Source organism: Magnolia sinica, chromosome 1 (assembly GCF_029962835.1).
Source record: "Magnolia sinica isolate HGM2019 chromosome 1, MsV1, whole genome shotgun sequence".
In the NCBI taxonomy this organism is placed as follows: Eukaryota; Viridiplantae; Streptophyta; class Magnoliopsida; order Magnoliales; family Magnoliaceae; genus Magnolia; species Magnolia sinica.
Window position 1 is genome coordinate 62365660 of NC_080573.1, and position 144179 is coordinate 62509838.

General features: G+C 42.8%; 1 protein-coding gene across 3 annotated transcripts; it reads right to left on the reverse strand.

Moving 5' to 3' along the window:
* Positions 1-63358: 63358 nt before the first annotated feature.
* On the reverse strand, positions 63359-67300 carry LOC131245924 (uncharacterized). 3 transcript variants are annotated; one of them, XM_058245879.1, is made up of 7 exons: positions 67128-67300; positions 66537-66605; positions 65360-65432; positions 64737-64859; positions 64439-64508; positions 64255-64317; positions 63359-63857 (listed from the first exon to the last, which is right to left on the reverse strand). In XM_058245879.1, exons 1-6 carry the CDS (start codon positions 67169-67171, stop codon positions 64295-64297), a joined length of 402 nt encoding a protein of 133 aa, XP_058101862.1. In that variant the 5' UTR covers positions 67172-67300; the 3' UTR covers positions 63359-63857; positions 64255-64294. The 3 variants fall into 3 exon arrangements, with proteins under 3 accessions (XP_058101862.1, XP_058101801.1, XP_058101721.1); XM_058245818.1 differs by lacking the exons at positions 64255-64317; positions 64439-64508; positions 65360-65432; positions 66537-66605; positions 67128-67300 and adding an exon at positions 65067-65183 and having other exon boundaries at positions 64737-64796; XM_058245738.1 differs by lacking the exons at positions 64255-64317; positions 64439-64508; positions 65360-65432; positions 66537-66605; positions 67128-67300 and adding an exon at positions 65067-65179.
* Positions 67301-144179: the final 76879 nt, after the last annotated feature.

Below are 144179 nucleotides of genomic sequence, written 5' to 3' on the forward strand. Positions count from 1 at the left end.
TGTGTAAGATATGTCCTCTTTAGTTTAGTCACATGACTGTGGATTGATATAGTTGATAGTAGCACACGATGATTGTATGTCATTTTGGCTTAGAGGTTAAGCAGACCCTAAACTCGTGGCATTATATGCATACCATATGCACTTGAACGTATGCCTTATCATGAATGCTTGAATTCATGTATAAGCATGACATACATGATGATCGAAATATCACAGTCGGGCCGTATAACATGAGTTGGATCTTGATGATGAAATGTACATTTATGATGATGACTCGGATTATCCTTGAAAATGAATGGGACACCGAAAGTGTGGAAATAGTAGGGAATGATGTGCCCCTTGGGTTGAAAGTCCCTAAACCCCTATGCTAGCTAGGGTTGCCTCACCATCGGGCCGAGTGGATACAATATATTTTAGTTGCCTATTTGACTCGTGATTTATGGTTTACAATGCACTCTATGATTGTTTCCGTAAATGTCTTTTTGCACACCTTACACAATATCTAAACCATTCATCACACGAATGGACATGAGCTGGATTATAAAAATCTATATACATAATTAGGCTAGATTAAAAAAAGCCCATAACCGTAAAACCGAAGCAATTTTTACGGTCAGGTTCTGGTTGGGTTCTAGGGTGCAAACGGTCCGATTCCGATTCCGATTTTCCTAGAACCATTACGAATGGTTTGGTTTTGGTTTCATCCCAGAACCAAACCGGAACGAACTGAACTGTGTGCACCCCTAGCCAGATGTAGACACCCCACCCAGGCTAGCATCTTGAGAAGACAGACAATCCAAACATGCTGATCATATCCTGAGCCTGAACCCTAATCCTAACCTAAGCCTGAACCCTAACCCCAGCCTGAACCCTAGGCCTAAGCCTAACCCCAGCCTGAACCCTAACCTTAACCTAACTATAGCCTAAAGCCTAATTTAAACCCTGACCACCACCTAAGCTTGTGCGTACATGCGAATCAGTATAATTCCCTAAAGTGTCCCAATCATTTTAAGCCAAAACTCTGAAAACTGACTTTGGACCGAGCTAAAACATCGAAAAAAACCCACTGACCAAAGCCCAGAGAGAACCCAACCCATGTATGCTCTGTGACTTGCCGAATATTCGGATCCTGTCACATCAGAAACTCATGGTAGCCTAGTCTCCCTTTTTATTATATTAACATGATGACATTAACATCATCACACCCGCTTTTTTAGACATTCCTTAGACATATGCTTTGTGGCTTGCTGGAATTTCGGATCTTGCTACATCAGAAATCTGGGTTTGCCTAGTCCAACCTCGATCATATCATCCCTTGATATTTGTTTATCACACAGAGTAGAGACCGTACATTTGTACGGGCAGAGAGGGTACCTAACACCTTCCCTCTCTGTAACCGAGGTCCCTTACTCGGAATCCCAAATCGTAGACCAGGAGTCAACTTAAAGCAAGAGAGTCTTTGGATTTTCCAGCTTTATATATTCTGTAGGTTCTAACCGACTGCGGGATTTTGAGATTAAGTGGTTAGTGTCGACTCCAAACTTACATCAATCAAGTCACCCCCACAAACAGTCAAGAACTTAGCATTTTCCAAATACCATCAGCGTGGGCGCCGATTTTCTAGCATTCACAAAATGACGACTCCACTGGGGACATGCTACAGCACATTAGTTGAGACCCGACTCGAAAGCGTGTGGTACTCCAATCTCAAGGGACATTTTCCATACATTGCATTCATAAAACAAAAAAAAAAAAAAAAAAAAAACAATCTTTGGCTAACACTTATTTGAGCACCAATCCTAGCTATGATCACCCAATCCCGCGCGGCAATGGCTAGCCAGGAAAAAGAGCCAGTAGCCTTGCCAGCTCCTGAAGTACCAGCACCAGTACCAGCACTGGCACCCCCAACAATTCCCACAGACTCACTAGCTACTACCGCTATGAATGAGATAGCTCAAAATCTCAAGGCGATGCAGGAGTTACTACTTCGCTTGGTACCGGGCGCCATACCGAGCATGCAGATGGCTTAGCCTAGTGCTCAAAACAATTCAATCTCACAACCTCCCTTTTCTTTCTCTCTTCCTCTACCAACAAATCCCATTTTACCTTTCCCCACAGAATCAGCACAAGATCATCAACATCCTCATACAAATGGGAGCAACCCTCCCACACATCTTTCAATACATTACTGAGCACAGCTCCCCAGAAACGAGAAGAACAATAATAAGATTACAACACAAGCTCCCCCTAACAGGAGTCACAGATAATAATTGGCGGATGCCCATGAAGGGGGTCAATTTCGAGTCCAACTTACTCCCCCTAATGGGGGTCACATTCTGGATCTGGCAAATACCCCAGCGGGAGCCATTTCTGAACATCACACCCTCCCCTGAAAGGGAGTGGAGTTCAATTTCAGTTACCTCCCGCCACTGGGAGCCCTTCTTCTTTCCAACAAACCCCCATCCATAGAAGTCATAGGGCCGATGAATTGGACCCTTATGATGAAGATGCAGCCCAAGCTTTGCAGCAAGGGGCAAGATATCCTCAAACAAACCGATCAGAAATCGAAGAGTTAAGTGAACAACTCTAGTTGATGCAAAATCAGTTGCAAAGGTAGCAAGGAGTGGATCATCCATACACTAAGTTTAGGGATTTGTGTCCCTTTACAGATGCCTAGGTGCCTCAAAACTTTGAGGTGCCAAAATTTAAAAGATATGATGGTAGTGGGTGCCCCACAACACATCTAAAAGCTTTTTGTAGGGAACTCAATGCAATTGCTGAGAATGATGGAGCCTTAATACGGCTCTTCCAGAAATCCCTCAAAGGTGACGCTTTGGATTGGCATACGTCACTTGATAGTCATTAGATTACGACCTGGTAAAGACTTTCTCAGGCGTTCATTGACAAATTCTCCTACAATCTGGACATGGCTCCAAGAAGAGCAGACTTAGTTACCTTGAGACAAAAAGTCGACGAATCATTGTCTACCTATATGGGACGATGGCGAGCATTGGCCGCTCGGATGAGAAACCCCATCGATGATGAGGAGCAAAGATCCATAATCGTCTATTCAGCAAATTCGAACATCTCTGGATACCTGATCTCATACCCATATGTGAACTTCTCCCAGCTTATCTGGGCTGGAGAACAGGTAGAAGCTAGGATAAGAGCCAGAACCATCTCCCCATGGCCACATCAGGATCCCTCAATCAAAAGAAATAAAGTCAAGGGAAAACCCATCGGATATGAGAATGGGAATGGCACTGCTCCCGCACAACGAGTCACAAAGGTAAGCAACATAGTCGCACCCGCTCAAGGCAATCAATATGCTCCACAATAGGAGCCACATCAAAACAAACAATACCAACCATAACAAACTCAACAGGGATATCAGCACAACCGCCTCAACAGCAACAGCCTAGGGGAAATGCGCAATACCCAAACAAGCAAACGATGTTTGCCAGGAAATTCACCCCATTGGCACAAACATACAGTCAAGTCATGACAGTATTAGTGCAAAAATAACTTCTTACATCGCTCCAACTTCGACCTCCACCAAATCCTTTGCCAGCAAGCTACAATGAAAATGAGTATTACACATATCACCAATCTCGAGGCCATCCAACAAATAGTTGTTTCACCTTGAAACACGCAGTCTAAGACTTGATCGAAAGCCAAAAGATCACGATCACCCATAGGCCAATGCTACGGTTTAGGCCTACATTCTCCAGAATCCCCTGCCCTCATATCAAGTAGGGCCCAACACATCAGGCACATCTTTCATCAACAACATCGAGGAGGGGCATCTCGCGTACTCCTTCCCACATCACTCCATACAAGCAATCATGCCCGATATAGCAAATTGGACATGGGGATACCAACAGACACCTCCGATTGAACCACACGTATTTCTTGAAGCAGCACTAGCAGCATCCTCCAAGGAGCATCTCCCACATATCCAAATAGGTCAAACTCTCAGCCTCTCGTTCTCTAAGGGGCACCTCCAGCATCATCTCCCGCATATCCAAACAGGTCAAACTTTAAACCCCTCATCCTACAGGCAGGACTCCCCGATCTTGCCCCATTTGTAACATCCCATGTTTTTAAGACTCGAGTATATGACTCATTTCCCAAAAACCTGAGTGTTAACCTTTAGAGAGCCAAATTTCATATATATATATATATATAGGACCCGTACGCTAGTCCGTACCGTTCCGTAAGCTTCTGCGGTCGTCCCGGTCGAATTCTGGTGACCTGTGATCTGTTATAAGTGTTTGCACGCGATCCTGAGTCGTGTCCTGTATATCAGAGTCGGCTCGACTCGAAACTTGTATCCTTGCGACCGCAGCGTCGCATCTCGCACGCCGAGGCAATACCCGAGCCAGGAGATGTGGGCCCACATTCAGTTCGAGAAAAATACCGCACGTTACGAATTCTGAGGGAATCTATACAACCCCTCACATCAATCAATTAAAGTACAAGCAAGTACCTAGCCCATCACTTTCCCACCAACAAAGCATGACACTCCTCTCTCTCCCATCCCCAAAGTCAACCCTTCCTTACAACAACCCATTCCTACCATCCCTCTCTCCTTACATCTTCTCTCTCTCTCTCTCTCTCTCTCTCTCTCTCATTTTCTACTCATTCTCCCAAGCAACCCAAGCACCCAACGGCCATGGCTTCCATGGCGAAGCTAGGTGTGTCCCACCTCCCTACCACCCAATCCCACCATTCAAAGATCATCTCCACCATTGAAATGCATCCCTCGGAGCTTTAGGATGCATTGATGGAAGAAAAAGTCTAAGATGATCAAAGGTGGGTGATTTTATTTAATTGATTTGTGATTTGAGGGCCCACATATGTGGGAGCCATCTTGATGTATTTGTTCTATCAAAGAGGGACCCATAGTGGCGGGTCCCTCCACCAACCAATTCTCTCTCTCTCTCTCTCTCTCTCTCTCTCTCTCTCTCTCTTTCCTGTTGCAAGCCCCACCATGATAGTGCGTCCCATCTCGACCGTCCAGACTGCCCAGGCTATCCAAACGGTCCAGATCATCTAGATCATCCAGACCGTCCAGACGGTGCTGATCCACCATGCAATACGTGTTTCGCCAACGTTGTCCGTACATGGGGCCTGCTTTGAGGTGTGTGTTGTATACACCATCCATCCATGAGGGGCCCTATCTGGAGGGACGTGATCCAGACTGTCTGTTAGACAGACATCCAAACCCCCTGGACGATGGAGTCCATCAAACATTAAAGGATTAATTAAATAAATAATATTTATATAATATATATGTATGTGACATTATGGTGGCCACACATGGGACCCCACCTGGATGGAAGTGTCCCATCCAAACTGTCCAAATGGTGGGGCCTACCCAACACGATGTATGTGTTTATATCAACGCTATCCATCCACTGTCCAGCGTCTAGACGCTGGGTATGCTGGATTGGATATTGTATATATATTTATATAAATAAATAATATAATAATATAATATGTATTATATAATATATGACGGTGGGCCCTGATGTACGTGGGACCCACCTGATGTATGTTTTGCATCCATCGTCCATCAAGGATGGTGGAAATCCACCGTGATGCGTCATCCCTCCAAACCGTCCATCCTGATGGTGTGGATCCACTGTCCATTTTATTGGTGGGCCACATGTGTGGATCTCACCATGATGCATATGTTATATCTATACCGTCCATCACATGGATGCTGCTGGGTGGAGCGCACCGTGATGCATATGGTTTGGATCCACAGTGCCCGTGCTTCCTCCAGCACATGGAGCCCACTTAATGATGTGTGTGGCGACCGAGCCGTCCATGGACCCCACCTTGATTAATCCATTGCATCCACACCGTCCAACCCATGGACGGTGGATGCGGTTTGGCTAGGGAACCTCACACCAGCTATATAGTTGGTCAATTGACGTCAACGGGTTCTGTGGGACCCCACCATGTTGTATGTATCTCATCCACACCGTCCACATGTTTGGATGGTGCTGGGCAATGTTTGGACAGTGCTGGACAATGTTTAAATGGTGTTGATTGTAACGTCTCGGAAAAATCCGTACAATGACCCGAGTACCACCTCAGGAAAAAATCACTAAGGACCAAATCCTTTATAAATTAAACAAAAATTAATTAAGTATTGAACTGAATTAATCGGTGAGTTAATTTGAATCACTTTTTATACGAACTGCAAGACCCAAAACCAGCAAAATAGCTAGCTCTACGTTGCTTAAAAACTTAGGATCAATCTCAAAACCCAGTTGCTCGCGGGAGCATCTTGAAACTCCGTATCGGACCTAGACCACGCGTCGAAAGTCTTATTACTGTGAAACTATATGGTTATGACCACCTTACTGGGCTTAGCAACCATCTCGAGAATCAAGTTCAAATGATATCCAGAAACGCACAACTTGAGCCTTGAGCGAAGTGTGTGAGAAACACAAATATCTATAGAAAATGAACTCAAACTTAAGTGAATTGGGCCATTCGCTTGTAGGTCAAATTTAAGGTTTCAGACCGTCAGAATCTGACCCAACTACACCCTTGGATTAGAGAAATTTCCCTACACAGGTCAGTGTACTTGCGCACCTAATCGAGTGACGATAACCGTTGAACTAAAACTGGTCCTCCACGGTCGATCCACAAATCTGATCGAATCGAAATCTTAACCTGGCATAGATACATTGCCAGGGAATTTTCTTCAGACCGTATGCGAGCAATGGACCTTCATATGAGTTCCATTGGCCCGAAACAGACGACTGTTGGCTATAACCTAAGTATACCATGGCCCTGGGGCCATTGACATCAGTTCTGGGCCTATATAAGGGCCTTAACCCACCCCTCTCTATTTTCATACGAATTTCCTAAACCCTAGGAGAGGAAGAGAGAAAAGAGAAAGAGAAGGTGAGGAAAAGTGAGAGAGAGTTGTGGTTGGTTGCTGGGATTCATTCCCGCCACTCCACGTGCTGAATCCCCTCTTCCGTGTCGTTATACCAGCGATTTCGACTCCATCTTTGGGTAAGGAATCATAACCCTAATCTGTTTTAGGTATCCAAATAGATAGATCGGTGAAATAGTTAACCTATTTCATACTATAGGTAGCCGTTGTACCATAAACAAAGGCGTAGTGTACGAACCGAGTTCGTAATCGGCATACCAATGAAAGGTATGAACTATAAACGTTTAGGTTATGGTTTTCAAGGCTTTCAATGTCAGTTAATGATTTATGACTGACTTGATTATTGTCACATGTACTTAGATGCGATGCTTTCCGTGTATTATACATATATATGAACTATGTTGAATATAAGGCATTTCATGTGTTTGTTGAAATGTTCGAATGAATATGGAATCATGATTTGTGCTTGCCATGATTATTGATTGAGAATACATGATTGTTGTATGTGTGGCAACTCCTTTGTGAAAGGATATGCTACAATATATGTTATGACAAATTTATTAAATGTATGTTGATATGTGTAGTCTAAGTATTTGATAAAATGCCTGAATGAGAAAATGCTGATTGAAATGTATTTTATAAGGGTGTTGAGATGAGATTCTCAACTACCTTAGCTACAGGTATAGTTTCCTTCTTATAACCTAAATCCAATTACGTAATTCATGTATGAAATGCATATGTTTGATGTCATGTTCACAATGTGTTATATAAAATGCTCAAATGGTTATAATGATTGGATTGTATGTTCAATACTATTATGACTACCATATGTGAATGCTATTGTTTTGGAGTGTGATTGGGGCTACGAGGTAGTCCAGGCAATCGGTAACGACTTCTGATCGAGTGGTTGAATTAGTTTCGCCACCATGGACACGTTGGATGAATCCGAGCCGTATGGTGATTATCGACAGTGGGTAGGCCACAAGGAGTGCGTATGCGCTCCATGTCAATCAACTTAGCGTGCGCTCGTACCAGTCGAGCCTGTCAAATAACCTGATTGGCCTCATGTATGTTCACCATATATGGACGCGACTGCTTGAATCTAAGGTACCACTTACTATTGAAAAGCTCATTTAACCTTGGTATTATGATCTGCTAAGACTCATGAGTCGGGCATGGTGGTATGGGACACCGTGGTAGAACCGTCGGCCTACGTTAGGGTGACGAGCCTCCCCGTAGTGTCCAGTGAACAACCCAAACTTGTGAACCAAATACGGTAGTATGGGACATTGCATTCAAGCTATCGGCCTACGATAAGGTGACGAGCCTTTTCCGTAGTGACCTCGAGTATAAACTCGGCCTACGCCGAGGTGACGAGCCTCCCGTAGTGACCTGAACTTGCCTATCCACTATTTTTAAATTAGGAGTGACGTTACCCTATAACTTGCCTAACGTATGTGATTAACTAGGATTGACGACCCTAGATAGGTCATTGTTTGGGTAATGATATAAAGGGAGGTACCTTAGCTTCCCAAATCTGCTGTATGAATATGCCTAATAAATTACTTGGCTAACATGATCATGCACCGCATTGCATGTGCTTTGGTGATGAAGGCATAGTAGGAGTAGCATGTGCGATCATGAGATGGTGTCACTGAGGGAGTGCAGGCAAGGGCACGCATTATTAATACATGTCATCTTTGCATTAACAAGAGTACTTAGGACATGATTGTTGTACTGCTTTATCGTTACTTCTTGACTGAATTGATAACATGTTAACCTTTGCCTTATAGCTCCACTGAGTTGATCACTCACTCTCACTCTGGGACGGTGTTTTAAAACACCAACTAGAGTCTGTTGTAGTTTCAAATGATGGCGAGGCTTACGAGTTAGAGTCGGCCTTCTACGACGACGAGTTCTCCTACATGCAATTCTCTAACGGGTCTATATAAACCTGGAGTTGCATTGACAGGGCTACAGGGATATGAATTAGTTGAACATCACATTTGTCATTTTGTATATTTTGGAACTATACATGTAATTATTTAACCTGGTATCATGTTCAAACTCTGGGACTTACAACCACTTATGTGCTTTATATATTTAACATAATCTTTCGCTTATGTAATCAAATCTTCTCTGGAGTATGATATGCTAATTTGGTGTAATCTCATTCATGTTTAATGCACTAATACGGACAACATTTAATCATTATTATCTATGTTGCATAAGTGATGCGTTGGAACTCGGGAACTGAGATTCTGCTCGACCCTCGATTTTCAGGGCATTACAAGTTGGTATCAGAGCATGATTTAGATTAAACTGGATGTTATGGACACACGACATACACTAACGTACTTAGATTTAAGAGGGGGCGATGAAACGTAGAAACAGTTGTAGGATTCCAAGTTTCACAAACGGGAGAAACTGACCGTTGAAATCGGACTCGTAGGCATCTGTAATCATGTGAGATGATCCCAATTCTTTTTCAGACCGTCCATCAATGGATTTAGGCAATGAATCGGTGTAGTCCACACTCAATAACCCAAAAAGCGTGAATATACCCGAGATGGAGCCCGAAACCGTGTCAAACGGACTCGGGGGCATAAACTGCATAAAACAAGGGGACCCAAGGTGGGCCCCGCACATTTCTAGAACCCGGGGGGATACCATTGCCCTAAGTCCAGCGGACCACGATGGCATCGCGCCTAGGGCGAGGCCTCGCGGTCCACCTTCAGCGGGCCTGGCAGGCCAATGGGTTTACATGCATGTGGGGCCCACGAAATCATGTGAGGGCCTCTTATACCTCCCCATTTGCTTCATTTCTTTCATTTCCACCCCTCCAAGCTTTTCAAATCCCCTACAATCCCATTTTTCTCCCTCAAATCCATCCCTCCATTCTCATTTCTTCTTCTTCAACACTACATACTAACCTCTCACCATTCCTTTCAAATCCATCTCCTATCTCCCTCATTTCCCCCCATTTGAGCACACAAACCTCTCTTGTGTCTCAAAAATCTCAAAGTCCACAAATCCATCATATCCCTCCATTTTGTTTCACTCTTATGGCTCTTTTTGAGCTAGTGGCAACCATATTTTCGCTTTTGACAGTTCTTTCCCTCATGGGAAAGAAGAGGGCTTCCACGGATGAAGTCGGGCCTAGCCGCCTTACCCGTTCAAGGAGGCAAAAAGGCGCTGAGGCTAGCACAAGCGTCGATTGGGTGCTAAGGACAAAGAGGGATCTTGATCCCCATATTCCTCTCGAAAGAGCTCTAATGGCAGATATGGCACATGGAAGGTTTCAAGGCCATAGGGTTCTCTTTAAAGTACACGTGGATGAGAAACTATTTGGGCTTTATCCGGCGATGGATCTCCTGTCGGACGCCAGTTAGGGTCCCATATTTGAGGGCAAGTCTCATGCGAATGAGAGCACTGTCCGAGCCTTTTACACCCATATACGAGAGCCACTGCTAGAGCCTCTACAGTTCTCTATCCCCGTGGGAAGGTGGGAAGCCATTATCAATGTGGACTTGATAGCCCGAATCATGAGGATGCAGCGTGGAGAGGTACATGCTAGCGAGAGAAATCTCAGGAGCATGCGTGAAAGAGATCGCCGCACACTATTTCTTTATAGCCGACTAGTCCACTAGAATCAAGGCAATTGCCCACCGGCGTCAAAGATGACTCCTGACTTCCACCTGCTCCACCACATCTTCACATACAATGTGTATCCCAGGTAGAGTAATCGCAGCGAATGCACGCATTTGATGGTAGACTTCTTATACTGAGCTGGGCAAGGAGACAAGTTGTGCCTGCCTACGTATGTACTACTACAGATAGTTCAAACCGCATGCTCTCCTAGGATAGACATTTCACTCCCATTCGGCCAACTTATAAACAAGCTTGCTCGTGAATTCGGCTACAAACTTGGCTTAGAAAAGCTTGCGCCGATCCATTTCATCAATGACACTACTCTTAACAATATGGGTATTGGGCCACGACAACGTCGAACCCAACTCGATAAGAGTGAGGATGAGACGGGAAGTGAAGAGGAGGAGAGTGATGAAGAAGAGAACGAAGATGAAATAGAGGAAGCGAAGAAGAGGAAGAGCAGAAAGAGGAAGAAGAGGAGGCCCAAGACTCTGATGAGGGCTCTCCACCTGCTACACATGAACACCACCGTAATCGGGCTGCTTTAGAAGCCCGCTTGGCTCAAGATTGAGGAGGGCCAGGTCTATGGTTCTACCGGAGGCCGAATTTGCCAAACTCACCCTCAATGGCATGGACTTTAAGCTCCGTAAGAAGTTAGGCTTGTACTTTAGGGATCTATTTAAACTTTCAGCCCGGGCCACTTGCTATGAGTGATTTTTTTGAGAGGAGAATTAGAGAATGAACTCATTGCCAGGAACATATTAACATGAACCTAGTTACGAGTTTGTCATCATGAAAGTAGTTGCTAAAAAGTCGTACTAATGTTTAGCCTTAAAGGGGTTAAAGGTTCAAACCCTATCGGGATGAATCCTCGAAAGAATACTTCGAGTTATAGAAACTGTTGGGGAAAAATATGACAAGTCTGGAGACCCGGTTATGGAATGGACCAACTCTACTGACACTGTCCGAGGGTCCAGGGCAACAAGTTGGACCGAGACAAGACGAAGCCTAAAGGAGAGACTTAGCTTGGGTTGAAGGAAATGAATCCTGACCGAGAGTTAAAGAGTCAAGAGCCATATGCAAAATATATAAGACGTATAAAGTTGACTCGGTTAACCAGCAACAATGTCTAAAGGGGCCGATTAAGACCCGAATGCTAGAAGTCACCTGACCAACCATAAAATCGTCCCATGTTAGGGCGGTTATAGCGTCGGCTATCGGATTAAGAAAGGATATCGATTACGGATCAACTCTATTTCATCCGACAAAAGGCAAAAAGCTCCATCTTTGCAGCCATCCAAGACTCATTTACTATCAGAGTCGGTTAAGGCTGAGCCGAGCAAGGAAGAGACGGTGTAAACCTAAAATACCGTCCTGAAAATCTAGTATAAGGATCTCTGATCCCGAGAATTTCAAGATCGGGTGAAATCTGTAAACAAATCAAATCAAATCTCCTAAGAATTGGGAAGAGAATCTCTGCACGTCGAGACCTCTTACTCTTATAAAAGAAAGACGTCTCCAGGATTAAAGGTAGGCAGAAAACACCTCAAAAAGACCTTCTTTCTTCTCCAGTAACTGACTTAAGCATCGAAGGTTCCCCGGCTCTAGCCAGGGTCCCCTTTACATCTTTCTTGTGCAGGTGGCGATGAAGGAGGTGTATCAGGTTTTTTGCATCAGTCGATTGGCGCCGTCTGTGGGAAACGGTACAAAAAGTCATGTTCTATGCTCTATCCAGAAGCTGTAAACGCGTTCTAATGGAGAGAACTAGAAGAGCGGCTCAAGAAGAGCCAAATGAGGTCGCTGTCACTGGACCACAGGGTGCGAGCGTAGCCCAAGGAGCTCAGGATCAACCCGACAACCTCCAAGACTCTGCTGCTCATCCAGCAGCTCTGCTGTGACAAGAAATACCTAGCGGAACCGAGGCAATGGGCGATTGGATAAAGAGGTCCAGGAACTCAGATCCGACATAAACGTCATGAAACAAATGTTGGAACAGATGCATCGGCAGCAAGTTCCGCCCTATGGTCAGGCGACGAACGTCCCACGACAAGTCGTCAACCCTGAGCCTATCACTCCGCGATCAGTCCCTCAGCGAAGTCAACCCCACGGTCTGTCCGAGCCAACGCCCACTCATTCCGCGACTGTCGTGCACCCCCCCCCCCCCCCCCGATCTTCGACACGAGATAGATCGGCGAAGGCACAGCTGGCATCCGGTTGAGGGAATGGTAGAAAACAATGAGCCCTGGAAAGTTGACCTCCAGGACTTCAGGAGAGAAGTGTGGGAAAAGATTGTGGACATGAAATAGAGTCAGGATGCACACCAAACCAAGCCCGAAACAAAGGCATCCCTGTTTGTGGAAGAAGTAATGCAGGCTCGACTACCGAAACGGTTTTGTCTTCCACAGATTACACCTTTCACTGGTAAAATCGACCCAACTGAACACATCGAATGCTTTCAAACATACATAGAATTGCATGATGCCTCAGATGTCATGATGTGTCGAGCTTTTTCCTTTACCTTAGCTGACGTAGCTCGACTTTAGTTTAAACCGCTGAAACCAAAGTCCATTAGCTCGTTTGCAGAGCTTAGTGATACGTTCCTCACCAACTTCATTGGTGGGAAGAAGAAGTTGAAGCCCCCAGCACATCTGAACAACATAGTTCAAAAGGAGGGAAGCTACTGAAAGACTACATCAAGCGTTTCAATTTTGAGTCGCTCCAAGTTCAGAAATATTAAGAGGAGACAACACTCAATTCAATCATACAAGGCGTTAGGGACAAGCCGTTTCTAACATCCTTGGACAAGAATCTGCCTATGACTTTGGCTAAGTTCATGACGCGGTCAGATAAGTACGCGGACAGGTAACACGGAACTTACGTGAGACCACCCAGAATGCAAAAGCCCTGGCCAAAGAATCAGCTAAAAAAGAAGTTGACTCAGCTGGAGGGAAGAAGCGCAAGGATGACCAAACACGCGACGTAAGTCGGAAAAATGACTCGACCAAAAGTTTTTAACCTATACCCCACTCAACAAACCTCAATAGCAGGTTTTGATGGAGATTAAAAGTGAGGGATTCGTTAATTGGCCAGATAAACTTCAAGGCAATCCCAACCGATGGAGTAAGAATAAGTATTGTCACTATCATTGCAATCATGGGTATAATACAAGTGATGGTTTTCATCTGAAAGAAGAGATTGAAAGACTCATCCGAAAACGCCGACTCAGAGAACACGTCGAAAGAACCAAGACGGCGGAAGAACGCCCGGGTGACGACCGACCCACGGAGGAAATCCGTACTATCGTCAGTGGTCCCCGAGGTGGAGGTGACTTAAACAATGCTCAGAAAAATCACGCTAGGAGCATCAATCGACCCGAGTCTGAGATCCTGATCATAGCTCGGCCGGTTCATACCTCATTGATCGGATTCTCAGGAGGATAGACACTCCCAGAAGGAATCATCTCACTACCACTAACTACTGGAAACCCTCTGCATCAGGTGACAGTAATGATCAACTTTTTGATAGTCAATCAGTCATCCGTTTATAATGTTATACTCAGTCGACCCTCTCTAAGTATCCTCCAGGTCTTGGTATCTACATACCACCTTTCCATGAAATTCCTGACTGAGTCGGGAGTAGGAGTCGTCAAAGGAGACCAGCAAGACGCAAAGCGTTGCTATTCGACAGTCGTAAAAGCTCCAGTCGAGGTATCCATGATTGAGTCACTGGATCCTCGAGTCGAAACTCATGAATGAGGACAACCAGTGGAAGACCTTATCTCGGTACCTTTAGTCGAGACAGATGAATCCAAAACGTTGCAAATTGGCTCGTCTCTGCAATCACCCTTGAAAGACAATTTGATAGCCCTGCTCCACGATACGCTCATGTATTTACATGAAGTCATGAGAATATGCCAGGGATCGATCCTTCGATGATAACTCACCGACTCAACATCGATCCGACCTACTAGCCGATCCGACAGAAGCAACGCCCGCTCGGCCCTGAAACGTACGCTATCATTAAAGAAGAGGTCAGCAAGCTCCTCAGGGCCAAATTAATAGAAGAAATATACTACCAAGAATGGGTAGCTAATGTTGTACTTATGAAGAAAGCCAACGGGAAGTGATGAGTCTGTATTGACTATACCGACCTAAACAAAGACATCCCAAAGGACAGCTTTCCTCTTTCGAGGATCGATCAGTTGGTAGATAGTACTACGGGGCACGAACTTCTTAGTTTTATGGATGCTTATTCTGGGTACAATCGAATTGTAATGCATCAATCTGATAAATCTAAGACTACCTTTGTCACTGACAAAGGTCATTATTGTTACCAAGTGATGCTGTTTGGTTTGAAAAACACTGGAGCGACATATCAAAGATTAGTGAACAAAATGTTTGCTCGGCAAATCGATCGAACTATGGAAGTATACATTAACAACATGCTCATCAAAAGTATACATGCAGCCGACCATATAGCCGACCTAAAAGAAATGTTCCTGATTTTACACAAGTTCCAAATGAAGTTGAATCCAAGCAAGTGTGCCTTTGGCGTGAGCTCGGGAAAGTTCCTCGGATTCATGGTTAGCCAACGAGGGATCAAGGCAAATCCGGAGAAGATCAAGGCATTGCTCGATATGGAGTCTCCGAAAACAATCAAAGACATACAAAGGCTGACCGACGAGTAGCCGCACTCAACCGCTTCCTCTCCTGAACTACCGATAAATGTCTCTCATTCTTCAAATAACTGAAGGGATAGCAAACGGTGGATTGGACGGAAGAGTGCGAATCATCGTTCCAAGAATTGAAATCTTGCCTCGGATCTCCACCACTCTTGTCAAAACCTAAGCTAGGGGAGGCTCTGTTGTTGCATCTCGATGTGTCCGACGCAGCGGTTAACTCGGCTCTGATACGAGAGCACAAAGGAAAGCAACTACTGGTCTATTACATCAGCAAAGCACTATTACCTGCAGAGACAAGATATCCACCTCTAGAAAAGGTGGCCTTAGTCTTAGTAATCTTTTTGCAGCGGCTTCAGCCATACTTTCAAGCTCATGCCATTGTCGTTATGACCGACCTCCCACTGCGTTAGATTCTTCAAAAGCTTGAAGCATCCGGCTGACTTACAAAGTGAGCGATCGAACTCAGCGAATTTGACATTCAATACAAGTTAAGAGTAGCAATCAAAGGGCAAGCCTTAGCCGACTTCATTGCTGAAGTGACACCACAAGCCGATCTAATGACTGAGCATGCTACCGAGCCTATTGAGGAATTGACGACTGCTTCTCCCGAGTCAGCGCCTGACCCAATCCCCTGGAAGCTGTATGTCAACAACTCCTCCAACTCTAAGGCAAGTGGGGCAGGAGTCGTCCTGAAAACTCTCGATCAAACCTACATGCAGTATGCCTTAAGACTTGGACTTCAAGCCTCGAACAATACAGCAGAATATGAATCTTTATTGCTCGGCCTCCGACTCGCGGCCAGTTTGGGCGTTACTCATCTCAACGTCTTCAGCGATTCATAATTAGTCGTCAATCAAGTCACCGGTGTGTATCAAACACATAAATAGCAATTGAAAGCATACATGGAGAAAGCCAAAGAGTTAATCGATGGATTTCAATAATGTGTGGTTACTCGGATCCTCGGACAAAAAACGCCAAAGCCGATCTACTAGCAAAACTTACCTCTGCCGACGAAGACGACATACCCAGGTCCGTTCCAATCGAATATGTCACTAAGCTGAGTATCTCTGACCCGGTTAGCTCGACCGTACACACAATTGATTCGGAACCTACTTGGCTCGACCCGATCGTCCGATATCTCGACAATGGAGAGTTACCAGAAGATCATGCCGAGGCTCGACGATTGAAGATACGAGCTTCCCACTACACCATTCTTAATGAGATGCTATATTTAAAAAGGTTTCTATGCTCCTTTATTACGATACCTAAATCTCGATGAATCCAACTACGTACTACGGGAGATCTACGAAGGGATCTATGGAAACCACTCAGGAGGACGATCACTAGCACACAAGGTCTTACGTCAGGGATACTACTGGCCGACTATCCAACACGACGCTTGTAATGTTTCGAAAAAATTCGTACAAGGACCCGAGTACCACCTCAGGCAGAAATCACCCAGGACCAAAACCTTTAGAAATTAGGTTCATGTTAGCAAGTGTTAAACTAGAGTGCTTATGAAATTAGCACTAATCACTTTAAATATGATCTGTAAGACCCAAAACATGCAGAATCATTGACGTTACATTACCCTGAAATCTAGAATCCAATTCTAAACCTGGTTGCTCTCGGGAGCATCCTAAAACTTCGTATCGGACCTGGACTGCACGTCGAAATTTTGATTACCACGAAACTATACGGATATGACCGCATTACTGGACTTGACAACTCCCTCAGAAATCAAGTCCTAACTGTGTCTAGAAATGTACAACTTGAGCCTAGAGCAAAGTGTGTGAGAAACGTGAAAATATTTATAAATAAAATTCGAATTTAAGTAATCTGAGTCTTGTCACTTACGGGTCAAATATAAGGATTCAGACCGTCAGAATCTGACCCAAATACACCCTCGGATCAGGAGAAATGTCCCACACATGTCGGTGTACTTGTGACCCTGATCGAGTGACCGTGACCGTTGAACTGAAACTGGTCCGCCACGGCTGATCTACAAACTCGATCGGAACGAAAACTCAGCCTGACCTAGATCCATGGTCAGGGAGCTTAAGTCCGATCGCACGTGGAAAAGGGGCCATCAGAAGCGCTCCGTTGGACCAGAACAGTCCGTATTTGGATATAACCTAAGTATACCTTGGCCCTGGGGTCATTTCCATCAAACCTGGGCCTATATAAGGACCTTAAACCCTCTCTCTCTCACCCCATACGAATTTGAGGAACCCTAGGAGAGAGAAGAGAAAAGAGAAAGGAAAAGAGAGAGAGTGAAAGTGAGAGTTGGAGATTCTTCCTGGGATTCGATCCCGCTACTCCACGCACTCAACCGCCACTCCTGTATCGCTGTACAGGCGATTCTGACTCCGTATTTAGGTAAGAAAACCTAACCCTAACTTGTTTTAGGGTTTCTAACTATTGTAATAGATGAAATAGCTGACCTATTCCCTGATATAGGTTATTATGGTGCCTTAGACAAGACTTCTTTTAAAACTGAGTTCGCTACGAGTTTACCGGCGAAATGTGTGGACTATAAATGTTTAGGTTATGATTTTCAAGGCTTTCAATGTCAGTTAATGATTTATGACTGGCTTGAATTGCTATCACATGCTTAGACACGTTGTTCCCACACTTTACACATATATATGAACTATGTTGAATATTGTGTATTCTTGTGTATGTTGAAATGTTTGTATGTGTATGGATTTTGGATATGGATTTGCCATGATTAACTGTTGTAGACATATGGTTGAAACATATGTGACAATTCCTTAGTGAAAGGATTTGCCCTAATACATGCTATCACTAACATACGTCATGTATGTTGGAATATGTAGTCTAAGTGTTTGTAGAAATGTCTGAATGAACAAATGTGTAATAAACTATACGTTATACGGGCGTTGAGAAGAGATTCTCAACTATCTTAACGATGTGTATGATTTCCTCCATGTAACTTACATTCTTGTCTGTTTTACTTAGGGATTACATATGTGTGAATTCTTGTTTAAGTTGAAATCCATCACATGCTCACATGTTTGTATGATTGAAATTGTTAATCCATTACTGTTCTGATTAGCTTGTATGATTATCTGTTATAATTGAATGTCTTTGAGACTACGGAATAGTCCAAGCAATCCGTAACAGGCACTGAATAGGTGGCTGAGGTTGTTTCACCACATAGGACGTGATAGATGAATCCGAGCCGTACTTGGGATGTTGGCAGTGGTTAGGCCACACGGAGTGCTTACGCACTTCATGTCGATCAACTCAATGTGCACTCGTACTAGTCGAGCTCGTCAAGTAACCTGATTGACCTGATGTATGTTCACCATGTATAAACGCTACTGCTTAAATCTAAGGTACTAAACTCACTAGTGAAAACCTTGGTACCTCGATCCGCTAAGACTCATGAGCCGAGCATGATGGTATGGGACACCGTGGTCGAGCTGTCGGCCTACGCTGGGGTGACGAGCCTCCCCGTAGTGACCAGTGAGCAACCCAGACTCGTGAGCCGAATACGGTGGTATGAGACACTGTATTCGAGCTGTCGGCCTACATTGATAAGGTGACGAGCCCTTTTTAGTGACCTCGATTGTACGCTAAAACTGCGTAGAGGCGACGAGCCCTTACGTAGCAACAGGAGTACGCTAGGCCTGCACTGATAAGGTGACGAGCCCTTTGCAGCGACCTAGAACCGTAACATCGTATGAGATTAATAGGATTGATGACCCTAGATTGGATCATCGTTTGGAAATTGATATAAGGGAGGTACCTTAGCTTCTCAATCCTGCTGTATGAAAAGGACTAATAAGAACTTGGTAATCACGTTCATGCACCGCACTGCATGTGCCGTTTGGCGTTGGGTAGAGCACTGAGGAAGTGACTGACATGCGCGATCGTTAGATGAAGATCACAGAGGGAGTGCAGGCGAGGGCATGCATCATTTATTCATACCATTCTTGCATTAATCAGAGTACTTAGGAATATTTGATTGTATTGTTTTATCATTAATGCTTGATTAAATTGAAAACATGTTAACCTTTACTTTATTGTTCCACTGAGTTGATCACTCACTCCCAAGTTACGGGACGATGTTGTACACACCAACCAGACTCTGTCTTAGTTATAGATGGAGACTCGACTGATGAGGCAGAGGCGGACTTTGTCGGCGATGAGGATGCCTTCTCATATTGCAATTTTCAGGCGGGTTCGTATAGACAGTTCTGATCGGCGGGGCTACAGGGTCATACTTGTAGTGGACTATTACTTTTTGACATTTTGTAATTTGAAACAATACATGTAATTATTGACCTGGCAATGCATACATACTTTGGGGACCTATACTGAGTTATAACGCTATACATATTTGAGTAAGTCTTCCGCTTGCGTATTACAACTGTCCTTGGATTATGTTTTACTGATTTGGTTTAATCTTATTCATGTTTTATGCACTAATACAGACAACATTTAATCATCATCGAATATGTTGCATAAGTGATGCGTTGAAACTCGGGAGTTGGACTTCTACTCGACCTCCGATTTTCAAGGCGTTACAAGTTGGTATCAAAGCATGATATGGATTAAACCGGACCTGGGTTATGGTCACACGACATACGCTGACGCATTTACACCTAGGTGGGTGCAAGAAAAATATAGAGACAAGCTTAGGATTTCCAATTTCGTCGATTGGCAAAAGTTATCGAAAACGATCGCCGAAATCGGGTTCGTACACATCTGTGATCGCTTGAGATGACCCCGGACCACTTTTAGACCATCAATCGACGGGTTTAGACCGTGATTTACCCAATCCCAGCCTTCAACAATCGAGAAAATATGTAGTTACACCAGAAATTACACGAAATGACCCGAAACGACTCAAAACAGAGTCGGGGGCCAAACGAAACACTTCCAGGGGGACCCAAGGTGGGCCTCACATATTTTTAAAGTCCAGGGGGCAGGAGGACCTCGCTCCATCAACGACCCATCGCCGGACAGTCTAGAGATCGGCGAGGGCTTCGCTGGTTCCGCGAGGCCTCGCCAGCTAGCGGGCCGGTTCGGGCCGACGCCCCTTGGGTGCTGTGTGGCCCACTGATGCATGTAGGGTTGGTTTTAAACCCTCAAAACACACCTCCCCTTCATAATCTACCCCTCTAAGCTTTCCTTTTTCTTCAAAACTCTTTGGTTCTCTCTCAAATCTCTCCTCCATTCACCCATTTCATCATTTTTCTTCGACACACACCCTCCCACCGTTTCTCTCCAAAACCCTCTCCTATCTCTCTCTTTTCCTTTGATTTAAGAGCACAAATCTCTCATTTGTGTGTCCCACATACCTTAAGTTCAACAACCCCTCCTTTTTCCACCTATCTTCTCTTTTTCATGACCTTGTTCGAGCTTATGACGGCCATTTTCTCGATTTCCACGCTTCTTTCTCTCATGGGGAAGAAGAGGACGCCTACGGATGAAGTCGGGCCTAGTCGCCCTACTCGTTTAAGGAGGCCTAGAGGCGCCGCTACAAGTGTTAATGTTGATCGGGAGATGCGAACCAAGCGGGAGCTTGATCCCCAAGCTCCCCTCGAAAGGATCCTCCTGACTGATATGTCTCATGAGAGATTTCAAGGTCGCAGGGTCCTCTTTGAAGCTCATGTGGATGAGAAGCTCTTCGGGCAATATCTGGTGATGGACCGCCTGGTCGAAGCCGGGTGGGGTCCTGTGTTCGAGGGTGAGTACCGAGCAAATGTGGGCACAGTCCGAGCCTTCTACGCCCACATTCGAGAGCCTACGTTGGAGCCCTTGCAGTTCAAGATCCCTGTTGGTAAAGATCGGGAGGCCACAATTGATGCTGGGTTGATAATTCGGCTTATGAAGATGTCGCTTGGCGAAGTGCATGCAAGCGAGAAGAATTTGAAGAGTGTACGTGAAAGGGATCTCCGCACGCGATTCCTTTGTGGACAACTGGCTCGTTGGAATCCGAACAAGTCTCCTAGCAACTAACATGACTGACGACTTCCGCCTGCTCCACCACATCTTCACGTACAACGTGTACCCTAGGTGGAGCAACCGCAGCGACTGCACCCGTCTGATGGTAGATTTCTTGTACCAAGTAGGGCAGAAAGAGAATTTGTGCATGCCTACGCACGTTCTGGGGCAGATCGCTCTTACCGCACGCTCCACTAGAGCGTCTGATTCACTCTCATTCGGCCGACTCATATGCAAGATTGCACGGGAGTTTGGCTATAAACTTGGGGCGGAAGTGCCGGTGCCGACCCATTACATCAACGAGACTACTCTCAATCAGATGGAAATTGGGCCACGACAGCGGCAAACCCGACTCGATGAGAGTGAGGACGAGATGGGTAGTGAAGAGTATGAAAGCGAGGAGGAAAGCAAAGAAGAGATAGAAGAAGAACATGAGGAAGAAGTGGAGGCTCAGGACACGGATGAGAGCTCCCCTCCTATGGCAACAGAGCATGACCCTAATCGGGCTGCTAGGGAAGCCCGCTTAGCTCGACTTGAGAAGGGTCAGGCTGCCTTGTGATAGGAGATTATTGATGTCCGGGCCCTCGTGAAGCATAAATTTAAGAAGGTGACTCGTACCTTAAAAGCTATCCTGTGTTGCCTGCAGGATAAGGGCGCCCCTCCTCAGTCGCCAGACTCAGATGTCTAGTCATCCATGTCGTTGCCCAGTAGTTTGCTTTGTTGCTGTCGTAGAATATCTGTGTTTCAATGTTTAAGAGCTTAGTAGTATCGTAGGTAAATGGTGTGTTTGTGTTTGTTAGTTGTCTTAATGTTTGCAGCTTTACTTGTAATGGCTCATATGTGTTTCCTGTCATGATTCATGTAATGTCATATTTCATGTATTATGACAATTTTGGTAAATGAAATGTATGAAGTTTCTTTAAACTGTGTGTAAATGTTGTATGGTTGAGGTTGTGGGCATGTTGAATCTGACCTGGGTTGCACCCTATGTTGTATATAGGGAATGTCACCTAAGGCCACACGGAGTACGACACGACTCACTCTTAGCAATTCGTTTAACAGGACACCTCCCCTGAGCGATAGCCATACGGACCCTAGTTCGGGCCCGTCTCCCTCTGACACCATGCCGGACTCTTAGCCGGCCACTGGCCCCACCAATGGGCCTACACTTGTTGTGTCACCGGTTCTAGAGCAGAACCGTGCATCCTCCTCGACGCCATCTGTACCTCAGTCGGCTCCCCCTACTGATAGGTTGGAGCAGATGATATTGTTGATGCATCAACAGGAGGTACAACAGCAGCAGTAGTAGCAGCAGCAACAACAATTTTTGGCCACCATGGCGGGAATTTTCGCCCAAAGCATGGGTGCAGCTTCGCCTGCTCCATTTAGATCCCCTGCTGGGAATGCAGGTATCAGCGGCCACTTTGAGCGATTCCAGCACTTACGGCCCCCTACCTTTGCGGGTACTCACAGACTCGAGGAGGCAGAGTATTGGCTTGACCGCATTTCTAAGATGCTAAGGCCACTGCACTACACAGAGCCCGAGCAGGTGGAGTTGATTACCTTCATGTTCGAGAAGGAGGCCAGCTTATGGTGGGATAGTGTCATTCATACTGTTGCGGTTGGACACGTATAGACGTGGGCAGATTTTGAGACCCGCTTCCACGAGAAATACTATCCCATTACCTATTGCCACGAGAAGGAGAGTAAGTTCATTCGCCTTCGACGGGGAGTGATGTCAGTGGCAGAGTACGAGAACAGGTTTACAAGTTGGGCAGGTACGCCCCGTTGATTCTGGCAGATGAGCCGATGCGCATGCGGCATTTTTCTGAGGGCTTGCGAGCAGATATTCGCTTGAAGATGTGTTGCGCTAGCATACCTAGCTATTCTGAGCTAGTGAGGATGTCCATGAGAGCTGAGCAGGATGGGGACAAGCAGTCCCGTATGCAAGCACCGATGGCTCCTAGGCCGCGACCAGAGATTCAGAGCAGACCATTCCTCGAGAAGAGGCCACGGGCAGATTCACCGCCGAGGCTGGTGGCTTCACCTGTCCCTGTGAGGCGACCTAACGTGTGGTGTGCCTACTGCAAGAGGCCAGGCCACACAGAAGTGAACTGCTTCACTAGGATGAGGGATAGCGGCTTCTCACAACCCCAGAGGGTCAACCGCCCGCTTCCCCAGGTTATATCAGCACCACCTCTACGCACGGCACCAGCTCATCCATCTTTCCGGCCACCCGTACCTCGATCTAGGCCGCCCCAACGACCTATGGCTCCTCAGCCCAACCAGTCTCAGCAGGCGCACGTCCATGCACTTACAGCGGAGGCGCCTGATTCTACGGCTACCGTACCTTTGGCCTTCGAGTTCACTGCCCACATTGAAGGTACCCATATATTTCTGTTGGTGGATACGAGATCCACTATATCTGTGATATCATGTTCTGCAGTCTAGCGCTTAGGGCTAAAGACGACTCTGATGGTTGGGGTACGAGTTATCGCAGCACCAGGGACTTTTATAGATGCCACAAAAATGTATGAGGGTTACTTAATAGATTTAGGGAGCAAGACGATATGCATTGACTTGATTGTCACCACGATATACCATTTTGACGTCATCCTTGGTATGGATTGGCTGACTGAAGTGAGGGTCGAGGTTGACTGCGAGACCCGATTGGTGACAGCTCACGGGCCTGAGGGCACGCCCTTTACGTTCCCCGTGCAGGTCAGTTGCCCTTTTCGAGTCCTTTGTTATGCTTCCTTACTGAAGAATGTTGATGGCCCGGTACTTGAAGACACTAGTGGTTCGAGTGTTTGAGGACGTGTTCAGTAAGATACCTGGACTACCTCCTCGGCGCGAGATCAACTTCAAGATGGACCTTGTGCCTGATGTGACACCAATATCTCTTCCGACTTATCGCATGGCTCCATGTGAGATGGAGGAACTGAGGAAACAGATCGACGATCTGTTAAATGCTGGTTTTATACGGCCGAGTGTCTCTTTGGGGAGCACCCGTGTTATTTATGAAGAAGAAGGACGGTTCACTGCGATTATGTATTGATTATCGCAGGTTGAACCAAGTGACGGTGAAGAACAAGTATTCCTTACCCAGGATAGATGATCTGTTCGATCAGTTGAAAGGCGCGCAGTATTTTTCGAAGATCGATCTACAGTCAGGGTATCATCAGTTGCGCGTCAGGGATGAGGACATGTAGAAGACGGTTTTCAGGACCAATTTTGGGCACTATGAGTTTCTCGTGATGTCGTTCGGCCTTACAAACGCTCCGGCTGTGTTCATGGACTTGATGAACATGGTATTTCGGTCGTTCCTTTACCAATTTGTCATTGTGTTTATTGATGACATCCTGATATATTCCAAGAGTCAGGAAGAGCACGAGGAACACCTGCGAGTAGTCTTGGATACTCTGCGGAAGAACCAGTTGTTTGCACAGTACAAGAAGTGCGACTTCTGGAAAGAAGAAGTCAAGTTCCTGAGACATGTGGTGTCCAAGGAAGGGATAGCTGTGGACCTTACTAAGGTAGCCGCAGTTCAGGACTGGGAGCAGCCCGGTTCGGTTACCGAGGTGAGGAGTTTTCTTGGTCTGGCAGGTTACTATCGACGATTCATTCGGGATTTTTCATAGATAGCCAGACCTTTGTCTCAATTAACATGGAAAGATCTGAAGTTCGCCTGGAATGAAAAGGCAGATGCAGCTTTTCAGGAGCTGAAGGATAGGTTGATGTCCGCCCCTATGCTAGTATTGTCAGAGCAAGGGGTTAAGTATGTTATATATACAGACGCGTCTCGTGTCGGTTTGGGTTGTGTCCTTATGCAGAAGGACAGGGTGATTGCATATGCCTCAAGACAGTTGAGGAAACACGAGGAGAATTACCTGACGCACGACCTGGAGTTAACAGCCGTCATCTTTGCACTGAAGCTCCGGAGACATTACCTCTATGGAGAAGAGTTCGAGCTCTTTTGCGACCACAAGAGCCTCAGATACATATTCACTCAGCGGGACCTGAATATGAGGCAGCGGCGATGGATGGAAACCTTGAAGGACTTCAAGTTCGAAGTCTCTTACCATCCTGGCAAGGCCACCCTTGTGGCAGATGCACTGAGCCGCAAGAAGGCATTGGCTTTTGTAGCTCCGTTGATGGTAGCAGAGTGAAACATGGTAGAATTTGTACGAGACTTTGAGCAGAAACTCACGGTGGAGGAGCCGAATGAGGGCATCGCACATATTCAAGTACAACCCCTCATTAATGACAGGATTATCGCAACTCAGGCAGACGATGAGCTGATGACGAAGATGAGAGGGCAAGTTAGTGCAGATGAGGACTCAGAGTGGAGATTATCGCAGCTCATTGCATTATTTAGCCTTGGTATGACTTCCTGCATTTATTGTAATGCATTGGTATAGCTTCTTACATTCATGACAGCCTTGGTAAGGCTGGTGGTGTTGGCTTTGATCATGTTTCCTTTCTGTATCCCCTATTATTCTTCTACGCACCATTGTCACACACTTTCACCACCCTCTAAGCTTTCTATAAGCTTATGCACAATTGATGCGTGCAGGAGATCCAAAGTTGGCGTCTTAGCAGTGGAGCTTGGATAGGTGTGCGAGCCGAGGACCCAGTGTTGCAGATCCTCTTCATTCTTTCTTCTATTATCATATGTATTTCCTTCAGTATTATATCATGTATAAAGCTCAAATTTATAGTGGATTTTGTAATGTGTCCTTTTGTTATTTCTGAAATTTACTTGCTGTGTTCTTGGGTATACTCGTATTGGAATGGATATATGATTATGAAAAATCCTCCTTGTAGGATCCTAGGATTGGAACCTGCCTCAGGAGTTGAGATTGGGATAATACGGAGGTTATTGCGGCCAAAAACGGCTATCGGGTTCCTTGTGAGTCTGGTTACCGAGCATCGGGCGTGACAATGTCCCATACTACCATCCCAGGCTCATGAGTCTTGTGGGCCGCATCTTATAATTAACAGTGGGCACAAAGGTCTCAGGGTATCTCGGGTTCCTAAAAAGGCATGTAATCATGGTTAACACACAAGGATGGCTGATGGTGAGTCAATATGCTCCCATAAGTCGCACCATAAACCGAACGGCCTAAGAACGGTGTTTCGTGTAATCCAACTACAGCCGCCTATTCACGGCTTAACTGATCAGGCCAGATTACTCATGGGCAGGTCCAACAGAAAGACGCCCAAGTGATTCCAGTTAATCGGCCAATCCACAAGGGGCCTATGCACTAGTAAATAGCATGTATCATCAAATTTAGGAATAAGTCACACATGGCAAACACAATTCAACAATTTAAATACATGGACATCAATATACCAAATTCAGCTAAACCATATGGATCATGTTCAACGTGTTCCAACTTATTTAACCATATGGACAGCCATGTACATATACACAACAGTTCGGTCTTTCATGGATCAACATAAATCATGCAATTCAATTGTATGTAGAGGATCAAGTATAAGAAATGTAACAAATCAGCAAGTTGTCAACAATTCATACCTTTTCTCCTAGCACATTTGACATGCAACAGTAATTCATCCAAAATCAGTAATATTTGGAGAAAATCAATTGCCTATACCCTACAAAAACATGAAAACAACAATTCATACATTGGGGTAATTGGGGCTCAAACCCCCTTTCCTACGAATTTGAGAAATCCTTAGTCTATAGTCTCATCCATGCAATCTAAAGAAATTTCAGCAACATACACTAACAATGCACCATACATTCACTAAGCCTACGCTAGGCACGATAATTAGTCACCTAAAGGTAATGGTTCGCACCTATTGTTGACCGGAAGTCGCTAAAATCGTGCTAGCGTCAACGGGTCCGCAAACTCGACGTGCCGAGGCCCTGCATTGCATAGAGTGATGGTCAGTGACATGCATGCAGCTAGAGATTAGGGAGAAGTGCTTTGGAGCTCAACCTTACCTTAGATCGGGCAGAATTTCACTCTAACTACGATTTGGGTTGGCGTTTTCCGGCAATTGGGAGGTGTAGGTGCAGGGATTCCCAAATCCCAAGCACCACAGCCAAATTCACACCCCAAATCACCCTCTCTCACTCTCTCTCTCTCTCTCTCTCTCAGCTGCTAGAGTTTATGGGAGTGAGAGAGAGAGGGCTAGATATTTATATCCAAATTTTTATTTCAGTTGACCCTACAGTTAGATGAAATCCCTCCAATGGCCCCGTGGGCCCATTTTCTGGCTATTGGGGTCACCCTGATGAGCCCCTAGCCCATCTAATTCATAGGCAAGGTATCTCCTAGTTTGATGAAGGGCTGGGTAAAATTTGACAGCAAACGGATGCGGAGTTTTGCCGCAGCGGTCCGATTTGAGATAAACGGTTATCGGCCTTTAGATCAATGGTCAGAATTTGTGAGCGAGGACAATGAAATATTTCTACCATTCGGTGTAAATTTAGAAGAGATCCGACGGCTGAAATGCCCAGATTATCTGATCCAAGAAACCGGGCCAATTGGTTTAAATTTTAAGGTTTTCCTTCTTTAGGCCTAACGATTCACGATTTCCAAGTGTTGGTTGGAAGGCCATGGTTTATCCATCTTTGAGCATCATCTGAGTCTGTAGTCCGTGAGGGACCACAAGCCCAGTGAGGCATATAACTTCCCAGAGTTTCGAAAATTTTAGTCCTTCCTCGGACAGTACATGGCTTGTACGGACAATCGTCAAGTGTAAACCGATCGTCTGGCTCTACAATCCATGTCCAACCCGAACATAATTTGACCTAATCGCATTAGCGGCTTAATCATGATTAATTTACGGGTAATAAACCCACACGTGCGACCGTAATGTATTATCCTGCGTCGGTTTGCACGGGAGCGCCTCGGGACACTGCTCCAGTTTTGGGCCGGGTGTTACAGTTACATACAACACATGTATGATGATCAGGAGTCGGGACCGTTGATTTATTGGACCACCACATGGATGGGCCATGTGTCCACACGGTGAAGTGGGTAACCATCTGATCAGGAACCTGAAATGGGAACAATTTGCTCAAAATAGAGCAATTGTACACATTCAACAGACAAAGCTCACAACTAGATGTGTACGGTGAGTTGACTAATGACTGCAATTTTGGGATATAGCCCATCCATATGGTGGGCCAACATATCAACAGTCCTGATCATCGTAATGCATAGAACTACAATACCATGCATGACATGATAGCATTTCTCATCCTAAAAACATCATGTGTAGGAAGTCATTTGACTTCAAGCAATTTTCCCTAAACTGAAACAATCAAATACAACGGGAAACTGAGAAGTTGTCGAATTGACAGGCCGCAACCTTATATTTCTTGCTGACAATCCAGAAAGTACAAGTGGCCCATGCTTTAGTGATCCATATTGTTGATAGACGGTTCCCCCGTGGATGGGGAATGCCCCAACTCATTGAGATTTGAAGATCCTAGCCATCCAATGTTTGGCCTTTTTAACCAATCATTGTTGCATCTTTTTCTTAATCATCCATTTTTAGACCAATGATTAGAGGATTAGGATATGTCAATCTGGAAGTTTTGGGGCAACACAGAGAATATTGACCTCTATCAATGAGAAGATCAAAAAGTTTACCACCACATATCTCAAAATAGATAAGCCAAAGCTTAAATCTCTGACTACGATAGGTTGGCTGGTGCAATAATCTCACAATGTCTTCTGCAGCTTTGAGAGGTAAAGGTTGCATGGTGAATGTCTTACCACTACCCGAAAACGAATCAATCCAGGTACTTCAATTATGCTTACCAATAACCAATTCAGTTTCACGAACAAAGAGAAGCAGTAAAAATATAGCAAGCAAAAATAGCAGAAAAATAGAAATGAATAAAGAAATTACTAAAATGAGGAAAAACTAGTGCCTTCAGTCTCCATGTAGCAAGCATGCCCGTGGCAGATTCATTTGGACAATGCGACATCAACATTAATACGGAATATCTTCAAGGCAATATTTAGATTAGGACTGCAAAGAAATTTTGAAACCTACGAATTGAAGACTTTGATATCTTTTAAGTTCAATTAGACAATGTAGTTTAGTTCCGAAGGGGAAAAAACAATTTAGGTTATAGTACCTGGGGAAAAAAAAATAAATCTATACTAGCATTTTCCATGACTTCATGTAAACACAAGTCCAGCAACTCCAATTATCAAGATACATCGCCAAAAAAATTAGATTTTTCAGTGGGCTGAGAGAGAGAGAGAGAGAGAGAGATCTTTTATGGAAAAATTCATATATGGGTTTTGTTAAAAATACATGAAGTCGAGAGAGAGAGAGAGAGAGAGAGAGAGAGAGAGAGAGAGAGAGATTACTTGTTGAAGATGGAATTGGATCTGCATTGTTTTTCTTGGGATTGCTTTTTCCTACGGCGACACTCGAATGCGAGACACATTCCATGGAGATATCTGCAGTTCCAGATCACACCAATTAATCAACAACAACACAGAAGTGTAGTTTGGGTAGGATCGCACAAGTGAGCCACACATTTCCTTAGTCAAGACCATTTTTCTGATGGGACCCATCAAGAAATGGTCTTGGTGACTTTTTCCTTTGAATGTGAACCATGGGCTTGCAAATTGGCAATCAAATAGCTTAGTTTATCCAATTGAGGAGAACTCTACGACACGGGCAATCAATATTAATAACAAAACCGTTTGATGATCATGTTAAGTTTTGCAACAGTAAAAAAGAGTACTAGTACTACTACATCTATATTTTCCTCAAAAAGAGAACTTTGAAGACAAAACTAATATGGAAAAAAGAAACATGATTCATTGACTTCAGCTGACCATGAGTGGCAAGATTAATATTTGTAATAATAATGTCAAGTAATGGTGTAATCTGCAAAGTCCAAATAGATAATAAAATTAAAAAAAGCTATCCTATAATCAGTGAAAGAGAAGATCTTCTTACCGCTGATTCTTTATGGCTCTTTATTGGATGACATTACCACAACAGGAATAGATTACAAGCATTTATCCTCCTGAGGTTTCAGAAAAATAAACAAACTAAATATGCAAGTTCTGGAATGTGGACTAATTGCATTTTGGAATATGTTGAAAACAAGATTAAAAAAATAATCATGGCTGCTCATTTCTGGCATACGGTAGTCAGTAAGGATTACGTCAATTCTGCAGTCCTGCACAACACCTATTCATTAAGTTTAGCTGATGTCCTCCGCTACACCAACATGATCCAACCTATGTTTGATTTGGCCTCATCTTCTACAGCCATCCACTTTTGAAGCCATGGATGGGATGGTTACAATTGCTGAAAAGTGTTTCAGACAAATCCAAAGAATTACCAGCCAATAATCTAATATCAACTCATAGCGGTGTTTTTGTTCAAAAACCTTAAATTAAAGCTTGGAAGTTATAATAAGTTTAGTTGTCTCCCAATGCAAGAAAACAAAAGGGAACAAAGTAGTATGTGCAGTCAAGGATCCTTACTCTTGCTCCGGTGGTAGGCTCTTAGGAGTGTCAACACCCGGTCAAGGGTTCGAGTATCCATAGGTGGTGAAATCCCACTATGGCGTGAGTGTGTGGGGGTGTGTGTGCGTGTGTTAAAAAAAATAAAATAATAATAATAATAATAATAATAATAAACAACCTGGAATTGATGCTAATTTTTAATGTGTTTTCAGTAACAAAGATCAATGGGAATCAAGGAATAAAACATGAATTAAATGTTTAAGTAATGTCATAAAACAAGAGAACAGAACAATGTGACTTACCAAAAATATGATAATAGCACAAACCCACAAGAATACCTTCTTTTGCAACACGATGATACAAAGCATTACCATCATTGACACTATACGAAGGGTACTATTGACTTTTGAAACTACAATGTCCCAAAGCACCTGCAATATCATAAATTCTCAAGTGCTTCATTGAGACAGACCGGGTTTCTAGGATAGTTGAGAAGTACCTACTCTGTAGAGTTGTGTAAGCAATAGAAACTGCTTTTTTTTTTTTTGGTTACCTTGTTATACACCTACTGTCAGATCACACTTCACTGTTAGCCACCCCCACTAGGGAATCGATGCCAGGACCTCAGTGTTGAAACGAGGTTTCTTTCACTCAGTCTACCAGTTGAGCTATGGATCTGGGTGTCAATAGAAACTGCTTCACACTAGTTATAGACCACTCGTAACAGTCCCTAAGGCATTATCTAGGGAGCAGTTTTCAAGGACCTTTCAGAGGACCATCAACATTTCAGAAGTCAAGAAAAAAAAAAGAAAGAAGAAGAAATAATCATGTAAGAACCCGCACCTCTGTGATAGACCAATTGATAACCAAGGAGCTAACAAGCAAGTGTGTTCGAACTGTGCTCTTTGGGATCTTCCTTGCAAGGGGATTGAAAGCCTTGAAGAGCTGGCGCCCAACATGTAAAGGCCACAGGCTGAAATGGCACCACTGGGTGGTGATCATAACCATTTAATCAATGATGGGGCCTAGCTCTTGAAAGGCTCTATCACCCTGAACATCGCCCAAGGAGTACCAATCAGGGTGCTCCAAAGATGTATGCCTCCAGTCTCTTCCGCCCAAGTCCCAGCTTGCTTTCTCCCTCCATCCCTTCTGAAAAAAAAAAGAAAAAAAAAAGATCCAATGCAAACCCTTCCACCTCAGGAACTTACACACAAAAAAACACAGAGAGAGAAAGCTCAAATTTTCAGTTTTGGAATAAGAACTTTTACAATCCCAGTAATTGGATGATGATTACGAATTTTGTGATTGCACTAAATTGGACCGTTTGATGATGGGCCCTGATAAATCTCCTTCAACTACATGAAGAGACTCCTTGGCTAGTTTATTTTAATGTGTTGTTTTTTCCTTCTCTAGACATCCATAGGATGCTTCTATTTTCTCATGCACCTAGCAGCAAAGTCTATCTTTCTGTCCTAAGTTGGGACTCTTAGTAGCCCATTTCTATTACTCTTACCTAACATAACATTAAAAGTTTCTCTTGATATTATTTTCCTAGAAAATGCAACTAAAAATTGAAGAATGTAGGATAAATAGAATGTAGAAAATCGTGATGGCTTTCGGTTTGGTTGCTGGGCTTAAATTTGTGAAGTTCCCGAATTTTATTTATTTATTTATTTATTTGCTGGAGGCTTAAATAGTTGTTGTATAGGCTGCCTCTTGTGTCTTTTGAGATGATTCATATGATGTACCGTGCTTTCTAAGGGTCATGGTCTGTGTCCTCCCCTTGAAAGGTGTAATTTTTGAATGGCTGTGAATAAAATTACAGCTGCTTCAAATAATAATAATAAACAAAATAAAATAAAATAAAATAAAATAAATGTAGAAAATTAAAAAATAAATAAATCTACCCATGATGTAACCAATAATTTACTACATATCTTGATAATGTTAGTATTATCTATATGTATACTTTCATGTATATGAATTTACGTGTATCAACATTTGGCAAATAAATACATGCTTTTTGTATATATATTTCTATGTATTTGGTAAATGTGCAAGTGTATTTTTGCTTTTTGTATATATATTTCTATGTATTAAATGTGTAAGTTTGTTATTTTCCTGGATTCTGTTACAGCTAAGACCTGATCTTATCTTTTTGGGACCCTTTGTCTTTGATCTATAGTTGCATGTCTACACTGATCTTGGATGCAATTCATGCCTAGCTATATTGGGGAAAGGCACTTAAATATAGCCAACATCCCTAGCTTGGAAAATATCACATGGACAAGGACATACATCCCTAACATGTATAAAATCTTATATCCACACACTTCATCAACAGCACGCAAAGGGTTGCATATCTCCATCAAGATCTCATTCCCCATTCTCTGCACCAAATGAATCAGAACAGATCCTCACCATTCAATGAATCAAGCATATGGGTTGATCTCACAAGAAAGGCTATAAATTTCATAAGATAAGAAAAAAGGGGTTAGTGGTTTAATGGCAGCTAGCCCCTTATTCTTACATGTTGCACTCCACATGCACATTTCAACACAACCCATTTACTCCATACCAAATTCCCATTGTAATTCTAGGGTTTTTATTTTCGACATTGCCATGAATAGACATACTCAGGTTCGCAAGATCATCCTATGGTTTTCACTTACCCAAAACTGGGGCTGATCATGCCCATAGTAGAAAAGGCTGATAAAGATTCTACCCACCTAGCCCTATATTAAGAAACCCTAGCTAGCAATCAAAGCCCTCCTCACACACTCCTTGAAATCAATGCACATTCCTTCCAGCCACAAAACAAATATGTGAAACAAGCAAACCAAAACAAGAGGCTGATGAAGACAAAGAAACCCTTCAAAAATACAATACAAAAACCCTAAGACCTCCAAATTCCAATAGATAACCCTTCCTATTGAAAATAGGAAGATAATACAAGCAACCCAATTAAGAAAACAACATCCCCATTTTGCATTAGTCAGTCAGCTAAAATCAGTACTAGGTTTATATATATATATATATATATATATATATATATATATATATATATATATATATTGATGGGGACATAACACGCGCACGCACGCCGCCCCCCTACGCACGAAGATGGAGGGTCCCACCATCGATCTGGATGGATAACGACGTCCAGGGTGGGTCTCCTGGCTAGAAGGCAGAGTTTTGGTTCATTAGAGTGGGCCCGATAGTCAAGTAAAGCCCATCATGGGATCTCATGATCGTGGCCCACTAGTTGGATTACGTTCGTATTTTAGGTTTTGCTTATTTATGTTATTTAGAACATCATGAACGCTTTAGATTTCTTTAATTAGTTTTTATTTTGATTTACTTCATCGCCAAGTAATAGGTTGCGCACATGGCGCGAGTTTTGGAGTATAGGGTTCTCCTATAAATAGGCACCCCTTGTAGCTTTTCTGATTCATTCAAGCTTAACAAAAATTCATGCTTTATTTTTCTGCTCTCTGAGTTTCTGAGTTGTGGAAAGATTTGAAAGTGGGTGCGAAGCCCTCACTTTTCGAAAGGCTAACTACCGTGGTGCAAAGCCACATCGATCCCGATTCACCCCCATCCTCCATCATCTCTCTTTTTCATCTTCCGCCACCATCCGTGCTTCAAATTCGTCCTTTGTAGCAGAATTCCAGATTTCGGCCCTGCAGGAGGGCTGAAACTTCTGCAGAGCACCACACACAGCCCGTAGTTCGGATCGACCTGAAACTTCAGGGTTTTGGAGGCCATCCCTGGCCGACCAGGGCCAAGGAAAGGTTTTCGGCGTTCGACGTCCCCTCGCATGTGCGGCCAAGCACCTGCGCATGTGAAAGCGCCCTGGGCCCATTGTCCACATGCGGGAGCAGTCTTTTGGATCATATTTTCATCCTCTTTTACCCTCTCATACCTGTTTTTCATAAACCCTAACCCTAGATTGCGTTTTTCCTAATTTGTTTGCCCTTTATTTTCATCCTAAGGTTCCTTGGATTGAAATTGGTGAATCCCTTGTGTTAAGGACTGATTGTTGTGCATGTGTAGCTGATTATTACTTATCATTGATTGTCGTTTGGTTCATAATTTTACTGATCCGGTTCTAGCCTATGTAAGCCTGGATCCGCACTGATTCCCCTAGCTTGAATGTTGAACTTTTGTGTGGGATGTGAAATTTTATGTTATTGTTTTTGAATTAGTATGATCTTAAGCCTGAAATCTTGTATATCATATTTCAATTTAATGTCCTGCATCAAATTTAGTATCAGAGCTTAGGGTTCTTATAGGGGAATACATTACATGTTTAGGGTTAGTTTGTTTGAGTCCTTCATGCATCCAGTTCATCACATATAGTTGTTAGAAGACCGTAGTCCCTGATATTAGTTACTGAAATTTCTGTTAGCAGGAAGTTAGCAATTCACATTACTGTAACTTTCTGTTATTCCCTTACTTTGACAACTATGTTGCTGGATTTTAGTAGGACCGCGTAGTTTCCCTCATATAGAGTCTCATAAGATCACTTAGTCCTATTTAGTTGCATATAGTCGTTCTAGAAAGTCCTTAGGTGGAGTTAGCAAGTGTATGCCCACACATACGGGTCATGGTTTTGGCTTGCACCCCACACTAAACATGGAGCAATTGCTAGAGTCACTAAACAAATTGTCCCAGCAGATCGAGTCTTTGGGTAAGCGCTGGGAACAACATATAGACCAACGCTTTGATCAATTTGATGTGCGCATTACCCAACTAAAGGCCTTCGCCGGGACAAACCCCACCATTGGAGTAAATGTCCAATCTCAGGCAGGTGGCCAGGAGGATAAACCAATGAATGGAGTTGGCTAAGAAATCAGTCATGGGCATGCACCTGTGCACGCACCCCATGAGGGACATCAAAACCACTATTTTGAGTGGTACAACATGTACGGCCTTGTGGCTAGAGAGAGTGCACTAGAGAATAGTGTAGAGTTACCCACTGAGGTCATTCTAGTAGTGGATGAGTTTCGTGATGTCTTTTCTAATGATCTAACGGATGAGTCTCTCCCTACGAGGAATATAGAGCACACCAGAACATGGGACACTGTAATACCTACAGCCGAATTTGCGTTTAATAGTTCTTTCGATTGGTCCACAGGTTTCAGTCCTTATGAAGTCGTTACCGGTTATAAACCTGAGAAACATATTGATTTTATCCCTATGTCACTGTCCCATAAGCCGTTAGAGCCTGCAGAGTCTTGCGCATTACATTCATTCATGGCATCAAGAAATCAAGCAGAAGATCACTACTAGTAAAACATTACAAATTTTTTGCAGACCAACATAAATGTTTCAAGGAATTCAATGTAAGGGACTATGTGATGATCTGCATCAGGCCAGAGCGGTACCCTCAACGAACCATTCAAAAATTACACGTGCATAGCGCTGGACCATTCAAAATTATAAAACGAAACGGTTTCAATGCGCATGTGGCAAATCTTCCACCCTCCATGGGAATTAGTTTCACATTCAATGTGGAGGATCTAATTACATTTTAAGGGGGTCATTGATGCATTTTTCAGCCTTTCGCCTAACCATCCTGATCTCCCAAACCTTTCCCTTGATCCATGACATCCCTCCTGACCCACCTTCCCAACCTCTACCTCTAATACCTACCCTTACCGATCCATTTTTTCAGCCTCTACGTCCCATACCTACCCGTCCCGACCCATTTTCCTAGCCTCTACCTCTCATACCTACTATTCCTGACATTTCTTCCCAGCCTCTGCCTCTCATACCTAACCTTCACACACCCAGAGAGGAAATAGAGGATATCCTGGATCATCAGATAGTTTCAACATCGAACGGTGAGTTTCAGAAGTACCTAGTTAAAGGGAAATCACGCCCAACTTCAGACAGCACGTGACTCATTGAAGAAGAGCTTCAGAGACTTGATCCTGACATCTTGGAGCGGTTCAGGAGTTTTGTTTCCCCAACGGCGAAATCTTCACAACCGGGGAGAGTTGATGGGGACATCACACGCGCACGCACGCGCACGCCGCCCCCCTTACGCACGTATGCACGAAGACGGAGGGCCCCACCATCGATTTGGATAAATGACGACGTCCAGGGTGGGCCTCCTAGCTAGAAAGCTTAGTTCATTAGAGTGGGCCTGATAGTCAAGTAAAGCCCATCATATGATCTCATGATCGTGGCCCACTAGTCGGATTACGTTTATATTTTAGGTTTTGCTTATTTATGTTATTTAAAATATCATGAATGCTTTAGATTTCTTTGATTAGTTTTTATTTTGGTTTACTTCATCGCCAAGTAATAGTTTGCGCACATGGCGCGAGTTTTGGAGTATAGGGTTCTCCTATAAATAGGCACCCCTTGTAGCTCTTTTGATTCATTCAAACTTGATAAAAATTCTTACTTTATTTTTCTGCTCTCTGAATTTCTAAGTTATAGAAATATTCGAAAGTGGGTGCGAAGCCCTCCCTTTTCGAAGGGCTAACTACCGTGGTGCGAAGCCACATCGATTCCGATTCACCCTCATCCTCCATCATCTCTCTTTTTCATCTTCCACCACCATCTATGCTTCAAATTCGTCCTTTGTTGCAACAGATTTCTTCTTTGCAGCAGAATTCCAGATTTCGGCCCTGCAGGAGGCTGAAACTTCCGTGGAGCACTACGCACAGCCCGTAGCTCGAATCGACCCGAAACTTCAGAGTTTTGGAGCCCATCCATGGCTGACCAGGGCCAAGGAGAGCTTTTCCGCATTCGATGTTCCCTCACACGTGCGGCCAGGCACCTGCGCATGTGCGAGCGCCCTAGGCCCGCTGTCCACACGCGGGAACAGTCTTTTGGATCAAGTTTTCATCCTCTTTTACCCTCTCATACCTATTTTTCATAAACCCTAACCCTAGATCGTGTTTTTCCTAATTTATTTGCCCTTTTTTTCACCTTAGGGTTCCTTGGATTGAAATTGGTAAATCCCTTGTGTTAGGGACTGATTGTTGTGCATGTGTGACTGATTATTACTTATTATTGATTGTCGTTTGGTTCATAATTTTACTGATCCAGTCCTAGCCTGTGTAGGCCTGGACTCGCACTGATTCCCCTAGCTTGAATGTTAAACTTATGTGTGGGATGTAGAATTTTATGTTATTGTTTCTGAATTAGTATGATATAAGCCTGAAATCTTGCATATCATATTTCAATCTCATGTCCTGCATCATATATATATATATATATATATGACGTGGGTTCTTCACTAATAAGACTACCCACAGGTTAGTAAAAAGAGAAGGAACACATACCTAATCACCTTCTAATCCTCTTTCCTCATATCAGACGGGACGATGCCCTGAAGTAGTCCATGATCCCTGAGTAAAGAAGCTGTCGAAGCGCAAAATCGCTGGTCTTGAAGAAGAGACGGCGAAGGCAAAGAAGAAGAAATTGAACTAAAATCCAAAGAAGGTGATAAGTTAACATAGTAGGATTGTTGCTGTTGTAGCTGGTGAGACTATGTCATTTGCCAGTTTGTTATATATGAATTCACCATGCCTGGATTCTTGTTCCTGTCTGATTATTCATTTTACTAATTATTTACAAGTAAGATTAGTTCCTCCTGGGCAAAGGATTCTTATTAATGCTCATGTAGTTGCTGATCATGCATTTGTTTTTATGAGAAAGTATGGCTCTCCTACCAAGTAGGGAGAAGGAGTTCAAGCTGCCCAACCTTGAATGTATCTTAGAATGGGCACGTAATCCCATGCCCATTTGCCAATTTTCGCTTTACAGATGTGGGGCTGTTTGGTTTTTTTCTTAGGATAGGATACCTTTTACAATTACGGACTTTGCTTAGTTTTAATATTCTGTTCTACAGCAGGAGGAGAATTACAACTAGCAGTCAGCATGATCTTGATCAAATTGTGGATTAGATTGTCGTCACTCATTGATTCCACAATTGAGCACGTTTGTTGCTGATGTCATGGTTCTGGACATTCCCACAGCTATTTTTTAGCACAGTTTTGTAGGATTGTTTGCAGCTTTAGTGGTGATTTTATTATCATGATGTTGCCGTTATAATAACCATTAAAACACGAACTTGAATCTGCTTTCACAAAATTACAACAAAAAAATATATATATAAAAAAATTAGCAAATCACAACTAGATCTACTACCAGCAATGAAAACTCTAACGTTTCTACCAGATCAGAGCTACGAAAGATGAAAAACACGAGAATCGAACCGGATCTACTTGATTTCACCAAAATAACCAGCAGAAGCGCCAATTAAAACCTAGAAAAACGGATCGAATAAAAGAAAAATCACATTGAAAAGTACCTGATAATAAAATCAAATGCTTTTGATGCTATCTTTCCACTTTCCTTCTTGGATTGGGAAAAGGAGAAACCAAAGCTTTAAAAAACCCTTAAAAATCCTGATTTAGGCAAAAACATCCCAAGATCCGAGCCATGATTAGGGCGAAAACATCCCAAAATCATAATACCAAAGGAGAAAACATTGCAGAGAGAAAACGGAATATAGATTTGAGAGACTTACCATCATACCGCACGGTTTTTTCGGCAAGCTTCGCCATGCAAACATCATTCTCTCTCCTTCTCCGTCGACATTGTGAGACTCGGAATCCCTTTAAGAGATACGGATTCTCTAAAGAGAAGAAAATGAAGGAGAAAATGCAGAGAGAGAGAGAGAGAGAGAGAGAGAGAGAGAGAGAGAGAATCATTTTCGGAGATGGTCTTGGGAAGAGAGAGGCAGAGAGATGGGGTTATGGGTGGGAGCGGGAGGAATGAAAATGGGCTTTTGGGAGGGTGCGTCCGTTTTGGTATACTAAGCGGGGCCATCGTAATTTTGAGTCCGGATCCTATGTTATATCCTAACAGGATCCTCTACTAGTAGCTTTTCTATCGGTCCATGTCATCTCTTATTTAGAAAAAAAAAAAAAAAAAAAAAAAAAAAAAAGAAAAAATAATTAAAACAATATTTTTAAAAAAATAAAAGGAAAAATAGAAAATAGAAAGAAAATGAAAACTAACCTAGAGAAAGAAGAAAGAAAGGGCTATCGTTGCTTCCTGGGAGAGCGTCTTCTCTTCTCCCAACTCTCCCTCTTCTCTCTCAGGATTCCCTCTTCTCTCCCAACATTTTTGTTTGAAACAGAGGATACACTCTTCCTCTCCCAACATTTCTTCTTACTACAAATAAAGGTTTGGACTTGTGCAGTGTCGAGGTAATTTATGTGGTCATGGATGCATGCCAACGTAGAACAGATATGTGTGATCTTGGTTATTCAAAACTCTAGTGGCCCATAGAATATATAAGATTTAGGGTTGATTTTTATCCCTTGCTCTTTATGGTGACCCCTTGGATTAATTCAATGTGTTTTTATATTTATTTGAAGTGTTTTATGTTAGATGATGCGTCGAGTCTCAGGTCAACGTTGGTCAGATGTTCATGTCAATATCTCAACATGTTGTGTGTGGTATGATGATTCTCATGATATGCTTTTCAAGAATGTCATGTATCTTTTAGAATGTGAGATATTTGGGCTGATTGCTTTGGGCTGCATGACTGAATCTCAGGGTTGATTGGTCATTTGGGCTACATGACTAAGGGTTGATTGTTTTTCTTTGCATTGGCTGAATTCTTAAATGATGGTCATTCACTTTAAAATATACACTATGTCTTATTTGACTTACTTCGTAACATGTTGCTCTCTTAAACTTGCAGATGGAGGGTACCAACGCTGCTTGGTTGAAGTGATGTGTGGACAAAGAGGCCGAAGATAGTTAGTTGTATTGGCTAAGCTAGGAGTGGATCACATGGAGGATTTTTTTTGCTAATGTATTTAGATAATTTTTAACTCGTTGTAAATATTATATATCTTTTATTGTAAATTCGTACAATATTAATTTGTTATTTTACTGCAACATTCTTTGGGTCTCAGAAAGGGAAATTCACTTCCGAAAGACTTGTTCTTATGTTTGTAAGAGCAAGTTTATTAGTATGTGTTGCTTTTGGATGTTTGGTTTTGGCCTATCAAAGCTGTTTTTGCACGTAACGTGATGATTCGATTGTATGTATGTAACAATTTGTTTCATTGTTTTTACAGAAGTTATCATTGTTAGTAGTTTTGCATCTTGCTTTTTAGAGTATGGGGATCGAGTGTGGAGACTTGGGGACATCCCCTTTATATGTCTTCTACAATGCAATTCACTCATGGAAAAATACCCAATAAGGATGACGTGATTTGTGCTCTCTCATTGACACAGTGGCACATGACACAAGTAAAGATGGATGATGGTATATATGGAACATTGGTGCATGTGGGGCATTGGATAGAGAAGATGAATGGTGGAACATGTGGCACACACGTGGGGTGCAACAGATATTGAAGGCGGCACCAGCTTTTTTCTATTCGGAACCATTTTCAACTTATTGTTGTTAATGTTATATATTATTTTTTAATTGTAAAGTAATATTTATTTTTAATTGTGTTGTGCAACATTTTGTAGGTTTTAAATATGTAAAAAAAAAAAAAAGTTTAAATCAAATATAAATAAAAAAGGGAATAATATTTTTTTTTTACTGGCGACAAGCACATATACCGGCGTTTTGGTAAGGAGAATTTTACCTGTTGTTCATTGGGCCAAATGTGGGGATTCAGTAGGTCCATACAGCACTTCAGCAAACTTAAAAAGATGCTTTTTCAGAGATTTTTCGGCACTTTTTAAAAATTTATGTGCTTTTTAAGGATTTGCTGGCACTTTTTCAAGATTTACTGGGGATCAGTAGAAGTATTGAAAAAGGTTGTTGGCCATCGGTAAAAGGTTACTTTATAGCTAAGGCCAATAAAAATGCTGTAAAATTTTATTGGCCGTCAACAAAAGATTTAGCGATGCTCCATTTTTCGGCATTTGTCTAGCCACCATAATAACTTTCACCAGTGTTTTTTTTTTTTTTAAAGACTTTTACCAACATTTTTTACCACCGGTGAAGGTCATTTTTCCTGAAGTGCTACGTGATGAGATTGTACTTAAGCATGCGACAATGAGATGTGGTTACACTTGAGAATGGGATACAGTTGATGAACTATGTGATAAGATTACATTTAAGAATATATATGAGTGTGACAGTGTGATGAGGTTACACTTGAGAATGTGATACAGCTGATGGACTACATGATGAAGTTACACTTGAGGATATGATAGTGTGAAGTGGTTCTACTTGAGAATGTGATATGGTCGATGGACTGTGTGATGAGGTTGCACTTTGAGGATATGATATGATTGTGTGATAGTATGATGTGGTTACATTTGAGAATATAATATAGTTGATGAACTATATGATTAGGTTGCACTTGAGGATATGATATAGTTGTGTGACAGTGTGAAGTGGTTCCACTTGAGAATGTGATATGATTGATGGACTATGTGATAAAGTTGCACTTGAGGATATGATATGGTTGTGTGATAGTATGATGTGGTTACACTTGAGAATATGATACAGTTGAAGAACTATGTGATTAGGTTGCACTTTATAATATGATATGGTTGTGTGATAGTGTTAAGTGGTTCGAAATTGAAGAATGTGATATGGTTGAAGGACTATATGATGAGGTTGCACTTAAGGATGTGATATGATTGTATGACAATGTGAAGTGGTTCCACTTGAGAATGTGATATAGTTAATGGACTATGTGATGAGATTGTACTTCAGGATATATGATATGGCTATGTGAAAGTGTGATGTGGCTCCACTTGAGAATGTGATTTAGTTGATGAATTATGTGAAGAGGTTGCACTTGAGGATATGATATAGTTGGTTGATAGTGCGATGTGGTTACACTTGAGAATATAATATGGTTGATGGACTATGTGATAAGGTTGTAGTTAAGGATATGATATGGTTATATGATAGTGTGAGTATATCCATTTAAAAATATGATAGGATTGATGAACTATGTGATGAGGTTGCACTTGAGGATATGATATGGTTGTGTGATAGTGTGATGAGGTATATCCACTTAAGAATGTGATATAGTTGATGGACTATGTGTGAAGTTACACTTAAGGATATGATATAGTTTTGTGACAGTGTGATGTGATTCCACTTGAAAATGTGATATGGTTTATGGACGACGTGATGAGGTTGCACTTGAGGATGATATGGTAGTGTGATAGTGTAATGAGGTTACACTAGAAAATGTGAAACAATCGATGGACTATGTGATGAGATTGCACTTGAGAATGTGATATAATTGTATGGCAGTGTGATGTGGTTGTTCCACTTGAGAATGTGATACGGTTGATGGACTATGTGATGAGGTAGTGTAAGACCCGTATTCTATACCGTACCGCTCCATAGCTTCTCGCGGTCCTCCCTGTCGAATTCCGGTGACCCTCAATCTTTAATCGTCATCTATGCGCGACCCTGAATTGCATCCTGTCGATCTGAGGCTGCTCAGCCTAAGGCTTGTATCATTGTGATCGCGCTGTTGCCGCGGTTCCAACTCCACATCTCGCGCGCCGATGCGTTACCCAGGCTAGGAGTTGTGGGCCCGCGTTCATTTCGAGAAAACGCCGTGCATTTACAAATTCCAAGAGAATCTCTACCAAACATCACATCAATCAATAAGCAAGTCAAGTACCAACACCCATTCCTCTCTCACCCAAAGTCAAAGCAACCCATACCTAAGCAAGTACACCCATCACCCATCACACCCATCTCTCTCCCTTACAACCTCTCTCTCTCTTCCCTACCCTTTTTTTTCCAAGCAACTCCCAAGAGAGAGCCTTTAGACGTCCAAGCTTGGAGACCAAAAAAACCTTCGTCAAGCTAACCCCCTTCCTTGCAAGATCCCCCTCAATCCAATCCTTGAATCGTCATCTCCACCATTGAAGGAGCACCTTTGGAGCATTGGAAGGCTAAGGTGGAAGAAGAAGGATAGGTGGGTGATCTTAGGATTTTCACTGTTGATTTGTACTTGTGGGCCCACTTGTGGTGGGACCCACTTGATGTGTGCATTGTATAGGGAGGGCCCATAGTGGTGGGGTCCCTCCCCTTCACACGTCTCTCTCTCTCTCTCTCTCTCTCTCTCTCTCTCTCTCTCTCTCTTGATATGTAGCCCACCTGATGATACATGTATGTATCATATCCATACCATTTAGGCCACATTAGACCAGCTAATCCACTTTAGACTGATTGATCTGGTGGGCCACATTGACGTGGACCCCACTCTGATCTGATGTACGCATGTGGTACATCCACACTGTCCATATTCAAATCCCAGATGGGCCATGACCTGCTGGACGGACTGATGTTATGTCCAGCCAGTCCAGCAAGCTTGGACGCCGGTGCAAAACAAATACCAACTTGATTCAGAACTATGGTGGGCCACGCTAATGTGGACCCACTCTGATTTATTTATGTTTATCCTCACCGTCTATCTGTGGACGGTGAGATGGAAGTTGATTGGCAGGTGTCCCTCACTCCACACCGTCCAGTCTCTTGGATGGTGTGACCCACCTAGTATATTATATATATATATTATGTGGTGGGCCACACGTGGGACCTACCTACCTAGATGCGGATTGGTTGGTCTACTACACACCAGCTATATTAGCTGGTGTATTGACGTCAACATTGGGGTCTGATCATCCAGACTGTCCGTTTGGGGGATGTGGACCCCACCACTATGATGTAGTGTTACATCCACACTGTCCAGCCTTTTAGGACGTGTGTACCACCTTGATATTTGTTCATCCACACCGTCCAATCATTGGACGGTGGAAGAGGATTGGTTGGAGTACCTCCACCAGCTACATAGTTGTTGTATATGTGAAGTCACCAAGCTCCGAGGGTCCCACCATGGTATGTGTTTCATCCCACCGTTGATCTGGATGGTGGGGACTATAGTGATGTGTGTTATCTAAATCGTCCATCTGTTTGGCTGACAGATGTCAGCAAGTTCTGTGGGGCCCACTTGATTTATGTGGTGTATTCCACGCCGCTCATCTGTTTTACATCCATGCTGTCCATCTTATGATGAGGCCCACCTTGATGTATTTGTGGCCCATTCGTTAAGGCCCACCTTGATGCAATTGCAGCCCATTTGATGAGGCCCGGTGTGATATATATTGGCCTGTTAATGCGGCCCACTAATGTTTATGAGGCTCATTGATGCGGCCCACTTGATATATATGAGGCCCATTGGTGCGACCCATTGATGTGGCCCACTTAATGTATATGAGGCCCATTGGTGCGGCCTGTTGATGTGGCCAACTTGATGTCTATGAGGCCCATTGGTGTGGCCCACTTGATGTATATGAGGCCCATTGGTGCGGGCCATTGATGCAGCTCACTTAATATATATGAGGCCCATTGGTGCGGCCCGTTGATGTGGCCCCACTTGATGTATATGAGGCCCATTGGTGCGGCCCGTTGATGTGGCCCACTTGATGTGTATGAGGTCCATTGGTGCGGCCCGTTGATGCGGCCCACTTGATGTATATGAGGCCCATTGGCACGACCCATTGATGCGGCCCACTTGATGTATATGAGGCCTGTTGGCGCGGCCCACTTAATGTATATGAGGCCCATTGGTGTGGCCGTTGATGTGGCCCATTGGTGCACATGAGGCTTATTGGTGCAGCCCGTGATGCGGCCCACTTGATGTCTATGAGGCCCATTGGTGTAGCCCGTTGATGCGGCCCACTTGATGTATACAAGGCCTATATGATGAGGCCCGACGTGTTGTATATAAGGCCCATGTAATGCGGCCCACTTGATGTTTATATGGCCCATGTGGTGAGGCATAATGTGATGTTTATGTGGCCATGAGTGATGCCCAATGTAATGTTTATGTGGCTTATGAGTCGGCCCATTATGATGTATTAGTGACCCTTGTGTGAGGCCATAGGCCCCACTATATGTTTGGCTCTATGTGGGTCACTCCTTGGGAGCAATGTTGGTTGAATGTCCACATTGATGGGCAATGATGGTTAAATGTCTACATTGTGACCCTCCCTTAGGCCTTTTGTTAGGCCGATTATCGATGTTGATTATCGGTGCCGATTATCGATCCTGTATCGGTATCGAATATCGATGCTGATTATTAGTGCCAATTGTCGATGCCGATGCTGATCATCGATGCTGATTATTGAGGTTGATGTTGATCATCGATGCCGATTATCAAGGCCGATTATCGATGTTGATTATCCGTGCCGGTTATCGATAACGATTATGAGTATGTGACAACATAGCATCATGATACATGCCTATAAGCATCATCTGCATATTTGTTATGAAATGTGGTTAACCATTGCATATGCCATAGGGCAGGTTGATCATGGGACTCCTGATAGGCGGAGTCGTCCCACATGAGCACACGGTATGCGCAGGATTGATACATAATTGGACTGTGTAACTCATGCATCTCGCATTTTAGGATATGACTACTGTACGCCCTAACGACATCAAGGTAATGGCCTCACAAGCATATCGTGGATGGCTAGATGGGACACTAAAAATCTTTTTCTACATGAGGTGCCATAGGTGTCCCTGGGTGAATGTCCCTAAACCTCCATGGCCAGGAGATGCTCCAACATCTAAATACATGAGTGCCTGAGTACCGAATACCAGTAGGCCGCATCTCCCACTGTGTCGTGGTCGATTGGAAGGGAGTGTGGCCTTACCCGACCGCGGGTAGGGGGCATAGCTAGGCTGAGTTTGACCAGATCGTAAATGGGTCCGTTATCGACGTGCCGGGTAGATATTGGCTGACTACTGGCTAAGCGGATAATGAGGTCTCTTCCACTTGCATGGTTACGCGTCCAGTAGGCAGCGATCGCATGTAGAGTGTACTAGGCCCCAGTGATGATTCCAGAGATGTACAGTATAGATATGTGGACTCATTGAGGAGGAGTTGTATACTCAGTATTTTACTCATTCATTCATTCATTCACTATCCACTCAGGCTGGTGGTGCGCAACTAATTTGATATGTGTACCTTCGCAATGGCCAAGATTTCGGTTAGGTGTGCGACTAACCTGAGATTAGGAGTTTATCACATTGAGTCTAATTATCCAAATTTAGGTATGAAACTAGTTTAGATATAAGTCCCTTGTGATGGACCCCATAACCTGCGATACCACGTACTATCATCCTAACTTCACATTCCAGCTTAGTCATTTCATTCACACCACATATTGCATTGCATCCTCAGCACTTAGTACTTGGTTTACTATGCTTTTGTATTGTATAGCCTAGATGAGGTTAACGATATTCGTGGACTTACCAGGATCTGCATATTGCATTAAATCCATAGCATATGATATATATAGCTTACTATGTCTCCGCATTACATTGCTTCCTCAGTATATGATATTGGTTTATTATGTTTTTGGACTTGCTAGCATGTTTCTGCATTGCTCTGATATTGTATACTTGGCACTTACCTTGTGCACACACTTACTCCACCCTCTAAGCTTTCTATAAGCTTGTGCATGATAGATGCGTGCAGGTGGCATTAGGTCGCAGCAGCATTAAGCTAGGAGTGTGCAGTTGTCTTCTGGAGCTTTGATTTTTGATATATGTATTTCCCTTTCAGCACTGTATTCAACTGTTTATATTAGTGGATTTGTGATGATGATGTTGCTTTGTGATTTGGGTAAACTTGTGGTTATACTTCTTACGAGATAAATGTACATTGGAAAATTCTCCTTGTAGGATCCTAGGATCGGAATCTAACATATGGACGCTGGGAACTGAGAATGGGTACTATGGAGGCTGTCGACACTGGATTCGGCGATCGGAAATTTTATGAGCTTGGTTTCCGAGTTTGGGGCATGACAAGTTGCACTTGAGGATGTGATACTGTGATGTGGTTCCGGTTGAGAATGTAATAGGGTTGTTTATTTTAGCAAAGATTATAGTTTATTTTTATATATCCAATTTTCAATCTTCATTCATTTAAATCCTCAAAAGAAATAATTGAAAAGAAAAAAATAGAAATTCTTAGGTCCTAAAGAAAAAGTAGCAGCTACCTAAGTAGATTCAAGTGACAAATTTTAGTTAAACATAGGGTCATGTTACTTGGTGAATAAAAGGCTATATTTGGATGTTCAATTGAATTATGACAATACAATGCAATAAAGTAAATAACAAGAGTGGGTTCCATTCCATTTACGGTCAAGCTTACTGTGGTTACTAAACAACAAAGTTGGAGCTAATAGTTAGCTCCATTCCATTCACATTTAAGAACTTACACCTTATTGTGGCTACTTGCATCTTCAACTACCAATATGGATCAGACTATTTAGCTTACCATTTTGCTAAGCATCATTCCATATTAGCATCTTAACAAACATCACCCTTAGCCCGCATTAACTGCAATTCAACACCTAAGCTTGGAGATGTGTTTGTAAATCATCAAAAGTAAGCACTGACTCATTTCAAGAGCCTCAAGAGCCTCCAACAATCTCTAAACTTGTCACTTGCATGACTTCAACTTCTTTTATCATTATTACATCTCAAAAGTGAAATTTTAATATATGAATGACATTTCAATGCATCCATAAGTGGAATTTCAATATTTAATTTTATCAATTTTCAAAATTATTGTACATGAATTCTTGCAAACCAACAAAAGAAACAAGCCTCACATATCATATAATGCACCCAAACAACACAAAATGTACATGAATTCAAACAAGTCCAAAAAAAAGGGGTTCACCTTTCTCGTTTATTGTATAATGCACCTAAAAAGCACATAATGTACATGAACTAAAATAAGCCCCACAAAAAAAAACCTCACATATCATATAAGGCACGTATATAATACAACATTTACATTTGATATAAATAGAGAAAAATATAGCCATTCTGAGTTCTTGAAACATGTTAAAATCTGAACATCCTTCGACTGGAACAATGATCCTTGACACAACCAAATTACCCTCCCGAGTCACATAACGAAGGAGCTGTTGTTGCTTGAACTTCTTTTCTGAGCAAGCCCATCCACAACTGAATTGCCATTCCATAACATATAATTCAAAATGAAGTTCACCCTCATGAAGATCCCATTTATAGCAACACATCAATCTTAATTTGAAGCAATCCTTGAAAAAAAAAAAAAGAAAAGAAGAAAGATGATAAGGTTTAAAGATAGTGTGATTAGGTTGCACTCGAAGATATGATATATATTTTAAGAAAGTGTGATGCAATTACATTTAAGAGTGTAATGAAAGTAAATGTGTGTGTGAGTTGGTTACACTTAAGAATGTGATGCAGTTAAAGTATATATCTGAGTTAAAGTAATTAAAAACAGGGATTAATAAGAAAAAAATGCTTACTCTCATAAATTCTAGAATCATATATGCCAATTGGAATTTACCTATGTAAATGTGTGCAAAGAAGTGTATAACATCCTGAATTTTTGCTATTTTGGATTGTCAAAAAGCCCTTAATTTTTATTTTTTTAATAACTAGCCCACGTTATCACTTACTGACCCTTGACGCTCGATGTGAGCCTATACGTAGGCGATACCAATGAAGAACCGCACAAATTCGATTAACCAACCATATGAAGCCAACTAATTAGCCCGATCTCTTAAACCTCACGTCTAGCCTCATGAATTGTTCATTTAGGACCCAAATCTAACCGACCCATCACTGACTAATCGAGCTAACCATAACTAAATAAAGATATAACTAAAGCCAAGCCAACTATGGTCAGATCTTGATTTATAAACCAAATCAACCTGGTCACTCATTTAGCCAAGAACCAATGATCAAGAGTGATCATGTCCAAATCATCATTTTCGCTAATTTTGAATAGACCACACTGAGATTAGTTAATCCAGACCCTAAAGACTGTGCCTAAGAAATATCCCTACCTAATTCATTCAAAAAATGCCTTGATTATCCGAACAAGCTTCAGACCACTCGTTGGTGGCCCACTAGCTCCGAAATTATAAAATAACGTCTGTGGGTGGCGAATCAAGATAATATCTAAAATTGCACAACTTGGGCCAGAAGCCAAGTGCTTGAAACACGTGAATCCCCTAGGCTGAAATTTAAAAACTTAAGTGAAATAGACCTTCCACTCTTTTCGTGAAGTTGTGACTTTCTGACCATTAGATCATAACCAAACTCGAGGCATGAGTTAAAGATATTTTTCTGCTCATATCCATATAACAGGGGCCCTGATCGAACATCGGTGACTGTTAATCGCAAATTGGGCCCCTGCGATCAATTGACTCATCCTTTTGCCACCAAACTTAGAACCACTCTTCATCTGACCATAGGGCACCTGCTCTATGACAAGATGGGCCAGGGGGCCACTGGGACAACCCCAGGGAATACACGTACTACTCGTACTTCGTCTAGAGGGGTCAAATTGGCTCACCAGCTTGCCACCATGTTCGTTAACCACGTTTGTACATGCCTGCTTGAACATGAGACACCCTGCATCCATTTGTGCTCACTGATAACCCACTAGTTGCGGCTCACAAGTCTCGTGAGCCAAGCATGGTAGTATGGGACACTATGCCTGAGCTGTTGGCCTACGCTGGGGTGACGAACCTCCCCGTAGTGACCGCGAGCAAGGACACTTCCTCACAATTACCTTCGTATGTTACCTTTATTATTGGGAGTGATAAACCCAAACGAATTAAGGATCGCAAGAACAAGATTACCACGACCATTAGGGCCGTGGATAGGGCATAGTTCGGTCAGGGTGTTCCAATTTTCCTAAACTGCTGGATGAATGAACGTAATTAAGCAACACAACTAACATCTCACCATTACATTGCATTAGTTAGGTTTACGACTCGGCAGTCGAGGTCACATTAAGGGAGTGTTTGGCATTGTGATCGTTAAATGGTGTCGCTCGAGGGAGTGTTGGAAGTAAGGGCATGCATCATATCATAAAACCATGCATATGCATTAATAAGAGTAGTTAGGATTCTATGAATGATTTCTTTTCACTAACTTTGTCTATGTGTTTGATAATATGCGTTACTTATTGCTAATGGAACCCATTAAGTTGATCACTCACTCCCACTCTGGGATAGTGTTTTAAAACACTAACTAGACCCTATCTTAGAAGCGGGTGTCATAGAGCTCGACGCGCTGGATGAGGTGAGTATAGACTTGGAGGAGGAGCTCTCCTACTTTTACCTTTTAGGCAGATTACCATAGGCCGTCCTAGGACTAGTGATGGGGCCACAGGGTAGGGTTTTGCACATCTTTTAGATTATATATTTTGTGGGACACGGTCCCTTACGTTTATTTACATTATCTCTTCTGCTATATATATATATATCCCATATTAGTTACACATGATCTTATTATATTGGTCTTGATTTATGTTGCACGATCCACTAAACTTCTCCATTGCTTATGAAATAAACAAGTTATGTATATTTTGAAACACCGTAAGGCATAAGTGGCACTCAGGAATTCAGGAGTTGAGTATCTTCTCGGCCCCTAAAATCCGGGGCGTTACAAAGTGCCACACAACCATGTTGAGATATTGACCTGAACATCTGACCAACGTTGAATTGAGACTCGGCCCATCATCTAACATAAAACACTTCAAATAAATTTAAAAATACACTGAATAAATCTATGGGGTCACCATAAAGAGAAATGGACAAAAATCAACCCTAAATCCTATATATTCTATGGGCCAATGGACTTTTGAATGACCTAATGAATGGCTAAGATCACACGTACATGTTCCACGTTGGCATGCATCCATGACCGCACAAATCACCTCGACATTGCACAAGTCCGGACCTCTATCTGTAGTAAGAAGAAGTGTTAGGAGATGAAGAGAGCTTGGATTCTCTGTTTCAAACAAAAATATTGGGAGAGAGGAGGGAAAACTGGGAGAGAAGTTGAGAGAGAAGAGGGAGAGTTGGGAGAGAAGACACTCTCCCAAGATGCAGGGACTGTTCTTTCTTTCTTTATGTTATTTTTCCTTTCCTTTTCTATTTTCTCTTTTTTCTTGTTTTCCTTTTTTCTTTTGTTAATATTTTTGGAACTATTTTTTCTTTATTTTTTTTTAAAAAATAAAAGATGACGTGGACCGGTAGGAAAGCTACAAGTAGAGGATCCCTGTTAGGCTATAACAGAGGATCTGGACTCCGAAATTTTTGGGAGAAATCCAACCCGTTCATCCATTTTGCGAGATCATTTCATGACATGAGACCAAAACTGAGGTGGTTCCAAAACTTGAGTGTGCCAAATGAGAGGTCACAATGGAGATTTAATAACCAATGTTAAAACATTTATGCGGCCACTAAAGCTTTGTATCAGCCTTAACCTTTTCGTGATTTCACTTCATCTCAGGGGAAATGACCTTATAGAGATTAGGACAGCATATAAACATCAAGGTGGAGCTTAGAAAGGTTTCAATGGTAGGAAACACTTTCTCCAATTTTTCCTCTCGTGTGGCCCATACGAGTTTTGGATCACTTCATTTTTTTATCAAATGACTTAAAATAATCTCAAAAAATAGATGAATAGGGTGGATTTCTCCCAAACATCATGGTGGGTCCCACTTCCTGTGAAAGGCTTTCATAGGAACCGCATCCCTTGAAAAGGAGGGGTGTACTGGGAGCAGATTTAGGTGATGGAATCAACTAATGTCTTAATCCCGTTCGCTTAGATGATTATCCATCCAACAGGGTTCTAAGGGCTACCTTGATGTTTATTTACCATCTAGCCTATTCATAAGCCCACATAGACCTGAATGGAGTGAAAGCACAAATATCAGCTTGATCCGAAACTTCTGCAGCTCTCAAGAAAATTTTAATAGTGGACGTTCAATCTCCACTTTATGGTCTACTCAAGTCTTCGTTTTGCCTCATTTTTTGAATCATGCTGTAAAATGATATGAGAAAAGGGATGAACAACATGGATAAAACCCTTACATCACTTTGGACCCCATACAAGCACTACACCAAAATCGTCATTTAGGAACGGTTTTAAACCGTTCTAGTGCCAACAGTCATATTTTAAGAATAGTTTTAAACTGTTCTTAATGTTGCCAACGGTCAGATTTTAGAATGAAATTTTAGGAACAATTTCAAACCCTGATAAAAACGGGAAATTTAGGGTAAGGGATATAAATTAACAGAAGTTTATTGCATTCCATCAAAATAGAGATTAATCTAAAAAAAAAACATAAGCTAATCTATACAAGGCATTTCCAAAGTCATGAAATAAGCAAACATCATGAACATCCTTAGACAAACTTTGAAACAAGAAATCTCCCTTACCATGAAAGACATTTACTTTCAATAATGATTTATGTCCATAACTGCTCATCTACAAATCATGAAGAACAATGCCATGCCCGCCGCTACTTGTACAATTCAAGTGAAGGATCTAACATTGTACATCTAGCACCTTGTTAAAAAAGACATCCTTAAAAATTCCAAAATGCAGAAGCCAAAAACGACCGCGAGAAAATGTACAAAGGAAGAGAATAAAAACAAAAAAAGAAAATATACAAAGGAAGAGAATAAAAAACAAAAAAAAGGTGGAGATTGATTAAAATCTACTCTTTACTAAACAGGGCTTTCCTAATTTAGTTTGACAAACCCCATCAACAAGATTACTTTCCAACACCATATGGTTGGTGTAGTTCCTAGACTTGAGAGATTTGTACTCAAGGGGCCAATAAAGTAAAATTCAGCAGATGGAAAGTAATGCTTCATACACAAACTAGTAATGTTGTTGTGCTATCATGTACCAGTTTCTGAAGAAGTAAGGAACCATGTCTCAGAGTTATTTAACATAAACATTCTAGATAAGAGAAACACCACGATCAAATATAGTTTGTATACTAATGCAATCTGCAAAACAATATAGTTAGTAAAAATGACACTTTAGTGAGGAGCATTGCTCATGGAAATCATATGATGGGCTACACATTAATTCAAAAAGGGTAAAGCATAAGCCTCTTAGATTCCATAAATGTACGGCCCATGACTTTTGTGATTTAGATTGTTGACCAAAGTGGACTACTATGGTCTTCCAATCCGGTGGCATTTATATGCGTCAGCCATCAACAAAGAGCACATCATATTGATCATCCAAATAGGCTTACATGTATGAATAATGGGCCCTGCTTGGCGAACCAAAAGGATTTGGCACGTGAACACAAAGAAGGTCCCATAAGAATGCAAAAGGCTGAGAGACAGAGAGACAGAGAGAGCTGCAATGTGGCCAAATCACTAAAATAACCAGGCCTAGTCACTAAAATAGCAGGGTAAGTCGTGCAACGTGCTGTACCTCAGCTGTAAGACCCGTATCCTAGTCGTACTATTCCGTATACTCCTACGATCCTCCCAGTCGAATTACGGCAACCCACGACCCCTAACAGATGTTTGCACGCGAGCCTAAGCTAATTCCTGCATATCTAAGTCGACTCGACTTGAGACTTGTATCATTGCGACCGCGCCGTCGCCGCGGTTCCGACGCAGTGTCTCACGCGCTGAGGCGATACTCGGGCTAGGAGATATGGGCCCGCGTTTAGTTCGAGGAAAACGCTGCACATTACAAACACCGAGGGAATCTCTACGACACATCTCATCACTTCATCAATCAATGTCAAGTACAACCACCCCTCGCCTAAAGTCAACTCTCTCTTACAACTAAGTACATCCACCCATCACTCACCATCTCTCTCCCCATCACTCCATCACTCACATCACCTCTCTCTCTCTCATCTCTCTCTCATTTTTTCTCCTAAGCTCCATGAGAGCAACTCCAACGTCCCAACCTCCATGAGAGAAGCATTGTGTGGCCCACTCCCTACCACTCAATCCAACCCTTCAAAATCGATCTCGACCGTTGAATCACACCCCTTGAAGCTCTAGATCGCATCAATGGAAGGAGTCTGGGAACATCAAAGGTGTGTGTTTTCTAGTGGGTGATCCACCGTTGAATTTCATTTAGGGCCCACTTGTGATGGGACTCATGTTGATGTATGTATTGTAAGAAATGGAGGGCCCATAATAGCAGGGTCCCTCCCCTCCATCACGATGTCTCTTTCGCTCTCTCTATCCTTCTCTTCCATACTTTGTGGACCCCACCTGATGATTGTGTGGACTCCACCGTCTAGCAATGAACGGTGGGGATCCACCTTGATATATACATGTGTCTGATCCTGGCCGTCGTATTAGACAGGCCTGGATGAAGGAAACCACAAATACCAGTTAATTCAGAGCTCTGGTGGGCCACGCTGACGTGGACGCACCTGATATTCATATTTTATCCTCACCGTCCATCTGTGGATGGTGAGATGGGGGAGGATTGGCTGGTGTACCTTAACCAGCTAAATAGCTACTGTAACATCAGCAACTCTGTGGGCTGTCGTGATGTTTGTGTTTTATATATACACCGTCCATCTGCTTTGGACGTGGCCCACACCACATGTGTGGCACGTGTGGGGGTGGGACCCACCTTGATGTACATATTCAGCGGCCCACCATCCATCTACGTGGACTCCAGCGGCTACAGCTATTGCTATATTAACGGTAGCAAGCTTGTGGGTCTAATCATTAAGGTACGTGTTAAATTTCAACCGTTCATATGTGGGGCCCACCCTACACGTGTTACACGTGCAGGTGATGGGGCTAGCTGTACATGTGTCTAATCCAGGCCGTCCGTCCAGCGTACCTGAACGCTGGACGCTGGTGCCTCCTTTTATATATATATATATATATCATGATATAATATATAATAATATTATATTATAATACATTATGGTGGCCCCACGTGGGACCCACCTGAGATATGTACTATATATAATATATAATATATATAATTTATATCTATATGTATTTCTGGTGGGCCACGTGTGTGGGACCCACCTTGATATATGTACTCCTCACCGTCATTCTGGACGTGAGGATGATCCAAATTTCTGGTGGACTACATGCTGTGGAGTGCACCGTGATGTATGGGTCTTATCCACACCGTCTAGACCTTGGACAGTGGGACCCACCATGATGCATGTGCTGTATCAATACCGTCCAACCATTTTGAGAGATCGTCTTATGGCATGAGAAAAAGAATGAGTCAGATCTGAAGTTCCAGTGGACCCCACCATTGAAAATAGTGGGGACAGTGACATCCACCATTCAAAACTTCTTAAGGGCCACGGTAGTTCCAATTAAGCTGATATTTTTGTTTTCACTTCATCTATCTTTGTGTTAACTAATGAATAGGTTGGATCTCAAAATACATCACGGCGGGTCCTATAAATGTTTTAACGATGGGTGTGGCTTCTCTCACGGTTTTCTGTGGTGGGTCCTTTAGGATTTAACAGTGGAAATCATTATCACCGCTATTATTTGTGGTATGGTCTAGATGATCTTTTTATATGATTTATTTGTCTGGATAATGCTCTAAAATGATCTCTATAGATGGATGAATGGTGTAGCTGGAGTGGCACATTTGATATGGCATATTTGATGTATTTTAGGCCAATTTGGAATGGCCCGATGTGATGTACTTGGGGCACATTTGATAAGGCCCGAAGTGATATATTGAGGCCCATTGGTGTGGCCCGTTGATGCGGCTCACTTGTTATATATTGAGGCCCATTGGTGCTGCCCGTTGATGCCGCCCACTTGTTATATATTAAGGCCCATATGAGCGGCCCGTTGTGATATATTTCCAGCCTATTCATTAAGGTTCATTGCGATGTATATTAGGCCTTTGTGTGAGGTTATGTTTGGCTCTATGTGGGCCACTCCTTGGGAGCAATGATGGTTAAATGTCCACATTGATGGGTAGTGATGGTTAAATGTCCACATTGTGACCTTTCCTTAGGCCTGGTTAGGCCCATTCTCATCATTCTCTAGTAGGTTAACCCAAATAAATGGGCCCTATTGATATTACTTGGTCATCTAAAAGTGCCCTGGTTTGTCAATTAGCGTAAGTGCTGAGTTGGCTAGACAAAGAAGCTCCATAGGAAGATCAATCAACCGTCTGCCTCAACTGGATGTGGGCCCAAACTCACCACAGGTAAATCTTAGCCTCACATCCCATGTCCCAAAACACCAGGTAATTAAAACCCTTAAAACTGATTAGAATATCATAGGGTTTTTGAGTTAGAAAACTTTTTTCAAAATTGCGAAAAATCTTTAAGTTTTCTTCCTCTATCGATTTATCGAGAGACTGCTTGATATAATCAAATAATGTTGTCGATGTCCTCGATGACCAATCGATACCATCAAAATGAGGACAAAAGATGTCCAGCAACCATATATATTTTTGGACGGATTTATCGATGTATCGATATACCTATCGATATCATCGAACTTTGAATCTCGAGTCTATCAAAGTTGACTCGATAAAATTGATAGCACATCGAGTGTCTCCCTATTTTTCTAAGAAAAATAGTAAAAGCCTCGATATATCGAAGTCTCCTCGATATCCTTGGAATTCAAATTTTGATGATATTGAAAGTACTTCGATGATATCAGTTTTGGACACTCTGTTTTCTAGCAATATTTTCAGATTGTTCTATCTTGGATCGAGGGTCACTCGATAGAATCGATATATAAAATATCGATGATATCGAGGCCTGGTCGATGGCATTGAGAATGGACATAATCTGTCCAGCAAGCTCACTGGTAAAATCCTTGGATTTATCGATGCATCGACACGGCTATCGATATCATCGATATTCAAATTCCAATGATATCCAGTGTACCTCGATCATTCCTTTTGATCTGAAATATTTCAAAGGCAAGTCTCTTTCATTTTCAAATGTCGAGGAATCGATCCTCGTGTCAATGAAATCGGAGTTTGAAATCCGATGGCATCGACGCAGGTTTCGATTCCCTCGACCAGCTGGTAAAATGTTTTAAAAGCATTTGACATTTTAGTTTGTGTCATCAAGCGGCCAGTCGATGAAATCGAGAGTATACTCTCGATGATATCGAACTCTATCATAAATGTGAACATTTTATATCCGTTGGAACCTTTTGCCTATTTATAGAGAGCTTGTCCTTAGTTGCTGGTAGAGAAAGAAGAGAGTGCTTTTGAGTGTTTAAACTTAGATCATATACCCAAAGCCCTTTCTCTCATAGAAGTTCATCCTCCAACCACCCTCATCATTGACATTTAATAGAGTGGATTGGGGAATAAACTTCTGCATTCAAGGATCCTTCAGCTACCACCTTAATGGCAAATCATTAAGCTGGGATGCCTTGAATGCATAGATGATTGGAATCGATCTATCTCCCTTATAGGAAAATATTAAATAGAGTAGGATTCCATTATAACCTTGACCCAACCCGTCGCCATGTATTGGTACATCTTCTGAGTTGCGGATCAAGGAAGCTGAAGTTCTTCATCAAAGGAGGAGATCTTCAACAATGCGTTGAAATGGACTCATTTGCTTATCTGTAAGTTATTAGAGTCCAGAGGACCCATGTGATCATTCCTTTGTAGGATTGCATATAAGGTGTTTCTCACCCCTTGCAAGCCCTTGTAGGAGGCCTCTGGTGGGAGTGTACATGGTGGGTGCTTTGTGTTGACCCTTGCTCTGTGGAGAGCATAAACGTTAGGTCCTTTGTGTAGGTCCTTGACCAAGGTGGTCTAAAAGTTGGGTGCGTTGTGTTGACCCTTGCTCTGTGGAGAGCATAAACGTTAGGTCCTTTGTGTAGGTCCTTGACTAAGGTGGTCTAAAAGTTGGGTGCGTTGTGTTGACCCTTGCTCATGGGAGCATACACAAGTAAGGTTCCTTGAGTGGATCCTTGGTCAGTGTGCCTAAAATCGGGTGCTATGTGTTGACCCTTGCTCGTGGGAGCATAAACTGTCAGCCTAGGTGTAGGTTATACTGGTTAGAGGTGAACCTGATTTAAAACCTCTGGTTTGAGGTGAACCTATTGTGAAACCTCCTTAGTGAAATCTGATACACTCAAAGGTTGAGTGCGTCTGCCGGGAGTGGAGTAGACAAGTAGTCGAACCACTATAAAAATAACTGTGTTTGTGATTGATGTTTGTCTTTGATTACTTGTGTGATTTCATTAAATGCTTTCATATTTGATTACACCTCACACACAGTTACATCCATCATAAACTCTGAATTGCATTATATTTATCATTAAATTAGTTTTATGATTAAATCCTCTAATTGGCTTGGAAGCCATTAGAGTTACTTTGAAGAAATCTTGATTTATGAATATTTTCTCAAGATAGGTTTGATAGGATTTTTAATAAACCATAAAAATTTTGAACAAGTCCTATTCACCCCCTCTAGGACATATTAACATATTCTTACTTTAATTAAAGCGGTCTTTACTGCAACTTCATCATTATCGGCCGTCCATCTATGGACCCCGCCTTGCGTCGAGGTCAATTACCGATTCTGATTTGTCGAGGCTGATTATATATGCTGATTTCGATTGTTGAGGCTAAGTATCAAGGCTGATTTCGATTTGTTGAGGCCGATTGTATAGGACGATTCCGATTATCAAGGCCGAGTATCAAGACCGACTCCGATTTGTCGAGGCCGATTGTATAGGCCGATTTCGATTGTCGAGGCCGAGTTCGAGGCCGATTTCGATTGTCGAGGCCGACTCCAATTTTTTGAGGCCGATTGTATAAGCCGATTCTGATTGTTGAGGCCGAGTATTAAGGCCGATTCTGATTGTCGAGGCCGTTTCCAATTTATCAAGGCCGATTCTGATTGTCGAGGTCGTTTCCAATTTGTCAAGGCTGATTGTATAGGTCGATTCTGATTATCGAGGCCGATTGTATAGGCCAATTCTAATTGTCGAGGCCGATTCCGATTTGTCGAGGCCGATTGTATAGGCCGATTCCGATTGTTGAGGCCAAGTTACGAGGTCGATTCCAATTGTCGAGGTTGATTTTATAGACCGATTCCGATTGTCGAGGCCAAGTATCGAGGCTGATTTCGATTGTCGAGGTCGATCTCGATTGCCAAAGCCGATTGTCGAGACGTATATGATATATATGCGACCCGTAGTTGAGGCCCATTGTGATGTATATGTAGCCCATGTTTAAAGCCTAATGTGATGAATATGAGGTCTATGTGATGAGGCCCATTTTGATGCATTTGAGGGCCAGGTAATGGAGTCCATTGTGATGTATATTAGGCCCATGTGAGAGGCCCATTGTGATGTGTATTAAGCTCTTGAGTGAGGCCCATGGTGTTGTATATTAGGTCCTTGTGTGAGGCCATGGGTCCACTATATGTTAGGCTCTATGTGGGCCATTCCTTGGGGGCAATGTTAGTTAAATGTCCACATTGTCGAGGCCGATTGTTGATGCCAGTTATTGATATCGATTATGAGTATGTGACATCATAGCATCATGATACATGCCTATACGCATCATCTGCATGTTTATTGTGAGATGTGATTGACCCTTACATATGCCATAGTACAGATGGTTTATGAGACTCTCTGATAGGTGGAGTTATCCCACATGAGTGCACGGTATGCGCAGGATTGATGCATGATTAGACTACATGACTCATGCATCTTGCATTGTGTGATTGTGATTACTGTACGCCTTAGTGACATCAGGTCTGTAACCTTCACAGGCATGTTGTGGATGGCCAGATGGGACACCAAAAATATTTAGTTCGAGCATCTGGGCACTTTAGGTGTCTGTGGGTGAAAGTCACTAAACCTTTGAGGCCATGAGATGCCCCAACGTTTATATCGAGTGGATACATGAGCGCCCGAATGCCGAATACCAGTAGGCCGCATCTCCCACTGTGTCGTGTCGGTTGGGATGGGGTGTGGCCTTATCTGCCCGAGTGAGGGGGCCATAAGCTAGGCTGAGTTTGACCAACTCCCAAATGGGTCCGCTATCGATGAGCCGGGTAGGTATTGGTATACTACTGGCAGGCGGGTAGTGAGATCTTTTCCACTCGATGGGCTATGCGGCCGGTTGGGGCGGTATCCAGCTTGGAGTGTACTAGACCCCGGTGATGATCCTAGAGATGTATGATGCTGATATGTGGACTTATTGAGTAAGAGTTGCATACTCATTCATTCATTCACTATTCACTCGGGTTGGTGGTGCGCAACTATTTGTTACGTGTACCTTTACAATGGCCAGGATTTTAGTTGGGGTGCGCGACTAACCTAAGATTAGGAGTTTACCACATTGAGTCTGACTATCTAAATTTAGGTATGGGACTGGTTTGGATAGAAGTCCCTTGTAATGGGCCCCATAGCCTGCGATATTACGTACTATCATCCTGAATTCACTCCAGCTTGTTCATTTCATTCGCACCGCATATTGCATTGCATCCGCAACATTTAACATTTTGGGTTGCCATGTTTCTGCATTGATATGGCCGTTAGCATTCATGCCTTTCATCGCATAGCCTTGGTACGGCTGATGGCACTCATGGATTTATCAGTATATTTCCGCTTACTCTGATATCGTATGATTCATGATTTTGTCAGTATTTCCGCCTATTTTGATATTGTATGATTTATGATATTGTATTGCATACTCGGCACTTATCTTGCGCATACACTTTCACCACTCACTAAGCTTTTTATAAGCTTATGCACGATTGATGCGTGCAGGTAGCGTTAGGTTGCAGCATTGTCGAGCATGGAGCGTGCAACAGTCTTGTAGAGCTTAGACTTCGATATATGTATTTTCCTTTCAGCATTGTATTCAAATGTTTATATTAATGGATATGTGATGATGATATTACCTTTGTGATTTGGGTATACTTGTGGTTATACTTAATACGAGTTAAATGTATATTGAAAAATCCTCCTTGTAGGATCCCATGATCGGAATTTGGCGTATGGACGCTGGGCGCCGAGAATGGGGTACTAAGGGGCTGTCGGCACCAGATTCAGTGATCGAGAATTTTGTGAGCCCGATTTTCGAGTTTGGGGTGTGACATCAGCCCTGGATATTCAAGTAGAAAGCCAAATGACAGCTGAGTTCTATTGACATGAGCCAGCCAAGTAATACCAAGTCAATGCAAATGAAAGTTAACTCAGAATATAGCTGTTCTGAGTGAGTCCCAAGTCAACTAGCTAAGTTCACAACAATGAGTCAAACCAAATAAAATGCAATCCTATAAAAATCAGAATGCCAACAAACAGTTGAAAGAGTGATTTTATAGATGTACGAAGCTAATGAGAAAATGAGAAATGAACTTGCCTGTGTTAACGTTGTTGCATCTGCAATGTCATATGGCACATTCACAAAGCGAGCTAATGTTTTTGCAAGTAATGTCTTCCATGTCCTTACAATTAATATTATAGTATGTAAGCAAGATCATGAACCTCAGTCCATGTGAAGGCAAAAATCCACAGATCCTTAAGGCAAGCACCAAGAATAATGTGATAGATAAATGAATTAGCAGACAACCAACACTTCCATGCCTTTATAAAGCAGAGGCCATACCTGAGCCAGTTGGACCCACAACAGTACGTTGCTTTTCTCTTGCTCCTCTGAATCATCATCCCTCGTACAATGCAAAATAGTAATTAAAAAATAGAATTAGGGAGGGGGGGGTGTGGAAGTGGAATCAGGACTAAACAGCAAGAAAATAAACATGAGCAGCTTCCCAATTCCCAAAGTGGAGAATAGGTGTATGCAAATCAATCAGGCTGGGTTTAAATATCAGCTTCCAAACAACTTTTTTTTGTGTAATTTTATTTTATTTTATTTTTTTTCAACTAGTTCACATTTAGATGCATCTAGCAGATACATTGTTCATGGAATAAAATAAAAACCAGTCAATCAAAAGGCAAATATTCTGTTCCATATTCTACTGTAAAATCAAGCTACCTAGATGCAACCATTACATGAAATGAGTGTCCTTACTCCTTACGGAGGAAAAAGCAGAAAGATCTTATAATCTGAAATGCATATGCATAAATAAGCTGCCTCAAGCTTCTAACTGAATAACAATGAATCAGATTCCAACAGGACAAATGCGACCATGACCCAGTCGATCTATCCAAAGGATGTAGCAACAGGATGGATCCACGACCAAAAACATGTGTAAACAACCTCAAGCCTTTTTGAAGCACGACCCAACAAGAATTTGGTCGGCCCGACTCCTTTTCAATGACTACCAAAGCACGTAGTGCCGGAACATGAAGACCATTTGCAATTATATTTTTGCTTGGAATCTGATCCTTACATTTCCTAAAGTTCTCTTCTCAACATTGAGATTCTTCTCAATATTTATTCCTACAACAATTACTTTAGAAAATATGCTGGTTGGTCACAGTTCCACTAAGCCCACATGCTACAAGGGATGCCCAAGCCATGCATCAGGTTGGTCACACAACTTAGATGACCTGGCTAAGAAACAGGCTGGTCCACTCACGTTGAATGTGGACCTAGGTAACTTCTCTTTTAAACCATGCAATGTTTTTGTACATGTAGCTGAGCCCAAGTCATCCATGCATTGGCCTCACCTGATGCACAAATCTTTATCTGCAGTGGCCTCTTGCCAATACAGATAGAACAAATCATAACTGTTTCTGTGGAAAATTTTGTGCCATCAAAGCAGAACTATTTTGATTTTGGCATATCATTGCTTCTTTATGGAATTCCATATTAAAATTCTACGGGATTTTGATTGCTTGCATGTTTTATGTATCAATTTGGATAAAGGGGCTGACTTATTGATTGTATTTTCATCTAGTCATACATGGCCAGGTTCTCTCAGAACTTGTGTTTACGAAGGTGTAAGAAAAATCAATGATTAGCCTCCCTAACTGGTATGACTTTATCTTTGTGATTTATATCAAGTTGCATTCACTAATGAGAAATGGAGAATGCTAAACTGTTTTTTATTCAATGATTCTCAATCCACTAAACTAGAAAACCAATGGAAAATAGTGAGGGTCATACCTCCAAGATGGGTCTCCATTTGTGGTTAGAACCTCAAAAATCCCATTATCAATTGTCAAGATACTGACATCGAATGTCCCACCACCAAGGTTGAACACAAGGATGTTTTTCTCCCCACCATTCTTATCCAAATCATAGGCAATGGCTGCGGTTGTTGGTTCATTGATAATCCTGGCTACATTCATTCCAGCAATAACACCAGCATCCTTGGTAGCCTGTCTTTGAGCATTGTTAAAATATGATGGAGAGCACATACGGAAAATCAAATGAGTGGATGTTCAAGATCATAAGAGTAAATCACATAGATAATCACATATATCATAAGAGTCAAACTCAAAACAGAGTTTATATGACCAATGTTCCGAAAAAATATTTAATAGTCAGATCAAAAATCAGATCGTAAATCATAAGAAACTATCGTTGTTTGACAACAAGGGATGATGACTAGTCCTGATTTGTGACCTTTATAAATGAGAAAGCTGAAACTTCAATCAACCATTTTGATGAAACCTGCAACTGGGAAAGTGCTGAAAACTGGAGACTATAACCAGACAGACTATCAAATGATATAGGTATGTATCGTTCTGAAGTAGCAATGGTGAAAAGACATGCTTACCTGTGAAGAAACACGAGCCTAGACTACCACATCCATTGGCTTAACAAGAAGCAGATGACCAGCCTAAAACCCACAAAGAAAGAATACATAATCATGGCTATAGATCCATGAATTTGTGGAATCGATGCTTGCCAGATCCTAGCACTGATTTTCTAAACAATGGTTGAAGGAAGCTTGGACTCACTGCACATATGTTTTTCTTTTGCCATCTGTTCAACATAGTTAGTGGCCTTGACAATTGCAATATCCAAGTCCTAGGAATGCCAGACAAGCATTATTAAAGAACTCCAAGTTGTTCATCAGGTAGGCCCCATTTTTCAGATGCCTTGACAGAAGAATGAATGGGTCCACTCATTTGATGGGCCACAATTCATGAAACAGGTTAATAGATAAGATAAACTAGGCCAAGTCATGTGCTGCTGTGCATATGGGATCTGAGATATTCATGTATGGAAAAGGCATGAAAAATAATATGCACTTACAAAAGGCACAAAGTACTTGGAGATCCGTTCGGCAAACTTTTGCACAGGAGCTCTGGCCATCTGCGATGATTCAACAAGGCGGAAAATTTGTGAAAGAGCACTCTCTGATCCAACATGTGTGGCCTGAACATGCAACACCCCATTGAATTACAGGAACAAATGGAAAAGAAAGTTTTAAGAAAGAAAAGGTTGAACCCACTCTACAATGAAATTTTTTTGTCTTAAGTTGCCAATGAAGCATATTGTATAAAGATGGCAAGTGTTGTTGGATAAGATATTAGCAAATGCCTAATTAAAAAAAGCAAATGGAATGAAAACAAACAGATGTACCTGTACAGGGCATCGAAAGTTACGTAGATGCGAGCATGACCTAGATGGCTGAAATTGTAGGGGCTGATGCCACAGATAACATCTTCTCTACACACACCATTCATCTCCATGTACTTATTGACAACTATTTATGGAATCTAAAACTCTTATGCAAGAAAAGATATTCATGGAATCTAAAACTCCACCTTGAAAAGATATTCATGGAATCTAAAACTCTCATGCAAGGGAAACCATTATTTGAATAGTTAGCAAAAAATTAACCGTGACAAACTCTAATAAATTAACAAGTTTACCATGTCTTGTGAACTAATTCCAATCACGTGGCCACCAAATGACTTCCTGAAGCTGAACAAGACAATAATCTCCCTGCTTGCCAACAAAAAATTTAGAATCAAAACATTATTTGACTGAAGAAGTCCTTCACCAGTAGTTGTGAATCTGAGAATTAGATTTATTTTCAAATTTAACAATTGTGAATATGAGAGCACATGGAATTTAATGTTCATGCAAGTAAAGTTCTATATAACCAACATATAAAAGCCAACAGTATTTCTCAGCAAGCCACAAACAGATCCTTCAGTAGAATCTTCACCAGTGGCTTAATCCATTGCAAAATCTTTGTGAACTAAAAGCAGAAAGAAACCACAGCAATGAGAGGCACATTCTTGGGTTTCATCTTGGCCTCTTTGTTTATCAAATCTGTTAGCTCACCAATCAAACCATACAGGACCTTCGCTCCATCAAACAAAAAAGAAAAAGAAAAAAGTCAACTCGGATTACCAGGTAATGCCACAACAACAACTGCAATTGTGCCACTGATCAGAGCTATAGCCATCTAAATGAAAGCACGTGAGAAAGATATTTGAAACCATTTTGAAAACTTTTACTCCAAGTTGTCATATTTAGTAAGTGGAAATTATCCCCATCCATGTTACAAAAAACAGAGCCATCTCATGCAGGAGCCAAGAAGACCCCAGAGTTACAGAAATTGTCAAGGGCAGGAATCTCAAGTGACCAATCAAACCAAGGAAATTTCTCGGGAGCAAGAACAACCACTGGTCACATACTGGATCCAGCAAGTCCTTATCCGAGCCCAAAATGCACCAAACCGAAATGAATGGTAATTGAAATTTTTAGATGCTCCATCATGACTCATGGTGTCACTACTCACATCTGAGGAACGCAAGTTCATCTTCATGGTGTAAGTGCTCAACTAGCCATAGGATTTAGGCTCTTAAGAAATAGTGCACTTTATGGCCCAACTATTTTGACCAATAACAGATTCAGCAACGGTCCACATGCAACTAGAAAATGCCCACCAATGGGACTGCTAGGATTGTCTGATCTGTACAGTTTTTCGGTCATGGGTGCCCATCATGCGATAAGGTCAAAATGGTAACAGTTTGGGAGACGTGTGATTCTCATGTGCTCCACAAAAATAGTACTGCTACTAGTTGTTGTTGTGGTTACCTCAAACTCCTACCCTTGAAATTGTGCATGTATGCATCCAGCTTCTTGAAATCCAGATGGGTCTTCTCCCTACAAAGGAAATTGCAAAATTCAATACTAAGGGTGCATTTGGTTGCCCCAAATATCATAATATTTCATGATTAACCAGTCTAATTTGGTGAAAATTTTCCTGTTATTTCATGAAATTTGTTGAACCAAAGAAACCTTTAACTAGTTCCAAAAGTATTATCTGAAAAGCATACAATGCTATCAATTGGCCACGTAAAATCAAAATTTTGAATAAGCCTGGCCCAAACAGTTCAAAATCTGGGCAAAGCCCTAAAAGTATAGGATGGCAGTGGGCAGGGCAACCCCCCAGCACATTGAGCCCCACCCTGCTTTGGACCTGTGGAGCAGGCTTGGTAGTACTAACTGCTGTCAGTTCTACACAAAAAACTGCAGTTCACACATACGCCAGCAAAGCCATCTAGATGATATCTAAACTGAATTTGTGCTAGTAGAGAAAGTACTCACAAATGTATTTACAGTAAGGTCCTAAAAGGCGATTATACGAGTGAAGCACTTGGCTGCTAAAAGGGAATGGAAACGAACCTGCTGTTTGGGAGATTCTTCAATGCATTAGGTACAAAAACCATGTACAACCTAATTAAACCGTCACATGCCACGATACCTGCATTCACATTGGGCAATCGGAAGATTGCTTTCCTTCACAATAGGCAATTTCTGTTGGAAGCAAATCAGAGATCAACAGTTGCACAACAGAAGACTACATGAACTAAACTGAGACTAAATGATGGATCCATGATGGTATTTGCATCAACTTCTGACTTGCATTAAGTATCAACCAGAGACTACATGATGGCTCCATGATGCAATATCTTTGGCAATTAAATCCTATCACTGCAGGAACCTCAACAGGTTGAGAAACGAGTCCCGAAGGTGGTTTATGAGAAGCTACAATATGTGACAATTAATTGAAGGCATGATTGAAATGGAGGAGAATGCCAACCTTATAGGATTTTTCATCTGAAAGGATTTGAATCCAATGACATTTGGTTTCTCTAGAATGTCTGGGCCTGAAGGGAAAACACGTCAAAAGGCTGCCTTCCTTCTCCAATTGGCTTCGTTTTGTCTCCTGCTCAAAACGAAAAGGATAGGGCTGATCCTTTTTTTTTTCACACACGCACACACACCCCCACACACTCATGCGGTAGTGGGATTTCACCACCTATGGATACTCGAACCCTTGACCGGGTGTTGAAACTCCTGAGAGTCTACCACCCGAGCAAGAGTAAGGATCTGGATAGGGCTGATCCTATCACAACTTTTTTGCTTGAATAAGGATACTTACACCTGACCCACCTCCACCTTTTAGCCCTCCTTTGCCTCCTTATGCACACAGAAATCCATCTATATATAGCAAATCCTTCACTTTAAGCATGACGCAGCCTCCTCCACTCCCCCCAAATGATTCATCAGCAGATGTGCTTCCCCCCTTACTTCCGTAACTCCATGGGTTCAGACTGAGTAGAGCAGCAAATGACCCATTTTCACATACATCATCCAATCACTTTGCCAAGCCCCACCTAACAAATGACCCATTTTCACAAGCCTATCACTCACCAGATTTCTGCCCAAGCATAAAGCCAATTACAGGCCCCAGCAACAAATGCCTTTGTTTCCTTCCTATTTGAGTTGGTGCTCTCCCCTGATGTCTTGATTGACACCAATGTTGCAACCCGCATAATACCGTTCCCTTCCGGAAGTTCCATATGCAGGACGTATCTCAGTTTTGTGCACCTTTTTTTCAAATGCAGACAAGATCAAAGGTCCAGATTCACCAACTGTAACCCATGGGCAGTGGCAATAAACCAACTACAGGAAAGAATCGAGACCGTTCAAAATGCAGAAATCAAAACGCAAAAAAAAAATCCTCGACCAGCTCCCTTGTCAGCACCTCATTCAGCTCCGCATAGAAACCCCATCCAAAACAAACTTTCACTTTTTGCTCATTTGAGACATGATTTCTGAGGGATTGGCGAGAGGGGAGAGAGAAGATTTGCTGGAATGCGAGAGCTTTCCGAATTGAATCTAGCACCAAGGCCTTGGTCGACGACGCTGAAACAGCTAATGGATGATGACGAACACGCAGGGGGATTCTGGACTCGAAGTGACAAATGAGCAAGATTTTTGGCATCGATCTTCTCTACATCACCCATCTGGGGCTCGATTTCTCTCTACGCCATCCCAGGACATGCGGACAGTGAGGGTGTTGGGAGAGGAGGGTTTGGGTTTGGGTTGAGAAGGAGAGAGGGAGTTTTGGTGTTGAAGGAGTGTAGAGAAGAAGAAGAGCAGAACGAGCAGGAGGGTAGAACGACCTAGATTGGAGATTTGAAGACAGAGATGCAAGGTGAGAGATTGAAGAAAATGGGGAAGCAAAAGAGCCGTAATAACGTGGAAAGACGGTACACTCCTTGTGTTTGGAAATGGTTTAGAACTGTGTGCAATTAGAAACTGCTTAATAATGTTTCTGAACCAAAGCACAGGCCATTTCTAATAAATAATTTTGGTGTAGTGGAGGTGGAGGTAGAGCTTCCATTCTATAGCATGGAATGGATGAAAACTGTCCTAATTAAGATCGGCCTAAATCCGTTCCTAAACCAAATAATTAAACCGTTCCTGATAAGCGATTTTAGTGTAGTGTCCTATCATGATTTGAAAAATGAATGGATGGGTAGATTTCTCACCAACATCACGGTGGCCCCACCTAGCTTCCCATTTCCTTTGTAGGCAATCTACGTCCCACCTAATTCCCTTCTATGTTGAACACGAACACATTAGCTGTGACCCTGATCCAGCTAGGTGGGAGTGTATATGCATTGTATATCCACGCCATCCATTTGTTTTTCCAGCTAGCTTTTAGATCTTGGTCCAAAAAACAAAGCATATGCAGATCATAGGTGGACCACACCATAAGAAACAATGGCCATTGAATACCTGCCATTAAAAACTTCGTTGAAAACTACTTTGTTATATAGTCTATCACAATGTTTAAAATGGTGGCGACTCATCTATTATGCATGTTTTGTTGTATAAATTTATGTCTGTGCAGACCCTGTGAGACATAGGCCTTGTTGTAAATGGATCAAAGACTCAAAATCTGGGTCTTCTAGAGATCTAATGGTTCAAATTGTGGCTATGAAATGGATGACTAAAATTATATTAATTGTGGTATAATATCAATGGGTTATTTTTATGGATCAAATTCATCTAATCATTATTGGCTCATGTTATTGCATGTGGCAAATTTAAAGGATTTAGATTATTCATCTACCTAGCTTTATTTGGTGGAGAAAGTATTTAAATTTGATCAAATTGGGCATAGGTACAAAATTTGGTAGCAATACAATAACTTGTTTTGTTTTATACTCTCCAAAAGATAGAAATTAAGACAATGACGGCAAATAGTACAGGTTATCAATTTTCAGATATTTGTAGTTGGTGTTTACCAGACAAGTTTTTTATGAAAAAAAAAAGTGTTTATTTTTAAATATCAAGACATTTTTCTGTTAAATTATCAAACAATACTTTCATTACTTGTAAGTAGTAACATTGAAAACTTTTTTCAACACTAAAATTAAATTTCAAACTTTATTTTTTAGTTTACCAAGCGGCATCTTATTCTAAAATAGGAAAAAAAAAAAAAAAAAAAAAGGTACTTAAAATAAATTTTATGTAGAGTACGAGTTTAGATTATTAGCTGGGCTTTAATCCGATCCCAGTTGGAGCCCAATCCGCGTTAGGTGGGTTTAGGATTTCCAATTGAGCCCACCCCACCCCCACTTAGTTCTCTGACTAGCCAGTTGGGTTTGGGTTGCACCCGACCCAAGTTGCAACCCTGGAAAAGCTCATTCCTTGGTCCCGCGCACGAGTTTCAAGTGTGGAGGCTTTCCAGCCCCACATGGATCTTGGCATTAGGCATATGAATGAGATCCAACCCATGCAAAAGGTGGGCCCATGTAAGAGGACTCATTTAATAAGTGTGGAATCTTGATCTATGCTCCAGATCATCTTTATGCTGGGCCAATATTCTGAAGGGATCATATTTCCGCGCGCTCAGTGGATCCCTTAGTCTGGGCCTACCTTTATGTATATAACTTATATCCATACTGTCCATCTGTTTTGAAACCTCTTCTTAGGGCATTATACAAAAAAAGAAAGCAGATCCAAATCTTAGGTAGACCACACCACAAAACAATATAGATTAAATACTCACCATGAAAAACTTATTGGGGCGGCTAGAATTTTTATTTTCCATTCAAATTGTTGATAAGGTCACAAAGATATGGATGATGGAGCCACAAAAATATCGGTTTGATCCAAAACTTTTGTGGCACACAAAAAGGTTTTCAATGGTCAATCACCACTGTTTCTTTTGTTGTTGTCCACTTGAGATTTGTATCTTCTTGATTTTTGGAATCATGATATAAGATAATAACTCAAAATGGATGTACGGCACAGATGTAAGGTTAATACATCATGGTGGACTCTACAATCAGGTATCCACGGGAACGCGTCCACCCCTGTTTTTAGATCGGAAAGGGCGGGGGCTCTGCGGGCCGTCGTGATGTATGGGTTATATTCACATTGTTCATCAGCTTTTTTATATCATTTTACTATATAAGCCCAAGTGAGGCGGATAGGCTTAAGTGGACTACACTATGAGGATTAAACTCCTGCAATTGAAAACTTTTGGGGAGCTTTAAAAGTTTTAGATGGAGCTAATATTTGTGTTTTCCCTTCATCGAGGCCCATGTGACCTTAGATATAGATTGGATGGCACTTAACCATCATACTGACCTTCGGAAGGTTTAAACGGCAGGTGCCATTGATATTGTTACTTCCTATGATGTGGTCCACTTAAACATTGGATCTGCCTTAGTTTTGGGCTTATACACTAAAACAATGTTATAAAATAAGTGATTTTTATAAAATATATTTTAATATATATATATATATATATATATATATATATATATATATATATATATATATATATATATATATTTATATATAAGTTTGTAAAAAAGCTTTTTGGGGGTTTTTAAGAATAGTCCCACATGGGAAAAGGAAGAAAAGATGTTGTGGTCTATATGAATATGGTGGAGTACCTTATTATTTGCCCACACAGTCCATGGACCATGGGACTTGCGTGTTCTAGTGCTACGTTCGGGCTCGGTGCGAGGGCATGGGCATGTGAGGCAGTGTGGTTGTAGAGGCTCTAGTGTCGCAGAGGGTCGCTCCCTTCATGAGACGTGTGCGAGTCGCAGTGCGACTAGGGGGCTCGGGCACGGGCTTGGTCTCAGTCATCGTCAAGGGCTTGGCATCGTGTCGCAGAGGGTCGCTCCCTTCGTGAGACGTGTGCGAGTCGCGGTGCGACTAGGAGGCTCGGGCTCGGGCTCGGTCTCGGTCACGGTCATAGGCTCGGTGTGAGGGAGTGGGCATGTGAGGCAGTGTGGCTGTAGAGGCGCCAGTGGCACACTTCACATGTGCGCATCGTGTCGCAGATGGTCGCTCCCTTCGTGAACCGGAGCGAGTCGTGGTGCCACTAGGTGGCTAAGGTGAGTGGCTGGTTGGAAGGGAGACTAGATGACTGAGAGAGAGGTCCTCTAGTATATATAGAGAGGCTAATGAATATGGCTGTTGCAATAGAAGTGTAACTGATGTGCCATTAGTGCAGAAACCATGCTGTAACTGTTGCATGGTTAGCCTAACAGCTAGAAAACGGCTAGTTACTGTCTCACAACAGTCAACATGCAGCAGTGGTTATGGCTCATGCACAACCATTAGAAAACGGTTATAAACGGCTAGTTTTCTCCAACAGCTAGAAAACGGTCAATGAAATTTATTTCCTTGGACCATAACCCCCAGCTACCACAGCCTATATAAATAGGGCTTGGATGGGTTTCCAAACCATCTCTCACCCCACTCTATCAGACCCATACGAACTAAGACAACCACTCCTCTCCTATATTCCAGTGACTCCAGCAAGACAGCAAGGTTGAACCATTACTTGAAGAACAGACTACCGATGTAGTCTAGAACGGTTCAATTGAACCAATAGCTGAAGAATAAGAAGAATAGACCAGTGCAGTGGTCTTACTTATAGACATCTTTTTCTCTCTTTTCTTTTTAGGATTTTCTTTTCTATATTTCTGCCAGACTGTGTGTAACAGAGTTCTAGTAGTGGGCCTTTGTGTTTGTTGAACGTAGACCCACATTAGGCTCATCATATCCTAGAAGTGGTTTGCCTATAATCTATCAACATACTCAATTCACTTGAGTAGGGGCAAATAACGCTTTAAGGACAACATCTTAGACGTGCTTCAGCCTGTCCTTATCTCTGATCAACTTGCAATTTTTGAATTCCATATTTTATAGAAAAAAATATTATTCTGTAACTTTTCCAACAAACAAGATGTTAAAGTTGATTGAAAATGTGGATAAAACTCATACATCACGGTGGCCCTTAGAGCCCTGCCAGTTCCAATCTAGAGACAAGAGCAGGATGCAATTCGCAATCCGCGTTCCTGCAACTCGGGGATGAGCTGAGACCCAACCTCATGATAAGAGATGGACGACATGGATATAGGATAAACACATCAAGATGGCCCCGTGGTAAGGGTCACACCATCTTTTGTGAGTCGGAATTCACCCACTTGGGCTCCCATTTCATCTTTAGGCAATCGTGATAGCGTAGGTGGCTAAGTACATTGGAACATGCTCTATTACTAACCAAGAACCATGTAGGACCAATATGAATAAGATCTACTCCATCTATTAGATGAACTATACGATGTTTAGCCTAGAATCTAAAATTCATGATGATGGAAAACTCTTTAAAGATACCCTGTTGGTAACAATTGGAATGTGTATGCCCATCACTAGCCTTGTATGATGCCATAAATTGTATTTTTATGCTGATCCAATCCGTTTATCTTATGTGCATCACTCAGACTAAGGACCTAAACACCACGAAACTTATGTGGGTCCTACTAGTTGATTTTTTTTTCTTTTCATAAAAATTATTTTACAAACCCGAAAGCAGATTAGGTGAGACTTTGCAATGAGGCCCTTACCATGGGGGTCCACATTGATGTATGTACTCTTTATTCATGCTTTCCATCCATTTTTTCATATCATTTTATGATATTATCCAGAAAAATGAAGTGGATCCAATTATCAGGTTGACAATTCCATATGCAACAGTGGTGAGTGACAATTAATGGGCCACAAAAGTTTTGGATTAAAGTTTATATATATATATATATATATATATATATATATATATTCTCTTCGTACAAGATTGTGTGACCTTATCAAGAGATTGAGTGGCTAATAAACACTACATAAACATTAAAGGTGTTCCCTAAGAAGTTTTTAATGGTAGGGAGTTCAATCAGCACTATTTTCTATGATATGGACCAGATAATAATTAGATACGCTTCATTTTTTTTTTCTCTTCCAAGGCAGCAACCTTGATTGACGGGAGGCACGCATTGAACTCGGCTTGTCGATTAGCCAAAGTCTTCTCGACTTCGGCTAATCTAGCCGTCGAACTGACCTTCATCCTATTCAGCTCGACCATTAGGCCTATGGCATCTGCCACAACAGATGAGAGGTGCACTTTCGTCCTCTCCAGCTCAGCCTTGGCGGAGCCAAGAAGGGACTTCGTCCCATTAAGTTCGGCCATCACAAAGATTTCTGTAACGTACCGGATTTTTGTCCACCTGGAGTTAGACATCCTTAGGCAATGGGTCGATCATAACACCTTATTGACTTCTCAAAACTCAATCCCAAAGTTTAAAATTCCTTTTCAACCATTTCCTTCACAAATCTCACCTTTCACCACCTTATTCTTCACATTTTTCTAAGTACTTTCACAATAGACGCTAATCCTAACATTTAAATGATGGAGAACAATACTTAAACTTAAATTTACGATAATAGTAAATATATAAATAAAAATGGGTTTTGGGCAATTAGTCTTATGGAATCTGACAAAATAAATAGGTGATTTTGATAGAGCAACCTAGTCTGTCTTAATTGGGCGACACGTAGTTAAGTACTAAACTAAACAATCGATGGATTTGGCTTGAACCACTTTCTATACAAACTCAAGACTCAAAACCATTAAAATTACTAACTCAACATTACTTAAAAACCTAGGAGCAATTTCAAAACCCAGTTGCTCACATGAGTACATTGGAACTCTGCATTGGACTTAGACCGCGTGTCGAAAGTTCGATGACCGCGAAACTATAAGGTTATGACCACCTTACTGGGCTTGACAATCATCGTGGGAATCGAGTCCAAATAGTATCTAAAAACGTACAACTTGAGCCCAGAGCGAAGTGTGTGAGAAACACGAATATCTTTAGAAAATAGACTTAAACTTAAGTGAATTGGGCTGTTTGCTTGTAGAACAAATTTAAGGTTTCAAACCGTCAGATTTTGACCCAACTACACGCTTGGATCAGGAAAATTTTCCTACACAGGTCAGTGTACTTGTGGCCCTGATCGAGCGATGATAGTTGTTGAACTGAAACTGATCCTCCACGGTCGATCCACAAATCCGATCAGACCGAAATCTAAACCCTGGCCTAGATCCATTGCTAGGGAGCTTACCGTACACCATAGGTGAGTAATGGACCTCCAGATGGGCCCTGTTTACCAGAAATAGACTCCCTTTGGCTATAACCTAAGTATACTATCGCCCTAGGGCCATTTGAACTAGTTGTGGGCCTATATAAGACCCTTAACCCACCCCTTCTCTCTCATATACGAATTTGCTCCAAACCCTAAGAGAGAGAAGAGAGAAATAGTGAGAGATCGTTGCTGGGATTCTCTCTCACAACTTCACACCTCGATTCACCCTTCCACATCGCTTCACGATCATCCCCAACTTCGATTTGGGTAAGAAATCCTAACCCTAATCTCGTTTTAGGAATCAAAGTAGAAGAATCAGCGAAATAGCTAACCTCTTTCATGATTTAGGTAGCCGTTGTGCCGTAGACAAAGACGTAGGGTTCGAACCGAGTTCGTAATTGGCGTACTGGCGAAAGGTGCGGACTATAAATGTTTAGGTTATGGTTTTCAAGGCTTTCAATGTCAGTTAATGATTTATGACTGACTTGATTGCTATCACATATGCTCAGATGCGATGTGTATTACATATATATATATATATATATATATATATATATATGAACTATGTTGAAATTAATGCATTCCATGTGTTTGTTGAAATATTTGTATGAATATGGAATTATGATTTGTGCTTGCCATGATTGTTGTTTGAGAATACATGATTGTTGTACGTATAGCAACTCCTTTGTGAAAGGATTTGCTATAATATACGTTATAACTAATTTATTATGTGTATGTTGATATGTGCAGTCTAAGTGTTTGATAAAATGCTTGAATGAGAAATGTTTGTTGAAATGTATTTAATGAGGGTGTTGAGATAGGATTGTCAATTACCTTATTTATAGTTACAGTTTCCTTCATGTAACCTATCTTACTACTACGTGCTTTATGGATGAAATGCTATGTATGACCATATGTGTGCGATGTGTTTGTTAAAATGCTCAAATGAGATTTATATTTGAATTGTTTGTCACATGCTGTTTGACTATCACATATGAATGCCTATTGTGTTTGAATATGATTGGGACTACTGCGTAGTCTAGGCAATCGATAACGGTTCCCGTTTGAGTGGCCGAACTAGTTTCACCACATTTGATGCATTCGGTAAATTCGAATCGTACGATGATTGTCGAAAGTGGTACCATGTCGATTAATTCACCGTACGCTCGTACCGGTCGAACTTGTCTAATAAATCGATGGGCCTATTGTGTGTTTACCATGTATGAACGCTACTGCTTGAATCTAAGGTACCACTTACCAATGTAAAAGCCCGTTTCAACTATGGTACCATGATCCGCTAAGACTCATGAGCTGGACATGGTATTATGGCACACCGTGGTCGAGCTGTCAGCCTATGCTGGGGTGACGAGCCTCCCTGTAGTGACCAATGAGCAACCCAAACTCGTGAGCTGAATATGATCGTATGAGACACTATATTCGAGCTGTAGGCCTACCCCGACGCAGCCTGGCTGTGGTCCGCAGTCAGGTTACTGACAAGCCTTCGAAAATAGACTTCCAGTTGGTAGGGCGTTGGTGGTGTGACCTCGAGTATAAAATAGGCCTACGCTGATGATGACGAGCCTCTCATAGCGACCTAGAGTGTAAACTCTCGAACTTGCCTATGGTATGTGATTAACTAGGATTGACGATCCTTGATGGATCATTGTTTAGGTAAATGATATAAAGGGAGGTACCTTAGCTTCCCAAACCTGCTGTATGAATAAGTCTAGTTAAGAACTTGGCTAACACGCATATGCACCGCATTGCATATGCCTTTGGTGATGGTGTTGAACACAGTAGGAGTATTACTTACGCGACTATGAGATGATGTTGCTTAGGGAGGGCAGGCGAGAGCATGCATCATTAAAACATATCATCCCTGCATTAACAAGAGTACTTAGGACATGATTATTGTACTGCTTTATCATTACTGCTTGACTGAATTGATAACATGTTAACCTTTACTTTATAGTTCCACTGAATTAGCTACTCATTCCCACCTGGGACAGTATTTTAAACACCACCCAGACTCTGGTTTAGATGCAGGTGATGGCGAGGTCTATACAGCAGAGTTGGACTTCGTAGGCGAGGAGGAAGAGTTCTCCTGTGTTCAACTATCGGGAGGATCTATGTAGATCTCATACCGATGCGCAGGGACTACTGGGATACTTGTTTAGTTGAACACATTTACTTTCCGCATTTATATGGTTAGAAACAATACATGTATATATTTAGCCTGGTTTCATACTCATATTCTGAAATTTGTGAAACATTTTCATAATTAAATGCATATATTTCAGTCTTCCGCTTGCCAAATTACATTAACTCTAGAGTATGATATGCTGTTTTAGTATAATCCCACTCATGTTTACTGCATTGCTAATGGACAACATCTAAACATCATTATCCATGTTGCATAAGTGATGCATTGGAACTCGAAAGAAGAGCTTTGATCGACCCCCAAATTTCATGGTGTTACAATTTCTTTATCCCGAGCCTCCGTGAATTGGGTCCTCAGAGCATTACGCTCCTCCTTCAAGGCCTCGACCTCGGCCACCCTCCTCTAGAGATCTTCACTACCCCGATCTCAATGACCTTTTGTTGAAGATACCCCTTCAGGACCTCCACCTCGGGGGTCTTCTCTCGTAAAGCTGCCTCAGCTGCCTCGCACGCATCTGCCACCCACCTCATCGTGTTGCATGTAGATAGAAGAGAAGGGGCAAGCTGTATACATGAGAATACGCACATGTCAGAAAATATGAACAAGAAAACGAGACCCAACAACAGAAAGCTAAAGGGAGGGGTCATACCTTATAGCAGATCACTGCCACATTCGTGAGGAAGGACTCCGGATGCGAGATCATCAAGTTGGTGATCTCCTCTTTTGGGGTGTGCTTTGCTGCCCAGCTAGTCAGCCGGGACATGTGATGTCACGATGAGTATACCCTCACCCTCTCCGGCTCCCGAGGGCTTGGAGCAGCGACCCCTTCGACGTTTGAAGAAGTCGGGAGATCAATCTTGGCCGCCGAAGGGCCGACCTCTTCAGTGGGCCGGATGGCCTCCTCCAAGATAAGGTACTCGACCTCTGCGGCCGTAAGACTGGCCTCAACCCCTTCAGCCACAGGAGCCTAGGGGGCTGGAGAGGTCTTCTCCACATCCCGGTCGACCACCTCCATAACGCTCGATTATGAAGGGGCGACCGGCACGAGAGTCTCTCCTCCTCCTGCATCAGCAGAGGCTGGTTGATCGGCCAAGGGCTGCTTAGCCCCGACCTCCAACCTCACCTCTACGGTGGAGGAGAGCATCTGGACAATAGTAGGAGTCACCTTCTTCCAGACAATTGTCTTCATTCGAAACATCTCCTCAATGGAGGGGCGCTTCCTCTTCCCAGATTTATGGGGCTCGACTATACCTGCACAATACAACTCGACTCAGCCAAGCATCAGTGCAAAAGATTGAAAGAATCTTAGCTAGTGGACAGCTACTCACCAATAGAAGAAAGAGAAGGAATCGATCTATAAAGCCCAGATCGGTGTAGAAGGTCGGGGGTGATGAGTTTGTTCTAATGGTAGAACTCCTCCTTCAACACCTTTGCCTTGTCACCTGACTGCGGAGGAAGGAGGACAGTTCGGGTGGACCCTTGGGAAAAGCTTTGGACATGCAAAAGAAGGAAAAAAGATTAGATTGGTCTAAAAATTAACAGCAGAAAAAAGAAACCTGGATGCCCCGCTAATGTTCGACTCGAGGTGGCAAACTTAGTGGGTACTCTGACTTGAAGACTAGCCAGCTCGACAGCGAGCGCCTCCCACTCTCCCGACACTAAGAACCATTTGTTCTTCTAATCCTTGTTGGAGGATGGAAGCTTAACGACGAGGGTTTGACCTCGATTCACTTGTGCTGAGAAATAGTACTAGTATGGCTGCACTGGGTTGTACTTGGTTTGGTATAAGAAAATGAATTCATCCGGCATCAACTCTTTGTTCCTAAGCTGGAACCAGATGATGTACATCTCGAATAGTGCCCTCCAAGTGTTTGGGATGAGTTGACCCGGAGCTAACCTCAGCCGCTATGTCATGGCCCTCACAAATGGATTTAGTGGAAGCCAAAGTTCACACTGGAGGGCGAAGATGAATATGGCTACCTCCCCTTCAGCTGGAGCCCTAGGTACATCATAAGGAGCAAGTGCTCGGATGTGTACAGAGTCTGGAATCTGGTATTCCAAACAAATCTCAGCCATCATAGCCTCCATTAGAATCGACTCCCCTAGGATGACCTCCTAGGGTTGCTTAGCCAATGGTTGAGTGGCCGCCCTGTCAGACCACAACGGAACCGGAGAAGGTGGTTTCGATGGGACCCCAGGTCGGGAGTCCATACTCTCCCGGTTGGAATTGTCTTGAAGGCATAAACTTTACGCTACTTGTCCGAACCGTCTGACATATCGGGTGGAAAAGAACAAAAAGAAAAGAAAATGAACGAAATGTACTCAGTAAAGGGGCTTGAGAAGAAGAGGAACTCACCAGAAATCACCTGCTCCAGGAGCCCAACAGTAGTAGGAATACTTGAAAAGCAAATAGCCGAGCTGATGTGGGAGTCATTCGCTTTTATAGACCTACTTGGCTGTGGGCATTAATGACCAAAATTAAATGCCGCAGACGATGGGCCGTCTTTCCAAGTAGTGCTTTACACGTGGCATCCTCCCATTGGCCCTACCAATTTGAATCCCTGACCTGCGCCATGCCTCTAATGAGTAGCATTAATTACCGTAGACGAAGAGTCATCTCCCCGTTCACCACTTTACACATGACAACCTCCTAGTCTTTCCACCAATCTGTGTTCTCGGTGTCGCCACAGCTCTCACTACATGGATCTATAGTTGAAAAGCCGCCACAACAGAGTACGGTGCCTTGATCGTGTCAGGCCATCATTGTAGATTTTTCTTGATTTTGTTGCCCTTGCTAGCTGGCGATTAATGCGTAACGGTCTATCTGCCCAACTTCATTCCACCAACTTACTTCCCGAGCTCACATTGTAAACTCAAGAAGTAGGGGGCTTCTGTTATGGGAAAATGTAGTCCGACCACCTCCGGGGTTGGCTCGGGCTGACGAGTGCATATTCCTACAGCTCATCTGGAAAAGCCGAGCTTTACACCTCTAGTTAGACTGAGTTCGGAGGAGTGATTAGCTCGGTAAACAGACAGGCTCACTGATAGATATACCCCTCTACCAGGAAGAGGTAACAACCCGGACAAATGAGGACCTGGTAACTGTCGAGCTATGCACAATTTTCGAGCTGTTCACAATAACAACTAGCCAAGCAATTGACCAGTTTAGCTCAGTTTCGATATAGGATTCAGTTCGGCTCGTCACTAAGGGCTCTCAATGGCTAAGCTAGAGAGCAGCGATGGCATGCCAGATGACGTTTGGGAGTCCAATGAAACTCCTCAGCACATACCGGGCTGCGTGATAACCTCCCTCCTTGGTGTAAAGTAGGCCGTACCGACCTATGATATCTCGACCAGAATCGTACCAACCTCCCTCCTCAGCTCGTTGAATGATCTTCTTTAGATGAGCGCGAATTCAGATAACCGTCAGCGCCCATCACTCACATGTAACCATCCACTGCGTAATGATGGGGTAACTTTCGACATCCATCACTCGCGCACATCTTGCCTGAACAGCTAAGATCGTGCTTGAGATTGTAGGCCACCTTATCCTACGAACACTATAAGTAAGGGGGGGCATCGACGTGAAAAGGTATGCAAATTCTCTCACCTGAAACCCTTTGATACTACCAAACTCAGATTCCTAGCCTGACTTTGGCATTGGAGCTGGGTCCCCTACTCTACCTCGAGTCTCCTTTGTCTTCTTCTTGTGCAGGTGTTTGAAGGTCTAACAGCTCAGCGAGGGTGAACCAGATTTTTTGCATCAACAAGTTGCATCCATGATACAGTTCCAATATGTCAACTTACCTAAACTTCACCCACAATCTCAACCTAATTACAATCCCTAATCTAACTCTAAGCAGTTCCTACTCCCTAACATTTTGAGTTTTAAGCTAGACCTAAAACCGTCAGCCCTTAGTCTATTATGAAACTAGCCCATCATTTACTTGGTGAGAAGATGCTATTTATATCCGTTGTAATATAATTCTTGTTAAGATTCTTATCATTGTTACTTTGATCCTTACCCTTGTTTTGACTTTTATCTGGTTTACCCTTTATGTTGACCTTTATCTAGTTTACCCCCAATTATCACCATCGTCTGTCCTATTTTGCTAATCCTCACCCATCTTCTTATGATTGTTAAGTCACAGTTTGTTTAAAGAAGTATGCTGATTTTATTAGGCTGATTTTTGTGGTAGGTGATCTTAATGGTGGGGCACTCCTTATGGATGGTTGGATGTCAAACACCAAGTGGTAAGGGTTTTAGACCAAAATAAAGTGCATTTACATAATTTACTAGGTGAAACCGTTTGCTAGATGCCTACTTACTACAACTACTCCTGTAAGGATGGCTACCTATTAATTTATCCCGGGAATTTGGGCATGCTAGTGAGATAATGGAAGTAGTGATTCCTCGCTTTATGGTGGGGATGGCTTTTCAAGGTTTCGCTTTCGTTTGTATGAAAACGGAAGACGATTTGAAAAGAGCTATTGAGAAGCTAAATGGTGAGAGCTTTATAGGTAAGAATTTGTTGGTGTAGAGGGAAAGATTTGGGCTAGATGTTGTTAATATCGAAGAATCCTTGAAGGCCAAAGGGAAGAAAGGGGGAGAAGAGAGATGGAAAGGGGGCGAGAAGAGGGAGATTGTAGAAAGAGAGGAGACCTCTCAGGGAATTTGAGAGATTAGATAGGGATATGGAGCCTGCGATTAGTGTTGGCTAGGTAGGCCAAGTTGGTTTGCAACCTTAATCCTTTAAGGAGGCTATCGCTGGGTAGGAGGGCAATCTCAAATTCAGGAGATGGGAGGTAAGGAGGCCCAGATGGAGATGGAACCCTCTCAACAAAGGAAGTGGGTGTGGAGGGAAGACACCTTCCAGGCCATAAGTTTACGTAGATTTGGCGGTTGTGGACCACACATGGCCTTCGTTGTTGTGTCTTTTAAGTTCGATTAGACAAATGTAGTTTAGTCCCGAAGGGGAAAAACAATTTAGGTTATACTAACTGGGGAAAAAAAACTTTGCTGCACTTGCCTTGTAGTATAGTGTTCTCAGCAATCCAAAGATCCTTAGAAAGGTATTCCAGAACCCTATTCACCACACTGTAGTAAAAAAGGAATTTCATATGATATTTCAGCAAGAACCTTGTCCATTTACATTCTATGATGAGAAATCATAAAGATACCAACAAGCAGCCTCATTCCAAATATACATCTTAAATGAAATTGCATAAGCCAAAGTTCTTAAAGTGATGAGTTTAGAGGGGACAAAAAAAGACAGATGTCATTAAGTGTTCCGATGAAAATGTACCCTAGATGATATCCAAACAAAATTTCTCCCAAATAAGCAACACCAACGCAGGGTGGCACATTGAAATTTCCTCTTCATAACATAAAAAACACTAATATCTATCTTTGGACCATTTATCGACACATAGAGAATCAACAGATAAGTAGCAGAATGAAAAGTCACTCTAGAGAAGAAAGATATTGAGAAAATGACATAGAGAACCTCTAATGTATCTAATGAATAAAGAAAAAGGAAGGGTACCCCCACCTCGAATTTTACTTACCCCATCGACACATTTTTTCACAAACTCTACAATGTTTATTATACTTGAAAACCTACATTGCATCTATCATGTCCAGTCCATAGAAACAACTAATCAAGTAAGCTATACAAGATGTATTTGGGATGCAGTCCAAAAATACAATCAAAACATAAATACAGTCTAAATAGCAATACCCAGTGAGTGACCTAGCTGGAGTCATGCTAGTTTAGCTGAGTCGAGCTCACCAACAAGTTTCTTGGTGACTCATCTTGAAATCTCATCTAGTTGAGTTGACTCAGAGTTTGAAGTCAAGTTACTAAGTTTTAGAACTATGGTTCTAAGTAGTAGATCAAGTGAATATAACTCTCAAAGGAAAAACTATTGCAGAAATACAAACTATGTCGGCTATGCAAAAGAAAATAGCCACGGGGCCGTCAAGGGGTAGGGCTGGATAGGCCTGACTGGAGAAGTTCAAAACCTAGGCCTAGCCAATAAAAGAGGTTTTATATGCAAGCTAGCAACAGTACAGGTCGGGTGCTCCTTCCGGTCATCCTGATGTGACATCTCCCCCATCAGATGATCTTAACCATTCAATGAAAAGGGACAAGCACAACTAGAGGTCCACATATAGTGTGCACCAAATTGGACAGGTATGATTACATGATGGATTAGATTTTGGCATCATCTTCCACCCACCATGGGCCCCACCAAAAGAACGATTAACATAACCAGAGAATGGATGGATCCCACAAGTGTAGTACATTGGACTAGAGTTCAGTGGAATGAGATTTTGAGACTAAAATAAAATAGGAAGATCGATCTTGCAAAGTGCCGAGATGGCTAGTGAATTGACTTAGAAAATTTTACAGGCGAAAAGAGCATGTAATTCGACGATAGCTAGTAAGAATCCTAAGGCATGATGAAATCTAAAAAAGACGATTAAAATAAATGAAACTGTTCACATACAACCATTTTATGTGAACGAACACTTTCTTTCTGTCAATGAATCACATACATAAGACATCTTATCCATGCAAAAGTTGGGCCACACCATGATGACCACCTAGTGCCAAAATCAGGTTGATCTCAAAACATTGAAATCAACAGACCATTGATGGTGCCACTCAACATAAAGGTGTGGCCCACCCAGTGGGTGGATCAACCTGATTTTCATGCCAATTGATCTTCATGGTGGTGCGCACGTTTTACAAGGGTCGAATTTCCTACAAACATAACACATTGGTGGTAAAGAAAATAGTGAATGTGGAAGTTCAAGTACAGTGAGAGGTGATCATTTCTCAGAAATGAAAAAATGATCAGTTATTAAATTTCAGAAGAAAAATTACATCCTCTATTCAAGAAAACCGCTTTCAAATTGGTGTTTACTCCAATTACGTAAAACCAAAACCCTTATAAAAATTCATGAGCAAATGCCCAAAAGGGTTGGATCAAAGTAAAACTTCAGATTGAAAAGTGATAGAGGAAGATAAAGAGAGACTGTAAAAATACGCGAGTATGCGTGCTAGGTTATTGATAAAATTCGAGAGAGAGAGAGAGAGAGAGAGAGAGAGAGAGAGAGAGAGAGAGAGAGGGATTGTAAAAGAACCAAGCGTGCATGGCAGGTTATGGATGAAATGACCATGAGAGAGAAAATTGTTACCAGAGGAATGCAGTAGCTCGTCCGAAGAGAGGAATCATGAGAGAGATCCCCTTATATGTGATTTGATTTTTTTGTGCTCTTTTAAGAGAGTTGTTTCCTTCTAAGAGAAGAGAAGAGAGGTGAGGTGGGGTTTTAGAGGGTTGTAACACTTTTAGAGTGTCAAGCACCAATGAAAATCCCACCATGTGTGCTATGTACGAGTGGGGCAAAATCATCATTTTGACCATCGATCACATGTCGAACGGAAGCGGATTGTACCCTACCCCTGCCTAGATGGAAATCATGAGTGAGGGAGAGGGTGAGAGAGAGAGGAGGGAGAGAAATCAAGAGGGAGGTAGATCTAGAGTTAGGGAGAGGGACGAAGATCGAGAGAGATAGAGGGAGGGAGATCGGAGTGAGGGAGCAGGAGAGAGATCGAGAGAGAGGGAGTGAGGGAGCAGGAGAGAGATCGAGAGTGAGGGACTGAGGGAGTGGGAGAGAGATTGAGAGCAAGGGATTGAGGGAGCAGGAGAGAGAGGTAGAGAGATCGAGAGCAAGGGAGTGAGGGAGCAAGAGAGAGAGGGAGAGAGATCGATCCAAGAAGGGTTGTGCGATTAGGGTTTGCTTTCATTCTGGAATGGTTTAGAACTATTGCAGATTTGGAAGGGTTTTGAGTCGTTACAGAACTAAAGGCATTGTCATTCCGAAACAACGATTTTAGTGTAGTGTAACCTGATGTTTGATAGCATCTCTCAAGCGGATAGGGCAGCCCTCGAGAAGCGAGTCTCGGAAGAAGAAATTAAAAGTGTGGTTGATTCACTATGCAAAGACAAGGCCCTGGGTTAGATAGATTTCCGCTAGCCTTCTTTAAGTTTTCTTGGAAACAGTTGAAAAGGACATCGCGAACTTTGTAGCTGAATTTTGTGCCAAGGACTGACTGACCAAAGGGATGGGAGCAACCTTTATTATAATCATTCCTAAGAAGGAAGGAGCCGATTTACTTAAAGACTTTCGACCTATTAGCCTCATTGGTAGCCCATATAAGATATTGGTGAAAGTCTTTGCTTCTAGGTTTTGAAGAGCTTTCCCTTCCTCCATCTTCGAGAATCAAGGCACTTTCGTGGCTGATAGCCAGATTCTCAACGGTGCTTTGCTCGTCCATGAGTGCATTGACTCTAGGTACAGGGAGAAGTTTAAAGGAGTAGTGTGCAACCTTGACATTGAAAAGGCCTATGATCACGTTGATTAAGACTTTCTATAATATATATTGGGCATAATTGGTTGCGGGGCCAAATGGATTGGATAGATGCGTGAGTGCAGATCTTCAACTACCTTCTCGATTCTTGTTAATGGTTATCCAAAAGGCTTCTTCAAAGTTTCAAGAGGGCTTATGCAGGGTGACACTCTCTCCCCCTTCTTGTTCATGGTATTGCGGATGCCCTTAATAGAATGCTCGCTAGAGGCCAGGAAGTGGGATTCATTTCAGGTTTTAAAGGGGTAAGAGATATACCCAACATTTCTCACTGTCAATTCGCGGACGATACAATTCTATTTTGTGATGCAGATATTTCCATGGTGGATAATCCCAGGAAAATAGTTGGATGCTTTAAAGAGGTTTCAGGTCTCAAGGTGAATGTTTCAAAAAGCAAAATGATTGGCATTGAGCTCACTAAGGAAGAATTGGGTACCTTAGCGAAAATGTTTGGTTGCGGCCCTGGATCCTTTCCATCATTTTATTTGGGGCTTCTGCTTTGCATAGGAAAACCGACGAAACACCTTTGGAATAAGTTGGAGAAACTAAGGTGAGACTTTCTTTGGAGAGGAGTAAATGATATGGATAAATTCCACTTGCTCAAGTGGGAAGTGGAGTGTAAACCCTTGAACGAAGAGGAGGGTGTGTGTGTGTATGTGTGGAGCGCATGAACATAGCTCTTCTTGGAAAATGGCAGTGGGGATTTGGCTCTAAGGAAGGTAAGTTGTGGAGAGAGACTATCGTGTCCAAATATGGTATCCAAGAGGGAGGATGGGAGATTAAAGCATCTTCTCTTTATCGTACCTCTAGGATTTGGAATCCATCCTTCCGATAGCCCCCTTCTTTAAGTGAGGGGTGATATTCTCTCTTGGAAATGGGCAATGCATCCAGTTTTGGGTGGATCATTGGCTGCGTGAAAGGTGCTTGGAGGTAGATTTCTCATTATTGGTAGCTTTGGCCCCTCGTAGGAACATGACGGTAGCTTCTTGCTTCGTTTCTTTCGGAGAGCATGGAGTTTGGTGCCCCCCTTGTAGGAGGGACTTATCTGATGAGGAGGTGGATGACTTCGTTAGTCTATTGCAAAGGCTTCATTGTGTTTCTACATCTCTAGATCAACAAGACTCAATGGTATGGGTGGATGCGCCTTCCGGAAAATTCTCAGTCAAGTCTTTTTATTCCCTTGTGAGGGGAGGTGAATAGCAGGAAGAAGCGTTTCTAGTTTTACGGAGCCCCTCCTAAGGTGGCTTTGGGTGGAATCAGATCTTAACTATAGACAATCTTCAGTGTAGATCCATGATCCTTCCAAACATATGAGTAATGTGTTATAATGATGTAGAATTGATAAACCACCTCTTCATTCACTGCCCTTTCATTAGGCATGTTTGGTCCACCTTTCTTCAGACCTTTAGAGTCTAGTGGATTATGCCCCGATCAATTGGGGTCCTGTTTTGGTCTTGGCATGGCAGCCCCACTTCCAAAATATGGCAAGTCCCATTGCATATGGCTATCCTAGACATCCCGTGGAATATTTGGCAGGAGCGTAATCAAAGATACTTTCTCAACAAATAAGGCTCTTGGATTGAGGTGTCTTTGTAGTAAAAAAGGGATGTTTTAGAGTGGGCAGCTGAGGTTAAGGATGTAAACTTGGATGCAGTTTCTCATTTGTTTGGGATGTAAGGCTGGGATGATATCATCCTTGTTTTTTTTAAATTATTTGCTGTTTGGACTTTCGTCTTAACAATCTATTAATAAAGCTCCTTTTTACCCTACAATATATATATATATATATATATATATATATATATATATATATATATTGGTTAGGTTGGATTTCATACATGCAATATGGTGGGGCCTACACAACCTAACGCACACATATAGTGGCATTTGAACCATGCATCTGGTGCCTTTGTTGTTAAACATGGGATGTTCCAATATAATCATCCACATCTAGAACTCAAGTGGGCCAAACCATTTATAGAACAATTAGAAATCATGCCTAAAAATCTAAAATCACTTCATGGGGCCTACTTGAGTTTTAAAATGGCTTGAATTTGGTGGAACCCCTGATTTGGGTAGGATGCACACAATTGAAGCGTTGGACCCACATATAAACTAGGTATCCCACTCTCAACCGTTTCCTTTGGTGTGCGCCACCTAAGTTAGGGATTGAGCTAGGTTTTGGGCTCTAGGATTCATGTGATTGATGGGGTGCCATGCCCATGAGACAATGGCTCACGACAGAATTTACCAATCCCACAATCAACCTGAGAGAATTGTGAATGTTAGGAAGGATTCTATCATCCAACCGTGCCCAGGGGACAATGGTGAACAACAGGATTTCCTAGATTCACAATCCTAAAACATAAAAAGAACATACTTAAAGCTATCACAGATCCATTGTAATTTGAGTCACAACATACCATTAAAAACTAAAAGTATTCCTTATAATTAAACTAGAATCAAAGAAAGTTCAACATAAACATGAATCAAAGCAATAAAAACATCCAATCACACCATAAGCTTCACCTCTTAGCCCTAGCTAAGAGGTTTAGCCAACCATAAACATGATTGAACTAAAAACTCTTAAGAAAAGCATGAAAACAACTAAGGAAAGGGAAAAAAAAACTCTTGGCGACAACTTCTCCATGCTTTTTCTCCACTCTACAAACCCTAGATGATGCCTAAGGGTGCCCTAGAGACCCCTTTTTATAGTATTAGGGTTTAAACTTTCACACTGTGTGGAAGAATTTAGAAATTGCCTTAAATTTATGCAGTCCAGAAAAATCTGCGCAACGGTTCGATATATATCGAAGGGTATTCGATATGTCCTTCGATATGATCTTTGATAGCATCAAAGGTTTTATGATATGATCGAAAAAGCTCCAGAACTATCCAACAATTTTTGATATGTATTAATGGGTATTCGATATGTATCGAAGGTGATTTTGGCAAATTTTTAGAATTAGACTTTTCTGGTCTCGGAATCTGTTTTCAGTACAATTTTCAGGATTCCTTGCCTTGTCTTCAAGTCTTCGATTATCTTCCTTCATCACTTAGTTTCCTTAGATCTTTGACATGTCAATTCTTCAATCTTAGTCTCCTAAGATCTATCCCTTGCCTTGGTTGTTTTGAGCATCAAATCCATGTTTTTAGCACCTTTTCCAATCTAAGCTCTTAAATTCACCTTGCAACATAAACATGATTAAAATAGGACATTAAGCATTATCATGTTCATAAAACCAAGTAATAATTAGGGTCCAATATGCAATATTTAACCTTCAACAGTAAGATCAGTCTTATTCCCAGCTTGAGGATATACGTTAGACGTAAAAATCCAATGTAAGATACGGTATTTTGGGAGCATTTGGTTTGTGGGAAGGGCATTACCCGATCGCCATTCAGCATTGAAGTGACATAATTTAAGAGTGATGGTTTGTTTTTCAGAGTTCGACATAATCTTTGATAATATGGCGATTGGTATACCATCATCTGCAACAATTATATCCATCAAAGTATAAATAATGGGCAGCGTTATTATGAATGTTTCTTTAACAAATATAACTCAGAATGTTAGATTCGTAAGAGAAACATCACATATGGAGGCATACATGCCCTGCACTATGGACCGGTAAATCGTTCCACTACAACTCAAAATGGGTTCCCATCCAACCTTGAAAAGAATTGGAACAAGATCTGTCATGCCCCAAACTTGGAAACCGGGCTCACAAAATTCCTGATCGCCGAATCTGGCACCGATAGCCTTCGTAGTACCCCATTCTCGGTTCTCAACTCACATGCATCAAGTTCCGATAATGGGATCCTACAAGGAGGATTTTCAGGGTGAATATTTTTTTGAAATGATTAATGGAATGGTTAATCTGATTAGCCAGTTACACATTTTATACATGGTATCGATGCATATCGAAGAAATGAACCTGGTCAACATATCACACATATGATGGTGCACCAGCTCAACAATGAGGGAGAAAAGATAATAAATCCCCTATAACTGTTGCACGCACCATGCTACTAAACATATCCTAAAAAAAGTGTAAATAATCTGTATGAAAAAACCACAACTTGTGAGTCTATTGCGTGCCGGGAGTAAAACACGACTTATTGGGGCACTCCCGTAAAGACATCCAAAACAACCACATGCATATTATCAATCAAGCATGTTATCCTAGGTGAGCATGTTACTAACCAAGCATAATATTAAAGTTCGTCAGGTTATCATAAATCATGATCAAATTTAGGCATACAATTCGGACTAACGATCGTAAATCATGAGAACAGTCAATTATCATTTACAAGATAGTCAATTCCATGTTCCACTATAGAGTATATGATGTAAAAGAAATGACAAAGTTGGTGCATTAGTTGGGATGATAGTGCGTGGTATTGCACGCTGTGGGGTTCATCACAGGAGACTTCTATCCAAACCAGTCTCATACCTAAATTTAGATAGCTAGACTCATGTGGTAAACTCCTGATATCAGGTTGGTCGAGCGCCAAACCGAAATCCTAGCCATTGCGAAGGTGGACATAATGATTTGGTTGCACACTACTAGCCCGAGTGGATAGTCAATGAATGAATGAGTCAAATGTTGAGTATGCAACTCCTGCTCAGTAAGTCCATATATAACCACCATAGCGCTTCCGAAGTGGGACAAGGTTTTGCCCCGTTGTATGCATAGTAGCCTGCCAACCACTGGTAGCTTGATGGAGCTCTTAGGCCCCGCCCACATCAACGTCCGCCCACGTGTACCCCCCCATGTGTGCAACGGTGACATGACATCACAATATCAGTAACGTACATCTCTAGGATATCACCGGGGTCTAGTACACTCCACACCAGATTGCCGCCCATCGCGCGCAACCAGGTGAGTGGAAGAGACCTCACTATCTGCCTGGCCATTAGTCTGCTAATATCTACCCAGCTCGTCGATAGTGGACCCATTTCCAAGGGGGTCAGACTTAATATAACTATTCTCCTTTCACCCGGGCGGGTAAGGTTACACCCCCTTCCAACCGACCATGACACAGTGGGAGACGCGGCCTACTGGTACTCAAAACTCGGGTGCTCATATATCCACTCATTTTAGATGTTGGATCATCCCCTGGCCATGGGAGTTTAGCGAATTTCACCCACGAACATCCAAAGTGCCCATATACTGAATCGTAAACATTTTCGGTGTCCCATCTGAAGATTCACGATAAGCCTGTGGATGCCACAACCCTGATGTCGCTAGGGCGCGAAATGATCATGTCACACAGAACATGAGTCATACCATCCAGGTCATACACCAAAACTGCACGTATCGCGTGCTCATGTGGGCTGACCCTAACCCATGTAGAGTCCCTTAAGTGTCTCAGGCCGAAAGGCATATGCTATGAACAATCGCAATGCACAACAAGAATACAAATGATGTGTATGAGACATGATAACATACAATCATAAGCACTTTGCATGAGAGGTGTAACACCACATTAAGCATAAGGTATGGTTAAATCAATATAAAGCAACACTAACTTAAATGTAAGAGCAATGCTATCTCTAATATAAAATAAGTATTACGTTAATATAAAGAATGTGTCATGTTAACATAAAGAAAATGCTATTAGCAAACATCAGTGTAAACCTCACACCAACCACTAATGTAAAACCACATAGATCATCAGGTGTCATACCAACATTTTACGTCAAATCATCCAAGTCATGCAAGCTTGTGCGTGGAGTACGTATGTAAGGATTCACATGCATCATCAATATTATGGCCATCATCCATCACTATCATACATGCCCTAGGCATTAGTTGTCTGACATGCATAAGGTTATCCTTACGTTCACCAACATCATTCATTTACCATCATCCATGCGTCAAGTAAAACATGGTTATCGTGTCCATGTTATTATCATGACAATGAATACGTGCATTATTATCACTTGGATATCAAGCATGGTGGTCAACTAGCATGTTTTGTCATCATGCATATACATACATAATATCATCATCATCACCATGAGGATCATTTTCACTTCATGATCAACATATGATATGTCATAAGTAACACATATAATTACTCATCCATCATCAATGCATATGCCATAATTCACCATCCATTAAATCATATCTATCATTTCGACCAATACCTCAGCATCATCATTATCATTTTATCGTACATGTATCATCATCTCACCCATCACTAGGTGTGTCCTACCTAGTGTGAATTCCACATTGACCTTGGACTACATGCAATGCATGGGGTCATGTATGTCTAGTGTGAGTCCCACTTGTTGAACTAATAGGCTAACTCAAAGGCATTAACTTCCAACTACAAGGCTTTCAATGGTGTGAATCTAATTCCACAACTAAGTGGGTCCCACTAGCTAAAGGTGTAAGTTCAACACATGATTGTGCCCCACATTTTAACACAAGTATGGTTAATGGGATTTTTATTGATTAAACATTCTTGTGGTATGGCCCACTTAGGTCTAGGTTTGGTTTATTAGTGGACAATGGTCCCACACCAAGGGAAGTGTACATGGATACATACCTCTAAGGTGGATCCCATAACACAACTAGGACCCACAACTCCAACATCAAATAAGAGATAAAATTACAATCCCAAACATAAGACTCACATGCCAACATTGCACAGACTCCACATTGTGTTGGACCCACGTACCTCATTCACAAGTAAATATTAAGGCTTGTGTGTTATAACTTATATAATCCAAATGGAGCCCCTTTAAGTGTGGCCTAACTGAATAGTAGTAGTGTACAAGGCATGCTGACCACTAGGTAATTGGCTTACCTAAAGGGCCTAAGAATATTTACCATGAAAGGTTTTAAACTCCCATGTGTTCCTCTTAGGATTGGGCCCACTGGGCCTTAGTTTTAACTCATTTAGTTTCGCCCGGTGCCACATATGACTTAGGGAAATAAATTGGGTAGCAGGGCTATCCATCATATGCTCCATAAGGTAAAAGAATAAATTCACACAATATACTAAGTGGGCCTTATCAGATGAAGGGAATGACGCATACAAGACAACCCACACTGGATGGCCTACTTAAGGTTGTGGGCTCACCAGCACCAACGGTTTCTTTTCCATATTTTAGGTGCTGCATTAATTGCCTTGGGAAGGTGGTGAGCCCCATTAATGTGGCCCAGATGAATTCTATATCAAACAAACTTTTGGTGCAAAGTTGGTTCTGGGTCATTTTAAAGTCAGATTCATGATCGTGTGCGGCCTACATATGGTGAAAGAAAATAACAACCTAGTAGCTCTATGTATGTGCTTTACAAATTATAAGGCAGGCTGTCACGCCCCGAACTCGGAAACCGGGCTCACAAAATTCCCGATCGCCGAATCCGGCGCCGACAGCCTCCGTAGAACCCCATTTTCGGATCCCGGCACCCATTCACCAGGTTCCGATCCTGGAATACTACAAGGAGGATTTCAAGTCATCAGTCTGATTCATAATGAGCATAACAAAAGCATAACCCACAAACAATAACCACAAGAACACCACCACAAAATCCACTAAGATCAAAAACTTTTGAGTACAATGCGATAGAAAAGGAAAATACAATGCAACAAAAGAAACAAAACTCCAGAAGCTCGGCTGCACGCTCCAACTATGGCCAGACTATGGCTGCGACTGCGTCCTGACGTCACCTGCACGCATCAATCGTGCATAAGCTTATGGAAAGCTTAGAGGGTGGTGTAAGTGTGTGCGCAATATAGACGTGCTCAAAATGCAAGGTCAGAGTAATGCAGAATCATGATGATGAGCACATGAATGCAATCAGCCGTACCAAGGCTATGCGGTGCAAGATATGAATGCTATCGGCCATAACACGGCCATGCGATGCAAGATGCAACTCAAGCATGCCAATCCTCAACATGTATCAGTACAGTTCTCATTCTGGATAATCACCGGGGTTCAATACACTCCAAATGGCACTGTCGCTCTCCTAGCCGCACAGTCCAAATGAGCGTAAGAAACCTCACTATCCGCCTGACCAATAGTCTGCCAATACCTATCCGGCACGTCGATAGCGGACCCATTCGCGAGCTGGTCAAACTCAGCCTAGTATTGCCCCCTACCCTCGGGCGAGTAAGGCCACACTCCTTTCCAACCGACCACGACACAGTGGGAGACGCGGCCTCCTGGTATTCGGCCCTCGTGCGCTCATATATCCACTCGGTCTCGACATTGGAGTCATCCTCTGGTACCATCGGGTTTAGGGATTTTCACCCAGGGACGTCTATGGCGCCCGTATGCTAGAACCAAATATTTCCGGTTTCCAATCCTGCCATCCACGATGTATCTGTGGAGGCCATGGCCCTGATGTCGCTAGGGCATATAGTAACTATAATCACACAAATGCAAGTGCATGAGTCACATTATCAGTCATGCAACAGTCTGTATGTACCATGCACTTATATGGGGCAACTCCGCCTATCAGGGAGCCCATAAACAGTCTGCCCAAAGGCATATGCTATGATCGGTCACTCCTCACGTCAGGCATACATATGATGCGAATGATCATGAACCATGGATCTATACTAAACATGCATATAGGGATGGGCTCTGCGTATCACAGAAATGGGCCTAGACGGCCTGCAGAGTATAAGTATGAACCTATCAGTGGCCTTAAGGAATGTGACAATGCGGACATTTAACCAACATTGTCCTTACAATGTGGACGTCAAACCAACATTGTTCCCAAGGCTTAGCCCGCCATAAAGCACCATTACACAAACCATAGGAAATCACACATTGCAATGGACTAATATACATCTCATTGGGCCTCGACCCATAGTGCTCAGATACATCAAATGGGCCATCTCATATGGGCCTTATATAAGTCGTGGGCCGCATTAGTGGGCCTTATGTACATTGCAATGGGCCATAACCCATGAGCCTTTGAAAACTTCACAATGGGTCTCGTAACATGGCCCTTATATATATCAGAGTGGGCCTCGACATCGGGCCACCAATACGTCGAATGGGCCTAACCTCATGGGCCTTATATATATATCAAGGTGGGCCTCCCCAACGGCCAGAAATACATCAATATGGCTCCACCACATGGGCCTAGGGCCCACCATAATATTTATTTGAAATCCAACCTATTCATAAGGTCACTTGGACCTTGGGTAAGGCCCACTGAAATGTTCATTTGGAATCCAACTTATTCATAAGGTCACACGGGCAAGGGAGGAGGGGAACAACAATTTTCAGCTTGATCTGAAACTTCTGTGGACCCAGAAAGGGTTTCAATGGTAGAGTTCAATTCACACTGTTTCTTGTGATGTGGGCCGCCCGAGCTTTCTGATTTTGAGGGGAGGGGTCCATGTCAAATAGTGGCCCACCAAATGGACGGTGTGGATACAAAATATACATCATGGTGGGGCCCACGGATGGAGCCGTGGGTCCCTGCCTCTTGGCTGCTGCTGTTTTAAATTTTATTTTATTTTATTTTATTTTATTTTTTGTTTCGGGGCCCACCGAGATGTGATTCACAATCCAGCCCATTCATTATGTGGGTCCCATCTAAATGATGGTACAGACCAAGTTTAAGCAACATCCAAAACTCAGGTGGGCCCTGCCAAACGATTTTATATATTTTAGTATGTCTTCACATGATTTTCAATGATGTGGCCCACCGGAGTTCCATATACAGTTGAATTTTGGGGTGGACGGCTGAAATATGGGGACCCATCAAATGCACGGTGTTGATGGCCGAGATGCACCAAGGTCTGGCGCAGCCGCAGGCAGCGCGCCTGCGCCTTCTGACAGCGGCAGCAGCGCTGCTGCTTCTTTTTTTTTTTTTTTTGAAAAAGAGATTTTTCACGGTTTTTCCTAGGTGGGGCCCGCTTCAGTACGATCCACTCCATCCATTGGTCTCTGTGGCTTGATACCAACCCATAGAGTCCAATATTGAGCTTTTTTAGATGTACAGGAGCATCAGGGAGCAAATCAAAGGTACGGACACTGTTTCCTATGGTACGGTCCGCCAGAAAATGGGATCAACTTCATTTTTCGGCTCAACGCCTAAAATGAGTTGAGGAACAACATGGACGGCTCGGATCTTACATATACATCAAGTTGGGGCCTGCATGAGTGGCCCACCACTCCTTTCTTCTCTTTCCCTTTTCTTTTAAAGCATTGGCACTTTACGTTGTAAACGTCCAGCGTCCCTGGACGCTGGATGACTTCACAATCACTTCATTGTGGTGGGCCCCACGTGGACGTGGCCCACCAATATAAATAAATATATATATATATATATATATGATATATACCTTATATTATATATGTATATAAATACATATTATATTATATATTATATACATGTATTATATAAAATATAACATATATGTGTATATATATATATATATATATATAAAGATGTATTGGGCCCATCCAAACAGTGGATGGTGCGGATCATCACCTATAATAGAGTAGGCCACACCGTCTGATGTAGATGGACGGGGAAGATGTAACACATATTGGTGGGATCCACACCATTACAAAGAGAGAAAGAGAGAGATAAAGGGAGATATACGGTGAGATAGAGGAACCCCGCCACTATGGGCCCTCTTGATTAGATCACATACATCCAAATGGGTCCCACCAACAAGTGGGCCTTAAAAATTTAAATTAATGGAAAAACACCCACCTTATCTTCCTTCTCCTTGCTCCCTTGGACTCCTTAGCTCCTTACCTTCACTTTTAATGGAGATTGATGAAGGATGAATGGTTGAGATTGGAGATGAGAGGGTGGGCCACACTTGAAGTTGAGAGGGAGTGTTGGATGAGTGAAATTTCTCATGGGATTTGGAAAATTTGCTAGAGAATGAGAGGGAGAGATAGAAATAATGGGTGGAGGGATGGGTGGAGTGATGGTTGTAAGAAAGAAGTGATGAGGGGTATGGTTTAGTTTGAAATTGGTGGAGAAGAGGGATGGTTGAAGTTGAAAATGAGAAAAAGAGGAATGGTGAGGTGGAAAGATGGTGGACTTTTGGAAAAAGAGGGAATGGGTGAAGTACTTTGAGGTATGGTTGCATTTATGGTTAATTAGAGGGACTAATTGTGTAGAGATTCCCTCGAAATCCGCAACGCGCGGTGTTTCTTCGGAATAAACGCTGATCGGCATCTTCTTACCTGGGTATCGGTTCGGTGCGCAAGTCATGGCGTTGGAACCGCGGCGACGACGCGATCGTCAAGACATAAGTTTCAGATCGAGCCGACGTCGGTGCGCGGGACCTGGCTTAGGATCGTGCGCAAACACCGAATTCGGTGCGAAGGTTGCCGAAATTTGACCGGAAGGACCGCGGAAGCCAACGGAATGGTACGGATTAGGACACGGGTCTTACAGCTCTCCCCTCCAAATAAAAATTTCGTCCTCGAAATTTAAACAATCATCACAAGAAAACATAAATCATAAGAGAAGAGGAAGCAAAGCATCGTCAAATAGATATCAGAGACAACATGCAACATATAACATACAATCAATCATCAAAGAGATGAGGATAGCGCTCTCGAATCTCAGCCTCGCGCTCCCAAGATGCCTCATCCACAGAATGGTGACCCCACTGAACCTTCACCAAGGGGATGACCTTGGTTCGGAGGACCTGCTCCTTCCGATCAAGGATACGAACTGGCTGCTCAATGTAAGAAGCGTCCTCACGAACCTCCAACGGCTGCCAATCGATAACAGGAACTATGTCTGACCCACACTTCCTCAACATAGAGACGTGGAAAACGTCGTGGACGCCAGACAACTGAGATGGTAAGGCAAGCCGATAGGCCACAGCACCAATGCGCTCAGTGATCTCGAAAGGTCCTATGAATCTCGGGGCAAGCTTGCCCTTCGCTCCAAATCTAACTACGCCCTTCATGGGCGAGACCTTGAGATACACATGGTCCCCTACATCAAACTCCAAGGGACGACGCCGGCGATCAGCAACACTCTTCTGCCGGCTCTGAGCTGTGCGCATCCTCTGCCTGATGATATCAATAACCTCTGATGTCTCCTGCACAAGCTCGGGACCTAGGAGACGCCGCTCTCCAACCTCGGTCCAACAACTCGGAGATCTGCACGGTCTGCCATATAATGCCTCAAAAGGAGCCATGCCAATGGTCGCCTGATAGCTGTTGTTGTATGCAAACTCAGCCAATCGCAGATGCTCATCCCAGCTACCACCGAAGTCAATCACGCAGGCCCGAAGCATATCCTCAAGGATCTGGTTGACCCTTTCGGTCTGGCCATCGGTCTGTGTACGCGGTGCTGAGCTGCAAATCGGTGCCCATAGCTCTCTGAAAGCTCCAAAATCGAGACGTGAACCTCGGGTCTCGGTCGAAAATGATCGAGACTGGAACGCCGTGCAGCCTCACAATCTCCTCAATGAATAGCCTCGCAAGCCGGTCCAAGGGCCAAGTCGCACGAATCGCAAGAAAATGTGCCGACTTCCGACGGTCCGCAACAACCAGATGGCGTCATGACCGCGCCGAGTCCTCGGCAAACCCATAATAAAATCAGAGATACGTGCTCCCACTTCCACACGGGATGCTCAACGGCTGCTAGACCAGGGGGTCTCCGATGATCGGCCTTGACACGCCGGCATGTGTCACACTCGCCACAAACCGGCAATCTGGCGCTTCATCCCCGCCCAAACCGCCTCCTCATATCACGGTACATCTTCGTCGAGCCAGGATGGATGGAAAACCGCGATCGATGTGCCTCGATCATAAGATCTCTGCGCAACTCAGGAATATCCGGACACACAATCGGCCTCTAAAGCGAAGTCCACCATCGCACCAATCGCCAACTGCCGACTCTCGGATGCCGCCTCGCTCGGTAATCTTATAACGACTCATCTGTCTGCACCGAGCCTCGATCACCCTTGCGATAAGAGAGGGTTGAATCGACAGCTCGATAACCGAACGATAGAAGACTGCAGACCAAAATCAAAGTCGTACTCGCCATATCCTCGAGCATCTTCCACTCCTTAATCATCATATGTGCCACTAGGCCTCGTGGCTGACGGCCGAGGGCATCCGCCACCACATTCGCCTTGCCTGGTGGTACCGGAGGTCAAAATCATAATCCTTCAGGAAGCTCCATCCAGCGTCTCTGTCTCATGTTCAGCTCATTGAGAAAATAGATACTTCAAGCTCTTGTGGTCGAGAAGAGCTCGAACCTAACCCCATAGAGATAGTGTCTCCACACCTTCTGTGCGAAGACGACTGCTGCCAGCTCTAAGTCATGCGTGGGGTAGTTCAGCTTATGAACCTTGAGCTGACGAGACGCAAATGCTACAGGTCTACCGTGCTGCATCAGAACAGCACCCAATCCAATACGCGAAGCATCGGTAAATACCACGAATCCATCACTCCCGAGGGAAGAGTGAGGACAGAGCGAATGTGAGGGTCCTTTAGCTCCATAAATTCTCGCTCATAGGTTTCACTCCAAATAAAATTTGTGCCCTTCCGAGTCAACCTGGTTAACGAGGCTACAATACGGGAGAAGCCCTCAATGAAATGCCGATAAAGTCCCGCTAAACCAAGGAAACTGCGGATCTTGGACGTAGTTATGGGCTAGCCCCACTGACGCACTGCCTCAACCTTCGAGGGGTCCATTGCGACACCCTCCCTCGTCACCACGTGACTGAGAAATTTCACCTCCTCCTGCTTAAACTCGCACTTCTCTAGCTTCGCATACAGCTGGTGGGTACGGAAGATCTGTAACGTAATCTCCAGATGCTGCATATGGTCCTCACGGGTCCTCGAATATATCAGAATGTCGTCGATGAAGACCACAACAAACTGATCAAGATATGGACGAAAGACCTCGTTCATCAACTGCATGAAGACCGCGGGTGCATTGGTCAATCCAAAGGACATGACCTGAAACTCAAAATGACCATAGCGCGTCCTGAAGGCTGTCTTCGGGATGTCCTCCTCTCGGACACGAATCTGATGATAACCAGAACGCAGGTCAATCTTCGAAAAGAACTGTGCACCCTGCAGCTGATCAAATAAATCGTCTATCCTTGGGAGCGGGTACTTGTTCTTAATCGTGACCCGGTTGAGCTCGCGGTAATCTACGCAGAGCCTCAACGAGCCATCCTTCTTCTTAACGAAGAGTACCGGCGCTCCCCAAGGCGAACTGCTCGGACGAATAAATCCCAACTCACGCAACTTGTCCAACTGACGCTGCAGCTCACGCAACTCCATCGGTGCCATACGGTACGGGGCCTTCGAGATAGGTGCGGTACCGGGCACAAGATCGATCTGGAACTCGATATGACGGCGAGGAGGCAATCCTGGAATCTCCTGGAACACGTCGGGGAAGTCGCAAACAACCGGCAACCGATCAATACAAATGGCCATAGGCTCCTCGACTGCACAGGACATCAAGCAAGACATCGGCTCTCCTCTAGGCTCTGCGATGAACTGGAACTGCGGCAAGCCTGGTATGCAGAATGTGACTGTCCTCGCAGAACAATCCAAGATAGCGTGGTACTCGGCAAGCCAATCCATGCCCAAGATAACGTCGAAATCTGTCATCGGCAGCACAAACAAGTCAGCAGGCAAAAAGATATCACCGACAAGAACCGGGCAAGATGGACAGAAACGGCCCAATACTGTAGTTCTCCCCAAGGGCGTCGATACGATCAATCCCTCACTAGTAGACTCTGTCGGCAATCCAGTCGATCGGCAGAAACCCTCGGACATGAATGAGTGAGAAGCGCCAGAATCAAATAATACTCGTGCGATGGATGAAGAGACGGGAAGTATACCCTCGACAACTCCTCCGGATGACTGCGGGTCCTGCTGAGCCGCGTAGAACCTAGCCTCGAGCCGGGCCGGGAGGTGCCTCGTCCTCCGAGGTCCCCGGTGCCGCTGCCGCTCTCGCGGCGGCCTATACCGCTCTCGCGCGGGGCCTCGTGGCCGAGGTGGCCGTGGTCGCCGCCGATGGGGTCGCCGCCGTGGCCGAGGCCGCCGCCGAGGTCGCCGCCGTGGCCGAGGTCGCCGTGGTGCTCTCGGCGGATGTAGGTGAGGCTGCTGTGATCCTCTCGACCGCTGCAGATGAGGGCGAGGGTACTCAGACAAGCATGCCCTGACCCACCACATCCAAAACAAGTCCCTCTAAACAGTCGCTGGGGTGGCGCTGGAGGTGTCGCTGGTGCTGCGGTGCTCTAGCAAGTGGGTGGCTCCTATACCTCTGTGGTCGACGCTGCCGAGAGCTACTAGAGGGGGTCCGCCTCTTCGACCCCTCCTCTCGATCTCTGCTCGGCTGCGCGCCACCCCACTCGCCTCATAGATCTGAGCCCTCCGCACTACAGCCTGAAAGGTCGGAAGCTCGTGCCCAATCACACGGCCTCGAAGACCGTAACGTAGGCCGCTCTCGAAACGGCGGGCCTTCCGCCCCTCATCATCAACCATATAAGGCGCAAACCTCGATAGCGCCACGAAACGAGCCGCGTACTGAGCCACGGTCATGTCTCCTTGCACCAGAGTCTCGAACTCTAGTGCCCTCTGACGTCGAATATGGTCAGGGAAGTACTGCTCCTCGAATTGATCTACAAAATCATCCCATGTCCAGACGTAGTCGGGTCCTGCGACGCGAGTAACCGAGGTCCACCAGTGCTCGGCCTCGCCCTGAAAAAGAAATACCGCCAACCGAACTCGCTGCTCGGTCGTACATGACATGGTATCAAAAATCTTCTCCACATCGGAGCGTCACCTCTCACCGCCGGATCGCTCGCCCGGAATCGTGGAGGATCAAACTGTCGGAACTCTCAAGTAGGGCACTCGCGCGCTCTGCTCTGCTCGGGCTGGTGAAACAACCGAATGTCTGCTCTGCCCCTGGAGTGCGGACCTGCAACATCTGCTGCAATTGAGAAGCACTCACAGATACAGTCGGATCCGCACCGGTCTCTGGTGGAGGTGTAGCATCCTCAGGATGGGCGGTATGAATCTCTGGTAGAGGAGCGACATCCTCAGGCTGAGCGGTAGGAATCTCTGGTGGCGGAGCAGGTGTCGTGGGTGGTAGTGCGGGAGCCGCAGGTGGTGGAGCTGAAGTCTCAGGTGGTGCGGGAGTCGATCGGGTCACTCTCCTACGCGCCATGTCCTACAGGAAAGAGCGAAGGTGCCTATCAACTTAAAGGCTCGCGAAGGCACACACGTTAAGGGTCTGCAATAAAAGATCGCTAGGCTATCCAAACTTAGGACTTAATCATTCATAGCAGACATGTAATGTTGTTCTTGGTTATTCCCGAGTTATGCTCTGATACCAACTTCTGTCACGCCCCGAACTCGAAAACCGGGCTCACAAAATTCCCGATCGCCGAATCCGGCGCCGACAGCCTCCGTAGAACCCCATTTTCGGATCCCGGCACCCATTCACCAGGTTCCGATCCTGGAATACTACAAGGAGGATTTCAAGTCATCAGTCTGATTCATAATGAGCATAACAAAAGCATAACCCACAAACAATAACCACAAGAACACCACCACAAAATCCACTAAGATCAAAAACTTTTGAGTACAATGCGATAGAAAAGGAAAATACAATGCAACAAAAGAAACAAAACTCCAGAAGCTCGGCTGCACGCTCCAACTATGGCCAGACTATGGCTGCGACTGCGTCCTGACGTCACCTGCACGCATCAATCGTGCATAAGCTTATAGGAAGCTTAGAGGGTGGTGTAAGTGTGTGCGCAATATGAGAGTGCTCAGAATGCAAGGTCAAAGTAATGTGGAATCATGGTGATGAGTACATGAATGCGATCAGCCGTACCACGGCCATGCGATGCAAGATATGAATGCTATCGGCCATAATACGGCCATGCGATGCAAGATGCAACTCAAGCATGCCAATCCTCATCATGTATTAGTACAATTCTCATTCTGGATAATCACCGGGGTTCAATACACTCCAAATGGCACTGTCACTCTCCTAGCCGCACAGTCCAAGTGAGCGTAAGAAACCTCACTATCTGCCTGGCCAATAGTCTGCCAATACCTATCCAGCACGTCGATAGCGGACCCATTCGCGAGCTGGTCAAACTCAGCCTAGTATTGCCCCTACCCTCGGGCGAGTAAGGCCACACCCCTTTCCAACCGACCACGACACAGTGGGAGATGCGGCCTCCTGGTATTTGGCCCTCGTGCGCTCATATATCCACTCGGTCTCGACATTGGAGTCATCCTCTGGTACCATCGGGTTTAGGAATTTTCACCCAGGGACATCTATGGTGCCCGTATGCTAGAATCAAATATTTCCGGTCTCCAATCCTGCCATCCACGATGTATCTGTGGAGGCCATGGCCCTGATGTCGCTAGGGCATATAGTAACTATTATCACACAAATGCAAGTGCATGAGTCACATTATCAGTCATGCAACAGTCTGTATGTACCATGCACTTATATGGGGCAACTCCGCCTATCAGGGAGCCCATAAACAGTCTGCCCAAAGGCATATGCTATGATCGGTCACTCCTCACGTCAGGCATACATATGATGCGAATGATCATGAACCATGGATCTATACTAAACATGCATATAGGGATGGGCTCTGCGTATCACAGAAATGGGCCTAGACGGCCTGCAGAGTATAAGTATGAACCTATCAGTGGCCTTAAGGAATGTGACAATGCGGACATTTAACCAACATTGTCCTTACAATGTGGACGTCAAACCAACATTGTTCCCAAGGCTTAGCCCGCCATAAAGCACCATTACACAAACCATAGGAAATCACACATTGCAATGGACTAATATACATCTCATTGGGCCTCGACCCATAGTGCTCAGATACATCAAATGGGCCATCTCATATGGGCCTTATATAAGTCAGGTGGGCCGCATTAGTGGGCCTTATGTACATTGCAATGGGCCATAACCCATGAGCCTTTGAAAACTTCACAATGGGTCTCGTAACATGGCCCTTATATATATCAGAGTGGGCCTCGACATCGGGCCACCAATACGTCGAATGGGCCTAACCTCATGGGCCTTATATATATATCAAGGTGGGCCTCCCCAACGGCCAGAAATACATCAATATGGCTCCACCACATGGGCCTAGGGCCCACCATAATATTTATTTGAAATCCAACCTATTCATAAGGTCACTTGGACCTTGGGTAAGGCCCACTGAAATGTTCATTTGGAATCCAACTTATTCATAAGGTCACACGGGCAAGGGAGGAGGGGAACAACAATTTTCAGCTTGATCTGAAACTTCTGTGGACCCAGAAAGGGTTTCAATGGTAGAGTTCAATTCACACTGTTTCTTGTGATGTGGGCCGCCCGAGCGCTGGATTGGCCTGATTTTTGAGGGGAGGGGTCCATGTCAAATAGTGGCCCACCAAATGGACGGTGTGGATACAAAATATACATCATGGTGGGGCCCACGGATGGAGCCGTGGGTCCCTGCCTCTTGGCCGCCCGTCACTGCAGCAGCAGCAGCGCTGCTGCTGCTGTTTTAAATTTTTTTTTTTTTTTTTTTTTTGTTTCGGGGCCCACCGAGATGTGATTCACAATCCAGCCCATCCATTATGTGGGTCCCATCTAAATGATGGTACAGACCAAGTTTAAGCAACATCCAAAACTCAGGTGGGCCCTGCCAAACGATTTTATATATTTTAGTATGTCTTCACATGATTTTCAATGATGTGGCCCACCGGAGTTCCATATACAGTTGAATTTTGGGGTGGACGGCTGAAATATGGGGACCCATCAAATGCACGGTGTTGATGGCCGAGATGCACCAAGGTGGGACCACAGCTGGGGGGCCGTGAGCCCAGGCCGTCCGTCCGTCAGACGGCAGCAGCGCTGCTGCTTCTTTTTTTTTTTTTTTTGAAAAAGAGATTTTTCACGGTTTTTCCTAGGTGGGGCCCGCTTCAGTACGATCCACTCCATCCATTGGTCTCTGTGGCTTGATACCAACCCATAGAGTCCAATATTGAGCTTTTTTAGATGTACAGGAGCATCAGGGAGCAAATCAAAGGTACGAACACTGTTTCCTATGGTACGGTCCGCCAGAAAATGGGATCAACTTCATTTTTCGGCTCAACGCCTAAAATGAGTTGAGGAACAACATGGACGGCTCGGATCTTACATATACATCAAGTTGGGGCCTGCATGAGTGGCCCACCACTCCTTTCTTCTCTTTCCCTTTTCTTTTAAAGCATTGGCACTTTACGTTGTAAACGTCCAGCGTCCCTGGACGCTGGATGACTTCACAATCACTTCATTGTGGTGGGCCCCACGTGGACGTGGCCCACCAATATAAATAAATAAATATATATATATATGATATATACCTTATATTATATATGTATATAAATACATATTATATTATATATTATATACATGTATTATATAAAATATAACATATATGTGTATATATATATATATATAAAGATGTATTGGGCCCATCCAAACAGTGGATGGTGCGGATCATCACCTATAATAGAGTAGGCCACACCGTCTGATGTAGATGGACGGGGAAGATGTAACACATATTGGTGGGATCCACACCATTACAAAGAGAGAAAGAGAGAGATAAAGGGAGATATACGGTGAGATAGAGGAACCCCGCCACTATGGGCCCTCTTGATTAGATCACATACATCCAAATGGGTCCCACCAACAAGTGGGCCTTAAAAATTTAAATTAATGGAAAAACACCCACCTTATCTTCCTTCTCCTTGCTCCCTTGGACTCCTTAGCTCCTTACCTTCACTTTTAATGGAGATTGATGAAGGATGAATGGTTGAGATTGGAGATGAGAGGGTGGGCCACACTTGAAGTTGAGAGGGAGTGTTGGATGAGTGAAATTTCTCATGGGATTTGGAAAATTTACTAGAGAATGAGAGGGAGAGATAGAAATAATGGGTGGAGGGATGGGTGGAGTGATGGTTGTAAGAAAGAAGTGATGAGGGGTATGGTTTAGTTTGAAATTGGTGGAGAAGAGGGATGGTTGAGGTTGAAAATGAGAAAAAGAGGAATGGTGAGGTGGAAAGATGGTGGACTTTTGGAAAAAGAGGGAATGGGTGAAGTACTTTGAGGTATGGTTGCATTTATGGTTAATTAGAGGGACTAATTGTGTAGAGATTCCCTCGAAATCCGCAACGCGCGGTGTTTCTTCGGAATAAACGCTGATCGGCATCTTCTTACCTGGGTATCGGTTCGGTGCGCAAGTCATGGCGTTGGAACCGCGGCGACGACGCGATCGTCAAGACATAAGTTTCAGATCGAGCCGACGTCGGTGCGCGGGACCTGGCTTAGGATCGTGCGCAAACACCGAATTCGGTGCGAAGGTTGCCTAAATTTGACCGGAAGGACCGCGAAAGCCAACGGAATGGTACGGATTAGGACACGGGTCTTACACAGGCCTCATTAGTTCGGTGAGTTCAAAACGTAGGTACTTGGAGAAACTGTGCAGGAAGTATAGTACATAATTAGTTTTGGCCCAATTTTTAATATCACCCATGATCACAGGGGACCACCTTTCAGTATCTTGTTAGGTGCCATTGGTAGTGTTATATATGTACTTCAAAAATTATAAGATGGGACCAACTGGTTGTGCTCACGTAATATTTGGTATAGGGCCAAACATAGGCATGGTCATAATAAGTTAAGAACAAATATCAAATATATCTGACCGTTGGAATCACGGATATGACCCACACAAGAATGGTCATAATAAGTTTGCAAATACATCTTTCGTATAAGGCTAAGATCTCAGTCGTCTGAACTCCGATTAAGGCTTATTATATATCGTTGGAAACCTAGTTCGATTTTCTATGAATCCACTAGAACATATATATATATATATATATATATATATATATAGGGAAAAGGTACTATGCGCTCGACCACACGATAAGCTCCCGTGAGGTCGAGTGTGGGCCCCATCGTGATGCGTGTTGACCATCAACACCGTGTATTTGATGGGTCCCCTCTAAATTATGGGATATCCCAAAAATCAGCCGTATACAGAACTCAGGTGGGCCATACCATCTAAAATCATGTGAAGACATGCCAAAAGCATATAAAAGCACTTGGTGGGGCCCATCTGAGTTTTGAATGCTACTGAAACTTGGTCTGAACCCTCATCCAAGTGGGACACACATAATGGATGGGCTAGATTGGCAAACCACATCTCGGTGGGCCCAAAAAATGATTATGAATGTTTTAATGGTGCATGGCCCCTCCCCACTTCTGTATGTGGTGTGGCCCACAAATGTCATGGATTGACTTGATTTTTGAGACCTAGGCCCATGATGGAATGGTGCATCTGATTGATGAGGTAGATGTTCGAAATGCATCATGGTGGGGCCCACACAGCTCGACCTCATGGGACGGTCCCATCAGCTCGAGTGCATAGTACCTTCCCCCCCCCCCCCCCCCCCATACACACATATATATATATCTAATGTATTCATTAAAGGGATTAAAAATGGGTCCATTTTTGAAAAATCAGAATCCTACATGTGCTGCTGGACAACAACCAAGTGAAGTTGATGCCAATGATGATTGGACCGTTGGATGGCTACAAAATTTAGACCAGATTTAGCTCATACTGTGTTTAATATTATTTTCAAATTTTAACTTCGATCTTAGAATATTTGATTTTATATGAATTTTACAAATTGCCATCTAGATACAAAAATGGAATTACATGTGAAGGGTATGGATATAATGTCATCATGGTGGGCCATATTTACATGGACCACCTTGTTGACCACCATAGCCATAAATACATGCACACAAGAACTCCAAACCAGTGGGGCCCACACATATCAAGAAAATAAAAAGAGTAAGAAAGAGGAGGATGAAGAAGATGGAAGGAGGGGAGTAAACTCACCTTAAATGGATGGCTGGTTGGATGATGATGTGTGGTCCACCCCCTATAGGTTTGATGATGGGCCACACCTTGGCCCAACTCTCTTTCACTCTCTCTTAAAATCTCAAAATTTTTCAAAGTATAGGAAAAGAATAAGTGCAAGAGAGATCCTACTCTTATATAGGGAATTGGGGTTTGAGGTGGCAAGATGATATGGCAAGTTTATGGAGTCTCATTGGTGCTAAAAGTGAGGTGGAAGGTGGTGTATGGTATGGATAGTAGATGGTGCTAAGCATGCATTGGCCAAACTGGAGGAATTCTAGACATGCATTAGCTAATGGATGGATAAGGTTTGTGGGTTGTAGGTGATGCATGGTGGATAATGAAGTAGAGTATTGCAATTGGTTATTTGAAGTGATGTGGCACAAAGCAAGACAAGCATTGGATGCATGTATAGGATGAGGTGGACATGAGACATGATTAGTTTCTAAGGCATGAGGAGAAAGCTAATGATGGGTATTGGGATAGAATCCAATTTTGGCTTAAAGTGCTTGTCTTATATGTGCTAGCTCATTTTTTTCATGTAGTAATTGTCTTATTTTGTGGTAATTTGCACGTTCTAAAAGGGGCTTTAGGCCCACATGGGCCTAAGTCCAATGGGCCTAGCATAATAAAGGTTACTTGTGTTACAAGATACGTAATTTGGGCCGTGGATTCAACAGGTCATATCTCACTAATGGAGCGTCGGATTGAAACACAGTTTTCGCCATGGCGACCGCAGTGACGACATGGTCCCCATGACAGAGGTCTTAAGGTCATCTAGAACAAATCACATGGGTGAGTTTTCTAGGTGCACTAGGGTGCAGTGTATGGTCTATCAACGGTGAGAGCTGGAACACGTGTGCATACGAGCAATGTTGCGAAAGACAGAGATCTTACATTCTACCTACCTTACAAAAAATTTCATCCTCAAAATTTCTAATGTCATATCCAATCATATCCTACAAATGAACAACAAAATTCCAAGGAGCGTTGTAGAATCACAATTCAATCATACCATTCATGCAAGGGACAATAGCCAAGAACACCTAAGTCAAACATCAAACAAGTAAGAATAATAATCAAGGAATGGGAAGCCTACATTCATATTTCTATTTTCTTCAAATAGGGATAATTAAGTATTCTTAGGTTCTCAAACATCAGGGTACATATATATCTCCCAAGGATTATTGCTTTGATACCAACTGTTGTCACACCCCAAACTAGAAATCGGACTCACAAGATTCCCGATCGTCAAATTCGAAGCCAATAGCCTCCATAGTGCCCCATTCTCGATTCCCAACTCACATGCGTCAGGTTCCGATCCTGGGATCCTACAAGGAGGATTTTCAGGGTGAATTATTATTTTTTGAAATGGTTAATCCGATTAGGTGGTTACACCTTTTATACATGGTATCGATGCATATCTAAGAAATGAACCTGGTCAACATATCACACATATGATGGTGCACTAGCTCAACGATGAGGGAGAAAAGATAATGAATCCCCTATAACTCTTGCAGGCACCATGCTACTAAACATATCCTAAAAAAAGTGTAAATAATCTATATGAGCAAACCACAACTTGTGAGTCTACTGTGTGCCGGGAGTAAAACATGACTTATCGAGGCACTCCTGTAAAGACATTCAAAACAACCACATGCATATTATCAACCAAGCATGTTATCATAGGTGAGCATGTTACCAACCAAGCATAATATTAAAGTTCGTCAGGTTATCATAAATCATGATCAAATTTAGGCATACAATTCGGACTAACGATCGTAAATCATGAGAACAGTCAATCATCATGTACAAGATAGTTAATTTCATGTTCCACTACAGAGAGTACGACGTAAAAGAAATGACAAAGCTAGTGCGTGTAGTCGGGATGATAGTACGTGGTGTCACAAGCTGTGGGGTTCATTACAAGGGACTTCTATTAAAACCAGTACCATACCTAAATTTGGATAGCTAGACTCAATGTGGTAAACTCCTGATCTCAGGTTAGTCGTGTGCCCAACAGAAATCCTATTTTTTATTTTTTTGGATTAGCTTGTTAGTACACACCCGTGTTAGTACACACACTCCATGTTAGCCACCCCCACTAGGGATCGATACCAAGACCTCAAGTGTTGAAACGAGGTGTCTCCACTCAGTCTGCCAGTTGAGCTATGGATCTTGGTGTGCCTAACAGAAATCCTACCCATTGTGAAGGTACACATAATAATTTCGTTGTGCAGCACTAGCCCGAGTGGATAGTGAATGAATGAATGAATGAGTCAAATGTTGAGTACGCAACTCCTCAGTAAGTCCACATATAACGACCACAGCACTTCTGATGTGGGACAAGGTTCCGCCCCACTATATGCATAGTAGTCTGCCAGCACAGTAGCTTACTAACCATTGGTAGCTCACCCAAGCCCTTAGGCCTTGCCTACATCAGCGCCCGCCCACGTGTGCAGTAGTGACAAGGCATCATAATATCAGTACCGTACATCTCTGGGATATCATCGAGGTCTAGTACACTCCACACCAGATTGCTTCCCCATCACGCGTAACCAGATGAGTGGGAAAGACCTCATTATGCTCCCTTCACCCAGGCGGGTAAGGTTACACCCCCTTTTAACCAACCACAACACGGTGGGAGATGCGGCCTATTGGTACTCAGCACTCAGGTGCTCATGTATCCACTCGGTTTAGATGCTGGAGCATCCCCTAGCCACGGGGGTTTAGGGACTCTTACCATGAACATCTAAAATGCCCATATGCTGAATCCCAAACATTTTCGGTGTCCCATTTGACCATCCATGATAAGCTTGTGGATGCCACAGCCTGATGTTGCTAGGGCGCAAAATGATCATGTCACACAGAACATGAGTCATACCATCTAGGTCATACACCAAAACTGCATGTATCGCGCGATCATGTGGGGCGACCTTATCCCATGTAGAGTTCCCTAAGTGTCTCAAGCCGAAAGGCATATGCTATGAACAATCACAATCCACAACAAGCATACAAATGATGTGTATGAGACATGATAACATACAATTATAAGCACTTTGCATTAGAGGTGTAAAACCGCATTAAGCATAAGGTATGGTTAAATCAATACAAAGCAATGCTAACTTAAATGTAAGAGTAATGCTATCTCTAATATAAAATAAGTATTGTGTCAACATAAATAAAGTGTCATGTTAACATAAAGAAAATGCTATTAGCAAACATCAGTTTAACCCTCACACCAACCACTAATGTAACACTATATAGATCATCAGGTGTCATACCAACATTTTACGCCAAATCATCCAAGTCATGTAAGCTTGTGCATGGAGTACACAGTATGTAAGGATTCACATGCATCATCAATATTATGGCCATCATCCATCACTATCATACATGCCCTAGGCATTAGTTGTCTGACATGCATGAGGTTATCCTTACGTTCACCAACATCATTCATTTACCATCATCCATGCGTTAAGTAAAACATGGTTATCGTGTCCATGTTATCATCATGACAATCAATACATGCATTATTATTACTTGAATATCAAGCACGGTGGTCAACTAGCATGTTTTTTCATCATGCATATACATACATAATATCATTATCATCATCATGAGGATCATTTTCACTTCATGATTAACATAAGAAATTTCATAAGTAACATAAATAATTACTCATCCATCATCAATGCATATGTCATAATTCACCATCCATTAAATCGTATCTATTATTTCAACCAACAACTCACCATCATCATTATCATGTTACCGTACATGTATCATCGTCTCACCCATCACTAGGTGTGTCCAACCTAGTGTGAGTTCCACATTGACCTTGGACTACATGCAATGAATGGGGTCGTGTATTTTTAGTGTGAGTCCCACTTGATGAACTAATAGGTTGTAATGACCGGAAAAATTTCGTGCAAAGACCCGAGTACTACCTCAAATTCTTGAGAAGTTATTTGTGGGTTAATTAGCACTAAACTCGATTGCTTGTGACATTAGCATCAATTACTTTAAATTTGATCTGCAGGATTCAAAACCTGTAGAATCATTAGTGCTATGTTACCCTGAAATCTGGGATTCAACGCTAAATCCAGTTGCTCTCGGGAGTATTTGAAAACTTTGGATCGGACCTGGACCGCGCGTCGAAAGTCCGATAGCGATGATCTTAGACAATTATGGTCACCTTGTTGGGCTTGACCATCACCTCCGAAATCAAGTCTAGATGATGTCTTGGGTCGATTTATTTGAGTCCGGAGTAAAAAGTGTGAGAAAGCTGAGAAATTAAATATGATTTTATGAAATCTGAGTCGTGTCACTTGCGCGACGATTTTAAGCACTCTGTCCGTTGGATTCTGACCCAATTTCACCCTCGGATCAGGGAAAATGGCCTAAGCATGTCATAGTGCTTGTGGACCTGATCGAGTTTCGGTGGCCGTTGAATTGAGATTGGTCCGCCACGACTGATCTGTAAATTCGATCGGTACAAAAACTCAGTTTGACCTAGATCCATGTTCAATGAGCTTAATTCTGACCGCACGTGGAAAAAGGACCACCAGAAGCGCTCTGTTGGATCGAGAGAGACCTGATTTGGTTATAACCTAAGTATACCTTGGCCCTGGGGCTATTTTCATCAATGTTAGGCCTATATAAAGACCTTAAAACCCTCACTCTCTATTCCATACGAATTTTCTAAACCCTAGCTAAGAGAGAGAGAAGAAAAGAGAGAGAAAGTGAGAGTGAAGTTGGTGAATCATCGTGAGATTCTTCCTTGTTACTCTGCATCCCTAAACCGTCACTTCTAAATTGTTATTCCAGCGATTCTAAGTTCATTCTTGGGTAAGTCAATCAAACCCTTTTTTATTTTAGAGCCTAGAATAGTCTGTGTTGATGTAGCTCATTTTTATTCATGCCTTAGGTTATCTAGTCGCCGTTGATGAAGACTTATTGTCTGAATCAGATCGGTGTGCTTTTTCTGGTTTAAGGTACGGACTATATTCGTATAGGTTATGGTTTTCAAGGCTTTCAATGTCGGTTAATGGTTTATTATTATTGTGGGTGCAATTTCACAAGCCAAATGCGATGTTTATATTGCGTTCCTGCTATAAATGAGTTATGTTGAGATTTGTGTATTCTATGTATATGTAGAAAGTATCGTATACGTATGAAATACGAACATGTGTTTGCCATGATTAATTGTCGTGTACTTGTGCTAGTTGGATGTATGTCAACTCCTTGGCAAAAGGAATTGTCCAAATGTGTGTTACCACCAACATATGTCATGTATGTTGGAATATGTAGTCTAAGTGTTTGTAGAAATGTCTGAATGGTCAAGTGTGTACTATATTATCCTGTTTATGGACGTTGAGAAGAGATTCTCAACTATCCTATTGGTGTGTATGATTTCCTACATGCAATTTACATTCTTTAATATTTAAGTTCATGCACTACCTCTGTGTATATCCATGTTAAGTTGATATTCTTTAAATGCTCACATATTGTATGATTTGAATTGTTGTTCCATTACTATTCTAAATTCCTAATATGAATATCTATTATAATTGAATGTGTCTAGGACTATGGAATAGTCCAGATAATCGGTAACAGACCTTGAGTTCGTGGTCGAGGTTGTTTTCACCACGTAGGACGTGTTTGACGAACCCGAGTTGTATTAGGGTTGTCGGCAGTGGTTTGGCCACACGGAGTGTTTGCGCACTCTATGTCGTTCAACTCAACGTGCGCTTGTGCTAGTCGAGTTCGTCAAGTAAACCGATTGTCCTAATGGTTGTACACCATGTATGGACACTATTGTTTGAATCTAGGGTACCAAACTTGCCGATGCAATCCCGTTAACCGTTGTACCTTGATCCGTTAAGACTCATGAGCCAGACATGGTGGTATGGGACACCGTGGTCGAGTTGTCGGCCTACGCTGGGGTGACAAGCCTTCCCGTAGTGATCAGTGAGCACACCAGACTCGTGAGCCAATTATGGTGGTACGGGACACTATATTCGTGCTGTCGGCCTACATTGATTGGTGACAAGCCCTTTGTAGTGACCTCAAGCATACCTTGATACTGCACTAAGGCGACGAGCCTTAGAGTAGTAACTAAGGTATGATAGGCGTGCATTGATTGGTGACGAGCCCTTTGCAGCGTCCTAGAACCATATGATCGTATGAGATTGTCTAGGACTGATGACCCTAGAATGGATCATTGTGTGGAAATTGATATAAGTAAGGTACCTTAGCTTCCCAATCCTACTGTATGAAAAGGACTAATAACAACTTGGTAATCATGTTCATGCACCGCATTGCATGTGTGTAGGAGTCGTTGGCATTGTGGGAGGTTGTCATGCGTACCGTAAGATGAAGACGCTGAGGGAGTGCAGGCGAGGGCGTGCATCATTTCTTCATACATCCTTGCATTAACAAGAGTACTTAGGACGTGTTTGATTGTATTGCCTTATCATTGCTGCTTGATTGATTTAATATCATGTCAACTTTTACTGTATAGTTCCATTGAGTTGATCACTCACTCCCACATTCTAGGACGGTGTTTCAACACCAACCAGACCCTGTCTTAGATGAAGATGATGATGCGACCCCTGAGGCAAGTAGGAGTACGAGGATGATGAGGACGCGTTTTCTTTTATGCAGTTCTCGGGCGGGTTCATGTGAGCCGTGTCCTGATCTACAGGGATTCTGAGTTTTCTTTTGAAATAGATAATTTCATTTTGATACTTGTATTTTAAAGATGAACACTTGTAATTATGACCTGGCAGAGCATACATATCACAGGGACTTGCACATGTACACATATATTTCTTTAAGTCTTCCGCTTGCGACTTTCACTTATCCCTGAATTATGTTTGGCTTAATCTATTTCATGTTTTATGCACTCATACAGACAACATACATCCATCATTACATATGTTGCAAAAGTGATGTTTGGAACTCGGGGGCTGAGTTATGCTCGACCCCCGAATTTTAGGGCGTTACATAGGCCAACTCAAAGGCATAGGCTTCCAACCACAAGACTTTCAATGGTGTGAATCTAATTCCACAACTAAGTGGGTCCCACTAGCTAAAGGTGTAAGTTCAACACATGATTGTGCCCCACATTTTGCCACAAGTATGGTTAATGGTATTTTTATTGATTTAACATTCTTGTGGTATGGCCCACTTAGGTATAGGTTTGGTTTATTAGTGGACAACGGTCCCACACCAAGGGAAGTGTACATGGATACATACCTTTAAGGTGGATCCCATGACACAACTAGGACCCACAACTCCAACATCAAATAAGAGATAAAATTACAATCCCAAACATAAGACTCACATGCCAACATTGCACAGACTCCACATTGTGTTGGACCCACATACCTCATTCACAAGTAAATATTAAGGCTTGTGTGTTATAACTTATATAATCCAAATGGAGCCCCTTTGAGTGTGGCCTAACTGACTAGTAGTAGTGCACAAGGCATGCTACCCATTAGGTAATTGGCCTACCTAACGGGCCTAAGAATATTTACCATGACCGGCTTTATACTCCCATATGTTCCTCTTAGGATTGGGCACACTGGGCCTTAGTTTTAATTCATTTGGTATGGCCCAGTGCCACATATGACCTAGGGAAAGAAATTAGGTAGCAAGGCTGTCCATCACATGCTCCATAAGGTAAAAGAATAAATTTACACGATATACTAAGTGGGCCTTATCAGATGAAGGGAATGATACATATAAGACAACCCACACTGGATAGCCCACTTAAGGTTGTGGGCTCACCAACACCAAAGGTTTCTTTTCCATAGTTTAGATACTACATTAAATGCCTTGGGAAGGTGGTGAGCCCCATTAATGTGGCCCAGATGAATGCTATATTAAACAGACTTTTGGTGCAAAGTTGGTTCTAAGTCATTTTAGAGTCTGATTCATGATCGCGTGAGGCCTACATATGGTGAAAGAAAATAACCACCTGGTAGCTCTATGTATGGGCTTTACAAATTATAAGGTAGGCCTCATTGGTTGGGTGAGTACAATTTACGGTGATGGCCTAAACATAGGTACTTGGAGAAACTGTGTAGGAAGTATTGTGTAGAATTAGTTTTCGCCCAATTTTGAGTATCTCCCATGATCACAGGTGATCACCTCTCAGTATCTCATTAGGTGCACTTGGTAGTACTATATATATACTTCAAAAATTATAAGCTGGGACCAACTGGTTTTGCTCAAGCAATACTTGATATAGGGCCAAACATAGGCACTTTAATTTTCTGCACATAATTTTTGCACAACCATACTTGGCCCCATTTTGGGATCCATTCCCTGATCATGTGAGGTCTTATTTGGCCCAATTAAAATATCATTACTCATTGGTGTAGGTTAAAGGTTCCAAGGGGTGGTCTACTTATATCTCCAACGTGTGGTCCACTACGGAGGCCCAAAGTTGGTACAAAACATATATAATCAGAGAGTTTTCAGTAATGGGGTCTGTCACAACTTAGAGCCCAATTTCGAAACACTAGGGGATCATTCCTGACAAAATTGTGGGACATCTCAGCTCACTTATAGAAGAATTAACCATCCTTCATAGTGGTACCCTTAACTACGGAGTGTGGGGCCCACCACAAGGTATTAAGGAGGCCTACATGTAATGCAGTTAGGTACTTAGAAATATTCCAGCAAACAAAAAGTGTAAAAGAAAGGAAATAGATAGAATGGCAAGTGGGCCCACACGCTAGCAAAGCATAGATAAGAGACACACATTAATACACTTGGCTATCCAAATTAAATGAACTAATAAAGTACATAAATCAAAAGTAGTCTCACTACCAAGTGGGTCCATAATAAGAGGATGAATGTTGTGGTCAACACACATACAATATACAAGTATTACATGAAATTTCTTGACCAAATATCTATGATCAGATTCCATGTTGGAAAATCCGAGCCAATAGATGGTTTGGGAATACATAATTCAGGCCGTTTATAGGTTTCCAACCGTACAGAGCCTTGGATCCATCTGGACCACACATAGAAATTCAAGATTTGTCCTTACGTAAGTATCTGCTGGTCCAGAATTTCCTAAATTCTATCATGAAAGAATCTGACAATGGGGACCATCAATATGATTATTAACTATCTCAGTCAAGTTAAGAACAAATATCAAATATATCTGACCATTGGAATCACGGATATGACCCACACAAGAATGCTCATAATAAGCTCCCAAATACAACTTTCATATAAGGCCAAGATTTCAGTCGTCCGAACTCCGATTAGGGCTTATTATATACCGTTGAAAAGCTAGTTCGATTTTCTATGAATCTAATGGAATATATATATATATATATATATATATATATATATATATATATATATATATATATATATATACACACACACATATATACACATATATATATATATTTAATGTATTCATTAAAGGGATTAAAAATGGGTCCATTTTTAGAAAATCGAAATCCTGCATGTGCTGCTAGACAGCAGCCAAGTAAAGTTGATGCCAATGATGATTGGACCATTGGATAGCTACGAAATGAAGAATAGAGTTTGATTATATTATGTTTAATATTATTTCCAAGTTTCAGCTCCGATCTTAGTATATTTGATTTTATACGAATTTTACAAGTTGCTGTCCAGATAAAAAAATGGAAATACATATGAAGGGTATGGATATAATGTTCATCATGGTGGGCCATATTTATGTGGGCCACCTTGCTTACCACCATATCCATAAATACATGCACACAAGAACTCCACACCAGTGGGGCCCACACAAATCAAGAAAATAAAAAGAGGAAGAAAGAGGAGGATGAAGAAGATGGAAGGAGGGGAGTAAATTCACCTCAAATGGATGGATGGTTAGATGATGATGTGTGGTCCACCCCCTATAGGTTTAATGATGGGCCACACCTTAGCCCCACTCCCTTTCACTCTCTCTTAAAATCTTAAAATTTTTCTAAGTATAGGAAAAGAATAAGTGCAAGAGAGATCCTACTCTTATATAGGGAATTGGAGATTGAGGTGGCAAGATGATGTGGCAAGTTTATAGAGTCTCATTGGTGCTAAAAGTAAGGTGGAAAGGTAGTGTATGGTATGGGTAGTAGATGGTACTAAGCATGCATTGGCCAAAGTGGATGAAATCTAGACATGCATTGGCTAATGGATGGATAAGGGTTATGGGTGGTAGGTGATGCATGGTGGATGATGAAGTGGAGTGTTGCAAATAGTTATTTGAAGTGATGTGGCACAAAGCAAGACATGCATTGGATGCATATATAGGATGAGGTGGACTTGAGGCATGATAAGTTTCTAAGGCATTAGGAGAAAACTAATGATAGGTTTTGGGATAGAATCCAATTTTATCTTTTAGTGCTTGTCTTATATGTGCTAGCTCATTTTTTGTCATGTAGTAATTGTATTATTTTATGGTAATTTACATGTTCTAAAAGTGGGCTTTAGGCCCACATGGGCCTAAGTCCAATGGGCCCACCATAATAAAGGTTGCTTGTGTTACAGGATACGTAATTTGGGCTGTGGATTCGACATTTCATATCTCACTAACGAAGCGTTAGATTGACACACGGTTTTTACCGTGGCAATCGTAGTGACGGCACAGTCCACATGATAGAGGTCTTAAGGTCATCCAGAACAAATCACATGGGTGAGTTTTCTTGGTGCATTAGGGTGCAGTGTACGGTCCACGAACGGTGCGAGCTGGAACACGTATGCATACGAGCAATGTTAGAAAAGACAGAGATCTTACAAGACCAAGCCTAGCAATGTGGTCTAAATTAGCAGTTTCTATGATTATTTCCCTTGGGCGAAAGTCTCGAACATATTTCGGATCATCCTCTGGTGACTGTAGGGTCCGTACACTAAGAGGAGTTGATTTAGAAGATGAACCAGCGCGATTCTTGTGAGCCATTTTCTTGAATCTATGCTCTGTTACAGAATGCACAAGAAAAATATTAAAGAAAAAGAGAAGAAAAAGAGTAGATCAGATTTGAAGAAAAACCCACGACAAAAAGGGTTTCATATGAAGAAAAATCTACTCAAATATGATAATTTAGCATGAGACCACTAAATACTTGAAGGAATTTGAATATAAATCACTTGCAAGTGAATTTGGAAGATGGATTGGTTGAATGGGGCACTGAGTAGTAGAGGAAGAAGATGTGGAATGAAATAAATTTGGGGATTTTCCCCTTTAAGAGGCAAACCCGCCTGATCTTCTGCTAGACCAAGCATGTGCTCGACTAGCCGAATTCTTCGACTAGCCCGAGCCCATGTTCATCTGGTCAAAAAATCTCAAAAATTTTGATTTTTTTTAATATTTTATTTTTTAAATAGTTTATTTTTATTTCATGCATTTCATCATAAAAATAAACATAAACATAAATGCTAAAAAGAAATAAATAATCCAATATTATGCTTCGCCATGCGGCTTAGTCAGTATATATGCAAGCTACTTCTCAGTATAAATGTATTCCAGCATGATAGGTTTGTCTTCAACTAATTCTCTAATATAATGATATCGTATGTTTATATGCTTTGTACGAGAATGTTGAATTGGTTTTATAGAGATATTTATTGCACTAGAATTATCGCAAGATATTGTCATCATACCTTGCATAATTCCATAGTCAACTAACATTCTTTTCATCCATATTAGCTGAGTGCAATCATTTCTTGCTGCAATATATTCTACTTCAACAGTAGAGAGAGATACAAAATTTTGTTTCTTACTGAGCCAAGATACTAAGTAGTTTCCAACATAGAAACATCCACCGCTGCTAGATTTTCTATCATCAACATTTCTTGTCGAGTCTGCATTTGTGTAGCCTGTAATTTGTAGAGACATATCATGTGGATACCATAGACCTAAGTTCACAGAATTTGTGACATATTTGATTATCTGTTTAACAACAGTTAAGCGCGATTCTTTAGAATCAGATTGATATCTAGAACATATTTCAACAATGAAAGCAATATTAGGTTTATTAGCAGTTAAGTACAGAAGACTACCAATCATACTTCGGTATAATCGAGAGTACACTTTTACTTAATTCATCTTTTGAGAGTTTAAGAGTTGTACTCATTAGATTATCAAAATTCTTACCATTCTCAAAGCCAAACCTTTTTATAAGGTTTAATGCATATTTGGTCTGTGAGATGAACATACCATCTTTAAGTTGTTTGATTTGTAATCTAAGGAAATAGATTAGTTCACCGGCCATACTCATTTCAAACTTGGATTCCCTTAAATCTGCACTCTCAGTAGATAGGTTAGTGCACGTAGATCCATAAATAATATCGTCAACATATATTTGAACTATCAGGATATGATCATTATATTTTTTGACGAATAGGGTTTTATTAACACTACCCATAAAAAAATTATGAATAACTAAAAATTTAGCTAATTTCCCATACCATGCTCTAGGAGCTTATTTCAACCCATAAAGAGCCTTTTTAAGACGGTAAACATGATTTGGAAGTTCGGGATTGTCAAAACCCTTGGTTGTTCAACATATACTTCCTCATTCAAATCAGTATTTAGAAAAGCACTTTTTACATCCATTTGATAAATTTTAAATTTTTTATGGCATACAATGGAAATAAATAATCTAATCGATTCAAGGTGCGCAACTGGTGCAAATGTTTCATTGTAATCAATACCTTCTATTTGAGTATACCCTTTTTCAACTAGTCGTGCCTTATTTCTGATAAAGTTTTCCATTTCATTGGTTTTATTTTTAAAAATCCACTTGGTTCCAATCACATGTTTATTAGTAGGTATGGAAGCTAAATATAATACATCATTTCTAATGAATTGATTTAATTCTTCCTGCATGACATTTGTAACATCTCGAAAAAATCCGTACAGTGACCCGAGTACCACCTCGTAGAAATCGCTAAGGACCGAATCCTTTGGAAATTAAAAAAAAATTAATTAAGTACTAAACTGAATTAATTAGTAGATTAGCTTGAACCACTTTTTATATGAACTGCAAGACCCAAAACTAGTAGAATCGCTAGCTCTATGTTACTTAAAAACCTAGGATCAATCTCAAATCCCAGTTGCTCTCGGGAGCATTTTGAAACTCCGTATCGGACCTGGACTGCGCGTCAAAAGTCTGATATCGTGAAACTATATAGTTATGACTGCTTTACTAGGCTTAGCAACATCTCGGGAATCAAGTTCAAATGGTATCCAGAAACACACAACTTGAGCCTTGAGCGAAGTGTGTGAGAAACGCGAATATCTTTAGAAAATGGACTCAAACTTAAGTGAATTGGGCCGTTTGCTTCCAGGCCAAATTTAAGGTTTCAGACTGTCAGAATTTGACCCAACTACACCATTGGATCAGGGAAATTTCCCTACACAAGTCAGTGTACTTGTGCCCCTGATCGAGTGATGATAGCCGTTAAACTAAAACTGGTCCTCCACGGTCAATCCACTAATCTGATCAGACTGAAATCTTAACCTGACATAGATCCATTGCCAGGGAACTTTCTTCAGACCATATGCAAGCAGTTGACCTCCAGATGAGCTCCGTTGGCCCGAAACAGATGACTGTTGGCTATAACCTAAGTATACCATGGCCTTAGGGCATTGACATCAGTTTTGGGCCTATATAAGAGCTTAACCCACCCCTCTCTCTTTCCATATGAATTTCTTAAACCCTAGGAGAGAGAAGAGAGAAAAGAGAAGGAGAAGGTGGGGAGAAGTGAGAGAGAGTTGTGGTTGGTTGTTGGGATTCATTCCCACCACTCCACGTACTGAATCCCCTCTTCCGTGTTGCTATACCGGCGATTTCGACTCCATATTTGGGTAAAAAATCCTAACCCTAATCTATTTTAGGTATCCAAATAGGTAGATTAGTAAAATAGCTAACCTATTTTATGCTATAGGTAGTCGTTGTGCCGTAAACAAAGGTGTAGTGTACGAACCGAGTTCGTAATCTGCATACCGATGAAAGGTGCGGACTATATAAACGTTTAGGCTATGGTTTTCAAGGTTTTCAATGTCAGTTAATAATTTATGACTGACTTGATTGCTGTAACATGTACGTAAATGCAATGCTTTCCTTGCATTATACATATATATGAACTATGTTGAATATAAGGCATTTCATGTATTTGTTGAAATGTTTGAATGAATATGGAATCATGATTTGTGCTTGCCATGATTATTGATTGAGAATACATGATTGTTGTATGTGTGGCAATTCCTTTGTTAAAGGATATGCTACAATATATGTTATGACAAATTTATTACATGTATGTTGATATGTGTAGTCTAAGTGTTTGATAAAATGCCTGAATGAGAAAATGCTGATTGAAATGTATTTTATAAGGGTGTTGAGATGAGATTCTCAACTACCTTAGCTACAGGTATAGATTCCTTCTTATAACCTAAATCCAATTACGTGATTCATGTATGAAACGCATATGTATGATGTCATGTTCACTATGTGTTATATAAAATGCTCAATTGGTTGCAATGCTTAGATTATTTTTTCAATACTATTATGACTACCATATGTGAGTGCTATTGTTTTGGAGTGTGATTGGGGCTACGAGGTAGTCCAGGCAATCGGTAACGACTTTCGATTGAGTGGCTGAATCAGTTTCGTCACCACGGACACGTTTGATGAATTCGAGTCGTACGGTGATTATCGACAGTGGTTAGGCCACAAGGAGTGTGTATGCGCTCCATGTCGATCAATTTAGCGTGCGCTCGTACCAGTCGAGCTTGTCAAGTAACCCGATTGGCCTCATGTATGTTCACCATGTATCGACACTACTACTCGAATCTAAGGTACAACTTACCATTAAAAAGCCCGTTTAACCTTGGTACCGCGTTCTGCTAAGACTCATGAGCCGGGCATGGTGGTATGGAACACCGAGGTCGAGCTGTCAGCCTACGCTGGGGTGACGAGCCTCCCCGTAGTGTCCAGTGAGCAACCCAAACTTGTGAGCCAAATATGGTGGTATGAGACACCGTATTCGAGCTGTCAGCCTACGCTAAGGTGACAAGCCTTTTCTGTAGTGACCTCGAGTATAAACTAGGCCTACGCCGAGGTGACAAGCCTCCCATAGCGACCTGAACTTACCTGTCCACTATTTTTAAATCAGGGGTGACGTTGCCCTAAATAACTTGCCTAACGTATGTGATTAACTAGGATTGACGACCCTAGATGGATCATCATTTGGGTAATGATATAAAGGGAAGTACCTTAGCTTCCCGAATCTACTGTATGACTATGCCTAATAAATTACTTGGCTAACACGATCATGCACCGCAATACATGTGCTTTGGTGATGAAGGCACAATGGGAGTAGCATGTGCGACCGTGAGATGGTGTCACTGAAGGAGTGCAAGCGAGGGCATGTATCATTAATACATGTCATCCTTGCATTAACTGAGTACTTAGGACATGATTGTTGTACTGCTTTATCATTTCTGCTTGACTGAATTGATAACATGTTAACCTTTGCCTTATAGGTGCACTAAGTTGATCACTCACTCCCACTCTGGGATAGTGTTTTAAAACACCAACCAGACTCTATTGTAGTTTCAGATGATGGCAAGGTTTACGAGTTGGAGACGGCCTTCTACGACAACGAGAAGGAGTTCTCATACATGCAACTCTTTGGAGTTGCGTCGATAAGGCTACAAGGATACGAATTAGTTGAACATTACACTTGTCATTTTGGATATTTTGAAACTATACATATAATTATTTAACCTGGTATCATGTTCATACTCTTGGGACTTACAACCACTTATGTGCTTTATATATTTAACTCAGTCTTCCGCTTGCGTAATCAAATTGTCTCTAGAGTATGATATGCTGATTTGGTGTAATCCCATTCATGTTTAATGCTTTAATACGGAGAACATTTAATCATCATTATTTATGTTGCATAAGTGATGCGTTGGAATTCGAGAGTCGAGCTTCTGCTCGACCCCCGATTTTCAGGGTGTTACAACATTAATCCAACTTTCATCAGTGAGTGCTTCATTTACATTACCTGGTTCAATTTGAGAAGTAAACCAGATATGATTACTTATATTTTCTAGTTGTCTTCTTGTCTGAACGCCAGTGTAAGGGTTACCAAGTATTTGATTAGTCGGATGGTCTTTAACTAACCTTAACTCAATATTATCTTATTTAGATGAAGAGTCGGGTATATTAATTAAATTGACATCATCATCATCAACTTGATTAGGACTAGGTGTGATCCACTGATCATCTATCACAACATTTATAGATTCTTGTATCACCCCATTTCTTTTGTTAAGAACACGGTATGCCCGACTGTTTAGAGCATAACCTAGAAATATTCCTTCATCGCTCTTGGCTTTAAAATTTTCCAAGTTTTCTCGGTCACGTAAAATTAAGCATTTGCTTCCAAACGTTTGAAAATCTTTAACCGTAGACTTTTTATTAAACCATAATTCATAAGTTGTTTTGTTTTTAGCTTTTTTTAATATAAACACGATTAATTACATAACATGCAATAGTAACAACTTCAGCCCATAATTTTTTTGGTAGGTTCATGCTATATAGCATTACACTTGCCATTTCTTAAGGAATTCTATTTTTTTCAACAACTCCATTTTGTTGAGGTGCTTTCAAAGCAGAAAGTTCATGCAATATACCATTGTCATTGTAGTATTTCTCAAAATTGTTATTTTTGAATTTGGTACTATAATCACTTCTAATTTTGACCATAGATAACTTTTTATTGTCTGGATATGTTTTTTTTTTTTTTTGACTTCATCAAGAGTATCTGATTTTTCTCTTAAAAAGGCTACTTAAGTATATCTAGTGTAGTTATTAACTACAAGCAAAAAATATTTCTTTCCGCCTCTACTTGTTGAGGGTCTAATATTGCATATTATCCCCCATTTATATCTTAGTTTTATGAACATGATAATGCTTAATGTTCTATTTTACTTATGTTTGTTTTACAAGGTGAATTTAAGAGCTTGGATTGAAAAGGGTGCTAAAAGCATGGATTTGATACTCAAGAATCACCAAGGCAAGGGATGGATCTTAGGAGACCAAGATTGAAAATTCACATGCCAAAGATCCAAGAAAACCAAGTGAGAAATTAAGAGAATTAAATATTTGAAGTGAAGAAAAGGAATCCTAAAATTGTCCTAAAAACAAACATATTCCTAAAATTGTCCTGAAGAAGCATACTCTGAAAATCTGGGTCATTCTGTGAAATTGCGCAGAGTGAAGTTTATTTTGTGAAACTGCATAAATTTGAGACGGTTTCTAGAGTTTTTCAACTAGGTACGAAAGTTGGAGTTCCACGGGTAGGATCAACTCATTCTGGCAAAAAGACATCCAGCCATTGTTGTTGAACGTCTGGTTCTTAACAGTGCCATCGAACCCTTTGGCGTAGACCTCCTCTTAGAAGTGATAGGATGACTACTATGGAGGGGCGCCTTTACAACTGTGAGAGGCAACTTACTGTGATTGAAGAGAAAGTCGACGCTCTTCAACAAACCAGCTAGCAGGTGGTAGATTTGCTCACACATGGTGATCCTTGGGGACGGTAAGAGCTGACTGGGAAAGTTCTATGTTGCTGCGATTTTTCACAAATTTTTTTGGTGCCCATGGATGGGTCTTTTTTTGGATAACTGTTAATCTACTGCTGTCTGTGGCAGTATGTGTTTTGGATATTTGGATTTGGCCGTTATAATTCAATATTTTTACTGCCATGATTATGTCTCATTTGTTCCCTGCTTTATCTCGTTTCTGATATGGAGTGCATGTGACTTTCATGATTATTTTACTCCTATCACTGCTCTATCTGATCTGCTATGCATACATACTTACTGTAAATGATGTCTGATTAATCTGGTTTGATTATCTTACATCTATCTGTTATATGCATATTCCTCTGAATAAATAGTTCTCCCACATGCTTCAAGATTCAGTCAATATCAACTGCTATATCTTTATCAATGACTGACAAAAAGGGGGAGAATGATTCAAACACCCCAAATGGAAAATTGTATATCTTCTTGAATGATGTTGCAGGTGTTAAGGGGAGAAACTGTATCAAGATAAGGGGAGTTTGCAGTTAGGGGGAGCAGATGCTCAGTTGTGTACATGGGCTAGAAATTGTAAAATTGTATAAAATGCATGTACACACAATTTAAGCTGTGTTTGTCCAGATACTGTTTTAGGGTGTTTTGGTATTTTGTCACGTAATTGACAAAGGGGGAGATTGAAAGTGACTTGGTTTGTCAATTAGCGTGAGTGTTGAGTTAGTCAGACTGTAGAGCCACATAGGAAGATCAATTTAAAGCGACTGCCTCAACCGGATGTGTGTAAGCTCACCATAGGTAAATCTAAGCCTCACATCCCATATCCTAAAACACTAGGTAAATAAAACCCTTAAAATAAGTTAGAACTTTATAGGATTTATAAGTGAGAAAACTTTTTTGAAAACAGAAAATCTCTAAGTTTTTCTTGCTTTGTCGATTTTATCGATACATGTCTCGATAGAATTGACCTACTCTGTCGATGTCCTCGATGCTTAAACGATATCATCGAAATGAGGATAAAAGTGTCCAGCAACCACATATATCTCTGGAATGATTTATCGATATATCGATCTACCCATCGATATCATTGATATTTAAATCTCGAGTCTATCGAAAGTGACTTGATAATATTGACAGATAGATCTCTGGCGCCCCTATTTTTACTTAAGAAAATCACATGTGCATCGATATATCGAAGCCGTTCTCAATACCATCGAAGTTCAAATCTCGATGATATCGGAGGGCTCTCGATATTATCGGTCATGGGCGCCTAGTCTTCCGGCAAAATATTTCAGGATGTTTATCTATGATCGGGGGTCCCTCGATAGAATCGATATTCAAATATCAATGATATCGGTACAGTTTCGATGGCATCGAACAGGGACAGAAACTATCCAGCAAGCTTAAATGAAAATTCTCTGAATTTATCGATGCATCAACACTCGATTGATATCATTGAAATTCAAATTCCGATGATCTCGATGGTCCCTCGATCATTCTTGTAAAGCTGAAATATTTCAAAGCAAGTCTCTCTCATTTTTCAAAGGTCGAGGAATCGAACCTTGCATTGATGAAATCGGAGTTCGAAATCCGATGACATCGATACGAGACTTGATTCTCTCGACCAGTTGGCAAAAGGTTTCAAAAGCATATGACATTTGAGTTTGGTTCATCGAGTGGCCAGTCGATGCTATCGAGAGTATACGCTCGATGATATCGACCCTGCTCGATGATATCGAACTCTGTCATAAATGTGACCATTTTATATCTATTGGAACCTTTTGCCTATATAAAGAGAGCTTGTCTATTGATGCTGGGGTAGAGAAAGAAGATAGAGCTTTTGAGTGTTTTACCTTATATCATATACCCAAAGCCCTTTCTCTCAAGGAAGTTCATCCTCCAATCCACCCTCATCATTGATGTTCAATAGAGTGGATTAGGGAATGGACTTTCGCATTCAAGGATCCTCCAGCTACTACCTTAATGGCAAATTATTAAGTTGAGATGCCTTGAATGCATGACCGTAATCACTTTATCTTCCTTATAGGAAAACATTTTATAGAGTAGGATTCCGTCCTAACCTTGACCCAACTCGAAGCCTCGTATTGGTATAACATTTATGTTGCGGATCAAGGAAGTTGAAGATTCTTCATCAACAAGGAGGAGATCTTCGTCAATGCGCTAAATGGGACTCATCCACTTATTTGTAAGTAACTAGAGTCCAGAGGACACTTGTGATCATTCCTTTGTAGGATTGGGTCTAAGGTGTTTCTCACCTTTACAAGTCCTCTAGGAGGCCTCCGGCGGGAGTGTACGTGGTGGGTGCGTTGTGTGGACCCTTACTCTGTGGAGAGCATAAACATCTGGTTAAAGGTTAACCTGTCTAAAACCTTAGGTTATAGGTAAACCGAGGGAAACCTCAGGGTTTTGTAGAAGATCCTTGGCCAGTGTGCCTAAAAGAGGGTGCGTCGTATTGACCCTTGCTCGTGAGAGCATAAACAGTCAGCCTTAGTGTAGGTTGTAAAGGTTGAAGGTGAACCTGATTTAAAACCTTAGGTTTGAGGTGAACCGCTGTGAAACCTCCTTAGTGAAATTCGGTACACTCAAAGGTTGAGTGCGGTTACCAGGAGTGGAGTAGACAAGTAGTCGAACCACTATAAATGACTGTGTTTGAGATTGCTATTCTTTTAATTATGTGATTTGCTTTAATATTTTCATATCTGAATATCAGTGATAACACCTTACACACTTACATAGTCATATCTATCATAAACTAGTTTGAATATTGTTTACTTCTTAAATAGTTTGTGAATGGATCCTCACCGGGCTTGGAAGCCAGTATAGTTACTTTTGAGTAATCCTAATATGTGTCTGTCGTTAGGATAAGTGTAATAGGATTTTAAAAAAACCTTAAAACTTTAAAAAGTCCTATTCACCTGTAACGACCTTGGAAATTTTCTGTGCTAATCTTTCCTTAAGTAGTTGTTTTGGGGTAATTAGCGCTTTACTCGATTGTTTGTGAAATTCGCATCAATCACTTTAAATTGTATCTGCATGGCTCTAAACGTGTAGATTAGTGAGCGCTACGTTACTCTGAAATCTGGGATCCATCGCTAAATCTAGTTGTTCTGGGGAATTTTTGGAAGATCTGGATCGGACCTAGACCGCGCGTCGAAAGTCCGATGGCGATGATCTTAGGCTGTTGCGGTCACCGAGTTGGGCTTGATCTTCACTTCGAAAATCAAGTCTATCTGATGTTCTGGGTCGATTTGGTTGAGCTCGGAGTGAAGAGTGTGAGAACGGTTGGAATTTAATAAGCTTTTATTGAAATCTGAGTTGTGTCGCTTGCGCGACGATTTTAAGCATTCTGACCGTTGGATTCTAACCCAATTTCACCCTCTGATCAGGATAGTTAGCCCAGGCATATCCTAGTGCTTGTGGACCTGATCGAGTTTTCGTGACCGTTGAATTGAGTGTGGTCCGCCACGGCTGATCTGAAGAGCCGGTCGGTACGAAAACTCTGCTTGACCTAGATCCATGGTCAATGAGCTTAAGTCCGACCTTTCGTGGTTATAGGCCCACCAGAAGTGCTTCGTTGGATCGAGAAAGGCGTGCTTTGGTTATAACCTAAGTATACCTTGACCTTGGGGTTATTTCCATCATTTTAAGGCCTATATATAGTCCTTAAACCCTAGCTCTCATTTCCATACGAATTTTCTCTAACCCTAGCTTGGAAAGAGAGTGGAAAAGAGAGAGTTAGTGAGAGAGATTGGTTGGTGAATCATCTTGATTCTTCCTTGTTCTCCTTCACCTTTGAACCTTTACTTTGAATCGTTCCTCTGACGATTCTGAGTTCTTTTGGGGTAAGTTAACCTAACCCTAACCTGTGTTAGAGCTTAGATTAGACTTGGTGTTGTTGTATCTCATTTCTATCCTTATTTTAGGGCATTCTAGCGCCGTTGACGAAGACAACTCGTCTAAATCAGTTCGGCGGTTCTTTCTTCGCTTAAGGTGCGGACTTTAAGTGTATAGGTTATGGTTTTTAAGGCTTTCAATCCCAGTTAGTGATTTATTCTTGTTATGGATGAGATTTCACATGTCAAATGTTATGTTTACATTGCTTTCCTGATATGCATGTGCTATATTGAGATTTGTGTATTCTAAGTGTATTTATAAAGTACCGTATACGTATAAAATACGCACTTGTGCTTGCCATGATTATTGGTCATGTATGTATGCTAGATGCATGTATGACAACTCCTTGGTAAAGGGAATTGTCTAAGTGCATGTATTCTAACATACGTCATGTATGTTGTTCCTTGTATGCTAAGTGTTTGTAGAAATGCATGAATGATTTAAGTGTAACTGATTACACTTAGTGTGGGCGTTGAGAAGTGATTCTCAATACTCCCATTGATGCGCATGTTTTCCTTTATGCAGTTACCTTTCAAGTTATTTAAATTCAAGCATCTCCTATGCTTACATTTATGTTAAGTTGATATTCTTCAGATGTGTATGTAACATGATTTGAGTTATTGTTCCATTACTGTTTTACATTCCATATGAATATCTGTAGTAGTGTAGGATATTTGGGACTATGCCTTAGTCCAGGAGATCGGTAATTGGCCCTATATTCGTGGTTGAGATTGCTTTCGCCACGTAGGACGTATTAGACGAACCCGAGCCGTATTATAGTTGGTGGCAGTGGTTTGGCCACGCGGAGTGTTTGCGCACTCTATGTCGTTCAATTCAACGTGCGCTCGTGCTAGTCGAGTTCGTTAAGTAACCCGATTGTCCGATGTATGTTAACCATGTATGGACGCTACTGCTTGAATCTAGGGTACCGAACTTACCAGTGAAATCCTAATAACCATGGTACCTGATCCGCTAAGACTCATGAGCAGGACATGGTGGTATGGGACACCGTGGTCGAGCTGTCGGCCTACGCTGGGGTGACGAGCCTCCCCGTAGTGACCAGTGAGCAATTTAACTCGTGAGCCGATTATGGTGGTATGGGACACTATATTCGTGCTGTCGGCCTACATTGATTGGTGACGAGCCCTTTGTAGTGACCTCGAGCATACCTGGATACCGCAAGGAGGTGACGAGCCGATCTGTGGTAGTAAGGGCATGAAAGGCGTACATTGATTGGTGACGAGCCCTTTGCTACGACCTCAACTATATGATCGTATGAGATGTCTAGGATTGACGACCCTAGAATGGATCACTGTTTGGATGGTGATATGAGGAAGGTATCTTAGCTTCCCAATCCTGTTGTGTGAAACGGACTAATAACAACTTGGTAATCATATCCATGCACCGCATTGCATGTGCTTTGTAGATGTGGCGCACTTTGAGGCGATGTCATGCGTAACGTAAGATGAAGACGCTGAGGGTGTACGCGTGAGGGCACGCATCATATTGCATTCATCCTTGCATTAACAAGAGTACTTAGGATTTATTTAAGTGTTCTGCTTTATCATTACTGTTTGATTGAACTGATAACATGTTAACCAGTGCCTTATTGTTCCACTGAGTTGATCACTCACTCCCACGTTTCTGGGGCGGTGTTTCACACCCACCAGACTCTGTCTTAGGCCCTGATGTTGCAGATGTGGATGCGACGTCTGAGGCAGAGCGGGAGCTGGATGACGACGAGGCTGCTTTCTCCTATATGCAGTTTTCAGACGGGTTCTAGCGAGCTTCGGTCTGTTGCGCGGGATCTCTGGGATTATATTTTGGGAACTGAAATGATGTATTTGATACTTAAATTTTGTTAAATAACACTTTTACACGATCTGGTTGTATATGTAATTCAGGGATTTACACTTGTACACATTTTACTATAAGTCTTCCGCTTGCTTTATTCACTTGTCCCTGAAGCATATCTGTGTTTTGGCTTAATCTATTCCATGTTTTATGCACTAATACAGTCAACATACATTCATCATTAAATATGTTGCATAAGTGATGTTTTGGAACTCGGGAGCTGAGTTATGCTCGACCCCCGAATTTCAGGGCGTTACAAGTTGGTATCAGAGCATGATCTGGATTAAACCGGACCTGGGTTATGGTCACACACCGCACGTTGTCGCCACTATAGTGTATTTGGGTGTGGGTCTATCATCGCTTTGTGTTTGTGCTCCGTAGTTTCTATCGGCGAAAGTTTCTTGAAAACCTTTGCCGAGATTGAGTCTGTACTCTTACCTGATCACACACAGCGACCCGAAACCTTTCCTAGACCCTCTATTAATGAGTGTAGACGGTCAATCTTCCCTTTTTTCCATCTTAAACCTTCCAGAAATCGCTATTTGAATCAGATTTCTGTCAGAATGACCCGATAGGCCTCAAACTATGCAAGGGGCCATTTGGGGCATTTCCAGTGGGGCCCAGGGGGGGAACCACATGTTTTGGACCAAGGGGGACCAGGAGGGCCTCGCCAAATCGGCGAGGCATCACCGATATGTCCAGAGACCGGCGATGCCATCGCCGGTTCGGCGAGGGATCGCCGGTCAGCGGGCTTGGCGGGCCGGGCCGACGCGGGCCGATCGTCCCTAGGTCTTGTGTGGCCCACCCCTCCACGGTTTTTATTTTAAAACCCTTCCTTTCATCTATTTCCTTCACAAAACCCACCCCCAAGCTTTCCTTTTCTTCCAAAACCTCTCCAAACTCCTTCAAATCTCTCCCAAATCTTCATCTTCCTTCCATTTTCGTGCAAACCCATCACCCCATTCTCAAATCTTCCATTCCATTGCTGATTTCTTCTTTTTCCCTTCTCATTTGAGCCCTTTCATTCCCTATTTGGCTAATAGTTGTGTGGAAGCTTTACCATCTTCCTATTTCTCTCTTTCTCTCATTTCTCATGGCCCTCTTTGAGATTGTGACGGCCATCTTTTCCATTTCTTCCCTTCTTTCCTTGATGGGGAAGAAGAGAGCGCCCGTGGATGAAGTCGGGCCGAGCCGCCCAACCCGTGTACGGAGGCCGAGAGGTGCCGCCGCTAGCACGTTCGCCACGCGCGAGTTCCAGACGAAGCGGGACCTCGATCCTCGAGCTCCTGTCAGTAGGACCTTGTTGGCGGAATTATCGCATGGAGTCTATGAGGGGCGTAGAGTCCTTTTTGAGGCTCATGTTGACCCGCGGCTCTTTGGTGAGTTCTTCTTGTTGGAGCGCCTAGAAGGGGCTGGTTGGGGTCCCTTGTTCGAAGGCGAGTATCGCGCGAATGCTAGCACTGTTCGGGCCTTCTATGCCAACATTCTGGAGCCTTCGCTGGATCCTCTGCAGTTCAAGATTCCCTGTGGTAGCGGTCGAGTTGGAATTGTCAATGTTGCTTTGATATCCCGACTCTTGAAGGTGCCACTTGGGGAAGTGCATGCCAGCGAGAAGAATGTGGACAGTATGCGCGAGAGGGATCATCGCACCGGATCCTTGTGTGGTCGTCTGGTTGAATGGCAGCCGAATAGGAGTTTTCTGGCTTCTTTCATGACGGACGACTTCCGTTTGCTTCACCACATCTTTACGTTCAATGTATATCCGAGGTGGAGCAACCGCATGAGTGTACGCGCCGATGGTAGATTTTCTATATCGGGTGGCAGGATGCGAAGTTGTGAGTGCAGACGTACAACCTGCGTCAGATAATTCTCATCGCAAGTTCGCGTAGAAGTACCGAGTCTCTTCCCTTTGGCCGCCTTATTTGCAAGATCGCACATGAGTTCGGCTATAGGCTTGGAGCTGAGAAGCCGGTCCCTGTTCGCTATATCAACTTGAGGACCCTTAAGCTGATGGAGGTTGGTTCTGGTCGGCTTGCCTCTGAGGGTGAGGCCGGGTCTGAGAGTGGTGATGATAAGAGTTATGCTGAAGGCAGTGCGGAGTCTGGGGAAGAAGCAGAGCAAGACGAGGAAGAGATTGAGGCACAGGATTCGAGTGATAGCTCTCCTCCTGTGGTGCCAGAGCAGGGCGCAGAGCAAGTTGCCAGAGATGCCCGTCTTACACGGCTTGAAGAAGGGCAAGCTGCTTTACGCCAGGAGATGGTTGATCTTCGAGGCTTGGTTAAGCACAAGTTCAGGAAGATGTCTCAGACTTCGAAGTCTATCCTGTGTTGCTTGCAGGATAAGGGTGCTCCACCTCCATCTCCTGATTCCGACGAGTAGCATCGTCGTGGCCGTCTTTGCTTTGTTGTGTTTTTCTTTTTGTGTGTAGCCGTTGTTGGCTTGTAGTGGAGTTGTTGTAGTGTGGTAGCTGTTAGTGGTTGTAGTTGTGGTGGTTGTTTGAAGTGTTAGATGTTGTTGTTTTCATGCTTTCCTAGTCGTGATTCATGTATTGCTGCACTACTTGTATTGCGACGATTTTGGTTAATGGAATGCATGTTGTTTGTCTTTGGAGTTGTGTTGTGCTGTGATTGATCATGGTAGTGGATCGATCCGTGTTGATTTGCTAGTCGCACCGCTTTATCACTACGATGTTATTATGGGTATGGATTGGCTCACGAGGATGCGAGCTGAGATTGATTGTGAAGCGAGATCAGTGACGATCCATGAACCTGAGGGCGAGATTGTTACTTTCCCAGTTCAGGTCAGTGACCCTATTCGTATTGATTTTTATTCTTCTCTGTTGGAGAGTTCGGCCGAGTCGGCGTTGGTTAGTACGCCGGTAGTTCAGGAGTTTGAAGATGTGTTTGAGTCGATTCCTGGATTACCTCCTCAGCGTGAGATTGATTTTGCTATCGATCTTATGCCTGGTGCGGCGCCCATTTCTTTACCCACCTATCGGATGCCTCCGAGTGAAATGGAGGAGTTGAGGAAGCAGATAGATGGTTTGCTAGAATTGGGTTTTATTCGGCCCAGTGTGTCTCCTTGGGGAGCACCTGTTTTGTTTGTGAAGAAGAAGGATGGTTCCTTGCGATTGTGTATTGATTATCGCAGTTGAACTTCTGGTAATCGTGAAGAATAAGTACCCCTTGCCCGGGATTGATGATCTGTTTGATCGGTTGAAGGGGGCACGGTACTTCTCGAAGGTTGATCTGCAATGTGGTATCATTAGCGCGCCAAGGATGGGGACGTGCAGAAGACCGCATCAGGACTAGCTCCGGTCATTATGAGTTCCTTGTGATGTCGTCGGTCTGATGAACGCACCGGCCGTGTTCATGGATCTCATGAACAGGGTTTCGGCCGTTTCTGTTTCGATTCGTCATTGTCTTCATTGATGACATTTTGATTTATTCGACGAGCCGGCAGAGCACGAGGAGCACTTAAGAGCCGTTTTGGGTACTCTTAGGGAGCATCAGCTTTTCGCACGGTTAGAAGTGTGATTTCCGGAAAGAGGAAGTCAAGTTCCCGGGACATGTGGTGTCCAAGGACGGGATAGCCGTCGATCTTGCCAAGGTAGCTACGGTGCAGGACTCGGTTATCGAGGTGAAGAGTTTTCTTGGCCTGCAGGCTACTATCGACGCTTTATTCAGACTTCTCGAAGATTGCCGGACCGTTGTCGTAGGTGACACGGAAGGATTTGAAGTTTGCTTGGAGTGAGCAGCGGAGTTAGCTTTTCAGAGTGAAGGACAAGTTGACGTCCGCCCCTGTGCTAGTATTGCGAGCAAGGGGTTAAGTATATTATATATACCGACGCCTCTCGCGTTGGTCTAGGTTGTGTCCTTATGCAGAATGACAGGGTGATTGCTTGTGCTTCGCGTCACTTAAGGAAACACGAAGAGAATTACCCTACGCACGACTTGGAATAACACATGTCATCTTCGCATTAAAGCTTTGGAGACATTATCTCTATGGTGAGGAGTTCGAGCTCTTTTGCGACCACAAGAGCCTTAAGTATATTTTCACGTAGCGTGATTTGAATATGAGGCGCAGATGGATGGAAACATTGAAGGACTTCAAGTTCGATGTTTCTTACCATCCTGGTAAGGCGAACCTTGTGGCAGATGCGTTGAGTCGCAAGAAGGCTTTGGAGTTTGCGGCTCCGCCGATGATAGCAGAGTGGGAGATGTTGGAGTTCGTGCGCGATTTTGAGCGTAAGCTTACGGTGGTTGAGCCGTATGAGGTTATCGCACACATTCGTGTACCCGTTATCGACGAGAGGATCGTTGCGGCTCAGCAGATGATGAGCTTTTGATGAAGATGAGGCGGCGGGTTGGTACAGATGAGAGCTCCGACCGGAGTGTTAGTTCGATGGGGGCCTACGTTTTCGTGGTGGTTATGTGTTCCCGACATCCCTGACTTGAGGCGTGAGGTTCTCGAGTTAGCCCATAGTTCTAAGCTTGCGATGCATCCAGTAGCACAAAGATGTATCAGATATGAAGAGGTCTTATTGGTGGGACAATATGAAGGTCCAGATTGCCGAATTTGTTTCTCGTTGTCTCATGTGCCAGTCAAGGGCGAGCATCGCCGACCTCCTGGGTTGTTGCGCCCATGCCCATAGCCGAATGGAAGTGGGATTTCATCTCTATGGATTTTATTTCGGGTTGCCAAGGACGAGAAAGGGATTTGATTCTATTTGGGTGATCGTCGATCGATTAACGAAGTCGGCGCATTTCTTACCGATCGAGTCACTTACTCGCAGACGAGTTGGCTAGGTTGTATGTCAAGGAGATAGTGCGTCTCTGCATGGAGTTCCCCCGGAGATTGTGTCTGGATAGAGACACGCGTTTTACATCTATCTTCCGGACTCGTATCCAAGAAGCAATGGGTGTGAAATTCAAGTTCAACACCACGTTTCATCCGCAAACAGATGGGCAGAGAGCGCGTGAATCAAGTCCCGGAGGATATGTTGCGAGCAAGTGTTTTGGAATTAAAAGACAGTTGGGATGATTGTCTTCGGTGCCGAGTTCGCGTATAATAATAGTTTCCAGCTAGTATCGGCATGGCTCCCTACGAGGCGTTGTATGGTCGCCGTGCAGAGCACCACCTTGTTGGGCATAAATTGGTGAGCGTAGTTTGCTTGGCCCGAATTGGTGCAGTGACTTCAGAGAAGGTTGACATCATTCGACGTCGACTTCTAGCAGCAGAGCAGGCAGAAGAGTTATGCTGATACGAGGCGTCGACCGCTTGAGTTTGTAGTGGGAGACCATGTGTTTCTGAAGGTCTCTCCTATGAAGGGAGTTCTGCGGTTCGGTAAGAAGGGGAAGTTGACGCCGAGATTTATTAGTCCATTTCAAGTTCTGGATCGAGTGGGAGCGGTAGCATACCGCCTTGCTTTGCCCACACCTCTTGCGGGCGTGCATAACGTATTTCATGTTTCTATGCTGAAGAAGTACGTTCCTGATCCTTCGCATATTATTAGTTGGGAGCAAGTGCAGTTAAGTGAGGATGCCACTTATGTACTGCGACCGACGCGTATTCTCGATAGAAAGGAGCAGGTGCTGCGTAGCAAGGTTATCCCTCTCGTGAAGGTGCTATGGACGCATCATGGTGTAGAAGAGGCTACTTGGGAATCTGAAGCTGAGGTCAGGAAGACCTACCCTCTGATCCTCGAGGATTATATGAAGGTATGAATTTCGAGGACGAAATTTTCTTTAAAGGGGGTAGATTGTAACGACCTTGGAATTTTTCTGTGCTAATCTTTCCTTAAGTAGTTGTTTTGGGGTAATTAGCGCTTTACTCGATTGTTTGTGAAATTCGCATCAATCACTTTAAATTGTATCTGCATGGCTCTAAACGTGTAGATTAGTGAGCGCTACGTTACTCTGAAATCTGGGATCCATCGCTAAATCCAGTTGTTCTGGGGATTTTTTGGAAGATCTGGATCGGACCTAGACCGCGCGTCGAAAGTCCGATGGCGATGATCTTAGGCTGTTGCGGTCACCGAGTTGGGCTTGATCTTCACCTCGAAAATCAAGTCGATCTGATGTTCTGGGTCGATTTGGTTGAGCTCGGAGTGAAGAGTGTGAGAACGGTTGGAATTTAATAAGCTTTTATTGAAATCTGAGTCGTGTCGCTTGCGCGACGATTTTAAGCATTCTGACCGTTGGATTCTGACCCAATTTCATCCTCTGATCAGGATAGTTGGCCCAGGCATATCCTAGTGCTTGTGGACCTGATCGAGTTTCCGTGACCGTTGAATTGAGTGTGGTCCGCCACGGTTGATCTGAAGAGCCGGTCGGTACGAAAACTCTGCTTGACCTAGATCCATGGTCAATGAGCTTAAGTCCGACCTTTCGTGGTTATAGGCCCACCAGAAGTGCTTCGTTGGATCGAGAAAGGCGTGCTTTGGTTATAACCTAAGTATACCTTGACCCTGGGGTTATTTCCATCATTTTAAGGCCTATATATAGTCCTTAAACCCTAGCTCTCATTTCCATACGAATTTTCTCTAACCCTAGCTTGGAAAGAGAGTGGAAAAGAGAGAGTTAGTGAGAGAGATTGGTTGGTGAATCATCTTGATTCTTCCTTGTTCTCCTTCACGTTTGAACCTTTACTTTGAATCGTTCCTCTGACGATTCTGAGTTCTTTTGGGGTAAGTTAACCTAACCCTAACCTGTGTTAGAGCTAACCTAACCCTAACCTGTGTTAGAGCTTAGATTAGACTTGGTGTTGTTGTATCTCATTTCTATCCTTATTTTAGGGCATTCTAGCGCCGTTGACGAAGACAACTCGTCTAAATCAGTTCGGCGGTTCTTTCTTCGCTTAAGGTGCGGACTTTAAGTGTATAGGTTATGGTTTTTAAGGCTTTCAATCCCAGTTAGTGATTTATTCTTGTTATGGATGAGATTTCACATGTCAAATGTTATGTTTACATTGCTTTCCTGATATGCATGTGCTATATTGAGATTTGTGTATTCTAAGTGTATTTATAAAGTACCGTATACGTATAAAATACGCACTTGTGCTTCCCATGATTATTGGTCATGTATGTATGCTAGATGCATGTATGACAACTCCTTGGTAAAGGGAATTGTCTAAGTGCATGTATTCTAACATACGTCATGTATGTTGTTCCTTGTATGCTAAGTGTTTGTAGAAATGCATGAATGATTTAAGTGTAACTGATTACACTAAGTGTGGGTGTTGAGAAGTGATTCTCAATACTCCCATTGATGCGCATGTTTTCCTTTATGCAGTTACCTTTCAAGTTATTTAAATTCAAGCATCTCCTATGCTTACATTTATGTTAAGTTGATATTCTTCAGATGTGTATGTAACATGATTTGAGTTATTGTTCCATTACTGTTTTACATTCCATATGAATATCTGTAGTAGTGTAGGATATTTGGGACTATGCCTTAGTCCAGGAGATCGGTAATTGGCCCTATATTCGTGGTTGAGATTGCTTTCGCCACGTAGGACGTATTAGACGAACCCGAGCCGTATTATAGTTGGTGGCAGTGGTTTGGCCACGCGGAGTGTTTGCGCACTCTATGTCGTTCAATTCAACGTGCGCTCGTGCTAGTCGAGTTCGTTAAGTAACCCGATTGTCCGATGTATGTTAACCATGTATGGACGCTACTGCTTGAATCTAGGGTACCGAACTGACCAGTGAAATCCTATTAACCATGGTACCATGATCTGCTAAGACTCATGAGCGGGACATGGTGGTATGGGACACCGTGGTCGAGCTGTCGGCCTACGCTGGGGTGACGAGCCTCCCCGTAGTGACCAGTGAGCACACCAGACATGTGAGCCGATTATGGTGGTATGGGACACTATATTCGTGTCGGCCTACATTGATTGGTGACGAGCCCTTTGTAGTGACCTCGAGCATACCTGGATACCGCAAGGAGGTGACGAGCCGATCTGTGGTAGTAAGGGCATGAAAGGCGTACATTGATTGGTGACGAGCCCTTTGCTACGACCTCAACTATATGATCGTATGAGATGTCTAGGATTGACGACCCTAGAATGGATCACCGTTTGGATGGTGATATGAGGAAGGTATCTTAGCTTCCCAATCTGTTGTGTGAAACGGACTAATAACAACTTGGTAATCATATCCATGCACCGCATTGCATGTGCTTTGTAGATGTGGCGCACTTTGAGGCGATGTCATGCGTAACGTAAGATGAAGACGCTGAGGGTGTACGCGTGAGGGCACGCATCATATTGCATTCATCCTTGCATTAACAAGAGTACTTAGGATTTATTTAAGTGTTCTGCTTTATCATTACTGTTTGATTGAACTGATAACATGTTAACCATGTGCCTTATTGTTCCACTGAGTTGATCACTCACTCCCACGTTTCAGGACGGTTCTGAACACCCACCGGACTGTCTTAGGCCCCGATGTTGCAGATGTGGATGCGACGTCGAGGCAGAGCGGAGCTAGATGACGACGAGGCCGCTTTCTCCTATATGCACTGACGGGTTCTAGCGAGCTTCGGTCTGTTGCGCGGGATCTCTGGGATTATATTTTGGGAACTGAAATGATGTATTTGATACTTAAATTTTGTTAAATAACACTTTTACACGATCTGGTTGTATATGTAATTCAGGGATTTACACTTGTACACATTTTACTATAAGTCTTCCGCTTGCTTTATTCACTTGTCCCTGAAGCATATCTGTGTTTTGGCTTAATCTATTCCATGTTTTATGCACTAATACAGTCAACATACATTCATCATTAAATATGTTGCATAAGTGATGTTTTGGAACTCGGGAGCTGAGTTATGCTCGACCCCGAATTTCAGGGCGTTACATCACCCCCCCTCTAGGACATATTGACATATTCTTACTTTGACTAAAGCGGTCTTCACTGCAATTTCAATGGTGGCCTAGGGCTTAAAATCAAGTCAATCTGTGACACATGTGGGCCACACCACACACAAAAGTTGAGAGGGTTACCCTCCATTAAAACATTCATAATTATTTTTTAGGCCCACCAAGACATAGTTCTTAAATCCAGCCCATCCATTATGTGCATCTAGCATGCTGTTTATCATTTAAAAAAATTTGGTTTTTCGTAAGTGGGGCCCACATCTAGATAATCTAGTCCATCTGTTACATTCTCTGGCTCATGACAGATCCAACGAGTCTAATATTCAATATGTTTAGGTGCACAGAAACATCATAGTGGGCCCTAATAGTTTTGATAATAAATATCACTATTAAAACAATCTTTTTTATGGTGTGCCCTATCAGAGATTTGGACTAGCTTCATTTTTCAACTCAAGGCCTAAAATGAGCTGAAAATTGAATGGAAGGTGTAGATCAAATATATACATCATGGGAGGGGGGTGTTGTGGTCCCATAGACCTCACTCCTCTCTTTCAAGCAGCTGGGACGCTGCTTTCTACAGCGTCTCTTCCTTCTCTCTCCTTTTTTTTATATATGTGTGTGTGTGTGTGCATGGGTTCGTGTGTGGGTTTACACCTTAGTGGCATCCCAACTATGGGCGGTTTGGATGGCATACAAAATTACATTGGGCCCACCGTGGACGGTTGGATGTCCCCATGGATGGACAGCGTAAATAAAATAGATATATCATCAGGCGGGCCATCAAATAGGGGAGAAAGAGGGAGAGAGAGAGAGAGAGAGAGAGAGAGAGAGAGAGAGAGAGAGAGAGAGAGAGAGAGAGAATTGAGTGGTGGAGGGAGCTACACCACTATGAGCTCCCTTGCCATATAATACATACAACAAGATGGGCCCTCAAATCAGCAAATCAAGGTGAGGATGCCATCCCCACTAAAAAATCAAGGGTCTTGGTGACCTCAATAAGTTGGATATCAAATAAACATCATGGTGGGGTCCACGGAGAATGGCCCCATCATGGATTACACATATGTATCATGGTGGGCCATTGGCCACACCTTGGGTCCCAAATGGGATCTATACCATTAACCGGTAGGCCCCACTTGGCCCATAACTAAAACTACAATCTAATCCTATAAGCACCCACCTATAGGTCTTCTTCTTAGCTCCTTTGAATCCTTAACTCCAAGCTCTCTTTTCAATGGTGGATGATGAAGTTTGGATAGTTGGATTGTGAGATTTGGGGTAGGAAAATGGGTCTAACACTTGGCTTTTTTTTTCTCTCCTTAGACCTTTTCTCCTCGTGGTTGCTAGGGAATGGTTAGAGAATGAGAGGGAATGGGATGGGATGGATTGAACTGAGAGAGGAGGGATGGGTTGTGTAAGAGGGATGATGGGTGTAAGGAGAGAGGATGGGTGTGTTGACTTTTGGAAAGATAGGAGGTTTGGGTTGCTTGTCTTAGTGGGTAGAGAGGCATGGGTAGAGATTCCTCTCACCCAATCTGGAATCTATCGGGATTTGCGACGAGCAGTGTTTCCTCGAAATATACGCGAGCCCACTACTCCTAGCCTGGGTATCGCATTGGTGCACAAGATGTAGCGTTGGAACTGCGGCGACGGTGCGATCGCAAGAGTATAAGTTTCGAGTTGAGTTAACTCCGATATTCAGGATGCGACTTAGGGTCCTATGCAATAGCTGTTTATAGGTCATGGATCACCAAAATTCGATAGAGAGGTTCGCGGGAGTTGGTGGAATGGTACGGTACCAGGATACGAGTCTTACAGCTCTTCACTCCTAATAAAAATTTCGTCCTCAAAATTTACACTATAACACAACTAAACAGAGCTTATAATGAAAGGGTAAAGATATTATAACATCATATATAATCAGAGACACAATAGAAAATACAATCAAATATCGAAGAGATGGGGATCGCGCTCGAGAATCTCACCCTCTTGCTCCTAAGATGCCTCATCCACATTATGATGACCCTACTAAACCTTCACCATGGGAATGACCTTAGTCTGGAGGACCTGTTCCTTTTGATCAAGGATACGAACTGGCTGCTCAATGTAAGAAGCGTCCTCACGAACCTCTAAAGGTTGCCAATCTATTATGGTAACGATGTCTGACCCACACTTCTGTAACATAGAAATATGGAAAACGTTGTGGACGCTAGACAACTGAAGTGGCAAGGCAAGCCGATAGGCCATGGTGCTAATGCACCCAGTGATGTTGAAGGGTCCAATGAATCTTAGGGCAAGCTTACCCTTTGCTCCAAAATGAACCACACCCTTCATGGGTGAGACCTTGAGATACACATGGTCCCTAATGACAAACTCTAAGGGACGACGTCGACGATCAACAAAACTTTTCTGCCGGCTCTGAGCTATGCCCATCCTCTGCCTAATGATATCAATGACCTCTAATGTCCTCTATACAAGCTCGGTACCTAGGAAATGATGCTCCCCAACCTTGGTCCAGCAACTCGAAGATCTGCACGGCCTGCCATACAACGCCTCAAAAGGAGACATGCTAATAGTTGCCTTATAACTATTGTTATACGTAAACTCAGCCAAACGTAGGTGCTCATCCCAGCTACCTGAGAAATCGATCATGCAAGCCCAAAGCATATCCTTAAGGATCTGGTTGACCCTCTCGGTCTGCCCATCGGTTTGCGGATGATATGCGGTGCTGAACTGTAAGGTAGACCCCATCGCCTTCTGAAAGCTCTTCCAAAATTGAGACGTGAACCTCTGATCTCGGTCAGAAATGATCAAAACTGGAACACCGTTCAGTCTCACAATCTCATCAATGAATAACCTAGCAAGATGGTCCAAAGGCCAAGTCACACGAATCGCAAGAAAGTGCACCGAGTTCGTCAGACGATCAATGACAACCCAAATGACATTATGACCGCGTTGAGTCCTTGGCAAACCCATGATAAAATATGTGGATATGTGCTCCCACTTCTAAAAGGGGATGTTCAATGGTTGTAAGGGACCTGGGGGTCTCTGATGATCAGCCTTGACATGCTGGCACGTATCACACTTGGCCACAAAACTGGTAATTTGGCGCTTCATCCCCATCCAAAAATACTGTCTCTCATGTCGCGATACATCTTCGTGGAGTTGGGGTGGATAGTAAACCTCGATCAATGTGCCTCTGTTATCAAATCTTTGTGCAACTCTGGAACGTCCGAGACACACAATTGGCCTTTGAAACGAAGTCCACCATCGGACACAACTTGCCAATCCGACTGCTCCTCAAATGTAGCCTTTGCTCGGCAATTCGGCAACGACTAATTTGTCTGCTGAGCCTCGATTACCCTTGTGACAAGAGAGGGTTGAATCGACAAGCTTGATAACTGAATGATGGCAGGCTACAGACCAAACTCGAAGTCGTACTCAGTTGCATCCTCGAGCATCCTCCACTCCTGGACTATCAAATGCACCACCAAGCCCCTTGGCTGACGGCTAAGGGCATCCCCCACCATGTTCGCCTTACCAGGGTGGTATTGAAGATCGAAATCGTAGTCCTTCAGGAGCTCCATCCAGTGTCTCTGCTTCATGTTCAACTCTGACTGCGAGAAGAGATACTTCAAACTTTTATGGTCAGAGAAGAGCTCGAACCTAACCATATAAAGATAATGCCTCCACACCTTTAGTGCAAAGATAACTGCAGCCAACTCTAGATCATGCGTGGGGTAGTTCTGCTCATGGACCTTGAGCTGGCGAGACGCGAAGGCCACGTGCTTCTCATGCTGCATTAGGACAGCACCCAAGCCAATATGTGAAGCATTGGTAAAAACCACAAATCTTTCACTCCAAGAGGGAAGAGTAATGAAAAGGCCGAGTTAAACGTCCTAGAGAGGGGGGGAGGGTGAATATGACTATGCCAAATTAAAAATAAATGTGAAATACAAAGACAAATAGCACAATCAAATAATAAAATAACACAAGTAAATAGCAACCTCTAATGCACTAGTCTTGAGAGGTTGATACAAACTTAGTTCGAAGGACAACCTGACACCAAAAACCAAAGGCTTATGGTAGGACAACCTTACTAGAACGTTTGTAAGTATAAAAAATCCAAA

Coding starts and splice junctions, on each gene's coding strand:
- LOC131245924 (XM_058245738.1), bottom strand. CDS start 65,176: ATGGAGATGAATGGTGTGTGTAGAGAAGATGTTATCTGTGGCATCAGC. Junction 64,860..65,066: donor ACTTTCGATGCCCTGTACAG/GTACATCTGTTT, acceptor TTGCATGTTCAG/GCCACACATGTTGGATCAGA. Junction 63,858..64,736: donor CCAAGTACTTTGTGCCTTTT/GTAAGTGCATAT, acceptor CAATGCTCAAAG/ACAGGCTACCAAGGATGCTG.